Genomic DNA, 144,179 nt, shown 5'->3' with positions numbered 1-144,179 from the left:
TTCCTAAAATGGGAATTTCCATTCTTCATGAAATTCTGATAACGCTACTGATAACTAAACTGTAACTGAACTGTAGTTAGAACATGTAATTATTTTCCGTTCAATCTTCACTTTAATATTAAATCATTTTATAATAGTTAATATGACAAAAATTATTATATCTTTAAAATTGATTCTGATATATTTTATCATTTTAACTAGTAGCAGTACATATTCTGGTTCAGTGGCAACATTGAAGAATATTCTGCATTCAGAGATTCTCCATTCAAGCTATACTAGGTCAGCAAATAGTAATATTGTGAACTATAGTTTACATAAAAAATGCTTACTTCACAGGGTTATTTACACTAATTTCAGAGGCTACACTCAATTGAGGAATTCGCGGGATACAAAAGAATTCTGTATATCTAAAATAAGTTTTCCTTATTTCTTCAATTAAAACTTAATCTTGTTCGAGTGAAATTTTCATTTTTAGCATTCTTGTTCCCTGATGCATGTATGCAGATAAAAATCTATATCTTCTGTACTTTAAGCCACATATGGAAGAAATAAAGACAACTAACTCCCATAAGAGACTGCATCACAGACCAAAGCTGTATATCTCATCCTACTGACATCTAGTGAGTACTATGTAAACGCTTACAGGCACGACACATGCCTTGTTAGATAGGTATTGTGTTATGGCTAAGATCCCTCTAATCTCAGGCTTTTTCACAACTTTATTTCAAAATGTTCGGAAAAATATCTGGGAATGTAAAATTCTTCTGTGATAAAAATTACGTCTCCTGATTTTGGAGTGGAGGTAACTAAAAAAAGTGCAGACACCTTCTTCATAGCAAATTCTATTTTTTCGAGAAAAAAATAACCATATTCAAAATATTTTTATTTATTAATTCGTAATAGATAACCCTGTATTCACAGAAAACTAGTTTTATTAAGATTTATTTGATTGGGAGTCCTCACGTCTCATTGTAGAATAATTTTTTCAAATAGCCTTACGAAACGTGTGTCCTAAAATTTTCTCAATTCATGATGCGTAAAGTTAAAAAGGTCTCTGCACCTGGTGTGAATTCTGATAATTTATATGTAATGCGCAGTGCAATTAGATGCAGCGTACAATAAAGGCAATTGGTTCAAAAACATTTTATAAGTTTAATATCTTCGTAGCTAAACGTCTATTGTATCTTAAAGCCTATCAATAATATTTATATTTTAACTCACTTGTTTGAGAGTTGTAATCTAATTGTTAATGTGCTTTGTTTGTCAGTCGCTTCATTCGTTTATTTGGATAAAGTTCCAAAGTTGGTCATCTGTCTCCAGCAAAAGTTTAATAATTTACCTAAAGAAATGGATAATTTGCACGTTTTTGTGCAAGATAATATGTACTGAGTAAGATAGTTGTGTTTATATTTTATGAGCAGATTTAAAAATGGAAGTGCTTGATTGGATTTGGGGCAATGTAACAAGCATTTTCATTCTAAACATGCCTGCTGGTGTACAGAGACACTCCACTTGGTACCGTTGGGCAGAGATGACAGATTACACTCTTTTTAAGTTTAGCAAAATGGTTCTGACCTTCCCTAACCCTAAGCTAAGGCAACCCTACCTTACGCCTACTCTAGCCACTCTAACTTACTTTACATTATTCTACTCTATTATACCCTTTTAAAGCGGTCATAAAAAAAATTGATTTTTAAATATTTATAGCAGTCAAAAACCACACGGAGTTCCAATTTCGGAACAAACGCCCTTTATTTTTTTTATAAGCTTTGTTACGTATTTCATTTTAGACCTAGTAATACTATTGGTACTACTACTTTTCGGTATTACTGACGCCACACTTAATTGGATACTTCTTTGCAATAATCTTTGAGTTTCTTAATTTGTTTCGCACTGGTTTCCTTTTTTGTTTCTAAACTAGTTAGAATCAAACAAACAGCATAATTTAATTATCGTAAACCTTCTCCCGACTCGTGATGGGTAGCACTTACTTTAACATACAGGGAAATAAAAGTATGCAATGAAAGAAAAGAAGTAGAATAAAGCAAAGTTCGCAAAGGTTACATTTAGAGAGAAGCTTACCTAACGTGGCAGAGTTTATTGTACTAGAATTCATAGAAGAAAGAACATTACAAAGATGTTCTCCCAGCCTTCTGGCTTCAATATCATGGATTTCAAAGAAAATGTAAGGACGATTTTCTTGTAACTTGATCTTCGGGTATCGTAACCCGAGATCGTAGGATGACTCTCTCAACACTAATATTTGTTGTTAATACAGGCGTTTTCAAGATTTAGAATATATTTGTACTATACAGTATACTGCAGTACACATAGTAACGTATTAACACTGCCTTGCTTTAGTTAATAATATATTTGATATTTGTAAAGCCTTACACTAAATGTCGTCAACAGCAAGAAAGCAAATTGCAATATCAATCTGCATGATAATTTACACTTCGTAAGTAATTCTTGAAGCCCGTTTTAAAAATAAGAGTAGCAAAGCTGAATTTTGCTGTTAAATTGTAACTGTAGGGAATTCGTCATCGAATACAGAAATTGCATACTGAAAATCGTATATGGAAAACAATCAATGTCTCTACATTCATTTTTAGCGCTTAAAAGCAGACATACATTTCCAGAGCTTGCGATACCTTGATTATGGTGACGATTTTTCAAGCGTCCTTCCTTCTGCACACCCTTGGCATAATTTGGTTCCTTCTAGAGATCCGTCTGTCAAATTTATGCAGCTAAGAGAAACCGGATCGAGCCAGAAGAGCTGATCCTCCTGGACAGCTTTCTGAATGGGTTATCTATCTTTATCATATTCATCATTCATCAACTCATCTTAGGGTGTCACTACTTTACACGAATATATCGGTCTCTGCAGTAGCAAATCCAACTGCTTCTTTACCAACGGTTAAGGGACACGAGGTTTTCTTCCTACTTTTTTTTTACCTCATCCGCTTCGAGTACGAAGGTGGGAAGGAGAAAAGATATTTTCAATCGGCAGCGAACAATAGCGGCAGTTCTACCGCTTCAATATCAAACGTCTTCACTTGGTCTAGGTTCATATGGAACACACAGCTGTATGCTGATAGTATCAAGCAGCCTCGACTTCAGTCGAAGCAAAATAGAGATGATCTTTTAGGAAATTCCTATATGGAGACAGCCGATGATAATAGCAATACAACCATTCCCACCTCTCAAACATCTCTCACGAATCAGCCTCATTCTAAATTAATTCTTTCTTCAAAATTAATCACAGGACGTACAGCAATGAGAAAGTCATCATATTGCAAGCCAGGAAATATCTATCACGCATTCCACTAGCAGAAGTAATTAAGACACGTAACGTTTGCGTCTTAAAGTCTTTAGATTTTCAGTTTGCTATCACCGTTGAAAACAAGGCCTCGTTTGAGATCTTTAAGAAAAGCTCTACTCTTATATCTTTCTCCTCTACGCATCAGAAACAAGCACCACCACTAAACGCTCACTGCATATATCTGTTATCCGGGGGTAAACCTAATATATCCTGACACCGAAATTTAAGAACTTCAACATGAGGGACATAATATTTATAAAATCATCCGCATATGGAACAATCAAGGAGCAACGTAATTGTACGCGTTCTCACATGATACTATCGATACGTTGCTCACTATTGACTCATACATCTACAAACGTCGCCACAGGGTTGAACCTTCACACTCTCCAAGTTCTGTTCCTGTGTGCTGCTAAAAGTGACAAATCTACAATGATCAAAACACGGTCAATTGAAAAAAATCCGTCAATCTGTGAATATTGCAGAAAATCTCATCATACGCGCCTCTGCACCAATCTTCAACAGCCGCCTGAATGTTCCACTTGCCACGACCAACATCTGGCGTATAGTTGTAAACGCAAGAATAAACGTCAAGCTGACCAACAATATCCTGATTTACTGCCCCCCTTCAGATGCCAGACTCTCCACCTCCAACCGATCTTCAAACCAGAGATCCAGTTAAAATACAACAGTTTCTTCAATTTCTCATTCTCACCCTACAAAACGCATCCTTCATATTCTTCAACAAATTACTAAAGCCACTAAATCTGTATTCAACGTCAATTTCAATGCCACTTATACCAAGAATTATGTTTATTTTCATGCAATACGTTAAGAAATAACTATTTAACATAGACATTTTTATGGATTTAGTCTTTCTTTTCATGAATATTTGCTCATTTACTACCAGTAAAACTCTATTCGAAGTACTGTTACTCAAAGGGTACGCGTCTGTCTTTTTACTGACCTTTAACACAAAATCCACAATATGTAAAATTCCTCGTTACACACTCATTCATCATGACAATATAGTTCCAGCCTTACAAGTCAATGGCGGAGGAGCAATTGCTTTGGCAATCACATACCACATCCCATCATATTTGTTCTGTTCCACATCTTTCCGAGCATATCATCATTACCTTATACTTCAAGTCTATCATGATCACTTTTGCTAGTATCTATGTTCGTCTAGGCAATCCCATCCCACTTTTTTCAGTCATATTCCGAATACCTGTAAACATTATACCATTCTCACCAATATCAATATTCATAGTCGCACTCTAAATGAACGCACACGCTTTACAGACCAGATTAAAACTCATACAACAGCCATAATGCATATTCCTTCATCTGCTACTAGACCCCTGTCAAATGCCACTTGTGACAACGCTATCACCACAAATACACTTACCACTAACAATACTCTCCTTGATCTGCTTGGTAGCGCAGTCAACTATTCATATCATCTTGGCACTTCTCTAACGCAAAATGCAGCTTGATAACTCCGAACACCTCGCTATGATAAAGACAATTGGGACAAATGTCGCGCATATATTAAAACTGCTGTTGCAGATCTACAACATCCTACATCATGTGACGAACAATATGCACACGTCACTACAATAACTTCCGAGATCAGACATGCATCTGAGTTATACACCCCAACTACCAATCCTACTCCATAATAATCTAAATTGCCTCCTGACTCCATTGCTCAGATTAAACGCTCCCATCAAGCATATTGTGACTACGTCCGGACAGTAAATCCTGAAGCTCTACGGGTTCACGATCAGCTCTACCGTTCCGTAAGAAACTATATTGAAGCGTACAAAAAGCATCGATGGATTAAAAATTGTAACACTCGCCGACACAGCATATCTATCACGTTACTGGAAACGTTTTAATGCGCTTTGTTGTAAATTCAGCAAAACCTCTTACCCACTCATCATCAACAACAGTCAAGCTGAATCTGACCACAACAAGACCAATGCTTTTGCAGACTATCTCCAAGACATCTTCACCCCTCAACCCTCTGATCATATTTTTCCTCAATCAGTTGATTAAGTTAACATAGGTAGTCCTCTCTCCCAATCTTGTGCCAGTCATACATTGCCGCCTAATAAACTCACTTTTTCCATCACTGTTACCGAAATCATTTCCGATATCCAGACTAAACGAAACTCTGTTCCAAGTTTTGATTAAATTACATATAAGAATATCAGCAGTCCGCCTTCACTTCTTTTATTAGCCTCTAACTTCATTTTCATCCTTCGAACAGTTGCTTTTCCTGCCGAATGGAAGATGTGTAAAACGCTCATGTTTCCAAAACCAAATAAGGCACCCAGAGCAGTATTTTTCTCTCGCCTTATATAACTCACTTCAGCTTTTAGCAAAGTACTTGAATGTATTCTCGTCAATATGCTTCATCCTTATCTCCGTGCACGCTGTCTCATCCCGTCTTACCAAGCCAGTTTCCGCCCGTCAAATTCTATCGCCGATCAGCTGCAACGGCTAAGCACCATTATCACAAATCATTATAATTCTGTGTGCTGATACTGTTTTTGTGTGTTTAAACCTAGAAAAAGCATTTGACAAAGTCTGGTATCTCTCTCTCTTCTTTGAACTCACCAAACTTAAATTAAAAACGTCACACAAACGTTTTCTCTATCACGTTTTGGTTTGCCGCATTATGTTCATATTACCAATCATTTCTCTCAACCAATATTTCTACATTCTGGCGTCCTTAAGGATCGGCTCTGTCTCCTTAGTCAACTTGCTATTCGTTTCGGACTTCTCGACTCCGCCCTCCGACGTACATACCCTCCAACATGCGTATTGTACTGCTTTCTTCACTCTCGGCCGTAGCGAAGCTTAGAATAAACACCTCAAAAACACAGGCCATCGTATTTCTCTCACCAAGCAAACGTCCCAGCATTAACAGAAATCAATCACTACTCTCTCTCTCTCTCCGTTCAGAATTCACAAATTCGTCCCAGTAAAGCAGTCCCTTACATCGGGATTATATTCAATCAACATCTTACTTAGACTTCTCATCTGAACTACGTTAAAACCAAAGTCTATAACCGTCTCAATCTCCTAAACGTCTGACTGACACGACTTTCGTCCCGTCCTGCACTATGAGTTCACTACTTGGATATCAGCTCCACCTTTATACTACTTTAAACTACCAACCTTCCAGCACCATGCCTCTCGTATCCTTCATCGTATTTGTCTTCCTAGTCTGACTCGTTACCTGTATCCTCTCATAACATTTCTTATACTACTTAATCACATTGAATTTCTCCGCCGAAACTTCATCAACAAGAACAAACACTGTTTTCCGAAACCATGCATCACTTCGCTCTTTCATCTGTTCGGCCTCGATACAACCATTCCATCTCAATTTACTATTTACACTAAATTGGTATACATTACAGCATAATCATCCTGACTTTGCACTCTGGCAAAATCACTGCCTTCATGCCCATCTCCCGCATATCTACCCGTCATATCAAGTACAGTAACCCTTCTGTCATCTAACAGGGCCTCCTCTGTCTAAATTGGCCTAGCGTTGCCCCTAGGCAGAAGATAACCAGCATTTTTCTCCATTAACAGTACCTATGTGTTGTGGCGTGAATCGCACTCCATTTCATACCTCATACTCATTTATAAAGACTTGCATTCTCTCCCATAATTTTATTTTGTATCATCGTAACCGTATTTATTCTAGTCATAACTATATTTTTATATTTTTGTTAATTACGTCACCTATAAAATGATTATAGTTGCAAAAATTATAATGACTTAGACTATAAAGTAATAAATAAAGAAATATCTTGTAGCCCTCGCCTATAACCTTGATTACCTTCAATTACGTTAAAACGTTTTCTAATAGAGGATGTATCCCTGTACACCGTGGTTAGCTAACCCAAGGGCTATCAATGAAAAAATAAACAGACATGTGTGAACTTATTGTCTACATTTTTACTTCCATCTTCGAAACTAATACATTACACCAATTCACAGACATTAATTGTTTAATTAGTGTTTCAATTGGGTGTGCCAAAGTAAATATTATACTTGGAAAAATAACAATATTTTATTCCTTGTTCCCAGCTCTGCTTTTCAGTTTTTGGGTTATATCTCCGAAACCGTTGAAGTACAAAACCGATTAAGTTTCATTCACAAACGAGAAGCACAACAGTAATCAATTATTTTTACCGTTATTGCTTGCTTTCGGGAGAGGGAGGAGGCGACAGCGTAAACTTGGACCCATATTCCAGTTTTCTGCTAATATCTGTGGAAATACATATTAAAGTATAAGCGATGTGGGTACGTACACAAACTAAGCACTAAGCAATGATAATAAACTCGTCGTTAGAACTCCAACTTGGGATGAGGGTGGGGAGGTAATTTCACGCATCTGTATAAATATGATATAGAATTTGTGGTTATTGTTGGGCAAACTCAATAATGCTATCAGAGTTTAGAAAAAATCTGATGCGTATTTTTTGAAGAAATCTAGAAAAACGAGTTTGTTTGTAAACCTAAAGATACACTCTGTCTGAAAACCACATCATATATAAAGATGGAATCGATACTGAAGTATACGCTCGCTAAGCTTTTTATTCTGAAACATGACAGTATATAATATAGCTAATACAACATTTCATAATTAAATCTGAAATTATAATATCTCTTTTGTTAACCTTAACTCTAAAATTGATACATATACATTAATTGATATAAAATATCAAGATTAACAAAATGACATAATGAACATGATGGTAAATTTGCAATCGTAGTGTTCGAGAAAATAAAAACAAATGTGGCGATAAAAATAAAATTACTTATTGATAATAAGAATTGGTAATTTCCATTCTGCTGGAATATATTATTGATTAATATATTGTTATTTATGTTGTTGAGTACAGGTAATTTAGAGACGAGGGGAAAGAGTAGTATTTCCATTTAAAATCTCAAAATATAACTTTCAGTTCACGCATCAAATCTCAAAATATTAACATTATTTATGTTTTGAAAGAAACAGATATATCTTCTTTTTTTAAGGAAAAGGTTTCGTGTTTGATTTTCCTGAAGGAGCAATTTTTGCCTTACAACTTATTTATATTTTCGAGATTCCATTTATTAACTAGTTTTATGGGAGTGTTAAATCCAAAATATGTATCATTATAAATACATGGATAGTACATAATATTTCATTTCATCTTTTATCTTACTTTTAAGACAAAATTTTCATCCGTCAAAGGGCAGTATTTAAAATATATAAAGTAGTAAATTTCTTTTTTAAGAAATACGTTTTTGCCATCTAAATATATTCAAGGAATTGTTCTCTGGCCATATTTACTACACACAAGATACATTTGTATTAGTTATGTTCAAAGATCGGGGAAGTAGAGAGGACAGAATTGTTTGTAACGGCTACTTCTCTTTCCATTTCGGTGAAAACTCTTGGAGAGGATGCGGATATCAGGTCGCTCACGAGAAATTATGTAAGCCTTTCTTCCTCTTCAGAATTGCCTCTTTCGCAATTGATTCAATAAGAAATAATCCTCAGATCACTGCTAATAAAATATTATACACATTGCAAATCAGTTACAGTAATCGTGAAAACAGCTAACTGCTGAAATCCAATTCTGTGTTGAGTTAATAATACCACAATAGTTTGGGACTGCTGATACTTCGAAATCACTTTGAAAACATAAAGAAGCTGAGGTGAACATTCGTCTTCTTTGTCATTCTCTTTTCTTAAATATTATTTGAGTTTTTAAGACTTTGAATTTGTAATGAAAAACGATTGAGTAGATTGATTCATGTCACAGAAATTCGCAACAGTTTTAGCTACGTGACGAGTTAAAGATATATACTAGATATCACTAACAAACATGAACAAAAATCTAATTTTTTAAGGGTAATTAGAGCATCGATCAGCAACATACAATAAAAAATCACTTGGAGATATTCGTTAGCATATCGCTGATTACTATGATGTCAACAGTGCGACAAATTGTATAACAATTAGTACTTGTATAATAATATCACTTCACAAAAGAAAAAGTTCTAATTAGTTTTTAATATATGTTCTATTGCTGTCTCGTTGATTATCTTAAATCTGAAAGTTTCAAACATTTTATAACAATAATCGAAAAAAAATAACCCCAGATTTTGATATTTTTTTAAAAAACAAATATTGCAAGCAAAGAATTGAAAATAATTAGCCAATCATATTGCGTCAAGAATAACTTTCTACTAATAACCTGAATAGGATTCAAAAGTTTCAAAACTAAAATTTAAAAAGCCTACAAAGTGATGACAGAATTTTTGAAACTAAACACTCCAAATATTTTAAGAAGATTCTAATCAAAGATTTGAACGTGATCAGCCATTCTATATGTGCCAATTAAAACTTGTCTACAGTGATTTACACTATCAATAGTAGCTACAATACGTTTCTAACTAAAGTTAAATAAAATCAAACACTGATAGAAGAAACTATATTTTTAAATAGTTTTCAAAACTTTCCGAAAAAAACATAATCAAACATTTCATAGTGATCACTTAATCAACAATAATGTTTTACCATTAATCTGAGACTATGTTATAGAATATCAATCGGTTATAATAATTCTGTACACACCAATAGCAGTACATTTCCATAAACGTCTTTTACAATCCGTTGCTACTCCAGAAGATAAAGCTAGACTTCTGGTGCGTCATCCCCCCGTGCTGGTGCATGGTTAAATGCTTTACCTTCCCCTCAGTTAAGTCTTCACATGTTTAATGAAACCTTTCGAATCGCAGTAGCCCTAAGACTAGTTTCAGCTGTTTGTGAGGCATATCGCTGACCAGCTTGCGGGGATCAGATACCCATCGCCGCCTGCATGGCCTTTCATGCATGATCAGCATAGGCAGAAACACCAGACATTCATCTGTTAATGAAATCGTTTTACGAGTCCTCACAACTGCAGGAATTCCTTCGATTCGAGAATCGTCAGGCTGTTATCGTTCCGATGGTAAACGACCTGATGGCATGACATCAATACCTTAGATGAGAGGCAAATCTCTAGTACGGGATTTTACATGTTCGGACACATTTGCCCATTCAAGCCTCGCATTGACTGTTGAGAATGCTGGAGAAGTTGCCAGACGTAGAAAGGCAGAAAAGGAATGGAAATACAATCATCTCCTCGATAAAATTTATATTTGCTCCAATAGCCATCGAGACCAGTGGAGCATGGGGTCTAAAAGCCTTGATTTTATCAGAGAGGTAGGCAGACTCATACTATCGCTTCTCGAGATGTTCGTTCAGCCTCCTTCTTATTCAAACGTATATCCATTGTAGTCCAACGTGCTAACGTTTCGTCAGTTCTTGGTACTTTGCCGCCTGGAAGGGAACTGGAAAAGGTGTTTCTTCTCTAGTATAACAGAAACAAGGGGGCAATAGAATAATAAAAATAATATATCAATGTTCAGAGAAATTTAACAGTATTTTAGGTTTAAACCTTAAATGTTGATCAATCCACTTGTAACATAATATTTATTTCAATTTTTTTGCTCCTTAGAAATTATATTTAAATTTCATTTTTTTATCTTAAATGCCAATTCCAATTCAAAAATTCGATTAATCAGAGGGAATGAACAATCAATCAAATTGTACCAAACTCAAATCTCCACAAATGACCTTAGACTGCAATTATTAAAGTTTAAAGTGTGCCTTTTGAGTTAGGTTGTGTTGTATGGGTGACAGAGAGTTCCAAACTTTTTGTGATACCATAACATCTTTAGTTTGATACACTGAATAGTAAATGCGGTACTATAAGTTTTCGTTTAACATGTTGACTTGAAATATGTAATGATCTGACACAATGCAATTTGAAACAAACAGAACTTTGCATTGGCTAGGTAACACTCAGGTGTTTCTGCTAAAATACCTGCGAAACCTTCCCTATTATTATAGTTGCTTCGTGCAGAGTTTCGACTTTCTCCCTCTTTTGGTTTCTCCGTTCTCGTAGTTGAACATTATAAATCATGTATCCTGTATATATATCCAATACTAGAGAGGTGTTCATTTTTTACAATACCAAAATTAAAAATTCAGCCAAATATAATCGTCTCCAAATTTAAGAACTGTGTCTCTAGGTACACATATCTAATGAAAGGCAATAGGACCTAATATTCACTTATGTTAAAAATCTATCTTTGTGAACATTAAGAATAATATTTAATTTTAGCGCATCATTTTAGTCTCAAAATTGTTTTCCCGACAATTATAAAGTGTTCCTTCCAATCATAGAATTTGACAATTTTTTAACCTTAGATGGAGACAAGTAGGTCAAACGAAATTTAGAGATGTATATATTCAAATTCTAGAGACCATTTACCAGTCGGCAAGGTATTTAGGCATTTTATTTAAAAACAAATAAAAATATTTCTAAACAGTTTCTAACTTTGCTTTCAGTTTTTGCCTTATATCTCAAGAACTATTGAAGCACAAACAAGAATAAATGATGAAGCAACGAACAAGAATATTTTCAGCACTAGTGGTTGAAGTTGTGGGACCAGAGTTATTTAAGCTCCACAAGTATTTTGCTTATATATCCGGAACTAAAATAACAAAGAATGGGGTTCCCTATAGAAATAGCAAAGATGATGCTGTAACCATATCGCTAATACCATTGTTTGTGCTCCAGGTGTGGAGAACTTCTCGTGGGTGAGCAATCGATCCATTTTGTTTAAAAAAATAAATCTCAGGAACTACTGAATCAAAGAATAAGTGATGAAGCAACGAACGACAATATTTTCAGAGCTAGTGGTTGAAGTCGTGGGACCAGATTTATTTAAGCCCCACCAGTATTCTTATCATCTCTCTGGAACTAATAGAACAAATATTGGGGTTTCCTATACAAATAGCAAGGATGATGCAGTAACCATATCGCTAATACCATTCTTTGTGCTCCTGGTGTGGAGAACTTCTCGTGGGTGAGCAATCGATCCATTTTGTTTAAAAAAAAATAATCTCAGATCTGCTGAATCAAAACGATGGGGTTTCGTGCAAAAACGATGCATTAGCGAGTGACTATTTTTATCGTTACTGCTTGAAGTCGGGGGACAAGCATCATCTTACCTCTTACCAGTTTTTTGTTATATCTCGGAAAAATAAAGTGCAAACGATGGTGTTTCTTGCTCAACTAGCACAAAGGGCGCAATAACATGTGGCACTAATATAATTGTTTGTGCTTGATGTGTAAAAGCAATAAACCCTTATTTAAATAGATATAGCAGTAATTTGTATACAATGTCAATTTCTGCTTTCAGTGTTTGGCTTGTATCTGATGGATTTTCTTGCAGAAACGACCAGAAATGATGCACTGACGAGAAACACTAACTCAATCATGTTTGCTCCAAATCAGGGTTGAGCAAGTTCACGCTACTTACCTGATCCAAATTTTAATCACGACATTTACTTGCTTATCTACGAGTAACGTTGCTTCAACAACATTGCTCATATCCTTATACACACAGTAACTATCATCATTTAAATATGAAACCTTGAACAAAATTCCAACAAAACAGAGCAATATTGATGAAATTGTCAAATTAACCATCCAAATGAAAATACGTAGTACATGTAATAACTACGTGCCTACACCGTTATTATAAACTAGCAGCGTTCACCCCGCTTCGCTGCGGTCACCCCGGAACGCAATAAACTTTGTTACTTAGATAATTTTTACTTTTTCGCTTTCAAGTGATATGATAAAAACCATAGAAGATTGCAGTAAATGTTAACATTATATCGCCTGTCATTTATGTTAACCCGCCCCGCTTCGCTGCGGTCACCCCGGAACGCAATAAACTTTGTTACTTAGATAATTTTTACTTTTTCGCTTTCAAGTGATATGATAAAAACCATAGTAGATTGCAGTAAATGTTAACATTATATCGCCTGTCATTTATGTTAACCCGCCGAGTGACACGGTCATGCGGGTTGCATATAAATACGTTTATTTTTACCTATGATGAACTAACAAAGGATTTGTACGTTATGGACACTTGAATGGTCAATTATCTCAAGACACTGGTAATTAAAAATTAAAGTGATATGATAAAAACCATCTAGGGTCCAAATCCTAATAACCCCCCAAAAATGAAAGAAATTGGTTCAGCCGTATTAGCGTGATGAGGGAACAAAGGATTTGTGCGTTCTCTTTTATATATAAGATAAAATCATTAAATAAATATAAAATAATAATAGAGAAAAACCTATTGTAAGATGTAGCACATTCAATTATCTCCAAATTTTAAGCCTATTCAGTGTGCATGACACGAAGAACATCCAATGGATTGTAGGAAAACCATCTGTTCTACGAGTAGCGTACTTGGTCTTTACAAAATTCTATTCATCAGAAAAGAACTACAAAAAATTATCTAACAAATATAACTGACACGACAAACTCACTGGTTCGTAAATAGTAAAATTGATCGACTCTAAATTATTTTGTTAAATCTTTTATTATCATTGAAGCTTAGTGAAACGTTAGCTCACAATCAACATAACAGCGCGACCATAACCTTACCTTAAATTATATCTTGTTTGTTGTTTCTATGACAACATTCAGTTCGTCGTTCTTAGTTACCTATAAATATTCAATTATACATATTAAAAAATATAAATAATAATCTTATATTATTTTATCTTTTTCTTCTCCCATAATATAAACTGGCTTGTACATATTTATAAACCAAATATTACTCGAAGATAAAAAAAGAATACAAGTATACAATAAAGAATATAAGTATACAACATACTGTTGTATATGGTGCTCGATGAACTTTTCTTTTATTACTTTATCAATAAAGAATTCTGGACCGTTAACTTTTACCCATTTTAGACGACCCTTGTATATGCAAATTATATTTCGTATCATAATTATTATTCATTATATTTATTTTATACCATTACTAATATTGTATTTATATCAGTTTCATTATTAATTATATTCTTACATTTTATATCGTCGATAGGACACGTCAGAAGTCCAGTATATAAATTATTTTTGGTCCGTTTTTAAGCAATAAAGATGTTAATAAAGAAATCAAAATTGTTCGAGCAAAATCAAAAGGAAGGTTGGCAAAAATATATTTTACAAATTATTCCAGTCATACTTTGGTTGAATACCTAAAACATTATACCGTTTATTCTTTTGACTCTCAACCTGTTGTCATTTCGCTAAGTAATGCTTTAATAAAGAAGCAATCATAACACAAATATATACAAAAGAAATGCAAAACGAAGACGAAAACATTGATAATATCGAAAACAAGACATAACATCAGGACATACATTAACATGAATAAGGAAATTGTTATATTAAATAAAAATTTAAAGATTTAATGTCATAAATTAAAATATAACATAAATGCGGTATATATTTCCACAACTTTTAGTTTTCTCCCTTTTGAAACTGAGTCCATCTGTTATATATCATTTACATTAACTTTATAAAATTCAAATAAGATACGAATAACAAATAAAATTATAACGATATTTAAAGCAAAAATCAATCGATTACGATTTTATCGGACTCCGGAATTTTAGCTGAAGTTACATGACCAACAAATTCATTCAAATTCCATTGAAAATCATAAATCGGAATACAGTTTTCCGCATTCTTTACTTCTACAGTTCTTAGATTCTTACTTTGAGAATGTGTACCATCTATGGAATTTTTAGGAAATTCACTTCGAGGAAAATCAGATCTAATGATTACATGCTTTCTACGTGTAATGCAATTGCTATTGCTATTGCTACCAAGATTAGGTTCAGTTACACAATTACTATTACTATTGCCATTAGGGTTAGGTTCGTTTACATTACCGGTAAAATTAGGTTCAGTTCTCATTCGCTTCACTGGTGGTGAAATATCGTGTCTCCTAATGGATCTCTACTTGTCCTTTACATGACATATATGGTAGTCTGTCCTGCCCTGGTTTCTGTTCCTTCTGTATACAGGTTCGGTTACATGACCGGTACATATGGATTTAACATCACCTTTTACATTGGGATCACACTTTAATCTCACATTGTTGTTTCGAATTTGGTTTCGATGTAGGTTAGTTTGGTTCAGAAGAGTACTGTATTGCACCATTGATGGATTTCCAAAATTTTGCAATGTCATACTTAGATGATTGAAATCAACGCACTGCATCAAGTTCTGTACAAGCACCATCGGAGTGTTCACTAATATCATTTTGGTCTTTTCGTTGATTGAACATTTCAATAACTCTAACTCAATCAAACAAACACTGGCGTTGTTGGGAACACACGTTTTTCTGAATTTCAAGAAAACTGGAATCAATTTTCTTCCTGCTACGTGAACCAATGTCGTGTACATATAACCAAACTGTTCTATTACCATTACCTCATTTTCAGAATTAATATAATGATGAATATACTGGGAATACATGCAGACAATGGCATTCACTAGACGAAAATGACCATAACTTTTTCGCATATTGATACCCACCAGAATCTTCATTACACGTAGTATAAGTAAGACAATCGTAAACACTAGAATAAAGAGAGAAGTTAGGATAATCTGATCCAACCAATACCGCAGTATATTTTTGCGAAAACTCAGTAAATGTCATTAATGAAAACTCAGCATCTGTATTCTCTGCAGTTTCTATAGAAGATTCAGGTTCATTCAAGTCCATTTTCGCACTAAATTGCTGATTTATATATTCTAGTTTACCGTCAAATTGTTCAGATAACAGCTTTAAATCGTCTTTATTTTGTAGTTGCATTTGTTCCCACCGATCTTTAATTCGCTGTTGTATCTGGTCCAATCGTTGGTTCATGTGATTATTTTGTTGTTACATTCGTTCTCACCGTTCATCACCTCGTTGTTGCATCTGATCTAATCGTGGGTTCATGTGAATATTTTGTTGTTGCATTTGTTCCCGCCATTCTTCACCTCGTTGTTGCATTAGTTTCATCTGTTGAAGGATTACTTCCAAGGTAACGTTCGGTTGGGTTGTTGGCTTGTGTATAGCTAGTGATGGGGTTTTTACCGGTAAATATTTTTCGGGTATATACCTTGGGTAAATACCCAGGTATTTACCCAAATTGGGTAAATATACGGGTATTTTTCATTTTCAATACTATATGTGGAACAGACGTTTTTTCGCAGTACGTAAAACTAATGAAAAAATAAGAGTAGATCCAGTAGAAACTAGAACAAGTATTAAAAGGCAGTAAATTTATTATTTTCATTAATATAAATGATTTATGTTGTCGTTCCTGTTTTGATAATAGTAACATAAAACAAGTGTGTTTCTCCAGAAATCATATTTTAAAAACTGATGACTAAAAAGACAGTATTTATTTTTCTACAAATAAAGGAACTAAAATAATACGTGGAACGTAGGTAAGTACTTTTCTTTCGATGAACATTATAAAAGTGACTATGGGGAACATTTATTAAAATTGGCATATTGAATATTGATTTGAAATATTTTTCTCGTGCATCATGCATGCTTTATTAACTAGAAATGAAACCGTAGGAATATATATGCGGGGACTTTCACACTTAAACTACACTTGCTATACCGTTTTGGTGTTCCTGATCATAGTGGATCGGCTGTTCTCGGAAAACAACAACGAAATGAGCCGAGAAAGCATGCTTCTTTCAGCAAGTGTATCCAAATACTCTTATATGTACGGAAATGGTTGTGTAGTCGAGTTTCACACTTTCATCTTTGCTTTTTCATCGGTCACCATGAATCTTCGAATTTTGTCAATAAAACATTTGTCAATGTAGGCAACGGCTGACAAGCTATTACGCGTCGATTTACCGTCTGTGAAATTTAATTATTATGCATTGACAATGCCCACAAGTACCGAATTGAAGGGCAGTATATTTTTTAATGTAATCTTGCAATAAGGAAGTGCAATTGTATATACAAATATCTATGAAATGTTGTTCTAATCCAAATGCACTTATCAACATACCCGCGTTATAGGATTGATTATTGGGAAATGACACTTATACATTCACTTGATTACCCTGACATAATAATAATAATAATAATAATAATACATTGGTGGTTCAGCAGCCCTTAGGGGCATTTGCCTACCATTGAACTGAGATATCACGTGGTGACCTGCAGTGTCACGACTCCCTTCACTTTCTTGTACCCCTTATTCGACACATTAATTGCTTCCCTGTAGCCTCATCGCTAGAGCGCTCGCCTTGGGCGCGGGTGGTCGCGGATTCGTTTCCCGCTGTCAGGTCAATAGTTGGGATTCAAAAACCGAAGTGGTTCGGATCCCGATTTAAACTATGGGTCCCGTGTCTGCATAGCTCATAGCCCCTGAAAATGAAACTAAAAGATGAAGATTGACAGTCGGTCACTCTACCGACTGAGCTACATGGCAACCCATTATTATTATTATTATTATTATTATTATTATTATTATTATTATTATTATTATTATTATTATTATTATTATTATTATTATTATTATTATGTGACTTGAGAGCATCTAGTTTTTAGGTAGCTTCTGATGGTCTTACAATTAACTCGCTTCACTCTCTGAATCTGGCTTATGCAGTGTGCGAACTAAGGGACCAAGTTAATTGTCGCGAACTAAGTTAGAAAATTGCATGTGGGAGATTGAAGGATGAATTGATCATGAACATGATCCCGTTGTCATCAACTTGGAAAGCGATAGTGACACCGATGAAAGTAGCGATTTAGGTGTGCGTGTGTTGGAAGATTCTCACAATGACAGTGACATTGAAATAGTAGATGGAAATGACGATGTAGTATATTATTCTGCTAATTCGAAAAGTAGTAGTGAAACGGACACTGCAGATGAAACTGGTGAATTGGAAATAGGTACTTTGCGAAATCCCAGGGCCAATCAGGAAAGTAACAGCGACACGGACACTGCAGATGAAACGATTGAATTTGAAATGGATGTTTTTGGAGATGCCTGAACTGGTGAGTACACTAATTTTACTTGCTTGCGTTATACTTAATTTTGAAGTTAGGTCTACTAAATTGCTCTCTGTCACCAATAACACCAATATTTAAAATAAAAGTAGACTGAGATCGGACCCTGTGGAACCCTGAGAGCATTATTATTATTATTATTATTATTATTATTATTATTATTATTATTATTATTATTATTATTATTTCATCAATAGCTAGTTGTGGTTACGCTACGAGAAAAAAAATGAGGAAGACTGCAATGAATGACCTTGTGGCAACGTTGCACTGTATCGCTGGATGAGCGGGAAACACGATTCAGAAGGGTCGTACAGTGCAGCCGGGTATAGCTAAACATCAAACTGTAATAAAAACTGAGCTGTCTGAAGCCAAAATAAAGTAACTGTATTTTCATGTTTTGCGGGAAATTAGCATTCTTGGATATAAGCAGATAAAGGGCCATTGGAAAATGGACTTCAAATGACGGTTACGTCAGTTTCCTTAATTAGTTTCTGTTACGATGGCATTATATCCATACGCCTAATTGAAATGATTTTATGCTTTAATTCAGAATTCGGCAAAATGCAGTTAGTTCACTCTGATTTCAGACATCTCAATTGGCAACATCATCCACGCCATTTCTATCATAAACCTAATAAAATAACAAATGAACTACAGAACATTCAAGATTTAGCAACATTATCCAAATATCGTCTTCATCTGTCTATCGCTGCCGATGTCTTCATCTATCTCACACACGGAATAAATGCCACTGTTAGTGTCTTCTTCAATGGTTTTCCTTGGTACTATAGTGCATTTCAAATGTGATGAACTTGTATCTTGCGATAACGTATTTTCTAAGTCCTTCTGCTGCTCTGACTCAACAATCTTCTCTGTCTCTTTACGGTGTGTTGATACTTTCGGTTTCTGTTTCCAGTGAAGCAATTTCCAGTTAAAAGCAATATACGTAATTTTTCCGGCTCTGGAAGTAGTCAGTCTATTCCTTGACTTAGTGTGAATTTTTGAGAATGCACTAAAGAATCTTTCTGTGGCGGCTGATGATACCGGCGCTGTTAATATCCGCTGTGCAACTTCAGATAAGTCGGTACTTCCACACAAACCTTGCCACCGAACTACTGGGTTCATATCACCAGAACTTGGCCAAATAAACTTCTTGCCCCACAAACCTTCTTTTGCCTTGTAGTGTGCAAAATCCTTCATCACATTTACAAGATTTGCTTTCATGTTTTCTGCAACCTTGTGTATGAACTCCAGTCCATCAACATGTTGTTCTGGAGTCAAGTCAAACCCTTGTGATGATGGATCTAGCAATGCTGCGGCATAGTGAAACGGTTGTAGTGCTTTAACTTTTCTGCTTTCGAAATTATGAAGAATATTTGTTTCTTCTGCTTTGGACAATGGGAATTCGGGAACAGATCTTCTTAATTGCTCTTCGATTTCTTTGACAGCAGGAAAAACTCGGTGTATGTTACATTCATCAGATTCTAATATATTTATCCAGGACACTATTGGTTTGAGAACGTATATTAGCTTTTCAACTGACACCCAGAAACCTTCATCGTCAAGTAACCTTGCTTTGTGGTCTTTGATAACTGCTGTATATCTTGCAGTGGTTTCATGAACAGCTAAGTTCTGTAGGGTGACTTTTGTAGCTTTCAAACTTTCAAGAGATTTTAAGTAGCTTCCCCAACGGGTTTTACATGGAAAAGTAAGGGAAGTGTGTATGTTTTTCTCATTGTTAATTGCACGAAAAAGTTTATTCAAGACCTGAGTATTTCTGTTTTAATTATGTATTTAACATTTGCCATAAATGATGAAATTGAAATACACTTCAAAATATCACTGCAGACAAGGTTCAACGTATGTGCTATACATGACAATGGTTGCAAATGGGGATACTTTTTTTTCGTTAAGAGAAAAAGCCTTGTGCATATTTGCTGCATTATCGCCAATGAGAATAAAGAACTCACTTGGGACGTATTTTTCAATGACTTTAAATGCTTGATCTCTAATGTACTCAGTAGTGTGACGGTTATAATTCGTGCTTATAAAGTGGACAAATATTGGATGAGGGTTTGTAATAATGAAATTGATTATACCCTCATTGCGAACATTATTCCAACCGTCACATAGAAGATTTAGGTACTTCGAATCTTGTAGCTCTACACGCAGCTGTGTTTGCATTTCATGAAACTGGGCATCAAGTTGCCAAGTTGACAACGACTTTCTATCTGGAAGTTTGAGTGAAGGTCTTAGACGCTTGAAGAAATCTATCCAGAGAGGATGTTCCACCATGGACAATGGCGCTCCAGTTACGTAGACAGCTTTCGCTAGCATTCTGTTTAACATTGCCTAAAACATAAAATATAAAAATATGTTGTGAAATAAGCCATCTTAGGTTGAACACGTATCTTAACCTATTCCACTAGTAAATACATGATTATTTGCACCCATAACCAGAATGCATTCAATTTTCACTGTGGGTACAAATTTATCACATGGAAAAAATCAGCTACAGCTATATCTGTTATGTGTTCCCTTTACGGAAATTTGTTAACCTAGAAATCTAGAAATAGAAAACTGTTTCTTATCTTAGCGAAGTACAATTCAACCATTTGTGTGTAGATTGTGCGTTTGGTTGGAATTGGTTTTTGAAAGATAATATTATTAAAAACGAAATAATATTTGAAATTATGCCCTTGTGCTTAACAATTCTATATTTCATAGATTTTCTTTTAAGTGTTAGAAAATGACGTCACATTTGACAATTGTCGTTCACCCCACGCAACAATCATTTTCTAAAAACGTACTAGCAGGAATATGCACTTGTTTCCCCTGAAAACTCTGCTGGTATTTCCTAGCTTCCAACATAAATTGCTGATACGCTGGAGAATGACCCAATACACACATATTTGCGGTATATGAGACATTTTGCTGGACCAAAGTGAAAGCATGAGTTTTAACGTGAGAAGTTAGTGAATATTGCACAAATTTTTGTCAATAACAAAGTTCATTGTACACATGTAATGAAAGTAAAAAGATCAATGTTTAAAAGTTTCTCTGCTAGGGGTAATAACCCAGGTAACAAACTAGTGAATAAAAGGTGAAAAAAGTAAAGATGAACAGTTCTCGAATCAATTCACACATTAAAAATGTCCTTCCATTTTAATTCTGAACGAAGAGCGTAGAAAATGCTATTCTTTTAAGTAATTCATTCGTTTAATTCGATGGAAACAATAGTAACAAAATTTCTAATAAAAATTACTTACGTAGTGATTAACTTGAATCGTTGGGAATTTAGATGCATTTCTTCAATTACGAGTACCATACATTTCTTAAGTAAAACGTCAATATTTTCTTGCATAATGTTCTTAACTCTCGACCATTACTTGACTTAACCATTTGGCCATTATTTACAAAATATAAATTGTTTGAGAATATTTGGAACGTGTTTGACCAATCTCTTTTGACCTGTCTTACCTTTCGATGCGCAGCTGGAGCATTGGAATTGAAAGAAGAAATCACTGAATCGAAAAAAAAGATTGAAATGGCTAAAGTAAAGCCGTTACATTAGTTACACAAATAGTTAAGTGTTCTTTGCCATTTGCAATTTTTATCTGAATTTCTAGACACGTTATAGACACTTCTGGCGACCAAACTACTCCCTTCTGGCTCAACCCAAAACGGAATTTGATACGTGATAACGTGGCTCATTAACCCATTAACTACGCTATGCATATATACTTACGTTTTCATCAGCTGTCGTTGTATCCATTCGTGGAGGAGCTCCTCTTATATAAAACTGGCATCAAAGTTTTATCAGTCACACTCGCCACTAAAGAGTCATCAATGCTCTTATTGGTACTACAACTTGGCGTAGGTGGTTCACTTTCATTCACTTGTTTCGTCCCAGTATTTAGCCAACAATCAGACAAATCTTTTCCTTGTAAAGCTTTTGAAATTGTTTACCTCAAACCTTCAAGACACTTGAAACACTTATTCACATGATCTGACATTTTATTTACGTTTGCGTGTTTATAGTTTTTACCACAGTACTTGCAGTTTACTGATTTGTCGCTACGTACATTGTATGCGCTCCAAACATTACTTTTCCTTCTACCCATTTTCAGATATAAATTCAGGTAAGAGGCATGTTTACTCTCAACAAATCTCAAGCTAACATCAGTACTGAACTAAATTAGAAACGGAGTTGATTGAAACTGTTACCAGATATAAATTGAGTTTCCAGTGTTGAAAGTTTGCAACTTTCTTTAACCACATTTGGTCTGGAAGATATTATACTGCTATTTTAGAATTCACTATGTCTTCTTATTATGTAATCTTGCATTTTGTTATAAATACCCATTTTTTGGGTAGGTAAATAAAATTTAGGTATTTACCGGGTATTTACTCAATTTTTATTTACCTACCCAGTGGGTAAATACCCAAGCCCCATCCCTATGTATAGCCCGCTCACCCCAGTTGTTTGTTGCCGGAACTGGAAGAGTTGTTGTTGTTGTTGTTGTTACTACTATATCGATAACAGAACCCAACCAACCCCTGTATGGTCCTAACCCGTTCCTATTATTACTACTACAACTACTAGTACTATTACCACTATTGATACTAATTACCCCTAGTACTATTGCTACTACTATTACTGCTGCTGCTGCTACTACTACTACTACTACTACTACTACTACTACTACTACTACCACTACTGCTACTCCTGTTATTGCTACTACTACTACTACTTATATCGAGAACTGAACCTAACCAACCCCTGCGGGGCTCCTAACCCGTTCCTACTACTACTAGTACTAGTAGTAGTACTATTACTACTATTGCTACTAACTACCACTATTACTACTACTACTACTACTACTTATACTGAAACTTCCTTACCACAAGATTTACACCTTTAATCTTTATAACATGCGATTCCGATTCATTATGAACTAATATGAATCGTACAAGCACTATGATTCGTTAAAAATCCCTGGGGGAGCGGGCTATACTCAATCCGGGTTCTTTCTTGTGGCATTATATTAATCACCTTCTCAGAAGTATTCGTTTCATCTTCCATATCTGTATTCACAATAGAGTCATTTCTCGGGACATTCATTTTTACGCTGCTGTATATTTTAGTTCCACTACGAAGCAAAGTAAAATTTACGTCTCGGTCAACCATGATAAAGATTTACTATTCTTCTAATCTATATCACAGTTTCCCGACGTTTCGGCACCATTTAATGTAACAAATTTATGTAACAAATCTAACTGACACAAGAAACTCACTGGTTCGTAAATAGTAAATTATCCGACTTTAAATTACTTTGTTAAACCGTTTATTATCTTTGAAGCTTTGTGAAACGTTAACTCACATTCAACATAACAGCGAGACCATTGCATTACCCTACCTTATATCTTGTTTGTTGTTTCTATAACAACCTACAGTTCGTCGTTTTTAGTTACCTATAAATATTCAATTATATATATTAAAATATATATAATAATCTTATATTATTTTATCTTTTTCTTCTTCTATAAAATAAACTGGCTTGTACATATTTATAAAACAAATATTACTCGAAGATAAAAAGAGAATACAAGTATACAACATACTGTTGTAGAACCATGATGTTCCTGGTGCAAAGAAATTTATCACTTTCTAAAAGTATATTCTTAGTATTGATCAGACAGCTCGCTCGTGCTTTTTCTGTCATAACTTGGAATTTATATCTCTTGCAAGAGTGATGGAGAAGGTTCTGATCCACAGTCAGCTTCATGGTGATCTTTAAGGACCAATTTTCCGCGCTAAATCTTACCTACCTTGTATAGGTCTTTCATCACTTTTACTGCAATTACTAAATGAATTTTGGTATTCGGCCCCAATCGGAACGTCCTCTGTACGTTTTCTACCAGATACGTGTTTGTAGTAATTTGCCTATATCATCGTGGTTTCCGATGCCTGTCTTTTACTGTGTTCACTCAGCATTAACGAGCTATTTTAACTTCTTGCTTTTAATACCTAATACGATTCATTATAATGCAGGCATTTCTTTTCTAATATTTCAAAGGCCTCCACTTCTCCGTTTCGTTTACTTTAATTTTGACATGATAGGTCTGATGGAGTATTTGAACCGACCCAGTAGAAACATATTAATATTCTAGCTAATACATGAAGAGACTACATATTTATATATAGCAAAATAAATGTAAAATTTAGCCCGAAAACCCAGTATATTTCTCTATTAACACTATAATGTCGCATAAACAGCTTACCCTGTAAAAGAGCAGAGCTTGGTGCTTAAAAAGAAGAGTAGTTTCTGTCCAACTAACGCAAACAACTCTACATTTCTTGACCGCAGAATTGGTGCGTCAGTCCATTTTGATAACATTCATCAAGTTCCTTTACCTTAGCGTTTTTTCGAATATATATTGTGAACAGGAAAGCAGAATTCAGCACTTTGTGTAGATAAGTATGAGTCGACCGGTAGGTTCTAACATATTTACCAGCAGAGCTACGCGGGATCAATAAGCAAGTAAAACGGTGGTAGTGGGTCACGGATCCCATCCTCTCTTTTTCATGAAATATTGCAAAAGTAAAGTAAAGAAATAATAATAATATTTTTCTAAGAAATGTTAATGTTTCTAATCATACACACACACACACACACACACACATACATACATACATATATATACAGGGTGTCTCACCTAACTTTTTGCGACCTCAAATATTTCCGAAATAATAAAAAGTTTGACAACATCTGGTTACCCAAGAATGTACTCATGCCAGGGGCCTATAAAAGTCTGTAAACAAGAAGTGCCCCCTGGGGTCCCATCATAGGACCCCAGGGGACAACTCGAAAATTTCAAATTGAAACCCCATATTTTTATTGCAGATTCTGATTCTACGATTAAAACTAAGCAACTTTTACTTCAAGCACATTTTCGTTATTCTAAAAGATGGCGCTGTAATCGTGAAAAAATGAATGTCGTCGTACGTACCTCCCTTAACTTTTCGACCTCAAATATTTCCGAAATAACAAAAATGTAACATATCTCGTTACGTAAGAATGTGCACATGTCAAGGCCTATAAAATTCTGAAAAACAAGTGCCCCCAGAGGTCCCATCATAGATCCCAGGGGACAATTTCAAATTTTCAAACAGAAACCTCCAATTTTTATTGCAGATTCTGATTCTACGATCAAAACTAACCAAGTTTTACTTAAAGCACTTTTTCGTTGTTCTAATAGATGGCGCTGTAATCGCAAAAAAATAAATATCACTGTACGTACGTCTCTTAACATTACGACCTGAAATACTTCTGAAATAAAAAATGTGACAAACCTATTTAGATAAGAATGTAGAAATATAAGGGGCTTATAAAATTCTGTAAATAAAAAGTGTCCTCATGGGTGCCATCGTGGGCACCAGGGAACAACTTGAAAATTTTAAATTGAAACTCCCCATTTTTGTTGCAGACTCGAATTTAGGATCGGAAGTACTCAAATTTTACTTTTAGTACTTTACGGTACCCGCGTAGATGGCGCTGTAATTGCAAAAAAGAAATATCATCGTACGCTACCTGGGATTGATAATAAACTAAATAACTCGAGAAATAACTTGAGTTTAAAAGCACAAAATATGTGACCAATATTTTAAAAAGATTTACCACAAAACAAAATTGCTTTCATTTACATTTTCACGCGATCATAGTAGACAATTACGATATGAAAAGAAAGATTTTATGTTTTGCAACAAACAACATCTTCCCTAGAATTGTAAAGGTCAAATAGACCAATATGTTTATTAAATATCACGTGACGTGGACAGATAAAATAAAATCATTATTTCAAATTAGTACGTAAAAGCACAAATGACAAGGAGATTTCACAGGAGAACAAATTTACAAAACCTGGATAAAGCGCAAAGAAATTTAGTTGATATACAGAGCTATTCTAATGATCTTCACGATTTAAAAGGTTCTTATAATTATCACGATATCAACTTCTTATAGTTGAAATAACTAAACAAGTGGTAATAGAATTCATAATGAGTATTAATCCTATTGATAAGGGGTGAGATATTAGAATTAAAATAAATCTCAACTTTGTTTAGTCACAACCCAGACAGCACAATGCACGTACAGTACCTGTATAGTACATGTACAATTGCACGGATGCAACATGTGCATCATCTGTATAAAAGCACGCCTGTACATGTGATGCACATATACATCACAAGTCCTATTCAACATCTTCACGTGCACATGACATGTGCAATGCACACGTACACGTCCTGCACAAGTGATTTACACCTACTGCGCAGGTGATTTACAAGTAGCACATACTCGATTTACACGTAGCACACAGGTGATTTACAAGTAGCACATATTCGATTTACACGTAGCACACAGGTGATTTACATGTAGGACAGCGGTGATTTACATGTAGCACACAGGTGATTTACACGCAGTACCCAGATGATTTACATGTAGGACAGAGGTGATTTACACGTAGCACACATGTGATTGACACGCAGTACCCAGGTGATTTACATGTAGGACAGAGGTGATTTACACGTAGCACACATGTGATTTACATGTAGGACAGATTATTGACACGCAATACCCAGGTGATTTACATGTAGGACACAGATAATTTACACGCTGTATCCAGATGACTTACATGTAAGACTCATGTGGTTTCCTCGGAGTGCAGAGGAGATGTAAAAGCATATTTGAGATGCAACGGAAAAAAGAGTTAATATTTTTTGTGCCTTACGCAGTAAGACCCACCAATAACATTTTTTTTTTTTTTGAGGAGTTGAGTTTAAACAAGGAATAGGTTTTAATATAGGATATGCATTTTTGTTGAAGTATTTATTGATTTATGGGACATAATTCATTATATTACCATGAAGCATCAAGTAGTTGCATATTGATCTGCCTCTAGAGGGTTACGCCCTCTCTCTCGGCAAATGATATACTGAAAACAAGTGCAAACATAAACAACGTTAGTTGGACAATGTGATATAAAGAAAATAACTAGTGCTAAATAGAACGAGTACATTCAATGGTGCTGAAATAGATCTATGTGCATGAACATAAATAATAAACATTGTATGATATTGAACTGTGGAAAAGATATACATATCATGAGGAAAAAAATAACAATAAATAACTGGAAAAGGTGATAGTATATAATGATAAATGATATATAAGACTACAAGGTGAACATAATTGAAATTGTAATTATTTTATCATGATTGATGAGATGAAAGTGCCTTATACGCCACAACACAGTGAAATGGTTAATAGTAACGAATGCATGTTATTCTTCTGTCTTGGGGCGTCTCAAGACTGATGTAGACATGGGGAGCCCAGATTAATGGTGAGGGAGAACAGTGCAGCTATGGAAAAAGATGAGGGATGGCTTGATGAATGATCTGACGTTGAAAGAATCTGCGATGAAAATGATCCATAGGAAGATTGTTTACGTGAAGTGTGATCAATATACTCAACGGTGTATAACAATATTTGAAAGAGGAATCCTGCTCAGAATCTATGAAGATTGTGTCCAGAAAAATATCTTTATGAGATTCTAGGCATTTGGCTATATATCGCTTACGTAAAAGTGAGATATGTTCTACAAGTGGTGGAAAGTCTATTCGATTGTATAGTTCTCGGTTGGGATATGGTAGTTTGATGCGGTATGCTAAGCGTACTGCATGGCGCTCCATAATTTCGAGCCTACTGTAGAACTTAGATTGAGCTGGAGACCAAGCAATATGGCCAAATGTAAGAATGCTGCGCATGAACGCTTTATATGTGTTGATAAGCAATTTTGAGTTTAGTCCCCAATGCTGTCCTACTAGCCTGCGAAGTAATTGCAACCGATTTTTTGCTTTAAGCACAAGTTTCTGGAAGTGAGCAGTCCATTGTAATTTATTATCGTACGTTATTCCTAGATATGTAACTGATTTAGATGGTTCTAATCTGTGTGTTCCGACAGTGATATCAAGACGATTGGGGTTACGGTGAACTTTACTGCGGCATTTAGGTGGTATGATGACAAGGGTCTGAGTTTTCTCTTCATTGGCTGTGAGCTTCCATTTTCTACACCACACAAGAAAGTTATTAAGTGTGAGTTGTAAGGTTCTATTAATTTGTTGTATAGTTGTTCCGAGAGTTAAGAAAGCGGTGTCATCGGCATATTGGAATAAATAAGTAGGAGGTGCAGGTACTGGTACGTCTGATGCATATAATATGTAGAGAAGAGGTGACAGGCTGGACCCTTGAGGTACCCCGGTATATGGAAATATAGGATGGGAGATGGAACCGTTGATACAGACATATGCGATTCGATTGAGTATGAATGAGAAAATTATTCTAACGTAAGTAAGGGGAAGTCCAAATTTTAGCAATTTATAAAATAAACCATAGTGCCAAATTCGATCAAATGCTTTCTCCAAATCCATTAAAATTAGACAAGATGGTAGTGATCTGTTATACTGGTTTACAAGTGTAGTCGTTAATCGAAGCAATTGATCATTAATACTATATGATGGTCGAAATCCGGTTTGGAAAGTGGGAAGAAGTTGATGGTCTTGCAAATATGGGTGTAAACGTTTCACTAGAATCTTTTCAAATATTTTCCCCAGTGTGGCAGTTAGTTGTATCGGTCTATACGAACTGACAGAATTCGGAGGCTTGTTCGGTTTTAGGAACATACATACTTTAGAGACTTTCCACTCAACTGGATAATATCCTGTACGGAGAATAAAATTATAGATAACTGCAAGAAGCAGAAAAAACTGTACTGAACATTCCTTGATAAGTCGGTAAGATATTTGGTCAAAACCAGGCGCTGTATTACGTTTTCTTTTGATACTCGTCTGAATTTCATCAGAAGTTATAGATACTGTTAACGGTTGAGTTTCATCTAAGGTATGTGTAGGTGACGGTTGTAATAACTGAGTGATGTTTTTTTCAGAAAATCTAGGACTATCTTGATGTGGTTCAACAGGCGGAGTGAACACAGCTTGTAAATGAGAGGCGAAAGCGTTGGCTTTATCGCGATCTGAATGTAAAGGATCGTTGTTTTGAAACAGTGGATATCTTGTTGTTTTTTGCTGTCCTGTCAACTGATGGAACTTTTTCCAATAGCGTGTGGGATGAGTTTCATCGTTCAGTTGATTACATGTGTTGTGCCACGTCAACCGTTTATGGGCAACAATATAGTTGTGCACAGTACGTTGCCATCTACGTGCCTGTGTTAGATATTCAGGATTACGAGTACGCTCATATTGTCTATAATAATGACGAGATTTTCTGACTAAATGCAAATATTGCGGAGGCAAAATTGGCTGATAAGTTTTACCGTGATAAGTAGGAATGTTGTTACGTGCGCTGGTGGTGATGGCCTTGGTGAGTGTAGTTATGGCTGCGTTAAGAGTTTCCTCGGTATCCGGTGGTCGTACAGTTTCTAAAGCAGCGTCAATATCTGAGCGATATTTCTGCCAATTCGTTTTGTCATATAAGTATATAGTGCGTTCTGCGGTATGAGAAATATTTTTACGTACATCATTGACTGTTATTTTCACCGGTAAATGATCATTACCTATGCAATCCAAGACTTCGATATGACACCTGTCTATGAGTGAAGTGGTAGAAAGAACAACATCCGGTGTAGTTTGGCTACTTGGTCTGGTGTGTTTCGGAAGGGGATATATGTGACCATGTAAGTGAAGTGCTATATGGTCAGCAAACTGTCTCTTTTCCCTCTCGGAGCGGCTATGGATATTGATGTCTGCTAATATCAGTAGATGTCTGTATGATTGAAACAAACGGCTGAAATACTCGAATGGTATCACCTGTCCGGGACGTACATAGATTGTTGCTATCGTAAGTGCTATGTTAGGTAGATAGATAGTGGCTATAAGATGTTCAGGAAGTCGATAAGGAATCTGAATCTGATGCTGTCGGTAAGATAATTTGTTATTGATGCCAATTGCAACTCCACCTTGCGCTCGAGCATTATCTACTGGAAAATCATAGCGCAGGAGTTGATACCGTGGGAACCTCGATAGCATTGATGGTTTTAAAGCCGTTTCATTCAAAGCAAAAATATCAATACATTCTTCTAGAAGCAAGTGTTCGAAAAGAGTTTTGTGTTGTGGTAAAGATCGAATGTTCATAAATAATAAAGCCAAACCCATGATGATGACGAAAGCTATTTGCTTAGACAGCAGTTTCTTTTGGAGATATGTGAAAGTGCACATAGGTCCCGGAATATGTGGCATACAGATTAATATTGAAAATACTCGTGGCGGCAGCGATAACATGTTCGAGGATGAACTGTCGTTGAAAAGGAAAAATGTTCTGAAGGACAAGCGTGAAATATCGGAGGAAGTTTTCAACTGTAAGACCTGCTGCGATTGATTGGTGGGCATGAACCGGTGGATCAGTTGTACGTAGTGGAACTGTAAGTTCAGGATGATCTGCGGGTGGAGCTGGCTTAGCTTTACATTTGTAGCTGTATGTAGGATGTGACCCGGGACATACAGAGCAGTGAGCAGGCTTTTGATGATTCGGACAGTCTTTGGTCTCGTGCTGTTCGGCACAGTATCCACACTTAGGAATGTTTGGACATTTTGACGTTACATGCGAGTTATAAATCTGGCATCGTTCGCAGCGAATAGGTAGGGGCGAATTGGTACGTGAAGGTTCGACTCTGTGCCTTTGCTTAAAGATGTACGCTCCCTCCTGAAGAAGAGTATCAATAGATGATTTATTGGAGCTTAGCACACGAACCATGTACGTAGGTCCCATTTGATTTCTGATGCGAATGCATTTATCGACAGGGATGCCTTCAGCTGTAAGCTCTTCGAGCACTTCTGCATCAGTGATCTCAGGTAGAACACCACGGATGACAACACATAGCATTGGATTCTTGGACGGCGGAGGTGTTTGCTTGACTTTACTAGTAAGCTGCTTCATTTTCGCATTTTTTCCAAAGATTTCATAGCTAGCTTTGTTGCGTAGTGTGGTTCCAAAGTTTTGATCCTCTGAACGTATAATGACACCATTCTTGGTGAATACTATCTGTTTGATGCTAGCACGGGGTAGGTACTTTACAACTTGATTGAAAATTAGCCGTGGATTACTGTACTTCGGATCGAAATCTGTTAACAGAAATGAATAAACAGGTGCACGTTGTGCAAAGTGATTGCTAGGAGTTTGGTTGTTATCAAGATTTGCATTAGACGAACATTGCATAGGTTCCTCAATGCTGGTAGATGGAGCAACATAGTGCGGTGATTTAGAGCGTGAGCGCTTTTCAACGGACCCGATACTGCTTTCAGAAAGCTGTCTACTACGGCGCTGTTGACGGGGATCCCTCCCCTTATCCCCCGGAGGTGGCGGGTCTGGGCCCTTAACTACCGGAGGCAAGCGATGCATGGTCTCTCAGACCAGTAATATCTCAAAGAAATGCAATAATAGGCACTCGAGTGGCTTGAATCACAATGAGAAATTCAAACTATGACCGAGTTATTGTGATAACAGAGATGATAAATAAGTCTCACCCTCCAGTACTGAGAAGCACTGTCAATCCCAGTGAGAGCGTATGCGTGCTGGTCTCGATTGTGCGTATGCAACACAATGTCATAGAAGGCACGTTAACACTTCCCAGCTAGGCTAGGCTTGGTTCAAAAATCAGCTTATGACGTATGGTACGTCAAGCTGCTAAGTATGACCAATAACATTTTTTTTTTTAATGCTAGCCATAGGCTAGCAACCTCTAAGAGGGCTACACCCTCTTTTAGGGAAGGGAAGTGAGAGGATTACTAGAGGACTGAAGGATTGGTTGTTGGGCTATGGGCTGTATTATTTATTTATTAATCTTTATTATTCTTATCATCAGTTGGAGGAAAGGTCATTATGATCTTTGCGATCATAAACATACTGGAGGTTACACTTTAACATAAACAAGATACAGACATGAGCATAAAAACAACATAGTATATAAGGCAGAAACAGAGTAGAAAACATAGTCAATATAATGGGTGTGAGAAATCTACCAATAACAGCCATCATCTTGAAAGTATTTCACAAGAAACTAATAATAGTCAGTGAGAATTTTACTTTTGGAGTTTATTATTTGCAACAAGCAAAGCTTTAAGTAGTATCTTTGACATGTTTTCCAAGTGATAAATAACTCAACATTTCTGTTGTAATCGGTCACGAAAATAATTTTGTAAACGTATGAACTGTCTGACAGTAGTTACAACGGTACAGTGCTGCCACCTGTTGGTCTTGTATCCTAGCTCAGAGGACGTTATGAAGTTTTTACAATCATTCAGCTGTCATTCGTCGAAAAGTCTCTATAACACCGCCTGAAGGAAAAACGACACCTACCAAGAATGAAGGTTACTTTATATTGTTGATTAGAATGAGAGTAAAAGAATGAAAGTAAAAGTATACACTTCCACGGTATTATGGACGTCTCATACAAACGTGCAGTAGCCGTGCAAATGCACATGTGCACACAACGGTTTAAGCACCGGTAATTTAAATGTGCTTCATCTACGCAAATGCACATATGTACATGCACGGCTCAAGCATGGGTTATGTACGTGCGCTGCATCCACGTAAATGCACATGTGTACATAACGGCTTAAGCACCGGTTATATAAATGCGTGCTCCATCCATGCAAATGCACATGTGCGCATAACGGCTTAAGCACGGATTACGTACGTGCGCTGCATCCATGCAAATGCACATGTATACATAACGTCTTAAGCACGGGTTATATAAATGTGTGCCTCATCCATGCAAATGCACATGTACACATAACGGCTTAAGCACGGGTTATGTATGTGCGCTGCATCCATGCAAATGCACATGTATACATAACGTCTTAAGCACGGGTTATATAAATGTGTGCTTCATCCATGCAAATGCACATGTGGACATAACGGCTTTCTTGGTCTTGCAGTGAGCGACTCGATGGTAAAACACAAATATTGCATTCCTGGTGACGTTCAGTTCAGTTAGTACAACTTCATCAACAACTCTTTGACGAAGATGGTTGGTATTGTTTCATATAGAAAAAATGCTCGGAGTATTAGATAAACCCAGAAAAAGTAGTATACTGGCGATAAAGCAGGGGAACGAACGTGCCACCCAATCTCACCTCTTTTACAAATCCGTTATTTAGGAAATTCTGTGTTAAGAAATTGCCGCAATTTCCAGCGTTGTGCGACATTGTACATCTTGCTGAAATCATCTGTGGGCAAACTTGTCTTCTGCAGTATCTCTCATTGCTGGAACTATTTCATTTCGAAGCATCTCCTCACACAGTTCGGAACTCAATTGATATTAATGAAAAAAGTTCCCAATTATTGTATATTTAGCAATGAGATTATTGTCAAATCAAAACCTGATATTACGTATGTTAATGTAACCGGTTAGGTGGAACGTGCCTCCAAAAAGAGAACACAATGTTGGTAAGAAACGTAGGCTCATCATTGGTTTGTTTCATCATATCTTCACAAAATTCTACATGGCGATCAAAGACATCTTAATTCAGTTGGTGTTTCACATGAATTTTGTATGGGTAGAACTTCATTTCCTTTAACATTCTTCTCGCAGACATTTGCTAATGTAATATTGTTCCGCAGCTTTATTAATGCTAAGTTGAGTATGTTCAACAAATAACAGCAACATCAAGCTGTTTTTTACCGATTTCGGTCGACCAGGAATGTTACAATCCTTTATAGTGACCGTTTTCTCGACGCGTCTTACGATACACTCAACAGTAGGTCTCGAAATGGAATTGTGTGGAACGCGAATTTTTTCGTTAAATATTATCCTTACTTCAGCACATGACCTTCGCTTATTGCCCATTATCGTATCATGAAGAGTGTTAGAACTTTACTCTGAGCGCAGTTGAAATACAGCTTGAGTGTTGATAGGTTCTATGTAATAATGCCTACAGCTACCAATATCTAATCATGGCTTCTACGTTGCTGGACCGTAATTTACAATCAACCATAAGTGTTTACAGAACATGAAAGAGCTGTGACACATTTGCTCTCTTAGATCTACCGATCAACTTTACATGTTCATATTTACTTCTACTTCTCAAATGGAATTATAATATGCGGTTTCAAATTAAATCGTAATTATGCACATCTACATAACCATTACAACAAAATAATGATGTCCTTTTAAGATTTAATAGATCAACAGTTCAACCTTACTTGTTTACTTTCAATTTTAGCTCTCAATTAAAATCACATGGCTTATATTCAAATCAAATCGCATTATGCATATCTACGTAAACATGGCAAAAATGAATAACTTAGTTCTGTTTTGACACTATGCCCGCTTATTAATTAAAATTCCATGACCTAACGGAGAACTAAAGTAAATCAACTTCCATAGTGTCCACAAAGTAATAGAAAAATATCAGTTCTTGAAGAATATTATTATCACAAACTTAGGTTCTAACTTTGAGTTGATTTTAGTTTAGCGTCCCTTTCAGCAGCGAGGCTATATGAAACGTGGACCTACTGATTAACGTGGAATCCGAACCACATGAGCTCCCGCCGGGAATCGAACCCGGGTCTCCCACGCCAAAGGCGCGTACGCTAACCACTTAGCCACGAAGGAGCTCAGGTTCTAACTTTGTTTGCAAGTCGTAGCAATAAAATCACACAACATGTACAGTTCTTGAACCAGCTTTTCATTTATCAATCCCGGGTACAACGATATTATTATTTTTGCGATTTATGTGATATCTAGGAGGACAACGAAATAATACTTAAACGAAAAGCTGCGTATTTTCGGTCGCAGTATCTGAATCTGTATTAATGGAGAGCATTTCTATTTGGAATTTTGAGAAAATGAAGATAACTTGATTTTATGTTAGTTCAATAGATCTTTTAAGGGAATTGGACACGTACTTAAATTGAAAGTGTATTTTTCGAGGTATTTAGATTATCACTAGCCTTGGGTGACGTACAAGCGTCCGAAGATAATCAATTATTTATGCTCCAGCGCTAGCTAGTGGAATAACGCAAATGCGCTTTAACAAAAAAGTTCTTTATTTTCGATCGCAGAATCAGAATCTGCAATAAAAAAAGAGAGCTTCCATTTAAAACTTTTAAGTTGACTTTCGGAGCTCTATGATAGGACCCCTGGGTCACTGATTCTTGACAGAATTTTATAGGCCCCTGACATTCTTGGGTAGCAAGATTGGTTACATTTATTTGTTATTTCGGAAATATTTCAGGTCGTAAAGTTAGGGGACGTACGTACGATGATAATCATTTTTTGCGTTTACAGCGCCATATATTAGAACAACGAAACTGTCCTTCAAGTAAAAGTTGCTTAGCTTTGATTGTAGAATCAGAATCTGCTATAAAAATAAGTGGTTTCCATTCGAATCTTTCGAGTTGGCCCCTGAGGCCCTATGATGGGACCCCTAGGGACACTTGTATTTATTTTATAGACCCCTGAAATTTGTACATTCTTACGTAACTAGAATTGTACATTTTTTGTTATTTTGGCAATATTTGAGGTCGCAAATTTAAGAGACGTACGTACGATCGTGTTCGTTTTTTTACGATTACAGAGGAATCTGAGAATAATGAAAAATTGCTTCAAGTAAAAGTCGCTTAGTTTTGATCGTAAAATTAGAATCTGTAATAAAATTGGGGTTTCAATTTGAAATTTTCGAGTTACCCCTGGGACCCTATAATAAGACCCCTGGAGCACTTGTAGTTTACAAAATTTTATAGACCCCTAACATATGTACAGTAAGGGACACTTCTGAATGGTACACTTTTGCCGTAAATTTCCATATGGGTGTACCATCCAGAAGTGTCTCTTACTGTAAATTCTTACTTAACCATTTTTGTTACATTTTTCGTTATTTCGGAAATATTTGAGGTCGCAAAGTTAGGGGACGTAGGTAAAATTATACTTATTTTTTGCGTTTACAGCGCCATCTATTAGAATAACGAAAACGTGCTTGAAATAAAAGTTGCTTAGCTTTGATCGTAGAATCAAAATATGCAATAAAAATAGGAGGTTTCATTTTGAAATTTTTGATTTGCCCCTGGGGTCCTATGATGAGACCCCTGGAAGCACTTGTTGTTTAAAGTCTTTTAAAGGCACCTGGCAGAAGTACATTCTTGGCTAACCAGATTCGTCAAATTTTTGTTATTTCGGAAATATTTGAGGTCGCAATGTTAGGTGAGAAACCCTGTATATATGGGCCGAAAGAAACTTCTTATTTTTTTAAGTTGCTATAGCGCGAAAAAGTTGTCTTTGGTACTGATTAGAAAAATTCAAAAAAAGAAGTCGGTTAACATCTTTCGTTCGCGCATAGCAGTTAAAGTTTACCAAAAATGACGAAAATCTTGATTTTTAATTTCTTTTGTCTTATAAATAAATAATATTTAATCGATTCCATTATTTATTTACGTTAATATAAATTGTAGTAAAGTATTCAAATAGTTACAGTGTGTTGTTTTGTTTTATGTTTTGCAATTGCACAACTTTACTCAAAACTTTTAAAAAGAGAAAAAAACTTTTTCATACTTTATGTCTGTGGTAATTTTGAACATATAAGTTAAATGATTCGTTTAAATATCAAGCGGACAGTTACTATAAACTGAGAAAGTCGTACGGTTATGATTTGAACAATCCTACATATGCAAGGAAGATTGCAGACTTCAAGCAAAGTTCTTGTCGTTATTTGATGTGGCAGCATGCAAATGTCCTATCATTTTGAACTATACGTGTGATAAGACAGAAGATTTGTGTGAATGTCTAATTTCTATCAAGTGCAAGTGTCAAAAGTCTAAGAAGATACCTGGCCTTGAGATACCATTCATCTATTTTCAAAGGAAGTGTGGTATGTGCAAAATTGGATCAATAGATCTTCAAGAAACGAAAAGGCTAATTTCAAGATTGAGAAGAAGGAACTACAAACATAAACGTGTTTTTAATGATACGCCTTCGAGTTCACCAACTATTTTTGAAAACGACCCTGCAGATTGTTTCAATTCAAGACTTCAACAAGACGGTTCGGGTTCTTCCGAGTTCTGTGAAAGTGCAAATGATGTGTTCGTCCCAGATATCCCGACCAAAACTCCGTCAAAATGGCAAATGAGAATAAAACTGAAGACAACGGCACTAAATAGTGATAGATTTGGTGTATTTGACCGTGCTACTGCTGCAATTGCTTCCAGCGTTCTACAAGATATTGGAATGGTGAGCGACAAGCACTATTCTCATATGGTCGATAAAAATAAAATACACAGAGGGAAAAGCCATATCAGGAGATTTTTGCATTGTAAACCTGATACTTTGCTTCCTGGTCTATACAATAATGCCCGCAAAGATGATACCTTTGTAGTTGAAGAACATGATTCTAAGTTATTTCGTAGACTTCAAAAAGAGGAGCACTACACTATCATTCAAGAACCTTGGTCGTCATATATTGGCCACTTTCTCCATCATCGGGATCTTCTACTCATATCGCTTCCAGCATAATTTCCTACTTGACTGAAGTTGACATTTCTTTGGACGAATTAGATGTTGTTGGCTTTCATGGTACTGTTACCAATACAGGATGGAGGAATGGTGTAATTCATCAAATTCAACTTCATATACGTAGACCGTTGCAGTGGGCTGTATGTCTTCCCCATTTTAACGAGTTGCATCTGCGCCACTTATTTAAACACGTTGATGGGAAAACAACAGGTCCTAAACCGTTAGTGTCTCGATCGGTCAACTGCTTAATGGCTGTGAAAGATTACCTGTAGTTGTATTTGAAAGAGTTGACTGCATAATATCTGAAGTAGACTGTCAAATTCTAAGCAAAGACCAACAGTACCTTTTGGATATTTTAAGATCAGTAAATGTAGGGGAATGTCCAAAAGGTTTGTCCCATCGAGACCCTGACCCTATGTTGCACTCAAGATGGCTGACAACCCCAAACAGAATTCTTAGGTTGTACATCAGTACTAAAAATCCCTCAGAAGGTCTTAAAGAATTGGTACTTTTTATATTCCGTTCGTACGTGCCTTTCTCGTTTAAAATCAAAACAAGCCATTCTTTGTCAGATGGGCCGAAACATCTTTTTGAAGCAATTGCTACAAGATACCTCCTTGAAACTCTTCGGCAAGTGGTAGAGCGTGTAATTGAGAGAAACGCATTTTTGGCTCATCCAGAAAACTTACTCTTGGCTATGATAACGGACGAAAGAAAATGTATTAGAGAACTTGATCTTAGACGAATAATAATAGCAAAACAGGCAAAAACCAAAGGAATGAAAATCAGGAACTTCATACCACCGAAACGCAATTTTGGTGCTAAAGATTATACTGAAATGATTGACTGGTCGACCTGTAAAGTACCTTCTCCTCCATTGTTGCGTCGAATCAATGATGATGAAATCAGACTCCTTATACATAGGGGGAAGTTGTAAGAGGATTTTCTTGCCACAGACAAGCTGTCGAGAGACATATAAAACTGGTAACAGAAGCAGCAGGCAAAGTATGTGGTGCTCAGTCAAGAGATGGATATATCTGGGCAACTCTGCAATCCAGAGCTATTATGCAACACTTCAGCCAAAAATCTCATTTCAAAGTGAATCCTCATTGCTAAAACAAGTGAAAAAATCCACACAAATCAAGGATTGACTAAAATATGTAAAACACACCTGCATTGGATGGTTAATTGGGAAGGATGTGGGGTTGGGAACTCAAACTACAGCCACCTTCTCGTGCTGAGTTCTGGGTCATTCCTGTTTACGAATGGGCGAAGAGAAGCGGATGAAATTATTTAAATTTTAAATGCAATAAAAAAAGTAAAAAAGTTGCTTGAACGGTTTTACAATATTCAGATTGCTTTTGAAACCAGTCATTTAACTGAAATAATTCAAACCATACTATTAAAATGAAAAAAGTGATATTTTGGAAAATAATTATCTGTTATGTTGTGAACTTAAAAAATACAATAACTATTTTTTTACAGTTTAATACAATTTATATTACAGAAAATAAATAATGGAATCGGTTAAATAATGGAATCGATTAAATAATGAAATCGATTTATTTATAAGACAAAAGAAATTAAAAACCACAAGATGTTCGTCATCTTTGGTAAACCTTAACTGCGATGCGGGAACGGAAGATGATAACCGATTTCAAAATGTTTTCTTAATTTTTCTAATCAGTACCGAAAGCAACATTTCCGCGCTGTAGCGACTTACAAATTAAAAAGTTTTTTTTCGACCCACTCTATCTTTTTTGTGAGATAAAAATCAACTTCTCTGTTCTTAGTAATTGTATTATACGAAAAGCAATTAAATGCATTTGGAAGATAGTATCCACCTCAACCTGAATTGTAACATTCCATTTTGATTAAAGGTTGTATTCTAAGTGGTAAGGTAGTCCAAAAATTCAAGGAAAACATATATTATCTTAGGCAGTTTTTATCATTGTACTTTTATTGAATTGCGTGTTCCAAAGAAGAGAAAGGATTCAAATGCGTTTCGTAAACCTAGTCTTCCAATGCAATAATTTTGACATTTGAGCTCGTAATTAAAAATAGAACTTTTAACGTGCTTATAATATACACGTACCTCTTTATGCACTAAGGAATTTATACATAGTCCATTTTCAGCATCAAAATTATATAAGAGGCAGAACAACATCTTGCTGTGGAACCGAAAAGCATGAGCTTTAACTGGGCATCGAACCCGAGTTGTCTGAGCTGAAAATGTGTACACTAACCACGTAACCACGAAGAAACTCTGTAGAGAGTATTTCCATTAACTGGAGATTCATTTAGATAGGCTAATTAATATTGCTTCGATATGACGTCTCCTGACATCTCGTGGTCGCTTCTTTACTGGTTATGAGTATAAACTTCGTTTTCAGTATAGAGCAATGACAGTTACCTGCAGTTAGTTTTGCTCGTGTCAGGGGCGGATAAAGGACGGAGTTAAGGAGGGCCGGTGGGTTGCAATACTGCTACTTAGAGCTACTTTGAAGAGCTCCAAACTTTAGGATGGATTTTATTTATTAAAAAAAAATAAGAAAGTTTCTTCTTCGTTGCCGACCTTCCCCTCCCCTAATGGATCTGACTGGTTTCTGGGAAATTTTTCGTATCGTCTCGATTTTCGGGAAGCACATACTGAAACTTGAGACAGGAGAAGACATTTCTCGAGATTCATGAGCAACACTACTTCAGCCAAGTCTAAAGCAAAAACTCTACTGAAGTGTTAGCTACATGATACATAATATAAATGTTAAAATTGATTGGACGAACATAATGTAGATAAACTGCCAGGTTGCGGAGGTTAAATAATGCGGAGGTAATTAAGGTACACAATATATTCCAATAATAAAAGATAATGTGAAAGTTGTGGGAATAGTTTAGCTTCCGGGGCTGGGATACTTGCAGTGATTGCATAGATGCTACCTGTGTACCAATAGATACCGGAAGGTGTCTCAATTGGTCTTGAAGAAAGAAATCAATAGGTACCAGAATTGGTGAATTTCGGAATCTGTACCTGATATCTAGATGTGGGACATTTCTGGCTATTGCACTCACGCAACTGATATATAAGCAAACTTGTCTTGTCTATAAATAAAGCTGTCTCTATAATGAAACTGATCGGTGTTACGATACACGGTCCATAATTTACTTATCGGGGATGGGGTACTTCCGGCGATTGCACGTATGCAACTTATATATATCCGTTAGCTCGTCTTAATGAAAGAAACTGGTCGGTGCTAATTTACATGGTACCTAATTAACTTTTCTGGAAAAGCCCCAGCCCTGGAAACCATATACCGATTCGGAAGTAACCAATCCCATAATGATTGCTTAGCTGAGTTGATTCATAATTAGGTCACATGTGTGCAGTGCCTGGAAATACCTTACCTCCCGAAACTATATATGGTATCGTGGTGAATAAGTGAGGGATCAGAAGTGAGCAATTCGGTATCTATTTTTCGTAACTATAAGTTGATTCATATATAAAATCGCATTTGTGTAATCGCTGGTAATATTCCATCCACGGAAAATGTATTACTCCCAATGTCGTTATATTAATATTTTAGTGGGCATCTAGTGAAGCAGATGGATTCTAACTTCTAAATGAAACTTCTAAATGAAATTAAGATAAAAATTAATGCATAAATGTGCGTAAATGATAAGAGGGGATAAAAGCATTCTGAGAATCGAGAAGAGACGAGGCTAGAAATAATTATTCGAGAATTTAGACAATAGTACAGTTCTACAAAAAAATTTACGAGACGAGACGAGAAATCCCCTTTTCTTGTCTTATCTTGTCTTGTAGTTAACATTACGTACAGCTTAGCAGAGAATCTAACTTTAGTCTTCTGGATCAATATATTGCTTAGATGTTCAAGTAGTGCTCTCAAAAGGGTCGGGTCAACTCGGGTCGGGTTGTCTTGTCAGGCTACTCGGGTAGGGTTATCGGGTCGGGTCAGTGGGGTCAGCTCGGGTCGGGTTGTCGGGTCGGGTATATCGGGTTATTCGGGTCGGGTTGTCGGGTCGGGTTATCGGGTCAGGTCAATCAGATCGGATCACTGTTCGGGTCAGTCGGGTCGGGTCAGTCAATTCCGGTCACGGGTCGGGTCACTCGGTTCAGCTCGGGTAGGGTTGTCGGGTCGGATCAGTCGGGTCAGTCGGGTCAGTTTACTTTGGCCAACTGAGTTTAGGTTGAGCTTAAACTCGACTGGAGTCAAAAACTGCTGCTTTCACTAGCTGTCTATTTTATAATAGCAACTTTCAATTGATTTTATAGAAGCCATAAATCTATTTTGAACACTTGCAGCTAGTGCTTTTATGGTAAATGCTTATTTTTGTAATTGTGTGTACTTTAATGTTTAAATGTGGAAGATTGATTTTACCAATCGACTGTAATATTAATATCTACGCCAATAGGGAGTCTGGATTTAGAATAAAACTAGAAGTTGTTTAAGTAAGGCCAAAAGAAAGATTGGATATGGACGACCAAGCCCAAGCAGAGCTGCGGTGGCTCAGTGGTAGAGAATTCATCTCTGGTGCATGGTGTCCATGGTTCAATCCCACCTTGTGCTAAGTAGGCTTTGTGGTGGAGAAACGCCGTGTAGTGGATTTTCTCTGGGTTCTCTGTTTTCTCCCACTTTCTTCATTCCACCATTTCATTCATTTCTCATGGTCACCATATCCTTAGCCTCGGTGCAGAATCGAGGGACCTTAACGGGATGATCTACCTTTTCTCGGCACAAAAATTTTTATATTGGACCTTATGGGGAGAACATGGCTACCGAATTTCCTCAGTTTCTAAGGAACTAGGTATCTCTAATGGGAAAGAAAAAATTTGCAGCATTCTACAGAAGTTTATTAACAAGTTGAAATACTTCAATTGTATATTTGTCTGCTAGTTTAGCAGAAATAAATTATTAAAAATTAAATAAATTAGTTTCTTTTTATACAAATTATAATATGTCTAACTTTGGAACCAATTATGGTAGAAAGATCAACTTTTTTTTTGTTTTATTCCTTGAGAAGAAACGACTCTAATAGTTTTAATCACAACCATATCTGATACGCCAATTAAAAAATAGTATTTTAATATAAGTATTAAAGTCCACCTGTCAAAGTTTGACGAGGGTAAGTCACGCCCCACTCTAAGCTTGGCCGCGGAAAGGGTGGGGGTGGTGAAATGGAGGGGGAAGGGGGTGGATGTCTGAATGAAACAGGTTCTCGATCAGTTTCTGAGATTACCTGTCAGCTGCCAAATACTGTTAGCTTTACAGAGTTTGTCTCCCTCAATGGTTCCATACTAAGAGACTGGACTATGTGGTGTGAAGTATCCTCTTTTCCCCGTTACCTCTGGAACCTGGAAGTTCATCAAGATGCATTCTAGAGTGCGCGGGAAGAACAGTATATATCAGAAAACGCTGTTATTTTGGGAATTTTTTTCCCTTCCGGACAAATATTATAGCATGCAGTAGTGGCGAAGGGTAGAGGGTAGAGGGGTGCCCCCCACAAGATTCCGACAATGTAAAGTCCTGGCCCTCATATATAGGTGTCCGTAAAAAAATGTCCCCTAAGTTTTTTTATAATAATGTCTTGGGAATATATTTCAAATTTGAGGTTATTTCCTGGTAGCCGTCATTTTCCAATATGGCCGCCGCCCTACGTAAATCTCTCTCTCTCTCTCTCTCTCTATATATATATATATATATATATATATATATATATATATATATATATATATAAAGAGAGAGATCGTGAACCAAGGCACTTAGAAAGATAATTTTGGTGTTAAACTATAGGTTTCTGAGGCCGATGAATTTAAATATGGCATTGTTTATTGCACTTAGAAACCTTACAACCTGGCAACACTGTTGTCTAACGATTAACTGTACAAAGTTACAAATGCGTATATGCACGCATTACTCTAGGATGTAGCGTACTTCCTCAGGACTAAACGAAACCTACTTTTTCTGGTAGCTTTCACCACGACAAGACATATTTTACATGGTAACATGAGAGAACATTTGTCTAAATCCAATATGGCAGCCAATATGATGGCTAATTACTAGGCAACCAAGTAATGGACTTATTCAAATGCCTGTCAGTCCTAATTGGCCTAGAGCCTAGAGAATGGGAGAAAGAGGCAGGATACGGTCTCATTGAAGAAGCGTCTCCTGAGGGGACGAGGGAAATTTAAAATACTCAATTTTTTAATGAAAAACACGGTTTTGCCTCCTTGTCCGCAGACAACACTGCACACCAAATGCTATATAAGACGTTCTCTAAATAGCCCTGTTAGATCCAACCTGTATTGTGTGTAAACCGTGCATTTTCACGGGGGAACAGCGGAGCAAAAGCCCTGTTTTTTGTGATATTTCTGGTTTCTCGTGCTTACTTGGCTAAGACTAAGCATTGCAAGCCAATCTCCAATTATCCTATAGCAGTTTTAATTTCAGATCATTTCCTCCGGAGGCACCACGCACAGGGGGGAAAGCGACTAAAAATTGCGTGCTCCACAGAAATTTCTGCGAAGATCTCAAGCACCCGAGGGTGAATTTCGTAGCTCTTGGGAGAATTCCCCCCAGAATCACCCCTGAAATCATCACTGTCCTAGGAAGTTGAAACAAGAAGCAGGATACGCAAAAAAGAACAAACTTTCAAAGCATTTAAAGTTTAGGCTCGTTGCGCTAAGCGCCTTCTTAGGACGATGATATGGGAATTGAAAAATGCACGTTTTCTTTTATTTATTTATTTATTTATTGAAAAACATGTTTGCCCTATTTTGTCCCAGACAACCATGCAGACGACACACACCAATTGTCTTATGCAAAAATGTTGCCATGATAGCTCCTATAAGACCCATTTGGAAAGGTGTCCATACTGTGCATTGTTATATGGGGACAAGGGAGCAAAGCCCTGTTTTCTTTGACTTTTTCGTTTTCCGCGCTTACCCCGCTAAGACTACGCACTGTCAGTTAGTCTCGATTTATCTTAAAGAGTTGAAACAAGAAGCAGGATACGCAGAAAAGAACATACTTTCAGAATGATGACGTCCTATGGGTGGGACCTACAGTTTAACGTAGGATCCGAACCACTTGTGTCTTCATCGGGAATCAAACAAGGGACTCCATGATTATAAGGGATGAGCGAGCGTAACTATTCATCCACGACACACACATACAAATATATATATATATATATATATATATATATATATATATATATATATATATATATATAGATAGATAGATAGATAGATAGATAGATAGATAGATAGATAGATGCAGATATAGATGTATATATGCAGAAAACCTGGATAGATTTCCACATCACCCGAGGGGTACTATCCATGATGCGTTACCTTTTTATTTTTACAATGGAAGGTTCCCCATATGAAACCATTGATTTGCAGTTTCTGTATGCAGATTAAGCTACTGAGACTATTCACTAATGACATCCATCCACTTATTTAGAATATTTACATTAGAATACGAGTAATATTTTGTAAACAGTAGGTTATTGCAAATGTTTACTGTGATGAATTACATATGAGTAGTACAGGGGAAGAATGACGAATATCACATTTTTAGTAAGGTTTGGTTGTTAGGTTTAGATTTTTTTCCCCCTGCACCAAGATATATAACATGGGTGGTAACAATAAGTTGTAATCCACTCGTGGATGTACCCATGAGTGAACTACAACCTGCATTCACCATCCATTTTATATATTTTGGTGCAGAAAAAACATTTTCTGAACATAGCCAAACCTGACTGAAAATGTGGCTTTCATCGTTCTTCCCATGTACTACTCATATTTGAGTGATATATGAATTTGTATATTTACACAAAGTGAGTTTCTCACAAATAAACTTGTGCTTAAGAATGCGTTACACTGCCCAGTACATACTTACAATATGCTTTATATTTATGACCACTAAATAGTTTTATTGTTACTGACACCGAGGTTCACATCATTAGTTTCTTTGTACCTTTTTTGTGGATTGTCATCTGCCTTCGTGAATGGCCTCTTTGGTTCCCTGATTGGGAGCCCACGAAACACACGAGAATCAGCGAGCTCTGGTAGTATACATTTCATATACGTAAAACCATCGCAGTTTTGGCACAAGGTCATTGAGGAAGTCTTCATTACGTTCTATTGTTATAATGGCATAATTTTCATTCTGATTACTAGGTATCTCACTTGCTACAGGGATGAACACGAAAAGATCACACTTCTTCATTCCAGCACAAAGCATTTGCTGTTGAATTTGGTAGTAATACGTGTGGTTTTTTTGGGAGAAAAAATTTCATTCTTCCGTAGCCAGAAGGATTTTATTTTTTCGCAAGCTTCAGCGATACTTTCGCAAAATCGTGCACTGTAAGGGCACTTTATTTCCAAGAGATATGGTTCTCCTTCATCTGGATAAACGACACCATCAGGACTTGCCCCTAGGAAGGGGTTTTGTTTATCTATGAATAGACCACAAGGAATAACAGAGACTCCTAGAACCTGTTCATATTTTCTTCGTGCTATAGCCTCGTGTGCTTTCCCCCAATTTGTCGCAACAGTGTTATATTCCTTAGGATACACCAGGTCCTTCACTATCTTTGCACAACTAGTGTTTTGTTTTCTGCAAGCAATCCTTCTTGCATTTGATGCAGTAATTCGGATTTTTCTTTCCTCAAACCAAGTCTCAGTTAGGCTTTGATCACGTGTTTGTTCCTCAATTATCTTGATTCTTTCACTACTGACTGCCACCTTCCGTTCATAATAGTCCTTACAGGGCCGGATCTGACACGCCGAGTTCTTTTATACAGCCCGCGAAATTGTCAGTTATTAAATTATCCGATAATTATTTCTTCTGAAAATGTCATATATTACCTTTTACAGCCCGTGACGACAGTAAGATTTCTGTGATTCGGCCAATCCTTGTTCCTACTTGCAAATGATTGATTTATAACTTTTACGCTATTAGTAAGCGCTACTGAGGTCAATAAGAGTTGAATTAGATTTTAGGGAGGGGCGCATTGTTATAGCATGTTTTCTAACGCACAAAGCGATGTTCTGAATGGGGGCAGCTATGTGTATGTTTAGCCAATGGAGCCATTTGTATCTTCGTGGCTTTGCACTCTAACTCCAAATAATAATAATAATAATAATAATAATAATAATAATAATAATAATAATAATAATAATAATAATAATAATAATAATAATAATAATATAACTTTTGCCTCCTGAAAATAACCAGATGGTAAAGTTATGGTCGATACATTTTTGGAATTCGAAGACATTTTAGAATGCTTGTCTATCATCTGGCTATCAGAAATAATTGATCACCATTTTCTCTACATATCTATAATTTTCTTACAGGGTAGAAACACCTCCTCGGAAGAGAGAGAGAAAAAAAGAGAGAGAGAGAAAGTGGCCGAACTTGAGCTATTGAACGTGAGGACAGGATGTTTACATTCGCATTGACACCTGCTGTGAAAACGGTCCCTTCATATCTCTCGGGATGAAAACAGAAGAAAAGGGTGGGCGCGGATGCCTTACCCTCGTCAAACTTCTTAACAGGTGGATTTTAATACTTATATTAAAATACTATTTTTTTAATTGGCGTATCAGATATAGTTGTGATTAAAACTATTAGAGTGGTTTCTTCTCAAGGAATGAAACAAAAAAAAAAGTTGATCTTTCTACCATAATTGGTTCCAAACTTAGACATATTATAATTTGCATAAAAAGAAACTAATTTATTCATTTTTTAATAATTTATTTCTGCTAAACTAGCAGACAAATATACAATTTAAGTATTTCAACTTGTTAATAAACTTCTGTAGAATGCTGCAAATTTTTTCTTTCCCATTAGAGATACCTAGTTCCTTAGAAACTGAGAAAATTCGGTAGCCATGTTCTCCCCATAAGGTCCAATATAAAAATGTTTGTGCCGAGAAAAGGTAGATCATCCCGTTAAACTGAATATTTCATTTTATTTCACCAAGCTCAAGGACATCGATACAAGAACAAGATAAAAATTGGATATGCAAGACGAATTGCATAGTAATCTTGCTCTTGGCCTTGTTTTGGTTATCACCAAGTAACGATGAGCGTATTTTCTTGCTTTCCGTATAGTATGAAAGATCATAATCAAAATCACACTTGGGCTTCATTTGTACCGATGAGGCGAGCATTCTTGGCTCTTGTATAGCAGGAAAGACCACCAAGACTTCGAAATGAAGGACCAAGACTTGACTGCAAGACAAAGAATATGACGCAGTATTGATGACCAGGACCCAGGGAGCGAATTGTTTGAATTTCATTTGTTGGGCTGAAAGTGATGAAATAAAGTTAGTACTTTATAATTAAATATCATACTGTATTTTTAAATTTTAAATTACAAAATTCATATTATGAAGCTTCTAACGGGCAAGTATATATACTGTAGTATACGTTTTAATTACCGAGAAAGAAAAATCAAAGTGGCGCGGTCCCAGAATCATAAGAACCTATTTTGGAATGAAAGTTGAAGGGTTGGCAAATGTCCCAGGTATTCTCCTGTTTCCTCAACCCTTATCATTGTAGTTAAACGATTTCCTTTTGTCTCCGCCAAGAGACTCTTGCTACTGCCTTCCGAGAAGACTCCCTGCCGACCGAACAGGTGAGAACACTGACCTTGAAGGACAATTTCGTCACATAGAATTAAAACAAGAAGAAAAAATTTCCCACGTCGGACATTGGTGTTAGTTATAAAATGAAATAACCAAACCTCAAAAGTGCCAAATATTCATTAAGATGCATATACAAATCCTCCGCTTGATCTAGCTAGTGATTAACGTGTAACACTTCGGTACACGTGGTCCGGGTTTAATTCCCAATGGGAGTGCATTTTGGCGTTCACCCAGTGTCGTGACCATAGTGCTCTCAAACGGATCGGGTTGACCCGACCCGACCCGACTCGCATCGGGTCGGGTCGGGTCGGGTTAGCCGGGTCAGCTCGGGTCTGGTTGTCGGGTCGGGTTATCAGGTCGGGTCAGTCGGGTCAGCCTAAGTCGGGTTGTCGGGTCGGGTCAACCGGATCAGCTCGGGTCGGGTTGTCGGGTCAGGTCAATCAGGTCGGATCACGGTTCGGGTCAGTCGGGTCGGGTCGGTCTTCAACCCGTTCCGACCCGACCCGTTGAGAGCACTGTGTTCAAGGAGAAAGTGAAGTACGCGTGGTGATAAAGAGTTTAGTATTCTTCGGAATGAATTTGACAAAGATTTATCCAAGATTAGAAATGGAGAGGTAACTGAGACTTTGAGTAATATACTAATCCAGTTCATGAAGATTGTGGGGTTAAAGGACTCATGTGTGAGGACGATCATGATACCGATAGAGATGTGTGGATTATTCGAGAAGTCATAGTTAGTTTTGTATTGCATGCAGAGCTTTGGATACTAAACACAAAGTTCTATGGAAGAACAAATGATAAAATTGTGAATGAATAGTTTGGGTTCAGGAGAGGTAAGGGAACAAGGGATACAATTGGATTATTAAATATAGTCCAATTGGATTGGATTGATTCACAAGGGTAATCAGTGAAAGATTTACAGAAAAAGGGAAAGAAGTGTATGTTGTTTTTTATTGATCTAGAAGGAATTTAGATAGCGTGCATTAGAAATTAGTTCTGGAAGTTCTAATGGAGATTTGGTTGGAATGGAAAGATAGAGGACACATAAAGATTTATATAAAGATATGAGTAAAGTCCGATGACTGTGTATCAACTTATTAACATAACGTAAGAATTGTAGATACAAAATTACATGACGTTTTACTAGTATCCTTACTACAAATTGTGACTTAATATTACTAACAGAAATCTGCCTTAATAACTATATATAGGAAAATGAGTTTACTGATTACAGGTAAGTCATGATAACAGTATCACATGCAAAATAGCAATGTCTAGTGCACTGTGTTTTTGCTTTTCGATTATTTGAAGTTATTACAGAAATAATGTAAAATTTCTGTAGAATCTATTTTATATTCACTGTTTGGAAGACCCTTTATGCCAAACATACAATAAGAAACAACCTTATTCTACATCGTCTTAAAAGAGATAATTTCAGTTTTCGTTTAGGTTATTTTATCTCACACAAAAAGCTTCTTTCGTTGTCAGAATCAGATTCAGTCTTTTTATGAAGATAGAAAAATCCAAAATCCTCACAATGTTTCTTGGATACACAGCTAACATGAAAACACCTTTTACATTTACTACACTGGACTCATTTCGACATATTTCCGGCGCAGACCTGCTCAGATCTTACATTACCCTTTTAACACTCACGTCTTTCGATATTTACTTTCGTATCAATTTCACAGGTTGCTTTTGCCTTACGTGAACTTCTTCAATTTTTAGAATTCGATTTTGATTCATCTTGATTTTTTTCCATAAGAAATGACTGTGCTGGTTTGGACTTACTACAACAGGGAATCGAAGCTTCCTGTTTTGGGAATTTTGTGTTTTCCCTGGATTTTCCTTTGTCACAACAAATTTCTTTTGAATGGACTAGACACAGTTTTCCCATTCAAAATTTACTGTGGACCTGCATTGGCTATGACATGTCGAACTGGTACCGACAGGCTGAGAGGTTGTGACTGATGAAGAAGACGCATTGATTTTGATTGGTATTCTTCATCAGATTTACGAGATAAATCGTTGTGAGTAGGTTCTGTATCTTGAAGAAGATCGCGGAGCAGTTACACAGACTCCGTAGACATCGTTTGCATATCCTCTTATCAGATCCGAACAGAACTTCTCCCACACATAAAATAAATCATGAAATCTTGCACCCCCATGCTAAGTGTCACCTACTTCCTTGAAACTCGTTGACGTTTACCCACCAATTTTGGAATCCAGGTAATGTAAATGATTTTAGGCGCAAACCATATCAACAGATTCAGTCATCTTTTTACATAAATTACTACATTTTACAATATATTACTTTAGTTTTGAAAAAAAATATTTAAAAAGAACACATTGATTAGGAGTACGGTAGAAGAAAGAAACTAAAGAAAGTAAAATAAAAAATGAAGAGATATTAGGCCTACGATAAAAGAAGGAAGAGAAAATAGTTTCAAAAATATTGTGTCACCGTTACTAAAAAAGTTTTTTTTTATTTGGGATGGGCAAAACCGGTTTTTAGAAAAAACGGAAACCTGTTTCTAGAAAACCTAAATCCGAAAAACTGAAATTTTGGATTTTTCAAACCCGGTTCTTCGGAGCCTGTTCGGTTTTAAACGTAACTGGTTTCGGTGAAAACTTTTGAAAAACACAAAACTATTTGTGTAAAAACGGAATTGGTTTTCGCAGAAGAACGAATCACTATACTGGTGAGAAACTGAACCAATTTTGGAAAAGCCGGAACCGGTTTCGGTGAAAACCGAACTTGTTTTAGAGAAACCCGATTTGGGAGAAAATGGTTTTGGTGAAAATCCGTTTTTTTGAAAATTTTCGGAAACCGAAAAACCGTTTTTTTGCTCACCACTAATTTTTATTCTGGTTATTTCTATGCCCGCTACTGAAATTGTGCTTTCAATTATGGTCACCTAGTGTGACCGTCACTAAAAAATTATTCATTTTTATAGTTTTGTAGTGGTCACTAAACTCACGCCTGCAACAATGTAAGCGTAAAAAGTAAAATATTTTTGAAATAACTGATAATTATTGAATTCTTACATATTAATCATCATCATCATCATAGGTATTCTGCCTTTATTGGCAGGTCACTTGCCGCAGCTGAGAAGCTTCCATTCTCCACGGTCCTCCGCTAACCTTTTCGTCTTCGCGTATGATCTTTCCGTTTTAATATCATCCATTAATTGTAGTCTCCTTCGCCCTCTCCCTCTCAAGCACAACCACCATACCCTCTATCACGTCCCTCATGATACAGTCTCTTCTTAGGCAATGTCCCAACCAGTTTGTCTTCCTCTTTCTAATAATATCTAAAAGTGTTCTTTTCTCTCCCACCATTTCTAACACTCTCTCATTCGTTTTCCGCTCGACCTAACTAATTCTTTCCATTCTTCGCCAAACCCACATTTCGAAGGCTTCTAGTCGATTTTCGTCACCTTTACGCAATGTCCACGTTTCCGCCTCACACAGTGCAACACTCCACACGAAGCATTTTATGAGTCTTTTTCTCAACTCTTTATTCAAGGTCCCACGAAACTGACTTTTCTTCCTTTTAAAGGATTCTTTCGCCTTTCCTATCCTTGCTTTTATTTCACGTTCGCATTTCATGTCATTACTAAGAATACTACCCAGGTATTGAAAACTATTCACTTGTTCTATTTTCTCTCCCCCCTACTTTTATATTTGGCATAGACCCCTTCGTTCCAATCACCATGGCTTTTGTCTTTCTAACATTTATTTTCATCCCATATTCTTCAAAGCCCTTTCTCATTTTTTTCTAATATTTTATTGATTTTCTTTTCAGGTTCTACAAGAAGCGCCATATCGTCTGCAAGGCATTCATCTTAGGCATCTAATCATTCTACCTCCTACCGAAATGCCATCATCATCATGTAGGCTCTTTTTCACTATCTCTTCTAGATAGACATTAAATAGTGTTGGCGAGAGGCAGCATCCTTGTCGAACTCCCCTTTCAATTACACTCTCTCCCGTCAGTTCTTCCCCTATCCTAACACTTACTTGTTGTTTCATGTATAAGTTTCTTATAAGTCTTCTATCTTTCCATTCCAGCCCTATCTTTGTTAGAACTCCCAACAAGAATTCCCAATTCACGAGGTCAAAAGCCTTTTCTAAATCAATAAATACAACATACGTCTGTTTCTTTTTTTCTATAAATCTTTCACCGATCACCCTTAATAATCCAATAGCATCTCTTGTGCCCCTGCCTCTTCTGAACCCGAACTACTACTCCTCAACATCTATACTTGTTCTTCCATATAACCTTCTGTTCAGTATTCGGAGCAGAATTTTAGCTGCATGAGATATGAGACTAATAGTTCTATAATCCTCACATCTCTTTGGGTTCGATTTCTTAGACAACGGTATCATGTTCGTTTTCAGAAAGTCTTTTGGCCATTCTCCTGTTTCATATATTTCATTGCATAGTCGGAACAATTCTTTCTTTCCCTTGTCTCCTATATTTTTAATGAATTCGATTGATTTGTTATCTATTCCGGTTGCCTTTCCATTTCTAATCTCGGATATAGCCTTTTCAAACTTATCCCGAAGAATTCTAAATCCTTTATCATCCTATCCTACTTCATTTTCCACTTCAGCATTTAGGCTACACGGTCTATCCCTACTCTCATATAAGTCTTCAACGTATTCTCTCCACCTTTCTATGACCTCATTTCTCTCGCTGACTACTTTCCCATTCTTATTTTCTACTGCCATCATAATACCCCCTTGTTTCCTCAGAAAATCCATAGATTTCACCTCCTTGTACATTTCCTCATATTTCCCAACTCTTTCTAATTCTTCTATGTCTTCGTATTATCTTCTGTAAAACTCTTCCCTCGCTCTGTCTGTTTCTCTTCGTAATACATTATTTAACTTTCTGTACATCTTTCTGCCCTCTTCTGTATCAACCTGTTTCCGCATCTTCCTCTCCCTCATTTTCTGCAACATCTGCTTTGTAACCCATGGTTTCTTAGCAGTTTTGTGTTCGCGGTAACATACTGCTTCTTCTGCAGCCTGCTGTAAGCAATGTTTAATATGTTCCCACCGTGCGTTACTACCTGCGCCTATCCTTTCCTCGTTTGAACATTTTTCTTCGAATTTTTCAGCGAAAAGATTTCTTATTTCCTCGTTTTTCAACTTTTCAGTATCCAACACTTTGTTACCTACTTTTCTTCTGCCTAAATTTTTCAGTTGAATATCTACTTCGGCCAGAACAAGATTATAATCAGAGAAAATATCAGCCCCGGGAAGGGTCTTCGCGTTCTTTAACCTATTCCGATACCTGTTCTGAATCATAACATAGTCTATCTGATATCTTCCACCGTCTATTGGTGATTTCCATGTATATCTTCTTTTCTTGTGCTGATTGAACTAAGTGTCCCAATTACTAGTGAATTCTTTCTACAGAAATTCACCAGTCCCTCTCCCCTTTCATTTCTTTCGCCTAAACCATATTTGCCTACGATACAACCTTCATGTTTTTCTCCCACAACTGCATTGAAATCTCCCATTAGAATTATGCATGCACCCTTCTTCTCCCTATCTATAATTTCTATTTTCTCATTATTTTCCTCTACTTCTTCATATGTTCTATCGATCTATGTTACATATTAAAGAGATCCACAATATTTAAAATACATTTGAAATAAACTAGACATAGTGGAATAAATCGACTAATTTGCTTACGTTCAAACTTGGAAATTAGAAAAATTCTCAACATTCACATAAAAATCCTCTTCTAGACACGTATTCAAACAAAAAAAAATCTATCCCATAGGAATGAAATATACAGAATGGGTAATAGGCCTTACAGTAAAATGAAAAACTAAAGCTTATTGGGTAATACGAATCTGCACTTCAAATTTATTGTCCTAGGTGACAACTACTGAAAGGGTGACCACTACCGATTAAGTCACTCTAGGTTTAAAAGAATGGGTGGCAGTTCGTCAATTGCCGTGTCAAAGAAGTATTAAGTAAGATAAATTACGATAAACGTTGAACATGTACAACCTATTTGTTTTAAGGCAAAATTTGCTACGTGTTCGTATACTGTAATTCCACCAAAAATATAAAATTGACAATTATATTTTTTTTAAAAAAAGCTTTGAGAATTTTCAATCTAACAATAAAATAATAATGGGGGATTTATTATTGTATTAGGTATCTGATAAATATTGTATCTGATATTTTCAATATCAGATTCAACTTGTAACCTGATGGAAAGAGACCATATGTGTGGGATCTATCTAATTGTTTAGTTTTGTTTAAATTATTACATGTTAATAACATAAAACATAAAAATCTAAAGCAATTGCCCTAATACAAACAAATTTATCTAACTCCTATTATATCTATTTAAGTGATAATTCTTTAGTTGCACAAGAAATACAACATCCTTTATTATTGTTTGTGTTATCTAGTTTTATTAAAATATTATATGTTAAATGCAATGCTATTTCTATATATAACTACTAGCATCAATTACCCACTTCGCTGGGTGAAATTAAGAAAAAGTAGTCATATGTTCCGTTAGGCAGTCACTTTCACTACTACTCAACCGCTCTTTGATATCGGTCATTGTAGATCATTTTCATAAACTTCCTTCCGTCCCCTATTGCGTTACACGGCATCGGAAGTGTCACTGTTCATCTCAGTGACCCCGAAAACTATGAATTCGATATGGATATGTGTTACTTTGATCATTTATATATATATGAATGTTGCGGAGCTGAATTTGGATTGAAACATCGGAAGTGTTCTCGACACTAGTATCATTGATTTTCGATCATTTTTAATGCCGTCAAACTGATATCTTAAAAACAATCTCAGTTTCGAACTTCATCTAGGTTGAAAATTTGATCCATGCTGTGGTTGAGGAGTGTTTAAGTTTTGTTAATTTTCATATATCTTCCTCTCACATCCCGTCCCCTAAGGCAAACCATCGAACTGAATACATAAGTATCATCTCAAGCCCGAACCTCATCTATGTTGAAAATTTGAACGAGATTGGTCGGGTTGTTCAAGAGTAATAAAGTCACGAAAAAAGTCACTTTCATTTTTATTTTTAAATATATATCTCCCCATGTCCTTGGTCTACTTTGCACCGCAAAACTTAAATGATAAAAAATATTCAAGACCCAAACGTCATCTATGTTGTATATTTAATCTGGATCATTTGGGTCTTTCAAGAGTTATTAAGTTTTATTTATTTTTATATATCTCTTCCCTTCCCTCCCTCACATCTAAGTTCTACCGTCAAAGTGATATGACATAAAGCAGCCTAGGTCTGAATCCTATCTATGTTCAAAATTTGATTAAGATCAGATTGGCAGTTTAGGCATGATGAAGTCACAAAGAGATTCACTTTTACTTTTGGACATTTTCCATGTTATCCTACATTGAAAGTATTTTCGTTACAAACGACAAAAAATTCCTATAACTACCCAAAACTAATCGAACCAAGGACCACCAGGATATGAAACCAACGCTTATCCTACTACTCTAAGATATCGTTGTTAATTAAAGGAGGGAAAAGTTGGTGTGAATTGACTTCAGCAAATTGCAGCAATTGCAATTATAATGTTGTAAAACTATTGTTTCGGTATGTAAAATAGAAAGTGTTATATAGAAAGAATAGTGAAGAGAAGCGACAGAAGTAGTATTACTTGATGTTGTTGCAGCATTTAGGTATAAGGAAGTTTAATGCCCTTCTGTAGCATCGAGGCTAATATTATGTGAAACTGCAGTTTAAATATGTCTCTTCGGGTCATATCCTTTATATTTATTCAAGAGCCAGGACCCTGGGGTGGGAGCGAACCTCTAACCTTATGATCCGTTCGCAAGTCTTCTTCCGACTTCACCACTGAGGCGATGAAGGTGGCGTCACATATAGAGGGATAAATCGTTGATGTAATTTTAATTTTCCTAATGATTGTGTTTCTCTAACGGTGTATATACGGAGATAATCAATTGGGAACGGATAAAACGCGTTCGTCATGTGCTTTTTCAAAAAAAAAAAAAAAAAAAAAAAGAGCATCTATTTACTTTATTTCATAGTTTTCGCACATACAATTTCTAATGATCGGCCAAAGTTGGCATCGTAATTCGTACAATTATACGCACTTATCTCAATATTCTTCGTTTCGTGATGTAGAGGTAGAAGTTAATTTTGACCCCCGAAGCTCACTTTAGAAACAGTTCGTCTGGAAAAAATAATATACCATAAAAACCGCATGCACATGACTGGAGATAGTTCGTGTTAGACACTTCTAGATTCTTCGCTACGAATAGACCTAGTAGGGGGCACCCAACTATATCTAGTCAAGTCAGCAAAACTTTTCTCGATTCGGGTTGGTGGAGAGAGGTCACGTGAATTTAGGCCCCGCCCACGCGGGAAATTTGACATTTTGACTGACCGCCATTTTGTACAGATTTCTTGCAGGGACTCGGCACTGGTACTATCTTCTTTCTTTTAATAATACCTTTCCAACGATATACTACATGACTTTCATCGAGAAGATGTGAACCCTCGTATGTCCAATTTTTACAATTTTGAGCATTTGACATTAACCTGATGAGAAAGCAATAATCCATGTTCCAGAAAGCCCTCGTGTCTCACAAGACATCGATTGCTGTACACCTCGCATCAAGAAAATTCGACAGGTAATGCCGAGCAGTTAGGCCACCCAATATACAACTTCTTATCCCATAATCGTGTCAGGTAAAGAGACTCCCTCTCTCTTGTCCTTTCTTCTCTCCCATACTAAAATTAGCTAACAACATGAACTCAATTCTAATTTCAAACTACCCATGTTTTAGTTTCGATAAAATGAAATAAAAAAACGAGACGAAACAAGATTCATAAGTTATGTAGGAAGAAACTGAAACACACACAATGAAAAGTTGAAGCCAATTACACAGCGATTCAGAAATGAGCCAGAGAGAGAGAAGAGGAGATCAGAAGGAAACGAAAAGGAAGAACAGCTAAAAACGTGTAATTTAAACGTAGTAAGAAAAGAACCTAACATTATAAAGTTCCGTTCCCAGAAATCCAACAGTAATATAGAAATAACGTTTGTTTTTACATATTTTTTCTGAACTATTCGAATATATAGAGGATGCTTTTAATATTCATTAAGTCACTTCCATAAAAGATAGCATACTAAATTTTCATTAGAATTATAGATCTCCAAGACACATCTAGGATATTGTCAAAATTTTAACACTCAATAAGTAAAATCTCTTTTTCATCCTCTGGGTTACCGAGTCTCAGTCGAATTACCGGGTCACTACGGGTTTGAATCCTCTAGACACACTGGTGGTCTTATCCTAACCAACATCATCCAACAGACGCGAAAATCCATTTGAGCTCTAACTTGTTCATTCTATCTGTGCAAATTACGTTATATTCGCAAGACAGGAAATCGATACTGGAGGTTCGCAACAGATAAATCTTCGGAAAAGACTAGAAAATTGTAACCTCTTTGGTTATTTGAAAACAAAATTTTATTTATACTAGTTTGACACAAAATTTGTTTCCATCCTTTAGTCAATGTGTTTTATTCACGTTGAAATTTGAAACATGAGGATCATACACTTTTCCTTTCGAACATTTGTAACTTTTCATTACGATACAATTTGGACTCTTAATATAGGGTATATCTGATAGAAATTTAGAAGTAAAATAACACATTCAATTATGCATGTAACCTACCTTTTAAGTATTCCACCTACAGTTTTTTCTCAGTCTAGACAATTAGGTTCATGATAATCAATTTTGTATTCGACAATTCATATACATGTTAAAAAATATGTTACCTTAAGACTTCAGGTTTGTGTAACGCTCTCTCTCTCTGCACTGAAGTACTAGTTGTCGATTGGAATTATCGGATCAAAGTCCTTATATGAAGGGCCATTGACGGAAATTGTCAGCAAATCATTCAGTGTATGAGTCTTCAGTGAATTCGTGTAGGAAGTCTTAAGTCTGTTGAGACTACTGAAGCTTCTGTAGCACGAAGCAGTACTCAAAGGTAAAACTGCAGAAAATGTGAGAATTGGAAGCAAATTTGAAAATCTCGTAATGCAGTATCTGATTGAGGGTGGGGGGCGAATTAGAACGTTGGGAAGACTTCACTTTTCATATCAGTTGTGAATACGTGTTTTATCTCACTTAATGACAATTATTTTCGTGCGAAATAGAAACTGTGCTGTCCTGTGCGTTTAGGAAGAAACCATTCCTACTGAATACTGGTCGCTAGCTTTAAATTTCTAGTAGCCAATGGCGACCAGAAATTTTGCGCCTTGATTTAAGGCCGAATGATATGGTAATAACCGATAATATTAAAAGCTCGCGCATGGATATATGATCAATTTACAGATGTTGATTTAATTCAAAATGGGGTATTATGTGGATCAAATCACCCAAATGTGGAAGTAAGTTGATCGATGCATTCTTTTCTTGATAATGCACGTCGAAAATCGTAACAAATCATCGCACGCAATCTTCAAGTGAACGTAAACAACAGAAATAAAGCTATTGACAAAATATCTGAAGTACGTCATGGTCAACAATGTCAGTCGATTCTATGCAAACACATAATAGCGCCAAACTACAATCACTGTCACCAAAGCTAAAAATACAAGTAGTGGCCCTCGTAAAAAATGTATAATTGAATTACGCGTATATATTTTTAAATGTACTGAAATCTAACTTTCGCTTACGTGGTTATCTTCATTTATACTCTTATGTACCTGATATAAATAACAAAGAATATCTTTCCGCAAGAATTGTTTTGGAATTTTACTGGGAAGAGAAATAATATTGCGCGTTAAGGTAAAGTTGAATATTACGATTAATGGTTCTGGTTTTCATTTATAGAAAATAAATGTTTCGACAGTTCTTCGTTTCATTTTTCAGCAGGAGCATTCAGTATAGGCTTCAGATAAATAGAGCCTCAAGTAAATTTCCTGATTTATATAGGCCTACATTTCCTATAGTTTTACATTTTAATTCTTAGTTACTTTATGGAATACCATTACGTTTCAACTGGTATATATTAATACGCGTTTTCTTAATATGATGTTGTATAATAATCCTAGAAAGTTATGTAATAACTGATACAACGTTTCTATTTAAATGCGTTATTCCAAACCTGTCCACTGCGTTTTACGACTCATGTTCTTTCTTTGGGATAAGGAAGTCACTTTGAATATTTGTGTCATTTAATAACAGTAGTACATAAAATACTATCCACAACCTATCCTTATTCTTTTTATCATTCTATTCATTCTTTCTTTTTCTCTCTCTCTCGCTCTCATACACACACACACACACACACATAAATATATATATATATATATATATATATATATATATATATATATATAATCATTGTTCTCAATGCGGGCGCGGTGGCTCAGTGGTAGAGCGTTTACCTCCGGTGCTTGGGGTCCCTGGTTCGATCCCAGTGGTCATTATGGTGGACAAACATCGTGCTCGTGGGTGTTGTCGGGGTTCTCCCGTTTCCTCCCGCTTTCTTCATTCCACCATTTAATTCATTTCTCATCATCACCGACTCCTTTAGCCTAACCAGCATAATCGTGGGACGTAAAACTAAATATTTTATTTCATTTTTCATTGTTTTAAATTTGGAATTTTTACCATCAATGCTACCAATAATTGCAATTGTTCCTGTAAATTATGTACAGTACCGAGATTTTAATAAAAATGTTGCTAATTATTACTTCAATTTTAGCAAAGCAGTTAAATTTGCAGAATGTTAGTGTAATGTTTATTTGAACGAAATTGAATAGATTCATTTAATCATAATTTTCGAACATTTTGATTAATTATATTTGTTAAAGGATGTAAAAAATATTGATTCTTATTGACATATATGGTGGCATATTCCAGATTTTGCTCCTGGGTGGGACAAGATCCCCGACGTAAGGAAAACACACCCTTATTTATTAAAATGTAAAAGAATCTCAAACTCAAATTGAAAAAATTGACCGTCCTGCCCTTCCAAAAATGACGCCTCTGGAGGTGTTGTATTTCATATATTGTTAATCTTACAAAAAATATTTTCTCTATTTTCACGAAAAATAAGCATAATGTTTTACTCCTACCCACGTAATTTTGTTCAGAACAATGAGAGCTATCTGTCTCCTTTTTGAGAATTTTTTCGTTAAACACTATTATTTTTTCATTCACTTGGTGAAAGTGATAGTAGTTGTTAGATGTCAGTTAGAAACATCAATAATCTTGTCTTTTAATACTGATTTTGGTGCTGGTCTAAAGCAAAATATGAATTACATTAATATGAAAATATTATATAATATTTTCTAGGTTTCTTTTAAGTAATGCTAATATGCACATTTTATGAAAACTTTATATGACAATGGAAATAACTCAAATTAATATGATTAAGCAATTCAGATTTGACATGTGTAACCCACTTGTTAATTAGTGTTATTTGCCTGTTGGCTTTCTACGTGATCTTTTACAGAAGAATGTTCAATATTCATTGGCAGCTATTTTCTGTCCCAATCCATAATTAGTTTCTCTTTCAATTAATAATTGTTATTTGTTTAATGTAATATGTTTTTCTAAGTTAAGTTGCATTCGGAGAGAAGTCCTGTAAGTATAACCTATGTTCTTGATTTAGCGAATAAGTGTTGAACATAAACTTAGATTTACTCCTCTACAAAATCAACTAAGAATTATTTTAAAAAACGGAGTCCAAGCCTTGCCGATTGCTAGTTCCTGCAGAATGTAAAGTTAGTCAAACGTAGGGCCTGCACCAAAGTGGCTTCATTAAGACTTCTACTTTTCTTACCTTTAACAATAGTACCGTATATTAACATAAAGTTACCTTATATATACACTCTAATGCAGTTTGGTATAAATTTATTTGACTGTAGTGTATTTATCCTATAGTCAATATCTAAAAATTACAATTAGAATTTTCTCTAATTTATGTATGATCTTATGGGTAGTTTTTGTTTGTCTAGAACTTTCGACAATGACATATCAACAACTACAGGTGCTAGAAAGATACCGTTTTCGCTTTTCCATTTCAACGTTTGTGTAGATTGTCTTGTTCTAATAGGATATTTTTTAAAAAAATATAGTTGTATATTTCTTTATTAAATTTAAAGGGGCACACTAGAAGTGTTGAAATTTTGAAACAAAAATCAAATCCTATGAGTTATGCATTCCCGCATAACACAATTATATACAGAGGTTGCATATCTCTCAGGTGTTTGTTTCATGGTCAAATGATAATGAAAAACGAAGGATAACCATTTCTCCAGTTTAACGAGGGAACGACGCGATGGCACTCAGAGATAATTGCACCACATTTGGTGCAGTATTACGTAATGGGAATAAAAAAGAACGCGTGGAAGCATTCGTTTCGCAGGCGTTCGGAATCAGAAATAATGGGCCCTACAGTTGGTCTGCCAGGAAGTATGGTCTGTCAATCAGATACAAAAGGGACGGAGCCTTTACTCACTGTTGCGGCCAATGCAGAAGAACTGAAATAAAGTAAAATGACAACAGGAAAGATGAGCTGAAGAGAAAATACGCTAATGCCCGCCCTCAATCCCACCAAACGAATGCCGAGACACTAAATCATCAACTGCCCTTGCCATTACGCACCTTACCCTACCCTTGCCATTTGGAGTCTTAAACGCAGTTGTTACGATGCAGTTTCTGTCCAATCCATTTTGCTGCTTTCTAGTGGTGAATAGACAAAATTCAAATATTTCCTTTATCCTTTCAGTTAACGTAGTTGAGGTAATGAACAGTAGTGTCTGTGTTCAAACTGTTATTTCTTGTTATGGCCGTCCACGGTCGTTCAAATTTTAAACATCACTATTCCCGAAATATATATTCAAAGTCGCCTCAGAAATACACAACACTTGAATCTTGGTGGGCCGTAGGTAGTAGACATCGAACATCAGTAGAAATGAAAATATTTAATATTGTTGGCTTCAAACAATTAATACTTGCGTACTGACAGCATCTTATAGTGTGAAGAAATAGAGCAACTTCATTTCGACCCCTCCCCTGGAAAACCTCTGGCGACGCCCATGAATAATTTATGTATATATTTTCTCTATGTTTAAAATACAATTTCATTAAGCTAACCAGTGATGTATACACAATTGGTAACGGGAAGGACAGTGCAGGGCAGTTGACAGATTTAATATCCCGCCATTCGCCTGGTGGGACTGAGGGCGGACATTGGCGTATTTTGTGTGCAACTCGTCTTTTCTGTTTCATTCTACTTACTTTAACATCTTCTTCACTGGTCGCCTAACAGCGAGCAAAGGCTCCGTCCCAACAATATGTGATTGACATGCCATACTTCTTCAGAACTGTTGGGCCCTTTATTTCTGATTTCGAACACCTGCGAAAAAATGCTTCCACACGTTCCATTCTTATTCCCATTACATACTCCTACAAATTGCAAATTTGGTGCAATTATCTCTGAGTGACATCGCGTTCTCCCCTTGTAAGATGAATCTTTATTGTTTGGAGTGTTTTGCCCAATGAATATCATATATCACTGACATAATTCTGGACAATTAGTGGCACTTTTACTAATTATATAAATAGGATTATCCCGACGTAAGTCCATTGGACCTGTACCTTTTTATAAGGTAGCAAAATGAGAATAACTTTAATTTTGTTTGAGATTATGCATTATATATGTTTCTACGTTACTCACCAAAAATACAACATAAACGCAATGCGAAAAATGTGATAGAATGTAACTGGTAAGACTCAGTAGGTTATAATCTTGAAAATAAAATTTTACCGAGTCCAGTGAATCCGTTTGGAAACTCTAGGTTTATCCTTGTTATTTCTCAGATTTTTGGTGGAATTAGGGCACTAATACAATCGGTAGTAGTGCCCAATCAGTGGTCTAATCATATTCATTGTATTTTCCATTTTTCTTTTTCTGCATTAATGGTTATATTCTGAAGTGAACTAGTGACCATTTTTATTTCCCTTGCGTTTATTTCAGGTTTCATATTATTTTCAATACAAAAAGAGATAAATGTTTTGTTATTAGTAATTGATCCACACAGACAATGGCGGAATATTTATATTTATGTTCTGTAGAAGTGAGTATTCGAGGTGCATAAATATAGAGAAATATCGGATATTGTGGAATATCTTGGGTAATATCGAAAGTTACCTGCGATGTTATACTACGGGGTTGATTTTACTATAGTGTAATAGCGGAGCTAGTAATTCTTCTGGAAAACCCGACCAAATTCGATTTATAATGGGTGTTTTTGGCATTTGATCAGTGAGAGTAATTTGTTTGCGTCCGTTCACTTCATCAAACATGAGTTCATGAATGATACATTGGAGTTATCCTTTGATAAAAGTGAAGCACATTTCTTCCCGAATTCACCTTACACAGCAAAAGGTGTTGTAATTGGTTCCAATGTAGCTTATTTTAATGATTAGCTAGAGAAAACCCCTGACTTGAATCCAAATACCTCTGACGTATCATAAAGAGATGTTTAAGAGAAATGGAGTCTTCAGCAATTCTCAAGCTAGTATGTTTCATAAGGGAACCTTGGGAAAATTTGCTTTCAAATATTCCCTAAAAGTTGACTTTCGGAGTCCCATAAAGGATAAAAGAGTATATCAGGAGCGAAAAATGATCAACAAGGTAGAAATTCCCTGAGGTGTAATTTTACTTGGCCCTAGGCAGTGGCGTATTTACGATTTTGTTTCCGGAGGGCTTTGCCTGAAAATGTGAAAATTCTTCAAGATATTTCAAATAATTTACTATAGAAAGTAAGATTTCGGGGGAACTTAAGCCCCCCTAAATACGCCTTGGTCCTAGGCATTGTCCTATATGCCAAAATTTTGGAATCACTGATATTGCATGGATGAGGCTGCCGAATAATTTCCTTAAATATACTCAACAATCAAATATTGATTCCTTGTGTGGTATCATCTCGCAAACGAAGAGTTATATACCTCTAAAGTTGCAATCACACTTAATTGTTTGTATACTTCCGCAAAACATACAAATCCCAAATTTGGCATACTTGTTCGCCATGCGATGTGAATAATGGGAAAACTCCGATATCATGAAAAAGGCGACATTTTCCATGTAAATGAAGTGTCGAAATTTTTCGTCGTTTCGAAATTCTGATTTTTAGAGTAGTTCCGCACATCATAGAAACGTCATTCTTTGTCATGCAGTGAAGATAGGAACATAGTTTATGGTAGAAAAAAGAGCATTAAAATTCGTTTTGGATTGGCGGCGCAAATCGAAAAAATGTGAAATTTGTAATGGCTGTGTCTAGGACGTTGACATTTCGAGGTGATGTTTATTCTTATGCGTAGTTCGCGAATCCGCCCTTAAACTTGAAAAAAAAATAGTCATCTTCGGTGTAAGAAAGTGCTAGGAATGTTGTAAGGGGGCGTCTAATTGTGGACAACTTGTAGAAATGGTGGAATCACGAAGTTGCGTTCAAGTGTGTAGATTACAGGGTAAGTAAGGGGAAAAATCAGACATGTTGGAAAAGTCGTCATCTTCGATTCAAGACGGCGGTTCAAAAGTTTGTAACCATGAAAATTGTAAGTTGTTCTCACGGTAGGACAGTCATGTTTTGCTATACTCTTAACGATGAAGAAACAAGTCATTGGAGAAGTCGCCATCTTGAATGCAAACTTGCAATGTTGTTGAATTGGCTTGATCTGCCTTGTTATAAGCTACATTAAGCATAATAGAACAAACATAAATCAACGTACGAGCATGCTTCAGAAGTAACGTTTGGGCTTTCTAAGTAGCAGGTCTGGGTTCTATTCCCGACTAAACGGTTGTTTGTTTTGTATTTATTCTTATATCCATTTCTTCGTATTAGCAAAGTATTTTGTGTACGTATTGCGGGAACAAAATATTTTCATTATTACACACGAACGGGGAAAAGGTATATTTATACGGCAACATTTTAGATTGTCCCGAAACGAGGCAGTATACTCGTGTGAAGTTTCGAGACGATACTAAAGTATTTAAAATGAAACATATGTAGCTTTGGAAATGGAGCGTCACCAGTGTCTCTTTCGAAAGCAATGTTCCGGGGGGATGAATTATTAGCCGGGGCACTGCTGATAATACTGTATTTGTTATTGTATTATAAACGTATTATTTTGATCTCCTCCAGGGGCGCTCTAAGGAGACAGTGTCCTCCGAAAAGAGTCTGAAAGAATCATTGGGCATCATTTTCACGATATAGTGTCAATACAAGACAACAATACATTTTGTCTCGCGACAACAGTGTCTGCTTCAAACCGGAAATGATTGCAAAATATCTCTCTCCCCTTTTATGTCCCTCGTTAAGATACATGCGTATACCAAGTTTGAGGTCAATACCACAACTGGAAAGTATAAAATTATGTTGCAGAAAATAAGTACTGTTGTTTCTCTAATACGTATAGATGTGCGCAAGACGCGCATAATAAGCCATTTTCATGATTTTCATTGTACACGTAGGAATATAGTTCTTTTTAATAAATATTTATATTTGCAGCTCAAAGTGAAATTCACGAAATGATACCTTTGAATTGACGTATGTGTTGGTAATATGTGTATTATTTAAAGAGAAGCAATTTCTCCAGAATAGTTTTCCAGAAGTTGATAAGGTTCATGGAAAAGTCATGACTGAAGGTCAGAGCATTAGCGCGTATTGTATATATCCACAGAAATGACAAGATTCTTGAGGTGTTACAAATTCTGAGATATAAAGCTTATTAGAAAGCTTTTACAACATTGTAATGGAATTTCTTTATAATAGTTTCCTGTAACAAGGCATTTTGTGCCTATCACCCTTCCCATTTTGTTAAGAGGAACTGCTTTTCCGAATAGTTGTGAGTTGCTCTTGAGATTAACGTCCCTTGTAACAAAGATGTTATATGAGATGTGAGCCTAGTGATTAACTTGCAATTCGAACCACATGAGCTAACGACTAATTTTAAAACTTTAGTTGTACAAAATGAAAAAAAAAAACTGAATTCGTTGATTCAGGATTGTTCCTATTACTTGCTCATCTTTTCCCAACGATAATGCCCATATATTTCTACCAGTGCCAAACGAAGTCTTAACTGTGACCCCAGTATTACTGATAATCTTTCTGGCTCACAATCGTTCCATTAAGGAGATTGGTTTACCAAAACTTCCTTTTTAATATTTTGATATACTTATCAAGATATACATATACGGTCTATACGTCCGAGAGACCAAAAAACATCTTACCAACTACTTGATGGTTCTCAATCAAATTTGATTGCGATGGTGAGGGTTAAAGTTAGGTTCGAGTTCGTTGAAGGATTTGTAACTTAAACCGGAAGTGGTAAAAATAAACCATTTCAGGATATAAAGTTAATCACATTAGAATAAAAATCATAATATATAAGTAGCGAGAAGTGTTTCTGTGCAGACTATTAAATGTCTCGTGAATATGTTTTATCTCCACTCTATTATCCTTATTGAAACCGGAAGTGGCATAAATCAACCACTCCCTGTATAACTGTTAATCGTTATTAAGTAAAAGTTGTAACATATGTATAGATGTTTTGTATAATCAACTGAACGTCATAAAAATATATTGTATTACCACGCCAATCACACTATTAGAACCGGAAATGGTACAATATCAGCCACTCTCGGTTTTCACGTTATTTGTTATAGCCCGAAAATTATAATAGATGGCGAGAAGGGGTTTCTTAGAATGGATTAATCGTCCAAAGATGACATTCCATAATTATTCTTAACTCCCTAATAAAATCAGAAATAATAGAAATCCACTCTAATGTCTTGTTTCAACATTGGTAGGGCAAAAAGAACACAAGATTACAAGATAACAAGATGCGTTTTCCTAAAATTGATTTAACGTTCTAAAAATAGATGCCGCCTTCATTCTTCATATCCTATGAAAGACTGAAGTGCCAGTAATTAACCACTTTTAATTTTATCGTTGATAACTAACGAATAAAAACGTTAATTCATAGCAAGAAGCGGGTTCTATAATTGACTAAGCCTCCCAAGAATATATTCCATCTCTACTCTAATCTCTCTACTAAAACCAAGAGTGGCACATAATTAACCACTTAAGGTTTTAACGGTGACTGGTGTAGAGTACAAAATGTAACAGATAGCAAGGATTTTTTTTCATTTAAGCACTCCTCGAATATATTCCGTCTCCACTCTAATATCTCCAAATACCTCTCTCTACTTAAACCGAAAGTGATAAGTCTATTACTATTTTCTGTTTCAATTTTAATTTAGTTAATATCAAGAGGTGCAAACCAAATTCCTTCAAGTGACTCTGTTGTTTCGTTTTACACATACCGGTACTTGTACATTTCATACTCTAAAAATCATTACCCGAATTCAGACTGGCATTCAAAATGCGCTTCCTTGTTATGAAAACATTTGTACAGCACACAGAACAAACAGGAAATTCCAGAATGCTGGATGCAATGTCAAACTACTTAGATATACGAATGCAAACTCAATTTGAATGGCTATAATAAATTAAAAGCAGTTGCTCCAATGCTTTATGAGATGAATTACACCGCGCTAATTTTTTAGCGATATTACGTAGTTTTTAATCGCTAATCAATATCTTGCCATCAGGTCTTAGAAAGAATGAATTAACATTTGTAGAAGGCAATAATAGTTCCTAACTCTTTCGTTAAAAACACAACATAGAGATCTCAAAAAAGTAATAAATCACTCTGGATTTATTGAATTATTGCTATGATGCAACGTCAGCTCCATACAAGAAAGGAACGAAAAGTCCATTTAAACTACTACAGAAGAACTCTGAACCTTTGGAATTGGTAGAAACGTTCAATGAACCCAAAGCATTGTCTAAGACCATAATCAAATTTGAGGAACGTTGCTTGTAAGCTTATATGGTGGAAACTCTTATGACAACCTAAACAAACTTCGTGGTGCTCTCTTCTCAGAAATAGTGTCTTGGCAACTTATTTCATAGAATTTCCAGCTAGCAACACTACCTCCAACATAGGATGTTCCTTGTCAGTATTCGCTGAGGGTCTACTACCAAGTACAGCAGTGGCTAGGGAATCATCTTGATCCACTCGACCACGGATGGACCCTAAAACGAGGATAATTACGTACAATTCAAACTAATCTAGAAGCTGTGACATATCAACTCCTTACTTTAATCAGATATACTTGCAAGATTACTGCAAACAACAACTCTTCAACTAAACGTGAATGTCGTTCTGCTGGTCTGCAATGTTTTCAAATGTGTAAAAGCTGTCTCGGGATTGAGTGTGAACATATAAAAATTATTTATAACTCTGAGAACGAAATTGAAGATGTAGAAAACTTATTCGTTTATTAATAACATACGCATAAGCTATATAATACGGTGCATAATAAATCTTATATAGAATCTACATCAAGTTACGTAAAGGCAAAATAAATATCTGATTTTTAAGATTATAAAATTATTTTTAACTTTTATTCAATTAATTTTCCCCATTGTCTTCTAATAAAACTGCTTCCAAACATTAAAAAAGTAATATTTGGTTTCACTGTTTTATAAATATAGCAGATCTAAACCTATCAAAATTGAAGTTTGACAAGATAAGTATAATGAAAAATTAATTTCCGTTTTCCCTGTATGCATATATCCTTGATACGTATCCCAAATGTCATAATAAAGAAAGTTACCGTCGCCCAAGGTAGTCAAGTTGAAATTTCATGGCTGCCATCTTTCTCCGCCATTTTGAGAGAAAGGGTGCTTTTGAAATGTCAAAGTGCATTAACAAAAACGTCATTCTGAAAAAAACAGCTTTATGGGAATTTTTTCTCAAGTTTTATCTAAAATGCATGAACTATTTAGTGTTATGTTCTGCCTATAGCGTTTAATAAATAAAGATAAAATTTATATAAATTTATATTTATATCTCGTACATTACCACATCCATTACCTGATTCTCTAAATAATTCCATTTCTTAAAAATTGCGTAGTGTGTAACAATTACCTTCGACTAGCTTAGGAGAACACGTATGTCTGTATTCCTAAAGTTCGATTCTACACCTGTTTACATTTCTTCATATTGTATTTTCTTAAAGAGATTAAATTAAATTTAAAATAAGCAATATTTTCTTTATATCTGAATTTTGTAGTACATAATGACACATTTTGGCCTTTAAAGGCTAAATAAAATTTAGGGGGGAATTAGCCCCTTGCTTCCGTTTCTCGGGCCTATATGCAACTATCAAGATCTACGTTATGATAATGAACAATAAGAAATTCACCAAAGAAGCACGACGTCTCATTAAGAAAACAGGAGATGTGATCAATAATGACAAAGGGGTATCTAATGTTGTAAAAGAAAATCTGATGATTTTCTCAATAAAAAACATGTTCGTTTTTTTTAAGTTTTATTTTGAGATCGTAATTAGGGCTCTCCCTATGATGTTTCCACAGGTCTACTAGAATTATTTTCAACTCTTTTTTGTCTTTACAGATCCCTCCGCAACGATTATAAACAATTGTTGAAAAGGTTAGTTCTGGCTTAGATGTGCAGGGAGAGATAGCGAAGAAAGAAATGTGTAAATATAAATTGACGGAGTTTTATTTTATATATCCAGCTTTTATGTTTCTTGAAATATAAATTTAAAAGATCGTTGTTATTGGGGGTATATGTAGGTTCTGCAGACAACTTTCCCCTCCTAATATTCTTCGACCAGCACACAGGAAAACACAGAGCATTTTACATAAGATCCAACTAACTATAGATAACGCAAAGCATATACAGGAGGGGTCTAACTAGCTATACACAGCGCAAAGCATTTACATAAGGAATTACATCTAACTATAAAAAATCACTAAATCTAGTTACAAAAGCATTTACAGAAGGAATCAAATTAATTAGAACGTTATAGCATTTAACTATAAAGAACTTATATCTAAAAACTTACATCTAAAACTACACTACACTTTACAACACTTTTACCCTATCCCATAATGACCCCAAGCTAATGTATTTACACCATCTCGCATTATATATCTTTTACCGTCTGACGAATCTAATGCTAGCTTATGAACGGTTATACTATAAATATCATGCTTATAACTTCTAATAAGGTTTATGTCATTATATGTTTTCACATTTTTAAATAAGCTCTCTTTATAATCATTAAACTGCAACTCCTTTTATATTACAGTTTTAGTTTCTCCTTTAGCTTTTTTCGCTTCTTTATTTTCTACTCTATAAGCATACATCCTTGATCTCAATCCAATAAACTCTGTCATTATCTTACCTTTATTCTCATCTTTCATCTTACCTATTACTTTTTTGTTTATTAGTAGTAGTCCATATATGTTATTTTCCTTGTATTCACTCGTGTCAAACTGGTCAACTATTTCTGTTATATCTTTGTAAAAGTCTTCAGCATCAATCTCATATATAAAGCTATCGGTATCCATATAACATAAATCTATATTGTTTCCATATTTCGGCTTCATCGTGTTATAATGAAAATCATACATTAACAGTTTTGATAGTTCTAATACACTCATACCAACATATATTGGTTTGTTAAATGTCAATCGTTCTTTTTTCATATGTATAGCACACAAATTCTCTGTAAATATTGTTCTGTAATCAAAATTAGGTTTTGCAATTAATTTTTCTACTCTTTCAGGATCACATTCTAATTATATGGGTTGCCTCTTTCGAATATTTTCCATTGTTTTTCCGAATACCGAGTTATTCATGAGCTTATAAAAATCTTCTTCAAACTTGTTTTTAGCTTCCGTTCTCATATTTGTATTTAAATCAATGTATTTCTTTAACCAGTCTGATTGTTTGAATTCTAATATTCTATGCACTTTCTTTAATTTCATTCCAAGCGATATATATAGTTTTAAGTTCCTATAATGAATTACATATCTCTCCTTATTATAAAGTGTTGTTAGTAGTTTCGATTGTTTAGATTCTGGTGCACACATGTTTTCTGGAGCTAATGGTAAATCAGAATGTTTGTTGTGTAAATACTTCGGATATTCTAAATCTACTTCTAATATGTAGCCAGTTTCTGAATCATCTGGAATGTTCATTATATCTATGTAAGGTTAATCCATTTAAAGTCTTTATAAGACATGTATTGACTCATTGCCCATCCATATAAGTTGTTTGCGTCTAAATATGCTAGGTATGTTGAACACTCACCCTTATTATAATCTTGCATATATTTGTTGTTAGCTTTTACATATCTTTTACTACATTGTGAGATTCCTTCTGGTGTACCCTTTTCTAGCATTAGTATTTTATCATAATCAGTTAACATTTCTAAGTTAATTTTAGTCATCTTTAACATTGCATCCCACGATAGACCCGGTGCTGTATAATACCAAGCAGGATCTAATCCATCACATCTCTAAAGTTTTCCTTTAAACACACATCTCTAAAGTTTTCAAATATATCTGTTAATTGAAGGACATCTGTTTTGTTATAATGTTCAGTTAAGTCTTCCCCTAACTTCAGATCGAATTCTTTACAAACTCGCACATGAAGCTTATGGCGTTCAGGACTCATTTTTTCTCCTGTTAATCTGTTTGTAAATTTGTCTGGAGATAATGGAACAGGTTCTTTCAATTTTTGAAATGAATCAAAAACGTCATTGATAATCACCTTTACTATTAACTAGATCAAGTTTATCAATCGGGAAAAACTTTAATGTTTCTGGAAATTGTTCTGGTTTTAAATTACTAGTTAACTCTGCTAAACTCTTTGGCATAAATCTAAATGAGTCAACAAATCTTAAATTTATTCCATCTTTTTTTGGTACTGCTTTTATATATTTTTCATATGTTATGTACCTTTCCTCATTATTAGCGATCAGCTTAATTTTCTGTGTATCATAAGCTAACTCCTTAATAAACAAATGCATATCATAGCCAGTTAAGTTGTGAAGAAATACAGGAATAAAGTTAGGATTTTTATAGTTTAAATTGCAATAACTGTGAGCTGCACCTCTAAACTTTCCAGTTAAATGATCATCATCTCTTACTTTTGCTTTATTTTTATTTATCTTATACAAACATTTTCTTAATTCGTATTTCCATTCTTTTATTTTTTCACTCATATCATCTTTATCCTTGTAGAACTGTATTTTCTTCTTTAATATATTTATTTTTTTCTCAACGTCTGGTGGTAAGTCATTTAAGTTGTTCCCACATATATGACAAGTATCTGAACTGTTATAAGCTTCTATTTCTTCCTCAGTAAGCGGGCTCATATTAACTATCCTTTTATATATTTCCATAATTTCTATTGCTTTCTTTTGTAACATTTCAATAAATACTTTTGCGGCATCTGTACCTATATAACTAACAGGGGCTTCATAATCTCCATTTGAATATTTGACATAGTAACAAAAACTCATTGGCTCATGCTTTTGATATTTTACTGTTTTACTACAATTATGCTCTATTTTTAACTTACATAAGATACATTCAAAATCAGCAAATATGACAAATGGAACTCTTCATGATCGATTATAGTTTTGAAACTCTATTTGATTGTCGTATGGTTTTGAAAGTTCTATTCTAACAGCCTCATGCTCTTTACAATATAGCTAACTCATGGTTCTGTAATTGCATCTCATTTCGAAAGTGTCTTGTTAAACATCTGTCGCAGAAGTATAGTTTTTCCTCGCGTTTTGTCACTTGACTTCTTATTAATCGTGATAGGTTTTTTATCCAACAAAAATGATTATTATTTTGATCATCTTTTACATATAATAAATTAACATGTTTTTCTTGCTTTATTTTTTCGATTTGAAGTGGGTATACATTATAGTTCTTGACATAGCGGTAAACATTGATGGAAATATTACTTCTTCTTTCAAATTTCGGAATATCTTTTAATTGTACTGGGAATTCAATGTTGTCACAATATTCCTTTTGCAACTTATTAACAAGTTGTTTATAATGTGAAGGTCTTTGATACTGGGAACATCTGTCTATAGGTTTTAAATAGCTTGCAATAGCGTATAAGAAACATTTATTGTCTTTATTTTTAATATTAATCACTGCTTTCTTATCTTTAATTGGTTTAGGAAGTTCAATATAGGAAGAAGCTCTTAATGGTCCATACTTGTTTAATCTGATTTGTAAATATTTAATTTCATGTAATGTCCATCCTGATCCTCTACCTTCAAATTCTTCCATTTCTCTACGAAGTTTTTGTTTTGCATAAGATATATATTCATTTAAGTCAGTTGATTCTAATATTCTCTCGTTTGATGTTTTGAAATTGCGTTCTTGTATTTCTTTATCTTTTATATAATCACAAATGAAAACAAGGTTTACTTTACAGAGTGAAATTTTAATTCTTCTTTAATTTTGTTAATAGCAACTTTTCCACTTGTATCTAAAATTTTATTGGGTCTTTATATCCTCCTATATTTTAAACTTTAATAGTTTGTAAACGCTTCTTGAGTGCTGTTTCTTTTAATTCTTCTTTTATAGGTATACGTGTTGGTTTCGGTTCTTCAATTACTTCTTGTTTAAATGGGAATATATTTCTAATCTGTCTTCTGCTTTGTTCATCGTCATGTTGTTTAAGAAGGTTTATTAGTTCTGATTTTCTTACTTGGGAATATCTTTTGATTCCCTTCTCCTTACATTGTCGTCTTAACTCTATTACAGTAAATCTATTATAATTACTCATCTTATTTACTATATAGAAAATCTTACTATAACTCAATTTCTATTTTCACCAGATTATTTCTAATCATTTTTGTACTATTTTTACTTCTATATATCCTAATAAACATTTAACATTGTACACTCCTGCCATTGTCTACATATTACGCGTTGTATTAGAACACGACTTTCATGGGAATAACCCATCAAAGTTACATATATACATATTAAAATTAAATCATTTTTGTAAACTTACTTATCATCATAATTATAGTCATAATCATCACTACCATATTTATATTCATCATCACTATCCAAATCAAGTGTTTTTTGTTGTGTTATTAATAACTCTTTTTCCTTTAACAGTATTTGCTTCTCTACTAGTGTTGCTAAGAGTTTAAGATTTTCATGAATTAGTTTAAGTCTATCATGTAATAAATCAAAATCTTTTCCATATTTATTATATAGAAAACCAACAAAGATGAGATAAATTTTAAAAACCTAAGAATAAAAACGAACAGGTGAATATGACTAGTGCTAAGGAAATATTATCTTACAAACCTATATTTGATTGTGTATGTAAACATTTAGATATTGGTGGTTATAATGATGAAGACAAAATAAATTTTAGCGTGTCCATAGGTATGTTAGATCATTTGTTTAAGAAAGCTACTAAAGAAAATAACTCGTTTCTTATACAAAACATTCTGAATGCAAACGTTATGAACTTTACCGATCATATGTTAGACTCACTGACTGATGAACAATGGTTATCTATAGGTTATGATGATTATGAGGAGGAATATAACTATGATCACATTACAGAAGACTTCATACGTAAATATCTACAGAAAGTTAATTTGAGTAAAATATGTTCATGGAAAAAGTTATCAGAGGAGTTTATAAGAGAACTAGCTGATAAAGTTGATTGGGAGATTATTTCAGAAAGCCAAGACTTATCGGAAGACTTTATAAGAGAATTTGCAGATAGAGTTGATTGGAAAGAAGTATCGTTAAATCAAAACCTATCCGAAGAATTTATTAATGAGTTTACAGACAAATTGGATTTTGATGCTATATCTTATGGAAGCAAACTCTCTGAAGCCTTTATACGAAAACATGCAGATAGAGTTGATTGGTGGAGCTAATGTAGAACTCAGCAAGTATCAGAAAACCTTATAAGAGATTACGCTGACAAAGTAGATTGGAGAACGATTTCAATATTTCAAAATTTAACAGAAGAACGTATTGCAGAGTTCAAAGGTCGCGTTTATTGGGATAACAATTCAATTTTTCAAGACCTCTCTGCAGAGTTTATATATTTATTTAGATATTTTGTGGATTGGAGAGTTATAATAAGAAAATGTCGTATTAATTCTGATTTAGGTAGTCTATTGAATTTAGCATTCGATGTTACAACAGATGGTTTGTTTAATGTTTAGCTAATTACCTTTTATGACTATTATATCACAAAAGTCGTAACCTTAATTATTAATTACCTTTAATCTGTTCGAGACTTTTATGGTTATTATTCCATAAAAGACCACATTTATATTTACATTACAACATTACTCTTATCTACCCAACTATTATGTGAATCATCACATCCTAACAATTTAACGTATAGTTTATCACCTTTCTTTCTCAACACCTTTTCCACCAACGTATTCATCTTTATGTTTCGTCTTTAATAGTTCTGGTTCGTAAAATCTACCTTGTATATCCTTTTCTTCTAAATCTTTAATTCTATATGTTGGCGGATTAGATGGAATAACTTCGCTAATAACAAATACTTCTGTTGACCAATTAGGTGTGTATCCTTTCTCAAATAACCCTTTTGATTTACTTATACGAAAATAATCACCTAATTTGTATTTGGGTTTAACACGCCTATATTCTTTCTTATACACTTTCTTCAATATTGTTCGCTCATTCTTCTTGTTAACTTCTATAGGCTTTAAACCAATTGTTCTATGTACTCTATTATTATACTCACTAACCAATGTTGGTAATATCTCTATCCATTTATAATTTCCTTGTGTTGTGAACCTCTTCCACATGTTTTGTTTAAGTGTTCTATTAAATCTCTCAACAACAGAAGCTTTCTTACCACTATAGGTTGAGTAGTGGTTAATCTCATTTCCCTCCATTAACTTCTTAAATTCTTTATTGTAAAACTCTTTACCTTGATCAGTTTGTAAGTTACTAGTTTTTTTCGTTCTTAATATGGATTCAAATGCTTCTGTAACATTCTTACCACTCTTATCTTTAACAGGAACAGCAAACGCATATTTCGAAAACACATCTATAATCGTTAGGAGATACTTATAGCCGTTGTTTAATTTGAAAACACCTTTTAATACTCCGCTATCCATTCTACAAGATCAGCTTGCCAAAGATCATCGATACCTTTTATAACCACACTTAGTATGTCAAAGTTTTCTCTAGATGGTTTGTGAATTTCTTCTATAATGTCTTCTCTAACACCTTTACCATCATATAGTCAATCATTCTTTTTAACGAATTGAGTTTTAGTAACACCGCATAGAGAACAAATACCTTTCTTTAAATATCTTCCATTCTTTGTTTGTTCAATTATAATGGTATCTTTCTCCATATCTGTTGAATTCTTACATTTAACACAATACACCATGTTTATTATATAGAAAATCAACAAAAAATTTAAATTGTATCATTACCTAATACTATACTTTTAACATTATCGTCATCATCACTTGATTCGTTTTCCTCTTCTGTTTCTATGTACATAATAATCAATAATAATTTACCTTCTTCCAATTCAGAATCTTTGGATGGTCTAATTGTTAACTGATCATACATATTAAAATTTAATGGAAAACTTTCAACTAATGCCTCATTTAAAAATAGATCTATATGATGTTTATTAAGACTTGATTCTATATGCATTAACCTACCTCTATAAAGAAATTTGTAGGCAGCAGCTAGATTATATACAAAAAAGGCTGGTTTCCCAAGATCATCTTCTGCCAATCAACATGGTAATTCAACAATTTCTTTTCGTGTAAGCTCTTCTTTTACTGATTCAAGCTGTTCTAATGTTATAACATGTTGTTTATCACTAGCATTAGATACATTAACCAATCTGTTTTTCTTAAAATGAACCCAGGATGTAAAAACTTCTCTAGATTCTTCTATTATACTTTTAACATTACCACAAATATCCATATTTATTATATAGTAAACGTATTTATGTAAGCTCTCTTTCTATGTACATTACAACAAACAATAATTGTCCTTCTTCCATAGCAGAATTTTTAGTTGGTTTAATTGTAATTATATCGTTCTTGTTAAAGTTAAAAAGTAAATTTTCAATCAAAGTATCACCTAAATATATCTCTAGAAAGTATTTATCCAAACTTAATTCCATGTGCATTATTTTCCCACTATAGAGAAATTTGTAGCCATTAGAGAGATTAAATATTCTAAAGATTGGGTCTTTAACATTCTTAGTTCTCAATCGATATAATAGAGGTATAGTTTCTTTTTGCATAATCAATTTAGTAGTATCCATCCTAATCTTTTGAAAATCTTCTTTCTTTATGTATGTATCTTGTAACGTTTCTAATGCATCTTCAAATCGTTTACTATCGTTCTCCAATTGAGCTCCTATTGACCTAAGTTGACTTACGCTAGCAACATCATTTAAATTCTCCAACAATTTTAATTTTTCTTCACTAATATTAATACTACCTTTTCTATCTGTAACATTACCAAATATATCCAACCATTTTATTATAAAGAAAATGTCCATTCTAATTTTTCAAAACATTTCTTTAACATCTCTATTTGTTTAGGTGAGTGTTTAAAATCAATATCAACTTGAACATCATGCTTTTTCAACAGATAGTACAATACACATTTTAGGTTAATAAACAATACTCTTTTCGGATACAATTCTCTAAAGACCTCGTGTAAGTTTTCGAATTTGTTTAGAAATGTTTCTTCCATATGTTGTAATTTTAATGGTTTTTGATCGGTAAGGTGATAGTGTATTAAATAGACATCATCATAATATTTTGTGTATTTGTTTCTCTTTAGTACTTCTAAAACATATCTTGTTGATATTAAATCTTTTGATGTATTTCTAAATTCATCACATAACACCTTAAACACACCTTCGGAAATAATTCTATCCTGTAAAGCTTACAAACGAGATAACTGTAACTTAAATCTTTTTGTAGTATCATACCATGGTTTTCTTGCACAACCAGGTTTCATTTCTTCATTAGTACTGTAAACCCAACCACTCGCTACAGAACAAATATCACAAATATATCTACTCATACCTTTTGTTAATGACTTACTACCACAATTACTGCATTTTAATGGGCTAGAGCTATAATTTGACAACAACTCCTTTAAGGTAATTATTGGACGTAACTTGTCCAACTCTTCTTCTGTGTACAAAAATTTAGGTACTAACATTTTCCATAATTCAATAACATCTTATACGTTGTTTTTATCTTTTAAGGCTATCTTACTAACATACTCAAAATACTGATAAAACTTATAACTAACTAGTCCATCTAGTTCATCTTCATGCTTCTGATTATAATTTAAAAATATATTGTGTATAGCTTCCACATTTATCTTAATACAAAACTTTTATGGATATAAATCATAAAAGCACTTAAACTTAATAATATTTAATCATTTTTAATCATATATAATACGTCACTAAAAGAATACCCTTGATTTAGAAGATTTAAAACCTTAAAACAAAGATGGCCACATATAACTGAATTAAAGTCTTGTATTCGTTCGTCATTGTAAAATAAGTTCTTGATACTAAGATATTGTACTAGTTGTTTAGGAGGAACACCACCATAAGAATCGAACACGTACTTTATGTCGTTATCTTTCCAATAGCATATCCAATGAGTACCAATGTTTTCTGATTTATCGAGGTTAACTACACCACTCTCATTTACATAGGGTTTTTGTGGAAGTTCGTCACTCATAAATACACATCTAAATCGTTTTATCTTTAATTCTTTAACCAACCTATGTATATCGAAGTTGGTCAATGGTTTTAGTTTTTTGACTTCTTTGGTTTACTTGCTCCCTACTTTTCTTCTATATCCATATTGTGTCTTTTTTTGTTTTTCAAGTTCTTGTTTATTCTTCTTATCATCAAGAACAGTTTTAGTAATCGCTGCTGCACCACCTGCTAATGAACCAACTGCTTCTAAAGCTGCTAAAATGGCTGGAATTGTAAACATAAAACCACCCATATGCTCTTTCTTAACATTTTTCATTTGTACAGTAGTTTGAGTTAAATCCATTCCATTACCTTCTTTAATTTTCTTAGATTTATCGCTAAGTTGTTTCTTTGTTAATACTTGATCAATATTTAAATCCTTAAGTTCACCGTAAGGAACACTAAACATACAACCTTTAATAGAACACATCTTCCTATTTATTAGTGAGAAAATCTTAGCTTATAAAAGTACAGTTGTTGTTGCTCCACCAAAATCAATTAAGGAATCATTCTCATCTGTTATCCTTATCTCAAAATTATCACCTTGTCTTTAGATATAAGGAAAAATAATGGATAAGTAGGCTCGTAAATAATACTGTGTTTAAACTCAGCATCTGTTTTAAATGATGCTATAATTCCTGTTTCTCTATGTGTGTACTTCGTATCTTTAACAAGCATACCATCTGCTATATTACAATGAACTAACTTCTTCTGACTAAACCTAATACAGTGTTAATGGTGTCTAAGGTTATATCACAATGCTCGCTAAATATTTTAACTGAATTTTTCTTTCTGTCTTCGGTGAATTTAATATATAAACTAGCATCAGAGTATGGAAGATATGATTTAATATATTCTTCTAATTCTTTTAAATTATATTGACCAGGTTGAACTATAAGTTGCTTTGAAAGTTGTTCATCATTGCAAAATGTTAGTTTATTATTTCTATCTGTAATGTTTGGAGTTAGATATGTACTGTAAAACCCAACTTGTCCTATACTTAAATAGTTGCTACTGTTGTCAAATTCGTAATGGAGTTTCTTCTTTAAAACAAAAGTATCACTCGTTAACTTAAATACCTTAGCCATTTATTATATAATAAATGAGCGAGTTTGATTTACCTAGAGATATTCCAAGAGAGAAAGTAATCAAGTTAATAGAGGATATGATTCAAAAGTTAGAATACAGTTTAAAGAAGAAAAAGAGAAAACTACGAATTTTTAGATATGCATACTACACTTTGATTACGTAATCGGTTATACTTTCTGCAACAACTGGGTTTATTAATAATTTATACCTGTAACAATTTACTCAATATTAACAACGTCTCTTGCAACTGGAAGTGCTATAATAACAGGTTTGTCTTCTAAGTTAAACATAAGCAAAAGAAAAGATGAATATAAAACCATTGTCACTTGTATTAACTCATTTAAAGAACAGTTAGAAATGATAATAACATTAAATGGTGAAATGGATAACGAATATTTAACAGATACGTTGCATAAGATCAGAAAACAACTTAAATATATAAGATCATAAAAGATGTTGACATCCAGGGACCAGCCGATTTTCTCTATAATAAATGAGTAAGAAAACTATTAATTGGGATGTAAAAGAGATGATAAAAGAAACAACAGCTAAGAAAAGAAATGGAGAACTTATACCTGATGATATTCGATGTCTTATTGTGGGTCCATCTGGTTGTGGTAAGACTTTTTCTGTTATTTAACTTCTTATTACAGCCAGGCTGGTTAAACAATAATTACTTCTACATATATTCTAAAAGCATGAATCAGCCAAAGTATGAACAATTAAAAGACCGATTTGAAAAAGCATAACTAAAGTTCAAGAAGCGAAAAGCAACGTTCTTAAGCAGTAATGACTGTATTGTACCTATTGATGAATGTGAAAATACTCTTTTGTTGTGTTTGACGATTACATTTTGGAGAATCAAGATACTGTTAGACATTTCTTTACGAGAGGCAGACTGTTTCTATCTTGCACAAACATATTCAAAAGTACCTAAACAGCTTATAAGAGATAACGTTAACTTCCTATGCGTATTTAGACAAGATGATACTAATCTTAAACATGTGTATAACGAGTTAGTTGGAGGAGATATGCCTTATGATAAATTTAAAGAGATATGTTCAAAATGTTGGCAAGAGGACTATGGTTTTATAGTAATTGATATGACAAGGAAGGTAAACTATGGTAAGTATAGGAACAAGATAAAACACTTCTTAAACGTTTGATGTTTTTTTCACGTTTTTTCACGTTTTTTCACGTTTATTAACGTTTATTGATGTTTATTGGCGTTTATTGGTGTTTAATGGTGTTTGTTCGTTTTCTATATAATAAATGGATGAGAAAGAAATTAGTAAGAATATTAAGTTAAAGGAGTTCTTGATAAAGGGCTTCAAGTCATGGAAGAAAGAAAGAGCAGGTATATACGATAAATTTAAGACACAAGAACAGCCTGTAATTGATCCTATTCAAAACTTGGGAAGTGAGATCAAAGAAGTAGCAGAACAAAATAAAAATCTAATAACTGAACTTGTTCCAGTTGTACATAAGACGGTTTCAATAGATCCTAGTCTACTAGAAACACCTAAAAAGATTACTTATGATAGTCCTCCAAGCAGTAGTGATACACCTATAACAGGAGAAATAAAACCAATGAGGAAAAAATTAAAGACAAACTGGAAGGAGTAGAGCCTTTACCAACAACACAATCATTTGGTAAGATTGCAACAAAATATTATAGTAAAAGAAATGATAGTGTATTTGGAATAAGAGCTGTAGAAGAAGATGGGAGAATAATAAATAAGATAGGAAATTCGGAAGTTAAAGTGAGAGGTGATGATTTGATAATTAATGGTAAAACTTATAAAGGAACAGAAGGTCTATGGGAATTATTAATGATGAATACTATTAAATCCATTGAAAATTATGATGATGACGATTTTGAACAGTACAAGGAAATAGTAATAGAATCAGATGCTGGCTTCCAAAAATATAATCCAGATAAAAAAGTAGCATCTAATAGAGGTTCTAAGTACATTAATATTATCAAGCCTATTTGGGATGATTATATTAAACCATCTTTACCTCCAACACCAACAAAAAAGAACACGACACCTAAAAGGACTGGTGAAGGAATTAAACAATATACAGAGATACCTAAAGAATATAAATGGATGGATGATGTGAGAAAGTTAATTGATCGGTTAATAGTTTTAGATGGAGAAGAAAAGGCTGGTAACAATAACTTTTATAATGAGAAAGTAGGTATAATGAATATAATTAATAATAAGCTTTCACAATTTATTCCTAATGATCTAAAAGGTATAGGGTATTTGATTAAGATCTTAAATAAATTACCACCGCGATTCTGGAATGATGAGAAGCTTGAAAAAGGACTAATGAATAAGATTTTAAACATGAAGGGGATACCGGAGTTACATATACCAGGCTACGAATTTTGTGGGCCTTTTACGAATCTGCAAGAAAGATTAGAAAGAGGTGATAAAGGCATTAACCCATTAGATGAGGCTTGTAAAGAACACGATATATACTACAGAGACAATAAAGATACAGAGTCAAGACATATTGCAGATAAAGAACTAGAAACTAAAGCATGGAAAAGAGCATTTAGTAGTGACGCATCAATTGGTGAACGATTAGCTGCTTTTGGAGTTGGTACTGCTATGAACGCTAAGGTTATGTTAGGATGGGGATTATAAGTTAGGATGGGAATTATAAGTTCTTAAATCTTTATTGTGTATGATTCTTTTATGGTTACATTCAATAAAAGTGTTGTTTCAAGATTTTCTTTATAATAAATGGATAGTATTGAGATTACGAGTTACAGAGTTTTAAACCTAACACAAGAACATTTAATAATTTGAATGAAGCTAACAAAGATATTGGGTTTGATTTCGATGTGGGGGATGGGTTTATGCATCCACACAAAGCAGATTGTCATATGACTTTTGAAGTTGTTGGTGCATCAGTTGGAGGAACATTTGGTGCAAACGATACTATAAAACTTGTAGATAACTTCTTACCATTCTTCTTTTCTCAAATTGAGGTTAGAAAACATGGAGTTGTTATAGATAAGATTGAACTACCTGGAATAACATCTACAGCTATTGGAACATTAAAGATTTCCAAACACGAAGTAGAATATATAAAACAAGCAGGATTTGAAACAGATGATAAACTTGGTCTACGAAAGGACTTTAGCGTTTTGAATCCATTAAGATTAATTCCAGGCTTTTTAAGTGATTATAAAGAGGTTATGTGAAAAGGTGGATTGAGAATAACATTTACAAAAGCTAACAACAATAACGATGTCTTATACAAATGGACTGGAACAGGAGCAAGTGCAACAGCTCCTCATGATGGAAAAATATCAATAAAGAATATGGAGATAAGAATGCCAATTATCGAATACGAATCTAATTATGAAAGCCAGTTATATTTGAATATTCTTAAAGAACCTAAAATCATGTTTTCATTCCATACTTATCAATGTGTTCAGAAGGTTGTTGTAGGTTCTTTGTTGGAGTTCGATGTTACTACTCAATTTAATTCTAAACAATTTGATATGCCTGATTTCGTAGTTTCAATGTTCCAAACTGATAAAAGTGGTAAACAAACAGCAGATGCAAGTACGTTCGATCATTGTAAGGTAAAGAATATCTATCTTAAGAATGGAAGGAATGAGGTATTTCCAAAAGAATCAAGAAACTTAGATATTGCTAACAGGGATTATTTTAAGATGTACCAAGATTATACTGCATTTAAGAGAATAACATGTGGTAATACCGAAATGTACTATGATCCTAAAGACTTTATAGATAATAGACCAATGTATGTGATTAATTGTAGTAAGATGAAGAATGTATCGGTAAATGATAGAAGAAACATAAAGATTGTAGTAGACTTTGCAGAAGCTGTGGCTGATAATACTATATGCTATGCGATTTTAATTGGACAAAAGAACTTTACATATGATCCTAAGAATGAGAAAGTGGTAGAAGAGTTTTAGATAGTTAAATGTATTTTTGTGTTATTTATGGGAGTTTTCCATAAACGAAATTGACAAAAATGAATAAAAAGATTATGGTTAAAGATAAAAATTGAAGGGTGATCGTTGATTTTCTATATAATAAATACGATGTGGCAAGTCATATTGAGGATTTGAATAAACTTGGAAGTCTTGAGCAAAAACAAATTATTGGATTAAGAGAATTAGAATTAGATACAAAATATGAGATTGTGAAAATGGAAAGGATTAAAACTAAGTTTGGAAAGAGCATTTTAGTTGAGTGTGAGGAGTTTAAGGTCTTTCTTCCGCCTAGATTTACAAAACGCTTAACAGATAAAATGATTGATGAGATCGTTAAAGATGGAATAAAAATCAAATACACTAGTCTAAAAGATAATTCACCAACTATTAAGTTCTGTATGTAAATTTTAAATGAGAGGCGGTTTTATGTAAATTTTAAATGAGAAGTGGTTTTATGAATTTTATTCATAAAACTAACATTTCCTTATAACAAATAAGCAGCTATGGCTAATTATTTGAATAAGAAAAACGACGTTAAACCATTGAGATTCCTTCGCATAGATGAGTTAGAAAAAGATAAAACGTACGAGATAACATTATGGAATTTATTCAAACACAATGTTATGGTCAAAGAGTTTTAGTACATTTAGACGAAAAATATAAGACGTTATTACCACAAAGATATAATGATGAAACTGAGCAAGTGTTGAAAGACATGAGAAAATATAAGTTGTTTGTTAAGTATGAGGGTTTGAAAGATTTAGATAATGGTTATAAAATCATCAGTTTTACTTTAGAAATGAATCCCAAAAATAACAAAAATGATTAAAATATGTCACCAGAAGTAAAAAAAATGGATTGGATAGAATGGATCCTCAAAACAAGTTTATACTTACTAATAATTTTAATGTAATTGTGAAAAATGTGCAAACCGAAGTTCAAATAGTTTTGATATTAAGAGCTGTCTATTCAGCTTGAATTATGATCAGTGGACAGAGTTTAAGAAGTCATTGTTTCCTATAGAGAACGAGGTTGGCAGAAGATTCCATTATCAATATCCGAATGTGTAATTTTTAAGTATGTTCTAAGTATATAAGTGTATAAGTGTTTTTATGGTTATAAAATCATAAAAACTGATTTAGATATTCACAACGCATAACGAAAGACAGTACCTTTGAATGTCATTTGAATTTTAAAGATACAGGTATAAATAAGAGATTTATTTAAGTTTTTTATAATTGTATCCTTAGAGTTATGCAACCTTCAAACTTTTGATAGTTTGTAAATTTATTTCTCTTTTGTTGCCGTTTGAATTTTGAAAATTGGTTAATAAACAACGCAGATATAACAAATTCAAAACTTCGGGAATTTTTTACGGGTTTATTTTTGAGTTTTCGGGAAAGTGCTATTCTTTAAAAAGTCTTAGAATTTTATGCAGATTATGCTAGTATTTTTATTTTTCAAATATCTGAATTTTTATTTTTTGCAGTGTGCCAACTCAAATTTTTTTCTGAAATTTGCCAACTTTTTTATTTGATGAGTTAGCACATTATAATTATGGAGGGGTAAAACTATCTTAAAAATATTTTGGGTAAACACTAATATTTGGTAAGTGGGTTGGCAACAGACATTTTTTCTTTTTTTGTGTTGCAACTTAGGATTAAGTTCTAATATTCTGGTATCACTGAGTATTGATGAAAAAGAGAGAGAAAGAGAGTCGAGAGTAATTTCGTCACGGATTCAATGACGTCATGTATTGCGTTGTCTCTCCGAAGGAGACTACGTCATTGATATACAGCGCCATCTCCCTGCTGCTACTTAGAAGTTGTGTTAAGCTAATGTATATATATATATGTATGTTAACGTGAGGAGAAGGAACGAGAATCGAATTGGACGGTTCTGGGCTGGTACTGGAATCGTTCAAATGAATCAGTGACAGATCACCTATTCCAGTAAATGCTATTTTATTATACATTCCTTCTCACCGACTTTTTAAAGTTAACTTTTAACAGATATTAATGATTCAAGTGTCAAATGAAAGCCTGGAAACTGGGGACTAAGATGCAGTAAATATATTTTGTCTAGGATTAAGAGATCTCTGTCAAAAAATGAAATAATTATTCTACCATGGGGACATTATAAGTTAGAAGAAAAATAAAATATATGCAATTCATTTATATAATAAATGCCTAAACAAAACATAATAAAATTGGACTACTTTCGATATTATTGCACAACATGTAAATCAATTGCCACACAAACTAGAAAAGAATGTAAAAGTGACTTCTGTAACTTTGGAGGATGTAGTAGATGTGAAGATTATGGATATAATTATATTTGTAAATGCGTAGAATAATTTAGTTGTAGTTTTAGATGTGTTTTTAGATGTAAGTTTTTAGTTGTAAGTTATTAGATTTAAGTTCTTTGTAGTTAAATGCTATAAAGTTCTAATTAATTTGTTTCCTTCTGTAAATGCTTTTGTAACTGGATTTAGTGATTTTTGTAACTAGATTTAGTGATTTTTTATAGTTAGATGTAACTCCTTATGTAAATGCTTTGCGCTGTATATCGCTAGTTAGACCCCTCCTGTATATGCTTTGCGTTATCTATAGTTAGTTGGATCTTATGTAAAATGCCCTGTGTTTTCCTGAGTGCTGGTCGAAGAATATTGGGAGGGGAAAGTTGTCTGCAGAACCTACATATACCCCCTACTGTTGTTTTTTACTTTACTTAGATTCAGTGGCAAGAGAAATAGTCATCCTCATTAGAAAACTGTCCTTCATTTCATTTTTATTACTTTTTCTTGGAAAAATTTACTCTTAATTACTATCGAAACAATAAATATAAAAGTTTCTTGCAGTTAGTGGATTTTAGCTTATTAAGTGATTAATTTGATAGCGTTCGTGAAATTCGTCGACTCGTAGATAACACTGGTTCCTCGTTGTTATTAACCCATTGGTCCTTTCATCTCATTAGGGAAACAATTTCTAAAAGTCCCTCTATCAGCTTTATATAATTAACTACTTGTTAATCATAAGTAATACCTTGCATAAAATTGCGTTATGATATAAATTTGCATGTGGGAATCGGCAAACAATGTGTGTACATTTTCTCTGGGATACCTTGGGGTCCCGGGTTCGTTTTTCCAGCCCCCGTAATGCGAAATTTGTGGCGGACAAACACCGTGTGTGTGTTTTCTATGGGCCCTCCCACATTCAATCTACACTGATGGTTTAAAGGGAAATTAATCTCGAGTAGTTAACTTCAATCATACATATCGTCATCTCATATTCATAGTTTACAGTAAAATTAATCCTGAAGTAGTGACCTTCATTCCAACATACGTTCTTTGCACATTCTTGATCTAGAGGGAAATTAATCTCGTGCCGTGACCTTTATTTACACATACCCTTCACTCGCACAAACATTCATTCTAAATTCATGGTTTAGAGGATAATTAATCTTGAGCCAGTGACCTTCATTCACACAAAAATTCATTCCACATTCATGGTTTAGAAATAAAAATACTTACTTTACCTTCACTCAGACATACATCTATTCCACATTGATTGTTTCGAGAGAAATTAATCTCCGGCCAGTGACCTTCAGTCATACATATAGTCATCTCACATTCATGGGTTAGAGTAAATTAATTCCGATGCAGTGACTTTCTCTCACGTATACATTCATTGCACATTCAATGTTTAGGGTAAAATTTATCTTGACCCAGTGACCTTCACTCACACATACATTTATTCCACATTCATGATTTACAGAGAAATATATTTCCAGTTAGTGACCTTCACTCACACATACATTCATTCCACATTCATTGTTTAGAAATTAACCTTCAGCCAGTGACCTTCACTCATAGAATCATCCTGCATATTTGATTTAGAGAGAAATTAATCTCGAGCGAGTGACCTTCTTTCACACATGCAGACATCAAATATTTATGATTTAGAGAGAAATTAATCACGAAATATTGCGCGTCCTCAGGTTGTGGATCGAGGAGAAGGCCTCTAGATATAGAGGTTAGCTGCGAATATACTGAATAAGCCTCGCGGACATACGACTAGGAGTGGTCCTCCAGCTTGGAGTTTGTGTAAGGCTAACAACCTCATCATGTAAAAAAAAGGCACTTGTTCAGAAACATTCACAAAAGCCTCGGACAAGGACTGATATCTTGGCACGACCTCAGCAAAAGAAAACCGACATGAGATTTGGAACATGGAATATTAGAAGTCTTTATACGACAGGCGCGTTAAAATCCGTAACGAGTGAGTTAGAGAAATGCAGGATGGACCTAGCGTTATTTTACAGGGAAGGAATTAAAAGTCACCAGTTAGGAACAGGGTTTTTCGTTCACAACCGAAAGTGAAATTATGTATTTTATAATCAAGGCCACTGAAAATTCTAAACTCATTTAACAAAAATAACATCAGAAAGTTACACATAAACATAAACACAGTGAATGTAAATCTAAAATTCAATAGGCTTTTAAATGCAATCTCACAGATAATCAGGTCTCTACTAACATACCACATTTAACTGAATATACTAGGCTTATAAAGACCTTTTTTCCACCACAGCTAACTTAGAGTTACACATTGACCTTTTTACATAGTGCTCAAATCCCAATACATTTGTCCTGATTTACAATTATTTAATTCACTCAAAAAGATCTCACTCACGTTCTTTCCGGTTCGATGAGTAGTGCAACAGTGGCGCTAGCTCATTCCCCCTTCCTTAAGTTCGAATAATATTTCTATTAATGGTAATACCTAGTCTGAGTGATGAATTAAATAAGATGACATTTATTATTATTATTATTATTATTATTATTATTATTATTATTATTACAGCCCGGATTTTTATGCAAAATATATATTTATAGTAACATGCAGGAACGTATGGAAAATGTTTTCTTCTTCCTACGTACTTGCAACGATTCGTTTGAGAGGCAGGTAATGGTGCATATTTGGAGTGAATTGGAAGTGCATGAGTATTTCGTAAACTTTGAAGGTTAGTGCATATTTCCAAATTTTATTGCTGCATACTAACATATTTAAGAGTAATCTTCTTTATCTTAAGAAAGAAGATTATATTTAAAGTGAACTGAATCACTTTGTAAACGCAGATGTATAATAACATGTTGTATAAAATAATAGGAGAAAGTTTTGAATCCTACCCTAAATTAGTCCACCTGACTTTTCTTGCACACGGTCTTCAATTAGCAGCAGAAACAATCAGATGGTAATGTCTAGCAGTAACGCGCTTGTATCAAGTGTAAAAAAGTACTTGTGATACCTCCATTAGACGTACGTATCTTTCCCGAAGTTCCGAAAAAAGTTCCAGTAGCTTCACAATCGGTGGAACTCGTGGCTAGAAGCTGTGCCGTATTATGCAGATAACTTAAATCAAGTGAAGACAGTTATAGACTCAGTAAGTCCCGATGATGCAGCTACGATTTATATGTCAATGTGTCTCTATAAGTGGTATTGAGAACAAAATTAAGTACATACACAACCACTTCTCGATAATACCTGAAATTATAAGACAGTTGGAATCCAGTAAGAATACTTTGCAGCATTCACTCTGCTTGTACGGCGAATTATCGCAGACTTTGTCCAGTAAAAAAAACTCATGGTCTTGCAAAAATAGCGTCAGATAAAGATTGCAATTTATTAGGCAAACATCCTGGGTACAAAACAATCTGTGCCATTGCAAATATACTTAATGGTTAAAAATGGAATTGAGAGAGAACGTAACACAGGAAGACATTTGGTGTTTTCATATGTACCACTGACTTCTGCTGATGTAGAAAGTAACTTTTCGACCTACAAAACGTTTCTTAGTGATAAACACAGAGGATTGACAGAAGAAAACTTAAGGAAGATGTTAATAGTTCATTGCAACAGAGATCAATCCATAACTTCCCAGCGTGTCCATATGGGCACGTAAATAGATATAACTTTTTATTTTGTGTGTGGAATTTTGTTATCTGACTATTCTGTTAGGAGTGGCTAAACATATGTGTCTTTTGTTTGTATAGTGCAAAGTCTAGATAGAAAGCAGTTGAAACCAGTCAAGCTGAATACTTTTGGCGGTGTTCTTTACGCTGGAAAAATATGAGTGTAGATACCAAATATGTATTTATTATATAATTATTACAATTGATTATTGGGCCATAACTGTTTATGTTATTTACAACATTATAGTCTAACATGTTATATACTTAGAAATCGTTTATTCATAATTCTGTGCATTCATCACGTAAACAAATTGGTGAGTGTCCATATTGACACGCTGGGCAGTAATGATGTCAATTTGATCTAGTTATGAACGAAACTAACTGGAGGTTGTATCTTATATGACGCAGTCTATGTGAGACTATCACAAAATAGAACTCTTCTACACTATGCATAAAATGATAATTTTTGTCTCATGGTAGTTTTATACTAACTGCACCATGAAAGAACCGCACATTTAGTTTGACATCTTGTATATGGAGATAGAAATACTTGCGTAACTCTTTGAATGCACTCTATAAAGTAAAACTTGAGTCTAGTTAAATTATTGTAAGCAATGTTAACAGAAACATCTGCCCCTTATGAATCTAAATCAATACATTATTACATCAATTAACAACTCTACGTATTTTTCTATTTTGTAATTATTGTAATTAAATGAGTACCAAGATAGAACTCATAATTATGGAAACATGTATTTTTATTTTGTATGGGGTAAGTTCCTGAACAAGTTCCTCAAAGGTCACTTTAATGTTTAAAATCTCTAAAAATGTAGGCTTGATTTTATTACTTAGGACATTCAGGACATTTCACATACAGACCGAGCGAGCTACTATCCTTGCAGACGCCCATGGGTGCACTTCACAAGTAATTTCTGAAGCTGTTCGCACACAATGCGGAAAGTGTAATGCTGGATAGTGCGTCTAATTTTTTGAGAGTTTTCACATATCTAAATAGTGAAAAGACATTGTCAGAGACAGGTGCGTTTATGTGGATTACATCGTTGTGAGCGATGCTCACAGAACAGTATGTTAGGAAAGATATTATATATATAGTTGTCGATTTGTCATTCATTTGTACTCATTCAGAAATAGACTTTCCTTCAAAAATTACTATATTGATGTTTTCTCTTTGCGTTTATGTGTGTGTACGTGTGTGTGTTTGCAAATACACATGGGCATGTGTGTGTGTGTGTGTGAATGTAAAGGCGCAAGTTCTAATTCACATATTAAAATAAGTATTAAAATTATTTTTATGATCAGCTGAAAATCTGCTCAAAATGCTCCCATAACTCCCCAGCGTGTCCATATAGACACGGCTCATAGCGAACACATTACAACAATAGCAAAAATTGCGTTATTTTCACATTTGCTACGATCATATGGGACAAACAAAACTAAAAATATTATAAAATCCGAAAAAAATAATTTGGGCAGGTAATCACTCTTGATAACAAGAAAGGCTTAAAGAAACGTATTTGAATATCATAACTACAACAACTTGACATCTTAGTATGTACGTTGCCGCAAACAAACAATCGTATGTTTCCTCAGAATCGCAGCAATATTTTTGTTTCTTAGAGTCTGCTAAACTTTCGCAAATTACCACCTATAAATCCAGCACAAGTTTAGCAGCATAGGCGCTGTGCTTCTACTACAGCTAAAAATATGCTTGTCTATTCAAATTTCCAATGTATTCAAATTACCGAGCTATACCATACACAATAACCTTGAAAATATATGCAACTTCTATGATGGAATTCGATGTTAACAACTAATGTAGCACGGTACAGTATACCTTAAAATCTTATACACTTTTTCTTAGCAAATAGCGCATGTTCCCTACAGATGGCGTAGTAGTATACAAAAGTTATGTTTTAAAAATGTTCAAGACACAAGCCAAACTATTTCATACTGTTTTGAAAATTTTCGAAGTTTCATTTTCTTTGCTAGAGATACTTACAAGTAGTCTATTAGAAAGTACAAATCAAATTACTTTTACAAATAAATTTAATGAACAGGTAAAGGTATTGTAATAAATTACATTCTTAAAATCTATTAATCTCGAGAAATCAGTAAAGGGTGCGTAACAATTGTAGACTATTTTTGCAATGGTTTCAATGGGACTTATGATTAGCGTGGGATCCATTGAAAACCCATGATTAACAGGTTGACTGCCATGAGTATCATATGTGGTGCTCACCTCATTTTTCTCTGGGGCCATGAGCACCACATATGATGCCCACGCATGATGTCACAAATTACTAAACAAACAAGGTTCTTGAGCATTATATATGATGCTCATTGACACAAATTATTGTGAGACAATGAGAATCACATAAGGTGCTCGGCTCCCATTGGTACATTTTCGGGAAACAAAATATCGCGATAAAATGTGATATAACTATCCATAATTGTCAAAGGTAAGATGAAATATATGGCCTCCAGGGACCAGTATCCTCAAATCACCTTGGCAGTCAACCTGTTAAATGACAACGATCGTTACTCAAAGCTAGGGCTATGCATATTAAAAATACCTGCTAATTTCCCATTGTTATATGCCTGCGGCAAGGTTCCCTTCCTAACGCATGGTGTGTAGCACTCAATACAAGAAACTTTCCCTCATATAATTTAATATAGTTAATAACAGTTGAAATCGTTATAGGATCAAAAGATTACATATATTTCAATCAAACATTTTCTTGTAGGCCTTGTATCTGGAGTACTACATACATGGGTCACTACCAAAGTTCTGAGATGTGACATAACTTACATACTTAAAATCAATTTAACACTTACATTTTCTCAAAGTATTCACCATTACACTGTACACACTTTTGCATCCTCGGAAACCACTTTTGGAAGCAGTGTTGACAGTCTTTTTCTTCAAGTGTTGAAAGTTCATTCTCGTAAGCCACTACAGCTTCTTCATGGCTGCAAAATCTCCTCCCAGGCATGCGATCTTTGATCCTGGAGAACAGAAAAAAATCACACGGGGCCAGGTCAGGCCTATACGGCGGACAAGTCATAAGTTTGACCTCCGTAGATTCTAAAAACTGAATTGTGATGTTGGCCGTGTGTGCGGACGCGTTGTCATAATGAAGCAGGATCCCACGCAATCCAGTGTGTGTGGACGCCGTTCCCGAAGCTTCTGGGACAGTTTTGTTGGTCAGACAATGGTGTACCACTGAGCAGTAACAGTCCTTTGTTCTTTAAGTGGAACAGTTGCAACATGGCCAGATTTGGAGAAGAAAGTTGCGACCATCTTCTTCCCAACACTTTGCAGTCGCTTCACTTTCGTGGGTGGATTTTCGTCAGGAAAGATCCAAACTGTAGACTGGCGTTTATTTTCAGGGTCAAATTGATAGATCTAAGTCTCATCACCAGTAACAATGTCAGAGACGCGTCGAGAATTGCCTCCATCAAATCTTGCAAGCATTTCTTCACACCATTCCACACACATTCGCTTCTGCTGTTCAGTCAAAGTGTGAGGCACCCAACGAAATGAAACCTCCCTGAGCCGAAGATGATCATTAAGGATTTTTGTTACTGCTGGTGATCCAATGTTCACTGTAGATTCAATGTTCTTGAAAGTCGTTAGAGGATTTTCTCGAATCATTTGTCCCACAGCGGCAATGTTTTCCTCTGATACAGCTGTTGCCGGACGTCCTGCTCTCTCTTCATCTTTAAGCGATGTCCGGCCTCTTCTGAATTCACCAAACAACCGAAGAATTGTAGCACGGGAAGGAGCAAGGTGCCCAAATAGCCCTGCAAACGGTCAAGGCTTTGTCTCTCGTTCAAAGCACTTTTGAAATCGTAAAGGATCATTTCCCGAAAATGTTCCCTTTCGAGCTCCATTCTAGACAGCCGAATACTGCTCACATCAACAAACAAGTGAAGGCGATACGGCCATGCCGATAAGCGAGGCGAGTTGAAACTTCCTTCGCTTCTTTGCTCTGGATTCCACTACCGAACGCAATTGTTGGAATTCAATACTGCGCTACAACAGTGCGTATCTCAAAACTTTCGTAGTGACCTTCGTATACAGTAGCAAAAACCAAACTATCACTTAACTCAATATGATGTGTTTATTAAATAGAAAATACGAAAACTCGATTTAGGGACATTTCAAGCACTTCAAACATTGGTCAAGATCGCAATTTTTAATGCATTTTTGAATCACTTCTCTAATTCTTTCCGTGCATTGTAAAATTAATTATTGGCCAAGATCGCAATTTTTTGATCAATGTTTTCCTTAAAATTCTCGTTTTCTCGATTTCCTTTTAAATGTAAAATAATCTTTACAGAGCATTCTGTGTTAACAAAATGTTAAGGAAATCTCACACTAGCAAGAATACAAAAAAAGGCCTTGTTTTCCCATCCACACTAGAATATGTTTCATAAACACTGTCTATTTCAATATTAACTCTAATATATAGCGTACTTTACACAGTGCTCAGTATTGACACTGAGAGCTTTGTTTTTGACACTAGTTCTTAGGGCTGCGAGATCTTAGTATTTCACCGTAAATTTTATGTTTTCTGGCGCATTTACGATATATGTTTCTACTTTAAGGCAAACATATTTCTTCATTTTTTTTTAAAAAGACAAGAAATCATAGTTCTGGACATTTTCAATATACTTTTATAAGTAAATGCAATGTTTCTAAGGCAGAAAAACTCATTTATCCATAGTGCTAATACATAACTCCACAATGTAGCTAAGTATTTAGAAATTAAAGTTAACCCTTATTGGCACAATCCGGGCCTGAGAGGCCCGGAAGATATTATTTTCGCCTTAAAGTTCCATAAATATATATGTATGAGGCTAAGTCTTTTTGACATCATCAGTTGAATATTCAAAGCTGTTATGGTGGTAACCTTTCCGTTTTGTATTTTTAACTTTTTGAGCTTTAACGTATTTTCCTTATATACCCCGCTTTTGCACAATCCGGGCCTTGTAGGCCCGAACTCAAATTATTCATTATTTTGTGTACATGCTCTGCCTTTTTTCCTCATTTCCTTCAAATTGTTGAAGTAAATATAATAAATCATATTTTTACTTCTAACTACTAGATGGCATCACATTTCTTTCACAATTTGTTGATAAAGAAAGTTATTGTTTGATATTATAATACTCCAATATTTAGGAAATAAATACATTACTTTTATTTACGCACGAAACTAGCAGTTTATATCTTTTGTGTTTGAAAATAGGTCCTGCAATGATTTTTAGAACATTTTCCGATCGAATCCTGAGTTGTTTTTGAAGTATAAAAGGGTTACCTTTTTCCAAATGTAGTTTTGCTGCATAAGATTGGTGTAGATCTATTCAATAAGTGTTATTCGATACTGTGATTGAAAGTATGGCTAGGGTATCGGAAAGTGAAAATATTAGACGGATGTTAGAAGAAGAGGACGAAAGCGATACTAGTCTATGGTTGAGCAGTGCTGAAGACAGTGATGGTGAGGATTCGAATGTAGGTAATGATACTCATATAGAATTTAGCCAGTACTCAGATACAAGTGAAAGTGCCAGGGAAAATGATACAAGTGAAAGTGCCAATGAAAATGACTCTGATGCAGAGGCAAGTAACCGAACATCGAATATTGCAAGTGCACATTTGCGTTCAAAAGACGGACGTTCTTGGTCAAGTTCTCCTGGCAAAAAATCTCAGACTAGATCTCACAATATTATACGTCCAGCTCCTGGACCACCGCAGGGAACATTTACTGATTCTCCTCGCGCTGCGTTTGATTTGTTCATTCACATGACATTTTGGAAGAAATTGTGTTGTGTTCTAATTTGCAAGGAAGACGAGCAGCAACTGAGGTTCGTAAGAAATGAAGAGAAGTAGACAAGGAAAAAATGTTAGCGTTTTTAGGACTTCTACTTTTGGCTGGCATCGAGAAAAATTGGAATGTATCAGTCAGACAACTGTTTCAAAGTTCCGACTCGGACCCGCATTACAACGCTACAATGTCTGTCAACAGATTTAAATGTATTTTAAGCTGTCTACGCCTGGATGATAAGAGAACACGAGAGTTTCGTAAAAAGACTGAAAAAGATGCGCATGTGTCCTATGTGTGGAACTGTTTCTTAAGAAACTGTAAAAAAGTTGTTATCCCTAGCGAATCACTAACAACTGACGAACAGTTGATTCCATTTAGAGGAAGATGTCCTTTTTCTCAATACATGCCTAGAAAACCCGCAAAATATGGAATGAAAGTGTTTTGGATGTGCGATACTAAATCGGGCTATGCTATTGATGGATATTTCTATTGTGGCAGAAAAATTGGCGAACCAGTTCAAAAAGGTCCAGCAGCAGAAGTTGTCAAGCGTTTTGTTTCTTCCCTCAGTCAATATCAAGGACGTAACATAACAGACAATTACTTCACAAGCGTTCCTTTAGCCGAATACCTTCTCACAAGAAACATAACAATGGTTGGAACAGTTAGAACTAATGACAGGAGCATCTCTCCCATCATGAGGCCTAATCATAAAAGAAGTGTTTATTCTTCCGAATTTGTTTTTTGTAATGTTGTAATAATGGGCAGTTATGTTCCTAAAAAGAACAAAAGTGTGATTCTCATCAACAGCATGCATCATGATTCGACTATCGATGATAATCACCAAAAAAGGAAGCCGGAAATCACCAACTACTACAATAAAAATAAAGGAGGCGTCGATTTGATGGATCAAAAATTGCGAGAATATTCGTGCAAAAGACAGACGCGAAGATGACCTTTGGCTTTTCTCATGAATATTTTAGACGTAGCAGTATTAAATTCTTATCTTGTTTTCAAATATCATAATCCGAATTGGAATATCCAAAAGGAGTATAAGCGAAGGATTTTCATCAAGGAGCTAGCTTATGATTTGCTTACACCCCTAATGTTGAGAAGAGCTGAATAATCTACTTTGAAAAGGTCTGTAAGAGAGAATTTGTTAAGATGTGGTATCAAGATTGAAAACGATAAGCCACCAAGGCCTGAAGAAAAGAAAAGGAAACGATGTCACTTGTGCCCTAGTTCTAGAGACAGGAAAACCAAAGTGGTATTCTGCAAATGTCAGAATAATGTATGCAGTGAGCATATGTTCGTTGTGTGGGAGCAATGTATGTAATATGCAGTATGTATAGAAATATTTCAAGGTAACAGTGAGCACAAATACCAAATTCACATAATTTTTACAAAAAACTTGTACTCTATGTATGTTTTAAAAAAAGCGTACATGTAACGTGAAAATTTGCATTCTTTCATGTTCGCAATAAGTTTAGTTTATTATAACTTACATTGTGCTGTTTATATAATTTACGAATTATATATATATATATATATATATATATATATATCTTCCTGTATGTAAAAGTGAACACATTATTTAATATAAATATTATTTTTTTACACTTTCAGAACGATCTCCATTAAATTATGTTCACATGTTCATACTATAGTGGAGGTGGGCCTCGCAGACCCGGAAAGTGCAAACTACGATAAGAAAAGGGTAGTGCCATTAAGGGTTAATGGTTTGCATCTCACACCAAGGTGATCTTATCTTTAAGAATAATGTGATCGTAACACCTTAAAGTGATCCTTCGAGAAATGTTGCTCTTTAATTTTCCAGAAATTTTATAGGTAGAAATTATATCTTTATGAAGGATATAGGGCTTTTCTTTTTTGTGGGGAAACGGTTTAATAGGTCTAACGGCCCCTTAAAGATGAACAACTTAAATTATAATCTTGCACGAATAGTAGACACAAATTGACTGAACATGTTTTTTCTTCTTGCATGCGGGGAAACGCTTTTTTCTGAGTTTGTGAGCCCCTTCCTACCATGTTGACAGGCGAACGTGATATTTAGTCCTCAATCTTTAACATAAAACGTAAAAAAAAAAACTTGAATGAATTTAACGAAATTTCACACATATGTACTTTCCATAAAATGAGCAAACATGTAATTGTACTTTTCTCCAAAAATTTGTTAAAGGTGACTACAGTACCCTCTAAAAATTTTTCGAGCCGTCGCTAAAATCCACCGAAAGACACGCCTAATTTGAATGAAAATTCACACACAACTAGTAGTTGTAAAATAAGACAAAATCTTATTTTCTACCTTCCTACAGAGAAACGAATGAAAGGACAAAATCCATTCTCCGATTTGCATCTAGCTGTCCATGCAAGTTAAAGGAAGACAAGAGCAATTCAAATACAGAGCGTTGTTCGCTGTATAGTTAACCACTTTTGGTTTAGTGATACCACCTGGCGTACCATGCTGGAACTATGTGTTTGCAGGGGGACTGTTTTTTGCTTGACGTTAGGTGCGTGAGTGTTGGTAGTGTTTGCTATTGAATGGTGCTGATAATGAACCAATATTGGAAGGGTTACGAAATGGCTCTTTTCCACACTAAGTTTTCTTACGAATACATTCTGAAACGCTTTCTGGAGAATGCACTAACAACAGGGGTGGCTACTGAGAAATCCATTGTCGCTCCTTATACACAACAGGCTCCCGTTTCGAAACATTCACCCATGAAAACCACCAGGAAAGAAGGCTGCAAGAAATGTGACACCCGTAGTACTAAGGGGGATCCGTTGACAATCGTTCCAAGAAAGTCTCCGGCGCAACGTAATATGGGCCAAATATTGCACCTCGCATCGACGACTGTGTACAAAATAATACGCAATCGCCTCAGATTGAAGTGTGTGCCGAGGGATTGTGTATACTACCTGCTACCACATAGAACCACTACGAAAGAAACATTACTTGCAATGCTTCAAATGCGAATGGACGAACAGAGACACACCAGCGAAATGTGTCAGCTGTAAAGGCGCTCATCCTGCTATTTAGAGTGTCCGCGATACAATTATTTCAACAAGCAAAAAGGAAAGCAACAACAGCAAACAGAATTTTACAATCAGCACCTCTCCAAGACACCACTGCTATATCGACTTCAAGACCTTAGCTTACAATATCACACACTATCGCAGTTTTAACGCCGAAGACGTATCTTGTTGATAATTCATCTTCCAAAGACATCATTCAAACTATTGAAGAAGTTCTTCAACTTCTGAAGAATTTAAACCTGAGCAATCATAGTATACACGCTACGCACCTACATGCTAAAACTGAAAGCCGCCCCAGATCTTTACAGATAGTTGACCATTCTCATGGATTTCTCTCTCAATTACTATCACGAAGTCGAGAAACCTTTTCAGTCCTTCAGCACTTCAACATTTCAGACTACATTGCTTGTTATAAGAATCATTTTTCTTATGTTTTACATCGTTGTGTTTTTGTGTTTCGTAATTTTGTATAGTACCCCGACGAAGGTATTATTAACCAAATAAATTATGTTGCCTATCTAAAAATGAAATTACAGATAAATGAATTCCCATGTCCCAAGGGAAGACGTTACCTTCTGCGACCCGTTATATTCAGATGGGAATGAAATTGTACTTTAAAAAACATTCGATTTCGAAGAGAGGACAGGCAATCCTTTTCAAGAACATAAACAAATCAAATCTCAAAATTCTTTAGTAAAGTCGGGAACATGCAGATTCTTAATATCCAGTCAAATTAAAGAAAGTCCTTTATTCTTATTCTGGAAATGAATCCCAGAGACATTCTATAATTTTATTACCTTGCCGCATACCTTAACAACTGAGTTGATATGAGTGGAAACTGACGTGATATCTTACGGTTATATTTACGCATCCATATAGATACCATAAAAGCACTAACCAACATATATTAGAAGGTCACTGAAAAGCACTAATGCTGTCTAGCTCTCTCAGGCAGGAAAGTAGCAGGGCGACACCCCTAGGTGCGTCCGTAGAATGCTGGCGTGTCAGCGATGGAAGTATGCGCACAAACGACAATAGTTGAAGAAAAACGTTATAACGCATAAATACAGCGTGCTTTTTTAAGGTTACAACACTTGTCATTCTGACCTGACGGTGATAAACATAAACTGTAAGTTTATTTTATTGCGTAGAAACATGACGTCTCTGGTCATATACGTTCACTAATTTTAACCGTGGAATTTTCATTTTTATGAAAGACTATTCTCAATCTGCAGTCCTCCAAAAGCATTGTTTTTTTTAAATAATTAAGCACGTCTGGTAATTTTGTGATGTATTCTTTCTGTTTATATATGAAAAAAGTGCTTATCCTCAGGTTATTCTGTATTATCAACACTTAAACTACAGATGAAATCATATATTCCACATACTTTTCACAGATATACTTTTCTTTAATTAAATAAACTTGTGTTACATGATGAGGGATATGATCCCGAAAGTCCGTTGTTCGATTCTTGCGGATGTCACTTGCAGATATTATTTTTTCCCAAGAAGATTGGAACTCATATAGACTCAAGCTTCTTTGAAGGATTTTGTAAAACTGGTTTGGTTCATTAAACTAGATGCAATGGCAGAAACCCTTTACCCTGCCCATGTCTACATCTCATTCCTTGTCCTGCCTTTTACCCTTACTTGCTACATTTACACATTACACATCGTGGCATACGTCAGCTATAATTTGTTTTGTTACTTTGTTGAGTCAATATTTTGATAATGACTAAAATGTTAGATAATGCTCTTCCTACAGGGGTGAGTGATTTATATCCGCAAACATAATCATTATTTTATTGTGGAAATATTTATTTTCTACTTTATCAATTATATTGGTAAGCTCACGTTGGATGATGTCACTTCCTGTGAGGTCGATTGAGGGTAACTCTTGAGGTATTGATCTTTTGAGATTTATGTCCTAAATCTTCTAGAACTTTCGATTTACTTCAAGACAACGTGTGTGTTTCCTAATATTCGAAGTTTGTTACCTTTTAGGAATAAGAGAAGAAATTGGGTTGGGTTTTGTAAAATCAGCTTTTGAATGAAACCACGAACACCGAGTTTGTCGGGGAAGTGTGAATAAGATTTTGACGGAGAAACTTCGTGGAACGAGAGGTCAGGGATCTACTTTAATACTTGAAGGTATTGTAATCAGCTTCATGGGATTTTACATTACAAACCACTACATTATACAGACCTAAGGTTTTAGTTTACCTATCCAAATTCTGCTGCATTTTAAAAATACGTATTTTGTGTATTTATTTTATAATTACAATAATAATTCGGTTAAAACTACATCCCGAATTTAGTATTATTCATTTTCATGAAAGAACCATATAATTTATTATTCATGTTTCCAGCTTTTCATAAAGTTGGTGCTGGATACTACATCCCCAATTTGTTGGTCAACGACTTTCTTACACGTTGCCTAAAGTGCTATGCCGACACTATTTTCGGTAATGCAACATGATGGAATTGATGATGTTTTTTCCCTTCTCTGTAGTACCTTACAGCTCTACGTAGTTGAATCTTACCATAAATTGGTCCGGTGGTTTGGTGTAAAGTAATTTTAAAATGCTATATTTAATTTGTGCTTGTAATTAGTATATTTTTATGTTATGTCATTTTGCGGAAGGCTATAACATTAGTGATGAATTAGATATAAATGAATTGTTTAACCTACCGCATCCTCTTCCCCTGGACGTGTTCATTTTACAAGAAAGTGTTTAGATAAGCTTCAAGAAAGTTTCCGGTTCTCACACTCGCTATGTATTGTAGAAGATCACTCTGTTTCGTTTTTTTTTTTCAAAATAGTGACAGTTCGTTTAAATCAGACAAGGCTGTATGTGGACAGACGGATAATATATCTATAGGTGATTTCTTTTAAAGGGTATTCTCAGACCAAACCCATTTTATGGTCGGATAGGCGATGATGTGGAGACATGTGTTGATCATTTTGAAATAATAATTGGTCGGCTGTGAAAAAGAAATGGATTTTAGGTTCCTTGATGAAAGGTCCTGCGGGCTATTAGTTTGACACACTTTCAAAAGAGTCAGTTTTTCCTGACATGACATACCCAAAATTTCAAGAGAGGTTTCTTGATCCGTTTAAGAATTCTTTGTAACCTCAGTCAAAAGAACAGGAAATGAGGGCACGTGAGTAGAATGAGACTGAATCTGTAGTTTCGTACGTATATGCTAAGAGAAACCTTATTATTTGCAATGACAAAGATGCTTCGGTTACGAAGCAAATTCAGCTTATTATAGGAGGACTTATTCCTGAATACATGCGGTTGGCAATAAAGAAGAAATACGATACTGTGGAAGCATTGCTTCAAGATTTACTTCAGTAAAAGATGCTCGTGTGTTGCTTGAACGTATATCAATAGAGAAAATCATGAAGAAAAATCCATTCTTAACACATTTTTCGATTTAGTTAAATCTTCCGGAGACTACAGCAGTGCAACAAACACATTTAGTGCAAACTCAGCCTTCTAGAGTTCCGACTCGCACTTTGTCCTCTTTTGTTTCCGCTTCAGACCCGAGAGAAGAGTACAAAGATCAGATATTTACAATTCAGAAACAGCTAAATAAGCTTAGTGTAAAAGTAGGCGAGAGTGGAAAAATACTGACCAGCGCAATTCATTTAGACGTAATAATAATAATAATACATTTAGACGTAATTTTTCCTCTCGTAGGGGGAAAGGCCAGAGATCACAACACAGTGAGTCTCGTGACAACAATAATAGTAGTAATTCACGAAATTTTAGTAGACTTTCTATAATTTGTTTCAAATGTGCAAAGAGAATCATTTTACTCAGCATTGTAGGAGCAATTTATACTAGTACAGAGGGTTGATGACGAAGGGCCAGTGACTCTTAAGCGTGTTAAAGTCCCTATATACATAGAACAAACTTTACCACATTTAAGGCTATTATAAGTGTAAAGGAGGGACCTACTCTTCTTGATTCTGGTTCTCAGATTCCGTCTCCAAATATGATGTTTTCAATCTAAAGTTAAGGATCTTTTATTAAAATCGGATGAACCGTCTGTGCTGTACACTCTTTATGTTTCCAATGTTAAATAAAAATGCAACGTTTCAATTTACCGGGAGGTTGATAAATTATGTAAGCGCATGATGAATGGGAGCTGGCCATCGACACATGAGCGTAAAGGACAGTAATTTCATTCACTTATATTGCGGGTACCGGTAAACGTCAAGGTTTCATTTTCATTAAACATTGGGCATAAAAAGAGTGTATAGCCCAAACGGCTAGTCCGATTTTTAAAAAAATCCTTCACTTTAGATTGAAAACATTTTTGGATACGATTTTCCATCTTACATTTTGTTGTAACTCTGATAGCAACAGTGTTACCCAATACCAGGGTACTTTTCAGACATCATTTACTTTGTTCATTATCTACACATAGTACGCCCGTTATGATTCTTGCAAGTGTAAATTTAACTCTGTTTGTCGTTTTTGTTTTAAAATGGCTGAATGGTTGAATACTGAACTGTAACTGATGATTTTAATTTTTCTCAGAAGGAATGCCACGGAATTCAGAAAGAGAGTGAATTATGTGCCGCTGCACTAACAGCCAAACCTGGGAAAAAGTACATCAAGAATATCGAAAGAAGTATGTAAATTTCAGTAAAATCCAGAGGAATACGCAATCCAGGATATCGTCTGGTGAAGAGATATCTGAAAGTTCGCGTTCAAATTCGCCAACGTTTCGTTTTGGGAAGAAACAATGATAGCAGAAAAGGAATCCCCAAAACTGAAATAAATGGTAGAGTTGTTACTTTCAAAGAGACATCTGCTAGAATCCTTCAATACTTTTATGAGATCATCAGAAAACGTATTGTACAGGAGCAGTTGAGATTAGTGCAAACTGCAGCAAAATTAATAAAAGTATGCAATAAAGTCAATAGAGACATCAAAACAGTACTCCCCTTCCACTGACAGGAGGCACGTAACCAGAATTGCGTGAAGGGGGGCCCGTGACATGAAATACTGTGGTCTTCACACCAGGGCCTCGATCTTTCTAAACAATTTTACTGGAACATATATTGGTTCGTTTAGTCATGAGTTCGTAACGGGGGGAGGGGGGAGTGACAGGAAATTCTGAAGGCCCAGGAGCTGGATCAATCTAAACTATTTTACTATCAACATATATTGGTTTGTGAGGATATGTTGGTAAGTATTTAACCCTGGAAAGCTAACATGTTCAAAAAGTTACGTTAAAGCTAACGTATCGTAAAATTTACGACTGGTTACAAAAACTTAACTACATACATATCCTTTTACAAACTGGGACTTTAATAACTACTGTTGGTAAGAATACATATTAGTGAACATTTTTGCAGCCAGTTTGGTTGTTCAAACTCTTTCCGCGCTGTACACACAGCATTTTCCTCGATATTCTCAACAGATCGGCATGTTGCAGCGGCAGCAATACATTGACGTCATTCTCCTCTTGGCTGATGGGCAAATTCCACAAATTGTGCGAGGCAGGTTTTTGGACTGGACAACATTCTTGTCTGACACCGGTATTTTCAGGATATCAGCAATGGATTGCCGGAGTTTTCGTGGCAAAATTGAGTATTGAACCCATTCTTGGAGCCATCGCTCAATAAGACTGCTGTGAATTTTCATGGCGAATTTTCTTGTCGAAAGAGCCTTTTGACCCATTTTCACAACGTTTTGTATATAAATGACGTATGCATTAACCAGGGTTATGTTTATCATCCCAAAGAAGACACACAAGGGCCATCGTTTGGTCTTACGTCTGCACGACATCTGATCGCACATTTGGTCCAGTGCATCAACGTTTCTTTTCGTTGCATTATAAGTCTCGATAAGGCCACTGCCATCAATACGCGTTCGATTCATTTTTTAACTTTCCTTGAATAAATACTATAAAATAAAACCAATACTTTCACTAAAATGTATTTGTAAGTTCACTCTAGAAGTAGAAAATAATAGTAAACAATATACAAAAATCCAAGCGTTATTCCTTACGTATCGTAAATCTTACGAGCGGTTAACGAGTTCACATAGAAATACAGCCGGAAACTGAGCAAAGTAAACCCTGCCCAACAATGCAGGCTTAGTAGAGAACGGAACTCAGCGGACGAGTCCATTTTCGCCGGGAGTGAACATCAAAATAATACAACTCGCTCGTAAAATTTTCGACACGTTAGCTTTCTCGGGTTAATTAAACTATGAAGACATCTCGAGTAAAAAAAATGTATTGAAAAAGATTATACAATATTTACATCCTCTGTTTATTCAAATATAACAATTTTCCTTTCATTATGACCTCAACTATTATAAAAAAGTACATATTCACTATTATAAAAAGTACATACTCAATAATGTCTTGTAAAATACTTACAATATCTGCATTCCTTTTTCTGTTGAATCAAATGTTAACAGAAGTTTCTTTCCACACATATTTTTGTTTTTATTATTCCGTCAACTACTGTCTGTTTCAAATGACAGGTTAAAGGAGCAGTAGAAAATTGTTTTTGAAATAACATGTTTGATATTGCAAGAATGCGATGACGAAAAATTATGATAAAAATGTCCACGCTGTTACACAACGGCGTTATGCTTTCGGAAACTTGAAACTAATAGCAGAAATTCTGAGAAAATTCGCAACTTTTCTAGAAATTTCAAATTCCCTGACTCTTCCTGGATATATCGATCACCTCGCAACCATGTATTGCAAGTAATACAAATTTCCTCATAAGAAAGGGTAACCAAAAGCTTCCTGTAGTTTATTTTTAACGCTGATCCTTCTTTTTCTCATTTCATTTTGTTTCATTCTTCCGTAATTTTTTTTTCATTTCTGTTCTCGAAGGGGGGTCCGGAGCCCCGGCGCCTCCCTTGGCTACGTGCCTGCTGACAGGTACAGTCTTGAGAGTGGTTTGTCATTGTTTTCTTAGGTTTCAAGAGTATTTCTAACAGAGTTCGCTACAGTAGCACACACTGAAACAAAAATTGCTTCCTTGGATCATTGTGTAATCTAGTTAGCTCTACCAAAACTGATGCAAGCTCGAGTAAAGTTTGGTTTGGGAGTACTGATGCACCTCGAGTACATATATCCGATCCATTTCCTTTTCAGAGTTTGGCAACACACACACGCGTATCTGGAATTTCTGTAAGTGCATTGCCCAATGCGATAAACAATTTTCCATGTCTTTATTTTCTTCATTTAGATTTCGTAATTTCCACTTTTTAACTAAGGCATTTAAGTTTAAAAATTTAACAATATAATTCAGAGTCAGTCACGTAGGCAATTAGATACTCGTTTGTCTTCTTCAACAGCAAATGCAGCTATCACGCGGAAGCGTTTCTCGAAATTTGGATATAACATTACTTTTTAATGACGGCACCTTTAAGCTGTGTGAAAAGACCACGGTGATCTCTTTTGTGGTTTGAGAAGCAATAATTGCGAATGCCTAAGGCGTAAGGGTGTCCCGCGTCAGACTCCAAAGTATCGGAACTCCAATGTGACTGGTTTCGATAATTCTGAAGAGGTTCACCTTGTCAACGCCCGTGTTGGGCAAACTTCAATTGAATTAACAATTAACAATTAGCCTGTAAATTTAATTGTTAATTGCAATTAACAATTGAAGTAAGAATGGTTAATTGTTAATTGCAGTTGGTCATTAATAATGGAGGATCAATTGCAAATAATCATTTGATTGAAAGTAATTGCGGTGGAAAGTAATTGCAATTGAATTCCGTCATTCAATTGCAATTGAAATTAATTGGCAATTAATTCAATTGCAATTGATATCCATACCAATAACTTTCAATTGATTGATCAATTGCAATTGATTTTCACTGATTAATTTTCAACACTGTAGTTCAGTGAGGGCGTGGGGCAATGAAAACTAAAGCCATGACGAATTGACTCACCACCCATCGTGACCCACAACCAACCATGACCCACTCTGAACCACCACCCCGCATGAACCACTCTCACCCACTGTGACCCACAGATCCACCAAAACCCATTGTTATGAACTCTCACCCATGATTCACGGCCTCTTCTCTATTGACTAAAGAGTTTTAATTTGTAATAAAACAAGCCTATGAAATTATAACTCATCAGGGTTTGAATTTCTACAACCAATCGCTCAAGCACCGCTCTATTACAATAACGGCGGATCTGACCTTTCTAATATAAACAAAATAAAGAGTTTGTTCGTGTCTGTCTGTCTATCTTTGTGTGGCCTGTGCACCAGACGAGTGGACCGAAACTTTTCAAAATTTGGTCACGGGTAGCTTGGTCTAGACCCCAGATCAAGACGAAGAGCTTTTTTTTTTTTTTTAAATTTCGAACTAGGGGGACGTTTACTGGGACTGGCCTGGGGACCAGACGAGTTGACCAAGAGTTACCAAATTTTGGTCAAATATACCTTGGTCCAGGTCCCACACCAAGGCGAAGCGTTTTTGACAAAATTCGAACCAGGGGTATCAGGGGGTGTTTACCGGGACATGTAAAAGTAGTAGAAAATGGCCGATATCAGTGTCGATTTCATAGTTTTCGCGGTCGCTGAGATCAATGGTGAAACTCCGATCGCATTAATTTCCAAAGTCACCCTATTAGTTTTCGCTGTTGCTGAGATCAATGGTGACACTACCATTAGCGATGACTTTCAAATTCATCCACCATTGTATGCGTGCCTTGGGTCACCAGAGGGGTGAGTTCCGAGATATGTAAAAATAATCGAAAATGACCAATATTAATATAAAATCCATAGTTTTCGGGGTCGCTAAGCTCAATGGTGAAACTCAAGACCGCGTTTACTTTCACATTTAGCCCCCATCAGCTAAGGAACGGGGGCATTATAAAGGGGATTACGAGACATGTAAAAATAATCCACAATGACCGATGTCAAATCCGTAGTTTTCACGGTCGCTGTGATCAATGGTGATATATTCATTAGCGATGATTTTCAAATTTAACTATCAAAGTATGCTGGCCGGGAATCATCGGGGGTGGGAAATTGCGAGACATGTAAAAATAATGGAAAAATGACCGATATTAGTGTCAAATCCATATTTTTCGCTGTCGCTGAGATGAATGGTGATACTTCCACAGGCGTTGACTTCCAAATTCAGCTCCCATTGGCTGCGGGCCAGAGCAAGCCCTTATCCAGGTGGTTCTAGGAGGGCCGGTCCCCCTAAATGTTTGTTGCCCCCGTAAAATTTTCACGGTAGCCTTGCAAATGAACTATCATATGGTTTGATCGGGCCCTTCCTAACTTCAGGCAGCCCCCCCAACATTGTTGGGCTGGCTACGGGCCTGGGCCAGAGGCGTTGTTTTCTCAAAATTGGAACCAGGGGATCATAGGGGCTTTTACCGGGATATGTAAAAAGTAGTAGAAAATGGCAAATGTTAGTGTCACATTTATAGTTTTCGCGGTATCGGCTGGGGGCCAGAGGAGATTTTTTCACAATTGGAACCAAGGGGGTCGGAGGGAGCGTTCACCGGAACATGTAAAAGTATAGAAAATGACCAATATTTGTGTCGAATCCATATTTGACGGGGTGGCTCAGATGTATAGTGACACCCCCGATAGTGTTTACGTTCAAATTCAGCCCCCATCGGCCTTCCCAATGAAAACACATGTACGTTGTTGGATATATATTCACACAAAATATATCCAATTTTAGAAATGTTTCTTAATTGTTCTTTCGTTGTTCAGTTTGTTTACATTGATATTTTATCTGATCCGTGCGAAGAACGGGCATAACAACTAGTACGAAATAGTAAAGTGTTTGTCATGGACCAAATTACAATGAATTCAATTATATAGATAATTATTATAATTATCATAGATAATTATTTCCTTGTTGAATTATAGATACTTTTCAGTGGAAAAAAACAGAATAAAATTTTAAAGTCCCAAATCAACGGAAAATAGACCAACGTAAAGGAAAAAACGTATAAAATTTTCCATTGAATTAAGCTAAATTTCCATTTTTGTGTCGTTTTGTGCGCCTATTTCCTCGTTTTGTGCGCCACCGGAAATGGGTCAATATTATCCTACAAATATGGCGGAGCAAGTTCATCTTGTTCCATCAGGAACAATTTCGAGGTCATTTCCTTCACATTGTCTTGTGCTTGCTTTGTGCAGTTTTGTAACTCTATTTCCACGTTTTGTGAATCAATGGTAGTAGGTCAAAATGGGCATTCAATGTGGGAAGAAAAATGGCCCACTCTCCCACCAGTATCGAATTTCGAGGTCACTTTTTTCGCATTTTTTAGTGCAAGTTTTGTATTGTTTCTTCACATATTTTCACGTTTTGTGCGCCAACGAAAGTGGGTCAAAGACGGCCTACAAATATGTCAGAAAAACACACATTCATCCCACTTTCAAGGCCCATTTTGACCCACTTCCACTAATGTACAAAGCGACACAAATTATGCATAAAAAGGTGAAGGAAACGACCTCGATATTCGATGTTGACAGAACAGCATTAAGTTATTCCGCTAAACTTGCAGACAATTTTGACCCATTTTCGTTGTCGCACTAAAGTGGAAATACGCCCACAAAACGTTACAAAACAGACACTAAACGATGCGAGAGAACGGACCCCGAATTTCGATAGTGGCGGAACTGTGAGCCATTTAACTCCCACTTAAAAAGCCCGTTTAACTCACCGCGGGAGATGGACAAGACGAGAAATAGGTGCAAAAACCTTTTAAAAAAAGGCACTACACGATGCGAAAGTAACGATCTAGAAATTCGATAGTGTCGGAACAGTGGGTCATTGTCGTCACACCTTGGAGGGTCATCTTGACACACTTCTGGAGACGAACAAAACGTGGAAATAGGGGCACGAAACAACGCAAAACATTCACTACTCGATGCGAAAGGAAGGACTTCGAAATTCGGTAGTGGAGGAGCAGTGAGTCATATAACTCCCACTTTGAAGGCCCGTTCAACTCATTTCCAGTGATGCACAAGACGAGGAAGTAGGCACAGAAAACTTTTTAAAAAATAGGCACTAAACGATGCGAAAGAAATGACCTAGAAATTCGATAGTGGCGGAACAATGGGTCATTTTGTTCCCCTTTGGAGGCCAATTTTGACACACTTTTGGTGACGCGCAAGACGTGGAAATAGGGGTACGAAACTGCACAAAACATTCACTAGTCGATGCGAAAGGAAGGACTAGAAAATTCAGTATTGGCTGAAAAATGGGTCATTTTCGTCCCATTTTGAGGCCCATTTTGACCGTCTTTTAGTGACGCACAAAACGTCGAAATAGACGCACAAAAGGGTACGCGATGTGAAATTAACGACCTCGAAATTCGATAGTGGCGGAACTCTTGTCATTTTCCTCCCATCTTGGAAGCGCATTTTGACCCACTTCCGGTGACGCAAAAGAGTGGATATAGGGGCACGAAATGACACGAAAATTCACTACTCGATGCGAAAGGAAGGACCTCGAAATTCGGTAGTGGCGGAGCAATGGGTCATTTTCGTCCCATCTTTGAGGCCCATTTTGACCGTCTTCCAGTGACGCACAAAATGTCGAAATAGGCCCACAAAATGGTACGCGATGTGAAATTAACGACCTCGAAATTTGATAGTGGCGGAACTCTTGGTCATTTTCGTCTCATCTTGGAAGCCCATTTTGACCCACTTCCGATGACGCAGAAAAGTGGAAATAGGGGCACGAAACGTCACGAAAATTCACTAGTTGATACGAAAGGAAGGACTACGAAATTCGGCAGTGGCGGAGCAATGGGTCATTTTCGTCCCATTTTGAGGCCCATTTTGACCGTCTTTAGTGATGCACAAAACGTCGAAATAGACGCACAAAAGGGTACGCGAGGTGAAATTAACGACCTTGAAATTCAATAGTGGTGGAACTCTTGTCATTTTCGTCCCATCTTGGAAGCCCATTTTGACCCACTTCCGGTGACGCACAAAAACGTGATAATACGCGCTCAAAACGGCAAAAAAACTGGCACTAAACGATGCGAAATTGGCGACCTCGAAACTCGTTGGTGACGGAACAGTGGTTCATTTTAGTCCCACTTGGGGACTCATTTTAACCCACTTCCAATGACGCACAAAACGTGGAAATAGACGCAACAAACTGCACAAAACAATGTGGAGGAAACGATCTCGAAATTTATTAGTAGCGGAACAGCAATAACTTGTTCCGCCATATGTGTCTTGACCTAGTTCCGGTGACGCACAAAATGTGGAATAGGCGCATAAAGCGACACAAACACGCAATAAAGATGCAAAACAAAGTACCTCGAAATTCGTTGGTGGGAGACAAGTTAATGACGCCGTGAGCACCAATATAAGTATATACTGTAGTTCTTAAAGTCAAGGCTGAGAACTGCACGGTCCAATTTTTTAGCCAAAGTAGAAGCCCAACCGAAATAGTGATGTCAACCGGCTCGGCTCGGTTCAACTGAGCGTACAGCTTGAGCTGGCTTAGTTGGGGTGACCCATCGACTGGGCTCAATGGAGCCCATGGCTTGAGCCAGCTCGGTAGGGACGAGTCATCGACTCGGCTCCATTGGAGCCAATGGCTCGAGCCAGCCCCGTTGAAACGAGTCCATAGGCTGGGTTCCAGTCAGCTCAACTGAGCCGATGGCTCGAACCAACTCGGGTTGTGTAAGCAATCAGCTAGGTTCGGCTCGTGTGAGCCATCGGCTCGAGCTGGCTAGGTTGGATGAGCTGTTGGCTTTGCTCACTTCTCGGTTCGGCTCGATAAGTAAATGAGTTGTAAGCGAGCCGCTTGAGTCGTTGACAACTCTATACCCGTGTCGAGCAGTTTTGAACATGTTTGGCTGGAGTCTTATAACTTTTAACAATTTTTGGCTCGAGCCCGAATACTTGCTCCTCCTGAATTCAAATCTACAACCTCGTGACCGATGTCCTTGCTTCCTGAAGATTTCTTGACGACCGAGATCGACAGTCAACTACTTTTTAGTATTCAGATACAAACCGCCTATATTCCATCTTTATACAGGTACACATTGTTATAATAATAATTAGTTATAGTAGTAGAAGTAGTATCATTGGTAATTATAATCTCTATACTTGAAGAGAGTAGTACTTGGAACTACACAAAGGATTTAGCTCGAATTGGCTCGTTTTGGCTCGACACGACTGGAAACTTGATCCGAAATCGAGTCGAGTTGGGTGAAAAATTTTTCGAGCCGAGTTCTCGAGTCGAGCTCAAAGATGTCTGCTTCGAGTCGAGTCGCTTATGCCCATTCTTATTGTATACATGGCGGGCTTTTAGAGTTCTTTCGAGGGGTATGGAACAATAAACATAATATATTTAAAAAATACTTAGTTTCACGGCTTTCTTCCCAGGGGGCGGTAGTTATCCAGCATTTCTTATAAATACCTTATTTGAAATATGCAAAACAGTCACAAGTGGACAACACAATATATACACATCTTCTTATCTTCACTTTTAATTGCTGATTTCAATTGCAATTAACAATTACAATTAACAATTACAAGTTCCAATTGTCAATTGCATTTAACAATTAAATGTTTCAATTGCACCTTTTGCGATTGACAATTAACAATTAAAAGTTGCAATTGCCAGGTGACAAATTAACAATTAACAATTGACGAAAATTTAATTGCAAATTTTATGATTGAATTCAATTGCGATTGAAATTAATTGTCAATTACAAACTGAAATCAATTGCAATTAATTTTCAGAGCAATTACTTTCAATCGATTGATCAATTGCAATTGATTTCAATTGATTTTGCCCAACACTGGTCAACGCTACCTCTAAGAATAAGTAAAGACCTGCGGTTGACAATTGCCAGTGAAAAAAACGCCACTTTCGTAATGTGACGCAACTAAATAATTTTGAAGTTCTATTTTGAAGTTTCACAAAATATACGGACCTCGAGTTATATGCAATGAAATATTTGACCTTTGTTTGACCTCAAATTTACCACTTGGAACATCGATATGTCACCTAAGACATCAAAATAGTTCCCATCAGCATCAACGTCCTTTTGTCAACGTTCTGGAAAGTTATGAATTCCATCGCGAAGATAGTATTTGTACTGGAGTTTCCAAGGAATGGAAAATGTGCAATGGCCGGGGAGTATGTCAGATGCTATGTTGTTTCCATATGTGGATTCACGTTGTTCCGCAACAGGAGAAGTGGCTCTAGAGTTTTGTATTACTGATTTAATCAGCTGGTAGCAGTGCCCAATGCACAATATGCCAAACAGTGAACAAAACACACGTGAAGACTTTCACCTATTCTAAGAAATATAGAGTGATAGGAAAAACAGAGAAGGTCGAAAGAGGATGTTATTTTCTGGAACCAAAATAACGTAATCTAACAGTATTAAAATATTCGAAAACTACACATAATAATTGAATCCCTAACACCTCAGTTTAACGTCTCAGAATTATACATTTTAGGCTAAAGGAGACAAAATATAGGAATATTTTTTGTAGAATGAGACATTTGGAAGGAAAAGGAAGGACATATTGTTGTTCACCACAAATTTACTTGGTAAAGAGTTGCACGAAGAATCCCACGCACCTATATCACTGAGATACCGTGCCATCCAATTCGCACGCAGTGGTCTATTATACCCACCCTGTGCATCGTCGGGGACGCTGCAGTACTCTCAAAATACGATAGTCTAAACTGCAGAATGAGGGTATGCTCCGCAAAGCAATTAAAAAAATCACAAGCATAAGAGTCATTACATCTTGTTGAGCTCTATGAAGTTGATTAAGTCGAAATTACGCGTGTCCTCTTTAAGTGCAGAAAAGATCTGCATCACAGCACAAATTGCAGTTCTATTGTAGCAGAAAACTCGCCTGTAGTTTGAAAAAAGTTTGCGGCCACGCCAATATAATTTCTGGTATGTTAAATAAGAATTGCAAAAAAAGTCATAGTCTTATAAAAATCGCTACATGTATTGGGTTAAAAGGTTGTAATTTTTGCAATGTTACACAGGTTTAAGATGTGTAAAAATAACTCATTCTCTTTTATTTGCTCTGCAATGTTACGTAGGGTTTACAAAGTGTGCTAGTAGCTTTAAGTAATAGTCTGTTATAGACTATTGTTATGTTAAATGTGTTCGCAGTCTGCTCATGTGTAATTGAAACCGGAACTGGCACTATAATCAGAATTGGAGAAGCACATATGTCTCCAAGTGCTCCGTAAACCATGTGTGTGAAATGTGTGGGTGTAACCAAGAGAGATGAAGTTTTAAGCTCCATGATTGTGACAAATAAGCTAAATAGACGGTTCATTCACTACGAATAAAGCGAAATGCAATGTCAGGGCGAACAACTGAGGTACCGCAGCTGTTAAATTTTAAAATTTTCTACTATGTTACCATAGTCTTTTCTTACACAAATACGGGTAGCCATTGTACGTTATTCAGTGAATGAAAAAATGGTCGTAAAAGACTACAAAAACTAAAATTGTCATAAAAGTGTGTATCATTCATATACCTTAAGGCCTAGGTAAAAACAAATATGATATTCATATTTAGCATGTCCAAAATTCTCTATACCGAGTTTAGTCTAAATTGGCTAAAATTGTCATAAAAGTACGTATCCCCATAAACCATAAACCTAGGTAAAAATAAATATTATATTCGTAATCAGCATGTTCGGTTACCCCTATATACCGAGTGTCATCTAAATAAACTAAAATTGACATAAAGGGCATATCCCCATAAACTGTAAGGCCTAGGTAAAATGAATATCATATTCGTTATCAGCATGTTCGAAAGTCTCTGAATGCCGAGTTTCATCTAAATATGCTAAACGTGTTATAAAAGGACGTATTCCACACAATTTAATATAATATTTGTAAATAGCACGTTCGAAATATGGGTTGTAGAAAAAGGAAGTTTCTGCTTCTGGGTTAAAAATCAGTGTTTGTATCCGTTGATAATAATAGACAAAAAAAGCTCCATAGTCTTTTACAATCTCTGCTATGTTAATTAGGGATTGAAAAAAAGAAAACGAGTACACCCTTATATGCTAAATAGGGGTTTAAAGGTTACTGTGTTGAAATATATGTTCGTACTTTTTACTCTCTGTTATATTAAATAGAGCTTGGAATTTCTATTATATTCCATAACCTTATGTATTTTCTAGTATGTTAAATAGGGGTTAAAAAGGTGGTTATACTCTTTAATCAGATCTGCTAAGTTACATAGGGGTGTTGCGAAAATAGGTGCCCATAGTCTTATGTAAGGTCTAATATGTTAATTAGGGTTTGGAATATGTATTCATAGTCTTGCGTATGCTGTGCTAAGTTACATAGGGCTGATAAAAGGTACCCCTGCTATAGGTTCATAGTGTTATGTATTCTTTCCTGTGTTAAATAGGAGTCGAAAAATAATCATACTCATTTATCAGGTCCGCTATGTTGAAAAAATGCACGTAATCTTACTTGTGTAATATCTACAATCTTATGTTGAGTTTGAAAAAAAAAATGGTCGTAAAAGAGAACGAGTTCTACGGGGGTACTCAGTTTTCTGTACGTGGGTGGTGCACGTGACTTGGCCATAATCTTGCTGTTACATAGAGGATGAGAAAATAATCCATAATATTTTATCAGCTGTGTTATGTTAGTAGGCCGCTGTTTCATGTAATGTTTCCGCGCATTCGTGTGTTTGTAGTCCTAGAGAGTGGCCGTTAAAGGCTACAGCCTTTCTGCTCTTCATTTACTGCTGCTGTAACCGGAACTGGAATCGCACTTGTACCGAAAGTGACCATAAAGGAAATGAATAAAGTATTTGTACTGTTCTTTCCCTATAAAAAATGGTCGTAAAAGGCTCCAAAAAGTTACTATATCTGGTTACAAATTTATCGGAAATCTGGTACAAAAAACGATCCAGTGCCACCACTCTACTCAAATATTTCATTTACCTTGGATTTCTCTAGCCAGAACTTGGGGATGTTAGCGAGGAGCACAGGGAACGCTTTCTATAAATGCTTTCAAGTAATTGATAGTAGATGCAAGAGAAAATGGTACTATACAATGATATTGGATAACATTTTGCGATTAACCAATAACGAATTGATTGTTTCTCACAAAACGGAAGGACCTGTACTTTTGAGTAGTATTTTTTTGGTAAATCCGTGCGATCCAGCAATACAGCAACCGCTTAATTTATTTGCACATCTATTCTAGTATTAGGTATTTGACAATAAAAACTGAAATATTCACCTTTTGCGTACGATATTTAAATCGTATTTTTGTATCTTTTTTGTATGGATTACTTGGAGAAAGAACTGTTTGTTCTTTGATTACAGTTAAATATGGAAATATCATACACTTAGAAATTATTACTGTATCAATGTAATAAAAATATGAATAATATGAATCGCTGAAACTACGGCAAAACTAATTTAAAATTACCATCAAGAAACCGCTGGAAAATCTTTCTAGTCAGAAACGTGGAATCAATTGTAGACTAGTGTTATTTTTGCTGTACCTTTGTTCTTAAATTAATGACCAACTTTTCTTTCGTCAGAATGTTAATGTTTCTTAATTTCAAGTGGTGAAGTTGAGATACCAAAACAAAATTGAAACGTTGCCTAAAATGCGAAACTAAAACGTGTGTGAGCGTGATGCGGCTAAACAGGTAAACATGGCATGACAACATATTTGTGAAAATTTCTCTTGTTTCTATTGACCTACCAGTATTTTTTAAATTAAATCAATTAGTAAAGCGCATATTTTTCCGGTACATTTTAATTATAATTAAATATTTAAGCCTTTGCTTCTCCCAAAGAATGAATATATGAAAAGAAAGAGAACATTTTATGAAACATTATACTAGATAATAGAAGAAGGAACGTTGCAATAAAATTTTGGAGCAATATTCAGTGTTGCCAAATGCCGTGGTTACGCCTGAAACTACCGGACAGCGTCACAAATCTGTATTCAATATTGATGTAAAGCGAGAAGTAAAACAGTTTTCCATTTTTTTTGTTCGTTCAGCGATTTTCAAAATATTTGTAAAGTTGAAAAATTATCCTGCAGAGGATCAGAGAGCAGAAAGCAGAGTTGTCTTCAGCATTGGGAGGCGGGCAGATTTGAGGTTTATTCTGACGAAACATTAATTTCATCTTACTTTACTTTGTGGCAATCGGACATAATTCATCATATTTTCTAAAAGAATTCAAATCGGATCAGTTCCAAGATTGGAGGATACGTGTCCCCCTCATCTCCCGGGTTTTCGTCAATGCTGCTGGGCAATAACTGTTATTATATATTTTTACACTAAATATTTTGCTAAATACTTGGTGATAATAGTAGCAAAGCTCTAATATCACAATAATATATACTGTATATTGGGGCAACATTTACAGAAAACTAACGTTGTGTTTCATCTTCCAACCACTAGGCATTGCACTTTCTTATGGTGCTACTGATCGAAATAGTTCTTATGGTGGTTATGCTATATTTTTTCTACATAATCCAGTATTGCAGGTATTGCACGTTGTTCAAGTTCAAGAGGCTCATGTACAGTGTTACAGAATGCACCTCTACGAGATGCTTCTCTTATTGGTATATGTGAAGCTTCTGTAAATCTTGTTTGAAGTGGAACATATTTCTTATATTTACAGAGACATTGCTTTTGCGCTCCTTTCCAGGCCTTTGATGATGTTTGTTTCAATCATCCCAGAAATACAGCAAGACGAACTGCTTCAAAGAGAGCTGATTCCCATTATTTTTTATGAATCAGAAATGTATTACAGTAGTCACATCAAGATGGTGCCACAATATTTTCCCTGTTCTTCAGCCCTTCTCATTTGTAAGAAGTAATATCAAATTTCATTATGCTCTATATGGTTTCCTTCACTGGCCAATATTAATTTTTATAAGAAATACAAATAATTAGCCAAGGAAATGTATGAATTTAATAAAAATGGTAAAATGTAGAGAAAGAATGTGCGTTGTAACATGCCATCGTTCCCCGGGAGTATTTTGGAATAAATATAACATATATAGGATAGATAATTCGACAGAAACACTTACAGTACCAATAATATAGCATGAGCTATTCATATTATTACCTTTCCTCCTGAAACATTTGTCACGAAAGAGTAATACAGTGAAATTTTTCCGATGACGCAACAAAGCTGATACAATCAACAAATTCTAAACATCAATTAACTCTATAGTTTCAGCGGAAACGAAAATTTTTGATTTGTCAAATTAAACTCATGTCTCTCGATGGCTTGCTAATTTCATACTGTTGGTCTTTTAAATAAAGTGGAGTGAATGCAGAAAAGTTTAAAATGTGGTTTCATACTGAAACCACTGGGCCGGAAAGGATTAAACATTCCTATTTGGAACCAAGTTGGTTTAACAAAATTAAAGACTACACATACAAAATCATTACTAAATATTAGTTGCCAGTCAAGCATCTTATATTAAGATCGGATTTCTTTAGTATAATATAGTTAATAAGTTATTTTTACAAATATCACAAAAATAAAGGGCGGAGCTGTGTTTGAAACACCGAAGAACTTCAAGAATCCAGTCCAGAGTTTGTACAGAAGAAGGTTATGATAGATGGCGATGAAACCAACATGAAATCTTTTTACATGTACCAAAAATGTACATGTCTTCAGCATTGTCGATTGTTTATTTTAGTGTGTATCTTATATGTAATAAGTTTCATTTTAACTTTTCTGTATTGTTCTGTATGTCGGTAACTCTTTAACGTTGCCTAAGTGTGTATATCCTTTTTATTCTCGTTGAAAAAAGTCTGAGATCCGATTTAAAAGAAAAAAATGTAAATGGTTGAGTGGAAGAAAAGGTTATGCCTTAACTTCGACAATTTAAATAAGAAATAAATAAATATGATCATACTGGTATATGCATTACAATGTTGCCACACTTGGTACAATTGTACCAAATTCAGCCCTTTTTGTCATTCTTCGGCCCGTTGGTACCACGCTGGCATTTTCAGCCCCTTTTGTGTAAAAATTGGTACAATTCTACCCAATTCAGCACCATTTAACAAACACTTATCATATTTTCAAAGTGTCAGTAAGACTTTTCCTACATCTCACGTTACTTATACTGTGTCTTGGATTCTTAATATAATGCTGTTGAACATTCATTCTGTGACGCTGTACCACATAATACTACGAACTTTGTGTGGAAAATTCGTAATTCGAAGTCTATCGGGAAACAAGTGAAGCTAGATGGGCGCATGAAGCGGACGAGAAAGAAGCAGTGTGGTGGACATTTTAGCTTAAAAAAAACGTTGAATTAAGTGTTCGATATTCTGGATTCTGGTTACTTTAAAATTGAGGCGGGTTTGGTTTCCTTACGAAACATACTAAAGACAGTGGTGCCCACCAACCCCTTATGTCCATGACGCACCCCCCCAATTGTATTTCCATAGGTGTTCTTCCACGAAAGAAATCTTTTCGATTAATTTTTACATCCCCTCAAACATATTTATATAGATTTTAACCCCCAAAAAATATTTCACTGACGCAGTTTGCGTCATAGCCCCCTTTGTGGGCATGGGCACCCCTGCTAAAGATGACTGTTTTGCCTTTTAATTTGCGGCCTTTGTTAGAAAATTTTCATCTACTTCCACGATTGTTCGGGGTCCTCCTATTTGAAAGTTTTAAAAAAATATGTTTTAAAAAGAGCACTTTCTTAATTGGAACTCTTGGAAGAGGGGGAGGGGAGTGTTCTATAACTTTACCTCTTTTAGTTTCGTGTTTTAGAACTATGTATTACACTGGTATAAAATAATGAATTCAGCCCTTTTTGTTTCAATTTGGTACTATTTTTCAGCCCACTTTAGAGCTAGGAACTGTGGCAACACTGTGCACTTATCATTCTTGATTTAATGTAAGTACGTTATTTGTATTATTCCTTTAAATTTAAATATTTACCTACATTATGACTAATATATGGAGGAAACTAGTAGACACAAATAAAGTTTAGTGAAGTTTCACACATACAATTGTGTGGACAAACTTTTATTCATTTAGTAAGATTGCAAGTTTCATTAACTTTTCATTTAAAAAAGTTAATGTTCCGATTCATGAATTTCGCAAGTCTACAATTCTCGTTGCACACTAGAGAAATAGTCGTTTTTAATTTTATATCTAATCAAATAGTTTTGAAGTTAATTTAGAGTGTTTTTTATTTATGACACCTTAAAATTTAATCAATTATTTTTCTAAACTCCATTTTTAATTTAAATTTATAAAACAAAATCCGCTTTTCATCTAGTTCAATGAAATCATAGCCGAATTAAAAACTTACTGTTTCGAAATGCAGAAAATATATAGATATACATCAAGGCCGGTGTGTTTTAAGCTTCTCATTGTGTGTTCAGCTTTAGACACTAATGTCTAATATCTATATGCATGCATGGTAGAGCGATTAAAACTGGCCCGGAGAACAGAGTTCCAGGGTACAAAGAAAAAGAGCGAAAGGAAAGAAATAGTTCGCTAACCTGCTTATAGCAGATGTTGAAAATGATCACAGTTCAACTCTCAAATGATCACATGAATGAAAATGTATACAATTTCTGCTCGCACTTTGACACCAAGAAATTCATGAACAAACAACTGACCACGAATTTGTTTTCACGTAACTTTCCACAAAGAACACCCTCTGCTGCACTGTGAGTGTTACCTTTACCGGTGCACTCTTCAAATCACACCGACACACCCCTCAACAAGATCTGAACCGGTGGTATGTGTATATGTGGTGTGCGCGTCACTTGGTGTGGTTTCATGCATACATTAACGTCCATTCGTATCCACTGATCAGGGCCACTCTTATTTGCATCACCCTGTACTCACACACACACACACACACACACACACACACACATATATATATATATATATATATATATATATATATATATATATATATATATATATATAAAAGAGAACGTACAAATCCTTTGTCCGCTCATCACGCTAATACGGCTGAACCAATTTCTTTTATTTTTGGGGGGTTATTAGGATTTGGACCCTAGATGGTTTTTATCATATCACTTTAATTTTCAATTACCAGTGTCTTGAGATAATTGACCATTCAGGTGTCCATTACGTACAAATCCTTTGTTAGTTCATCATAGGTATAAAAATAAACGTATGTATATGCAACCCGCATGACCTTGTCACTCGGCGGGTTAATATAAATGACAGGCGTTATAATGGTTTTTATCATATCACTTGAAAGCGAAAAAGTAAAAATTATCTAAGTAACAAAGTTTATTGCGTTCGGGGGTGACCGCAGCGAAGCGGGGCGGGTTAACATAAATGACAGGCGATATAATGTTAACATTTACTGCAATCTTCTATGGTTTTTATCATATCACTTGAAAGCGAAAAAGTAAAAATTATCTAAAAATTATCTAAGTAACAAAGTTTATTGCGTTCCGGGGTGACCGCAGCGAAGCGGGGTGAACGCTGCTAGTATATATATATATTATGTTAGTAGATCCAATAGATCAATGATTCCCAAATTCTTAAGAGTCCAGAATAATTTTTAAATTGCAAAGGCAATTGTTAAAATTTTATTTTCACTTTTTTAATAGGATTTCCTAATCTTATATTAAACAAAATCCCCAAACATTAAAATTTTGTTCAGAGTTTCAAATGTGTAAAACAATATTTGCTAAAATAACGAAAGATTTTTTTAAACAAAAAGTCAAAAATTACAATTAAATTTTTAAAACTGAAATATAATTTAAGTGGAAAATAGAAAATGATTTAACTGTTTTGTAATTTACGTAATGCATTTTACATTTTTCAAATATACAGTAAATTTACAACATTAGGCAGCAAGTGCTTTAAAGAAATAATTATATATAATTACGCTCATCTATTATTATTATCGTTGTAATGTTATATCACTCTAAACCGTAAGTATGTCATAAACGTAAAGAGTCTGAGATAGATATTTATACATTATTTCATTCAACACATATGTATCTTTAACCCACAAACGCCCAAGACCAGTTTTATTCGTTAGCAACTGCCTTGAACAATACCGTGTTACATCGAAAACCTGAGAGGAAAACTGAACGAAATTCGTACAACAAGAGAACGGGTAGTGTGCCTGAAGTGGAACAACGGTGGTTTGGCTAAATGAATGATATAGCCCGTGTAACATAGTGAAAAATAAAGTTGGTGACTGGTGGCACAAGGGGCGTTTGTGGGTTTTAAAATTTTACCTGGGATTACATGCACTATAGTTTCATTTTATTATTCATAGCGGAAAATGGAAATTAAAGCTGCACCAATTTTGAACATATTAAAAGCACAGAGTTTCTAATATATTGAAATTTAATTTCTTATCGATAGTATGAAACGTTTAGGCAATTGTAAATTTATATAATTGTTTTTCAAGTGGATTTGTATACAACGAAAGGTAATTTTCTCAAGTTTAAGAAAGCATCTTGAAAACAGCTCTTATTTGTAAAATAATACATAAAGGATTTTTTTCTGTTGCAATGGTCTGTCCAAGAAGCTTGATAAGGCTCCAGCGTATCATAACAAGAAAAGTTGCTTCCCTTATATGTTAGAAACAAGAAGAAAGGAAAAGCTTGGTAAGTTGAGAGTAAGGAACGCCGAATTCTACTTAGCACTGGGGACCGAAATTTCTGCTTGTGTTAGTAATAATCAATTTTGAAGGGGAATTTTAGCATTAAATTTTACTCTCGCGATTCTTTTTTTAAGAAATGTGGTAAAGTAGAACTCGACTGGTGAGCACCTGAACATCAGCGTATCAGAAAGCGTGAGAGAAATGTTGACATCCAAGTTGCACTGCCCAAAAAGGACTGCAAACTATAGTGAATTGTCCATTGAGGTCCTTATCTTGTCCGCTGGTACAGAATAGCCTCACTAAGGTCTTCATTAAATGCTAGAAAGATGACGTACGTAAGATAAGGTTAATACAAAACAAACCATAATTAACTATGCATATTTATCTCCTGTTCCACTTCAATAAAGACACAAATTAATACAATTGATAGACGACATGAAGTTAAATATAATTATATTCATTAGGTTAAATTATCAGGCATAGTTTCAAAGGAAAAAATATGGGGCCACAAATTATGTCGTACCTTACCAATATTAATTGGGATATCTAAATCAACTAGGAAACATTGATTATGTATCTGTTGCTTTTTATATTCTAGTATGTAGGAAGGTTTCGGACGATTCGAAGTATTGGTGGTGTTGGAGTGTAAGAAAATAATAATATTTATTTATATGTGTATAAATGTATCTTCGTGTCTACTGTTTCCTCGGATGTTCGCTTTCTCTGGACCCAGGTACGCTTGAGTACATCGCCAGTTTAACCAGCTATCGGTCTATGTGGCCTGCACAGAAGAATAGCTCGCAACCAGAGATATACTCAATCACTCCCTAGTCATGGGAGAAAGAACCGGAACTCAGAAGACCTGCCCTACAGGTGTAATATCTAAATGAAGTTTTGCGCAACGGAAAAAAAACATAAATAAAGAAATTCGAAAATTTTGGAAAAGAAAAAAATCAGGATTCGTGCCATTCACTGATGGGTTCCCCGTAACGTTTCTCTCACATCATTTTCCCTTCCATGGTTCGTTTATCAGATTGATAGGAAGATGCACTATTGATCTTGACCAAAATCATGTTTTACTATCCAAAAAAAAAAAATAATAATATTTTACTCTACTGTATCCTTGCTATATGAAATAAAACATAATTGTCAACCAGAAGCTTTTACTTGTCTCACCGAAGCTCTTCGTTATACAAACTGTTTACATTCACTTTAGGGGCACAACGATACATCGCATTATGCTTTAAATAACTATATTACTGTGCATGTCACAATTCGTGACCAGACATATTGAAATATTACACGCACACAATCTCTCATAACATTCAATTTATTACATATTCCCAATATTCTTTTTTTATTAATATTCACTTATTCTCAACTATATCAAGGAATGTGCCTCTTATTCCGGCATTCATATCTTTCATTTAAAAAAAAATCATAAATCATCCGTTTTGGCTGTTCACAGCAGCTACTATTACCAGGCACCCTTTTCACATATCTATTTATTTCCTGCCTACACATACTATCACAAAATAATACACATGAAATTATTAAGACCTTAACCTACACTAACCTAAAACACATTCACACTCCACACTCACACCAACAGATTTGTTTATATACCGTAAAAACGTTTTGGTTGGCAGTTCAGGCCAAATTTCTTTTAATGGGAATCGAATTTGTTACTTTTCTGCACTTATGAATATCCGCACGGTGTAGAAAACCAGTTGCCCCTATCGGAAAACTTGTGACAAAACGACCTATCGTGCTTCTTTTTAATCAAAGTACAGCTTCGGTTTATTTTCTAATACTTTACGGATACGTTATAAGTTTAAAAAAAACTTTAAAATATATTGTATATATGTTCTATACCAGAGAACGTCATTCCTATCCTATTTGTCTAGCTTGGTTACAATAGACAGCCAAACGATGCATAGCCAAAATAAAAAATATCACAACAATAAAGAAGACTGCATATAACCTTACACAAGATTAAGGCTTTCTTTGAATTACAGGAATTTAGATGGTCACTCTAAACGAAACTTTTACACTCGCATGTATATATTCCGTCAGTAGTTCGTTCTACCTTTTATTTCCCACCCTTTCTAGATAAGCTTAAACCGTCACATATTGTCTCAGTAATTGTATAGATCCTACGGGAAAGGAATTTACGAAGACATGGTTATATTATTATAATTCACTGAACACCATATTTGTAACTATGTAACTTGGTGAATTTTGAGGTAAAAAAAAAAAGTATTTCCGAATCCAGGCTACCAAGTTACTTCGATTGAGCCACTTCAGAAATAAAGTAAAACATTACTTACAGTTGGGTGAGTTTATATACACATCCAATGGTTGTCCTTACGAGTACCAATTCCTATTGACGAAAAATGGAGCTTTCTTGAATATTTCACTTTCCAGAAGAAATAAACATCACACCCACACACCTCTTATCAACTGTACTGAGAGTTGAACCGGTTAACATCCATTAACCATCACGGTTCTTCAAAAAATTCAGAGCCCTATCATGTAGTAATCAGCTTTTGTCCATAGTTCTTACAGACGACAATTCACAACATTGGGCTGCTTCACTAATTCTCCGCAAACAAATAACACAAAAAATATCGCAAATTTTGCAATTGAATTCTTTTAGATCTTTTAGTAGAAAATTCCGTTCTGGAGCGGCTTTCTTTACCACTTTATTCTGATAATATGTGACGGGCAGTAACTGGGGACTGCTGTCTTGAGGCTGACGCCATTAAAGTACAACAACAATGTGACGTAACAGTACTAAGATTGATGATGAGCTAATTATCAGAGAAAAGCGACTAATTATAGATAATTCTGTAAATCTGTGCTACTGACGTCACACAAGACAAGATTGAAGATGATGCACCAAAACCAAGTGAATTTTAACGATTTTCTATCAAGATGGCTGAAAATCTAAAGAATTTTATGAAGAATAATTTTAGAATAAAATTTTAAAGAAATTTCTGGGAGAGTTTTCAGAATGTTTGGAGATAGGAAAAGCGTTCTACAAATGAAAAAATAAAAGAAATAAGCAGAATTTTTAAGAAATATAGGAAATTAAGATAGAAATGAACAAAACATAGATATTAAATACGAAATAAAATCCTAAACCTATTTTAATGCACTTCCTAACTTAATTCTACCTTCTAATATTACAAGAAAAATTAAATGACAACATTACATCCTTACATATCCTACATCATATATTATTCTACACTATTATACAGGGCGTTCGAAAATTTTTCAACATGATAACTCCATGTTGGGAGGTATCAGGAGTAGTACTCTTAATTAAAAGTCAAAATATACTTTCAATTACTTTATTCAATGTGAAAGCACTAATTTTATATACCTAGGTATATTCTTTAATGAACAGGGATGTGGTAGTAAAGGAAACTGGTTCGCTTTTGACTTTCCTAAAATAAAAAGATTTTTCTCATAATTTATTTATATTTTTGAGGTAAAATCTATTAGCAAGAATTAGGTCGATGTTACTTCTAAAACATGTAACATTATCAGTACTAGAAGAAATGTCCGTTATTCGTTTGGTATATTTGAACTATTTGAGTACCTGTCTATTTTAGGATACGTATTTCAATGAAAAATGTATCCTATGATGTATGTAATAATATCCTAAAAGATTATTTCCTTTAGGCATAAATTTTGAGAGATTTATTTCCCTTAGATTATCCATTTTAATCAAAGTGGCATTATAAATACCCAGTTTGAGGTAGATAATAACTATGTTTCATAAACCAATTCAAACGGAGCAGTCGGATTCCGGCCCCCGAAAACTATGTCTTCAACATTTTTTTTATTTCCACCACTTCACACCCTTCATGCCCGTGGGTTTGAAGTTAATTGAACGGTACTGAGAGTTACAGCATTAGTCTCAACGACCCCGGTTACTGCGTATTCGACACTAGTACAATATCACTTGTTTTTGATCACATTTGTGGCAACCCGTTCCTAAAGACATTGAAGGGGTGTTTTTCCTCTACAATATTTTCTTTCAGATTGCAAGTCCTATGTGAACTATGTTCGATTAAAATTTTCACACGTGCTTATGCTCGCATATATAAACACATATATACTAATTCATCCATCTCCATGTATATAAAATATCTGAAATTTACGATCTTCACGCGGGGATGGTAGGTTTTTGGAAAAAGTTAGAATTCCCTTTTTCATTACGATATGTATTTGGATTAAACAATAATGATAAAAATAAAGAACACACAATTTTTGGCATAAATTGTGAAACATTCAACCCCACAGAATACACCCTTTGATTAAATCGATATAATTTTTAGAAAAAGCAAATGTCCTTTGAAATAAGACAGCTGTTTGCCTGATTCCAAAACTATGAATTCGGCACTAATCTCAGCCATTTTCACAATATATCCTTCATCGCGTCACGCCTTTTGCTGGCGGGGCTCAACTGGGACTTAAGCAACACTGATTATTTTAGCGACCCATAAAATTAACATCAGTCGGTTTTTTTCTTATCTATTTCTCATGTCATTCCTTGCAATTCCTAATCCTTGCGTTGTCTTAGTCCTACAGTATATTTTTCGATATTTTAAACTATATGTCTACGAAGTGTTAGTTTGAAATTTCTTCAGACCTTCTTCAACGACGTTGAAGTATACATTCGTACACATACCTCCAATATAGTATATATACGATCAAAATCCAGTGCTGCTCTGAAAATTCTCTATCTAGGCGATATATCCGTTCTTGCTTAAACTTGGGCATAAATGTCATTGGGATTATCAGCTAACAGCTTAATGATTCATAACTATGGATTCAATACCCATTTCGATCGTTTTAGACATTTTATTTTTCACCCCTTCTCAGCTTCCATGACGATGTAACTTGAACTTTCGAGGAATCTGCAGTGTTATTACTCAGTTCAGCGGCACCAAGAACTATGGTCTTGGTATTAATGTCGGTCGTTCTCGATAATGTTTATATGCCATCTAATTTTCTTCCCGTAAGAGTGCTAGTGGAGGCTAATTGTGAACTTACACGACACCAAGAGTGCCACTATTCATCCCAGGGGCCTGAAATCGATGAACTCAAAAGTAATAGATCCTAAACTATTATCCTAAATTATCTATATACGTTCTCGAGATAAAACGAGAAATATTTACGATACTTTTCGTCTCGCCTCAATTCTCATCTCCAAAGCGAGACGATAATTTGAGTTAACCTTGTCCCGTCTCGAATGTAAAATGTTAATTCTCGTCTCAATTTTCTTTGTTTTGTTTTAGAAACGAAATGAGAAATTGCTCTTCTCGTGGGCCACACTAAACAAAACAGAAATAGTCTTGCCAAATATTATGTCTCTGGTTGTAATGTTATGCCCTGAGTGATAATAAGCTCCTAACTTTTAATCTTCAATGATATAATAATTATTATTATTAGTTTATTATTATTATTATTATTATTATTATTATTATTATTATTATTATTATTATTATTATTATTATTATTATTATTATTATTATTATTATTCCTAAAGATTTAATGGTTCAAGTATTGAAACATCCGAGTATTCAAATATCTGAAGATAATGGAACATGTATCATCGCTGATCAATCACCACCGAAAATTCTAAAATAAAAAAAAAATGTACTGGTAGTTCGTGGATAAGAGTTGATTACCTTCAGATTACTGGTCAAGCGCCTTGGCCACTGAACCACAATTTCTACGCAGTGACTGATTCGTCTTTAGTTTGTTTACGAGTATAATATACGCGCAGTATTTCATTCAAAATAAAGGAGTTTTGTATTTTGTGCTTTAAAAATCTGAAATGTTAATAATTTGGTGAATACTGATATAATACCTTCCGAGTTCTCAATTACATATTCCTGTGTTTCGAATTTGACTATTAACAAGCCACTGCTTTGAGCGAACAGAAAAGTATCTTTATTTAATCGCTCCCAAATAAGTAACGCTTTAGATGAGTGGTTAGCATTGTAGCTTTTTAATCGGTGATCCTACTTCGAGTCTCCCCTCGCTATTTACAACTTTTTAAAATGCTTCATTGACAAGTCTCAGCTGCAGTTGGATGCTGCTAAATGAAAGATAATCTCCAGTGGAGAAATTAAGTGATGATGTAATCCTGAAAATAAAGGGAGTAAAATGAATGACAAAAACGAGTTACAAAGTTAATTCTGTTAACGGTTCTATGGTTGATATTAACAGTTAATTTCGTGCATTTTAAATTGCTGTTTACTGGCACTATATTCACCTCTTTTCTCCTTGTGTCTAAATGTGTAAATTTTCACAAATATTAATCATATCTAGAACCTTCAGTTATATTTACAACCTAAGGGAAAATAAGCTTAGTATGGATGGGTTCTCCAACTCGTTTGAGTGTTATCGAATTTTGCATTTTTAATATTTACAAATAAATTACTACATACCAGTATTTTGCAGTTTCAAAAGTGATTTAACGAATAATGAAATCGGACAAGTTCCTCTTTCGAAGTAATACTACGTATCAATTAGTGGCGCCGGAACCTAGGAGCTCAGACCATGTTAGACACTCAAAATTTTCATTAGAGTCTGGGTTCTTCCCCTGAGTGATCCATTCGCACTTTAATTGATTGGAAGGTAGGACTACTGTTAATAGTTTCAAAACTCAGCGCAAGGCTTTGTGTTTACTTAAAAGAATAACCTAACACATATACCGCATAATCTATCTGTATATTATTTGATACGCATATATGTATAGTCATTTGAAGTAAGTTAACTTGTTTATATAATTCCAGACTTGAGTTAATTATAAGATTATTTAAGTCCCCTGACTGTTATCTTCTCATCGGCGCATCCGGTATCGGTATATTTTTTCTGCTATTGTGCTGTTTACTCTGTGTACCAATATCCAAAAGCCCTTTTTGTCATTTCGTCAGCCAGCGTTTCGCTCCACTTCTGCAAAAAAAAAAAAAAAAAAAAAATCTCTTTACGATTTGTGCTTTTAACAGGTGGGGTAACTTCACTCTGCTGTGCTAACTACTACCAGGCTTAATTAATCTTGGAGCGGGCGATATTTGTGTTGCCTAACGGACTTTGTACATCAACAATTTCAGTGGCCCACTGTAGTTTAATCACAGATTTGTCTACATGATAACGAAGCACATAGAAAGAGCTTTGACTTCCATTCAACGTCACTTTTTTTAAATTTGACGTCTCACGGTGATGCAGGCTAGGCTAAAAGAGACGGATTCCTGATGGATCGGTAGAAAACTGTAAAAAGATATTTTTGAGGCCAGCCATGCTGAATGAGATTTTCGTGGGATTTCATTATTCACAACAGGCAAATGCCGGGGTGGTACATGTCGCAGGCAGATTTTTCCTTCCCCAATCCTTATTCTATTTTATTTCGCCAGATAGTGTGCCCGTCGAGGACGTCATCCCTCATACGTGACAAGGTAAATGTTCATAGATGCCGATAATCCAGACATTAATATCCTAAATGATAAAGTTTGTTAAAGGAGAGCGTGATGATAAGAAATGAAGAAATGCTTGAATGTAGAATGTGGGAGGAAACGGGAAAACTCCGAGAAAACTCACGTACGGTTTTTGTCCACCACGAAGCTGGGAACGAACCAAGGAACCCATTCACCAAAGGTAAACGCAATGCAACTGAGCCATCGAGGCCCCAAGTACAATTTTGAGAAAAGCGATGTTTCTATACCGTGTCTGACATACATGATACTTTAGGTTCAAACGGGTCCAACGTATCCATTTAGTCTTAGTCATATAATTAGTAAAACTACTACATGACTCAGAAGCACAACAAAAGCACAATAAGGAAACGTAGTGCAATGTCAATAACTGGTAAGACACGGTGTGGTTATAATCTTGAAAATAAAATCTACACGAGTGTAATGAATCTGTTTGGAAAGTATAGGTTTAAACTAACCATATTATGTCTCAGATATTTTGGTGAGATTAGGGCACTAAGACAAATCAGTTGTAATATCTTATGAGGGATGTAATCACGTTCTTTTTTTTCTTTCTTTTTTTTTTTTTTTTTTTGTATTTATGCCATCCGTGAATTAATAGTTATATTCTCGAGTGCATTTTTATTTTCCTTGTGTGCATTTCAGACTCTTATTTTCAATAAGAAGACATAAATGCTGTTATTAGTAATTAAGTTAAAAATGGCGATATATTAAAATTTAAAATTATATTGTACAGAGGAGATTATTCCTGATGCATAAATATACTCGTAGAGAAATTACAGATATTGTGTAATATCTCGGTTAACCTTCAAGAATACCTGCGATGTTACGGTGCGGAAATGCTTTAACTACAGTGGAGTAGCGAGTTAGAATACCACACCATGATTCAGTTGATCTGTTTTGAGCTCATGAATGACGTACTGGAGTCGTCTGTTGGAAACAGTGAAGCTTTTTTTCACGCCTTGACGACGCACAGAAAAAATATTTTAATTTGTTCTAGTGTACGTAATTTTAATGATTAGATAGTACAAAACCTTGAGTTGAGCACACAACATTTCATCTGTCGGAAATAGATGTTTAAGAGAGACGAGTCCTTCAGCAATTTCAAAGCTAGAATATGCCAAAAAAGGAATCATGACACAATTTCTTCCAAACATCCTCCAAAAGTTGGCTTTAAGTGTTATGAAAAGATGAATGACTATGCGACGCTTTACATACCACGTACTGTGTAGCTTTAGTTGGTCTTTGAAACTGAACTATACACGAAAATATCCCAATCACAGTTATTGTACGGTGTATAACTAATCATATGAGGCTGTCGAATGATTTCCTCAAATATCCTCAACAATTAAATGTTGATTTGTTACTATTGAAGACTCACAAATAAAAGTTAGTTCACCATAGTATGTGCTCACCAGGTAATGTCACGAACGAAGAATGGTGTCTATAAATTTGAAAACAACTCCGCCGTGGAATGCTCAATGCAGCAAACTATGGGGCTTCGATTGCCCTTCAAGACTTTAAACAGCAATCGAGAAAGAAATTTGAAAATTCCGAATTATCAATTTCAATGTTCTGAATGCCCTGAAATGTATATCAATGCCATACATAGGTATCTAGGAAGACAAAACAAAATATCTACCGTAGCAATAAGAATTGCTCACATATCTGCGAGATATACCGAGAATTATCTGAGCAAATACAAGAAGTATTATGGATGTTACAAATTTACAGTTTATAATTATAATTTGCAAATAGATGGATAGAATACAGAACTCTTACAACAAATTGGTTTACTGAGTTACAGTATGGATGATGAAATACCATATAAATAATGGAATCATAATGTCAGCGATGAGATGATGGAGAAGAAGGTATTAGTACAGCCAGCCAAGTTAAATCTAGACGATGTTATACAGGTCAATTCATTCTCCACCGTCAAATCAGCCCCAAACAGTGAGTCGACATGGAAGAGAGAGATTGGAACTGGATAAAGGAATATTGTCAACTAATTCTGATGAAATAGTAAATCCAGGATCATTCAGTTTTTTTTAGAGATGATTCGTCGCTCAGACAAGGAATATGCTTTAGAAGGCACTGTTGATGGAACAATGTGATACTTCTTGTGGAAAGGAAAACTAGTTAAGATACATAAACCCTATATGTAATAAATGTATAAAATGAAATATTTGTTTTAATGTGTCACGGTTATAGCCTTCGTGGCAAAAGTATACAGATGATTGATAGAAGTAAATGATTATGAAAGAGCTGATGGAATGAGTATGTGCGGAGAAACGGGAGAAGCCGAAGAAAACCCGATGTTTACTATCATAAATTCACATCAATTAAGATCGAACCAAAGACCCCTCACTCCAACAGTGACCCCTTCATCATTGAGTCATTGTGACCCTCGATAATGATAAAAGAAATGAAAGGATGTTAGTCAGAGTATGAACACCAAGAAGATTGTAAGATCAATGGGGAGAAGAAGAAGATTATGCGTTATTCAAGAGTCGTCTTGGAAGTAACAAAGTGTATTGCAAACAATAAGGACAAAAGGGACAAAAAAGATGTAGAATTTTGCAGTGGAAATAAATTATTGATCAGAAGACGAATCAAGATGGAGAGAAAATTCCATATGATTTTCATAAAGCACCGAGAATATTCGAGTCTGGGAGAAATTTGGAAACGAAGGATATTTAATATTTGAGACCTGTAATATTTGTTGTCTCTTTCTATTTAGACAGGGAAGAGAAGTTTCAGTGAAAGATGTTGAAAATTTATTCCTATGTATTTGTCCAGGAAATAATAATAATTATTATTATTTCGTTTTCCCCAAATATCGATTTTGACTTCAAGACTGGTAAAATGTAACTTGAATTTTTCTATATGAATTAAATTTCACTTTTTCTTTACCCGATATAGAATAATAGGACAAAAGATGGCACTTATATTTAATGCCTCTCATACTTGTCTAGCAAGGAAACGCTACGAGACATTAAGCATTAAGGAACCTGTATAAAGAAGAATCTAAATGAGTCTTCTACATAAAATACTCAGTTATGTAACAAAGGTAGTCGTGTATTAGTTTGTATTAATTAGAGCAGAGTAAAGATGCAGTATCCTTGTTAGCTTTTCTAATTAAATTGTACCAATCCTTTCTTACTGTGTAGAATAATAATGAGTAATCCTGATTCGCAGGAATTTAGCCTATTGATTTTATTACTTGTTGGAGGCGTATATAATGCCAGTAAAAACTTGTTAAGTAGAGATTGTAGAGATCCATAGAAATGAGTGATCGCTGATTACAGTTTCTACATTCTGATTGATTAGTGTTACAATTTCAGACACTTAAAGTAGTGATGTCAAAACGATTCAGCTCACAGATTCGTCGCTCAGTAGTTCGCTCACTAAAATGAATCGGTTCATTTGAACGGCTCTGTGACTCACTTATACTTTTACAACCGGGAAAGTTAGAGGTAAATATAAAATCGTATTAACGAAAAGGTGTAATTCCAATGCAAAATCAACCCCAGCTATCCCAACCCTGTGTACTTCCATAAAATACAGAGATGTTCGGAAACAATTTAGGTGAATTAGGTTTTGAATGTTGTACATCACAGCCTTAAGAATTTACATAAAATACCCTTAAACAGACCTTCATTATTTAGGTTGAAATTACCTTCTGCAAAGCATTAATGAACTAAGTCGTAATCAGATTTGATTCTCTCTTACTATAAAATATAATTACAGTTTACTGCAATTATTAAGAATTTATTTCAATTATATATGCTTATTTCAACATATCATTCCCTTTTGAGAATAGTGTACCTGTAACACATACCTGTATTTAAAACAAGTTGCACAATTGGTGTATGAACAAACATAGTAGCACAAATCAGTTTTTACCACTACTGCACATTTATGTTATTTTTTAAATACTCTCAAATGAATAGCCGATTGCCAGACAAGATTCAGGGAAAAGAAAATTAGCGTCTCTTAAGGGCTTCTATGTACTTGACCTACTGCCCCATTGTGCAAACTTAATTTTAATTAATAGTGAAAAAGTTAGAAATTAGATTTGGACTTTTTATGTGAAATATCATTATAATTCCAATTGTTGCATCAAAGTAAAAAACATTTACGTTATTGGCACTATTTTTAATTTATTCAAATCAAAGTTACACATACATGTAGAGTAAATACATTAACATTTATGACAACGCACACTTACAAGAGCCGCTCACTCCAGTGAGAACCAGTGAAACCATCTCTTCAAAAGAACAACCGACTAAACCAATCACAAGATCGTTAAGCAAGAGAGTGGTTTGCGAGTGAGCGACATATGTACAAGATTCACGTTCCTCAAACATTGGCACTTTCAAAGAAACGTGGCTCCCAGAGAATAGTGATTCCTTAACAAGCACGACTCCTGAAGAGTAACTACTCTTGAAGAACTACGACTCCCGACGAATCACGACTCTTAAAGAACAACGACTCCCAGAGAATCACGACTCTTAAAGAATAACAACTCCCTGAGAATTATGACTCCCAAAGAGTCATTGTTCATATCTAGTGAGCCATGACTCACTCACTCATCCAAAACAGTCGGTCAGAAGAGTCGGCTTACTCGCGAATGACATATCACTAACTTAAAGCATATTAGCGGTTTTCAAAGTATTCTAAGGAATTTTCTTTACAATTGTTTTCCTGCAATAATTCATTTCTACGTGTCACTCCTTACATTTTGTTCAAAGGAACTGTATTTTTTTTTTTGCGAAAAGTTTTAAAACATTGGATCTAAATAGTGTTAAAAAATCAATTAATTGCTGTAAGATTGTTGCTATTCTAGTTTGCCTTACTTATACCGGTTTGGGTGGAGATTTTTGCACTTTTGTTGGAAATTCGATGACGGCTAGTGCGGAAAAAGTGCCATTAGTAGCACCGACCTTACTGATTTCTTTTAAAAATTTCTTTGGGACAACCCCTTACTCTGCCGAAACGGACTTAAAGTTTTCGAAGTGTTTGGTAAGGCACCACGCACAACACCAATGACAGAAAAGCTACTTCTGGTTGTTTTTCGAGTTACCTGACGGCTATAATACAAATATTTTATTAAAAGAGACTCCTAGCATGCCAGTAAATAATTTTAAAATGTTTATAAGACAAAGTACAGCCATATTAGCTCAGCTGTTGGAACTAATATCCAGATTTTGTTTGGAATGGCACGATAACAACGATTATAAGCATAGCTCTTGATATAACACCATTTGTTTTTAACAACTCTTCGCTGTTGTTTCTACTGACCACAACATTTTCTTGGCCACTGCCAAAACTATGAAGGTCACCAACTTCAAATTTTCACGAAATATATCACTCAACACCACAATGGTATTCAACAACTGTCATTGAGATATCTCAATATTTACTACATATCTATATAAAAATGTTAAAATTTTGGTATAATTGGCCACCGCCCAAACTTTGAAGGTCACTAACTTCAAATTTTTACCAAATATATCTCTCAACACACCCAATATATCCACCAGTTTTCACTAAGATATCTCATTATTTACTTTTTAACTATATAACAAATTGTCAAAATTTTGACATAACACGGCCACTGTGAAAAGTATGAGGACCAAAAACTTGAAATTTTCACCAAATCTAAAATTAAAAACCACCAATATAGCAACTATCTTTCATTCAGGTATCTAAATATTTACTATATATCTATGTCAAAAGATTGTGAAAATTTTTATACAACTTCGCCACCAATTGTGAGGGCTAGCAACCTCAAAATTTTCACAAAATATATCACTCAACACCACCAATATATGCACCAACTGCCATTGAGATATCTCAATGTTTACTATATATCTATGTTAAAAAATTGTTACAATTTTGGAATAACTTATGCATCACCAAAACTATGTGGTCCACCAACTTGATTTTTTCTCGAAATATATCACTCAAAACCACCAATGTACACACCAACTTCTTTCAGTCTGATAACTCAATAGTTATATATATATATATATATATATATATATATATATATATATATATATATATATAATATTAAAATTTTGGTATAACATTTCCACCGCCAAAACTATGTGGACCACCAACTTGAAATTTTTACTGAATATATCACTCAAAACCAACAATATATTAACCAACTTTCATTCAGATATCCCAATATTTACTACACATCTATATGAAAAAATGTTAAAATATTGGTATAACGACAACCGTGAAAACTATGAGGGCCCCCAACTTGAAATTTTCAGCAAATATATCACAGAAAACGACCAATATATCCACCAACTTTCATCAGATATCTCAATATTTACTTATATCTATATGATGAAATTGTGAAAATTTTTATACAACGTGGCCAGAGCCAAAACTATGAAGGCCACCAACTTAAAGTTTTCACCAAGTATACCACTAAAAACCACCAATATATCCACCAACTTTCATTGAGATATCCCAAAATTTACTATATATCTATATTAGAAAATTGTTAAAATTTCTGTATAAATTGTCCACCGCCATAATTATGAGGTACACCAACCTCAAATTTTCACGAAATATATCACTCAAAACCGTCAATATATCGACCAACTTTCATTGAGATACCCAAATATTTACTACATATCTATAAAAAAATGTTAAAAGTTTGGTTTAACTTGGCCACCGCTAAAACTACGAGGACCACTAACTTGAAATTTTCACCAAATATACCATATAACACCTCCAATATATCCTCCAACTTTCATTCATATACCTCATTGTTTACTATATATCAATACAAAAAATTATTAAAATTTAGGTTTAACTTTGTCACCGCCAAAACTATGAAGGCTACCAACTTGTAATTTTTACCAAATATATCACTCACGACCATCAATAGATCTACCACCTTTCATTCAGATGTCTCAATATTTACTACAAATCTATATCGTATATATTAAAATTTTGTTATAACTTGGCCACCGCCAAACCTCTGAAGGCTACCAACTTAAAACTTAAATCACGTATGTACTCATCAAACCTGCGCCTCCTTCTTTTCTTCTATTCCTCAGCCAACTTTATACTTTCATCCTTCGTACTGGTTTCTTTCCACTTGATTGGAAATACTCGAAGGTTCTTTTATTTCCCAAACCAAAGAAACCCACATCGGATGTTCAGTCGTATAGACCAATTCATTTAACTAGCTGCCTCTGTAAAATCTTGGAACGGATTCTTGTTCACCGACTTCATGACCATATCCGACGTCGCAATCTTCTACCTATCCATCAAGCTGGTTTCCGGCCTCGTTTTAGTACTATAAATAAGCTATTACGTATTTCCACGGCCGTTTATAACCAATATAACCAGGGTTTTCCTGTTTGTTTAGTCACGTTTCATCTCGAGAATGCGTTTGATAAAGTTAGGCATCCTGGGCATATTTATAAACTACATCAATATATATTACCTACTTCCTACATACGCTTGGTCAATTCCTTCTCAACAGGACGTCTGGCATACATATCCATAAACAGCACTCTTTCTCATCCAATCTTCTTACATTCTGTAGTTGCTCAAGGTTCGTCTTTGTCGCCTCTCCTCTATCTCTTATACGTCGCCGATCTCAGATTACCAGCCAATATCCAAATTTATCAGTTTGCTGACGACAGAGCTTTCTTTTAACAGTCCGTACTATTCAGAAAATTAATCGCTTATGCAACTTGCTATTGATCGATTTGTCGACTGGTGTAACATATGGAGACTGAGTATTAACTCTGTGAAGACCCAATCACTTGTATTTTTACCACCAGGAGGACGCTCCAGAGTGTACCGTAACCCGACTTTACCACGTCTTCATGTTGAGCATATTCCAGTTTCGGCTAATTCTACTCTGACTTACCTTGGTATCGTCTTTGACAGTAAACTATCTTGGATCCTTCATCTTAAGAAGGTTGTCACCCAGGCTCAACATCCACTCAATTTGCTTAAAAGGCTAGTTGGTACAAGCTGCGGTATACAACCCTCTACGGTACTAGATACCTACAAAACATTCATGCGAAGTACCTTAACATATAGTCACACGGCTTGGGTATCTGCATCTGATAAATATTATCAAAAATTGAGTATCATGGAGTAGAGATGCAAAAAAGCCGGCTTTTTTGAATCGATGGTTTTTTTTACATAAAAAGCCGGCTTTTTGGAAAAAAAACGAGAATTTTGGAAATTTTGGCTTTTTTCATTTTCATGATTTTTCTATCTAAATAGCTTTCTTATAGTATATTCTATACTTAGATAAAATTCCATGACCTAAATGCAATATTTCGCTCTAAAATTTACCATCAAGATGGATGGAGCACATGTTTTACGAATTAAAGCTAACGTGAAGAATGTAGTATTTGAGGGCAATTTTAGAGGCTATTTAACTTTATTTTAACTTTTGAGTTATCGACATTTTTTTCTTCTCGGGATCATTTCAGTTTGTCATCCGTGTTTCATTTCTAAGAGCTTAGTACTCTAGCTTCTAGCGCAAAAGTTAAACTTACGTTTTTCTATATATCCGTCAAAGCGTACGTTTTCCAATATATCCGTCAAACCGTACTTCCACATTTCTGTTATACTGTAGCTGTGCAACGATTTAGCAATAATTTTCCGTATACAACCTTGAATACTAATTTATACAAATAATCAGTAGCGGATTTAGAAAAGTACTTTGGGAGAGATTTCCCTGATTATTTCGTTTTCTAAAATGTCCTAATTTTATTTGGGAGGAGCTTGAAGTTTATGAGTACAGGCCTAACTAATATTTCCTTTCGTTTATATATTTAGCGATAATCGTCCGGATACAACCTTGAAGATCATTTTATACTGAGAATCAGTGGCGGATTTAGACAAGTATTTTGGGAGGGTTTTTTTCTTACTAATGTTTAGTTTTTCTAAGCATTCGTAATTTTTATTTGACGGCAGCTTAAAGTTTATGACTAAAGGCATAACTAATAGATATTTCGTTTGTTTTAGACATTCCGTAATTTTGGGGAACAGGCTTCAGTCCGAAAGACCGCCCCCCCCCCTAACACATGCAAAACCGTCACTGCTGGTAATTAGTAATAATAACGATTTAAAAACAATAAGAAATGAAGGCAGCCAACTCACAGTACACGCACTATTTCTACTTCATAGATGGAATGAAGAAAAGTTTTGTCAGAATGGTCGAATGCTGAGTTGAATTCCGGACTTCTCGATAGAAGCGCAAAAGCTCCAGTCAAACATGTTTGTTGTACAATTGTATATATCTTAAATATATTGCGTAGTCCTTTTTTTGTGTGTGTGTTGGTGGGGTGGAAAGAGTTCCATAATGATATGAAGGGTGTGAGCCAAGAACATGGTAACTAACAAATTTTCAATTGCTGAGTTACGCAGCATCAGATAGGCAGCAACGCATACCGCTTCGTTTAATCCCTCATGTATAGACTTATGTGAAAAATCAGCTTTCCGACTTTCAAAATGGATTGTGCAGCAGAAAATTTCTAATTTCTTAAAATAGTAAAATTATGGGTTACCATGTTCTTATCTCACACCCTTCATGTTCAATCCCTCTTGTTAAAAATACAGAAAACTTGAGGACTGAATAAACCGTGATGGTGCTTATATAAAACTGTAGAATTTCAAGAATATACAAAACCAAAAGCTCTAGATGTGCAGCCTTTAAGTGTATCATATAAATCTAAGTATTTTTCTTGTTTTATTTTAATTTTATTTTGTCCCAAAAAGAGGGTATGGAATATTTTGAAGTAAAAATACTACATAGAATTTTGCTACTTATTTGAGTATTTTTTTAAAAGAAGTATTTACTTTTAGGGTTGGCTGGTTTACACCAGCTGTTTTTCTTCTTTTTTTTAAAATACACAACTGATTTAAACCAAAAAAAAAAAAAAAAAAGGTACGAAAAATGCGAATCGTGTGAACTTCATGGTGACGTTTCCGTACATCAAACCATCTGCATTAGTTTTATTTCCTTTTCACCTTTTAATCAAGGTGTCCCATGTTCAATTCTCGGTCGAACCACAACCCTTCTTTCATGCGTAAACAAAGTAGCGGTTCGGATGTCACTTTAAGCGAAAGTCTTCTCCTTGATAACCTCGGTATTACGTAAGGATGTTAAGCCTAAACATACGAAACGAAACTAAATTGTATATTTCTGCATGCCTGAATGCCTGTTGTTTTATAAAGAAGCCAAGGTTGCTTAAATATACTGATATAAATTGACAAAATTTATCGATTGCCTACGTAGCTTCCAACATTAGCTTGGATTGTACTTTCAATGATATGTACGCACTAAATTTGTAATTTAATACCTCAGTTTTAGTGTACTGATTATGATACGTTGACCTTTAAATTTTACATGCAAAGCAATAACAGGATTTTTTTCCGTTATTGTTTTACATTTAGAGTAATGACGGGATTTTCCCGATGGCTAGGGCGGGAGTTTCTCAATTTAAGAAATTTACTGACCGGACTTCTTTAAGCTTATGTGACCTCTTCCAGCATAACCCCGTTGTTGCATAGTAACACCAAGGCGAAACAAACTTATTTCTGTCAATATGTAATATAAATACATAAAGCAAAATATCTAAACTCAAAAAAACCTGGTTTAAACCAAAAAAGCCTAGTTTAAACTCCCCCCAAAAAACGGGTTTTTGGCATTTTCAAAAACAACCATGGCTCTTGCCAACCCTGCTTACTTTTGTATGTAGAAGGTTAAAAATATCTTATTATATACATTGGTTAATCCTTTGGAATTCATAATGTAAATATGTTGAGAAGTAAAACTGTTTGAAATATCTTTTCGAAATTCATGGTTTATTTTCGAGGTTTTATATTATTATCGGCATCAACCACTAATTAAATGACTTTGTGTTGTAGAGAAGCGAAACAAAATCTGGTTTATCAATTTAAAGCAGAATTTTCAAAAAAGCCCAAAATTTCCCAAGCAAAAAAGCGAAGCAGAAAAAACCGAGTTTTTTCCAAAAAAGTCGTTTTTTTTTCGAGCCCTTGCATCTCTATCATGGAGAGACATGCCTTACGGTTAGCGTATAGAATCAGGTTACCAAGTCCAACCAGGCTCCTGTACGATCTTATCGATTTTCCGTCCTGAATTCCACACTTGGAGCAGCTTCGAATCCGATATATTACTACCCGGTTTCAGTTACACCATGCTACAGGACATTATACGCCACGTTGGAGACAACGATGCACCACCACGATACATTGACTCTCCGCTGCAAAACTATATGACACTATATCACATCCAATTAGACCGTGCCACTAGAGACCCCAAGATCTTTGCCATATATCATCCCATCATCTATCACCTCATGTTTATCCATCACACGCACAGTGATTACCAACTAATATGGGCCTCCCCTGTTTTCATCAGTTCCTGAAAGGCCCAGGAACAGAAAATAACCGCATCTGTCCACCAACAAAACCTCGTGATGCGGCGTCTAGTGCAATTCATTCATTATCATTTCATCATATCGCCCTTTCAGTTAATATATTGTGTGTTCTACTTTGTTACTAGCCTTTTCTCTTTTTTAACCTATATGCATATATATAATATTGTTCTACTTTTCACTTATATACTCATTGTGCAACTATCACCTTATATATTCGTTTTGTGCACCTATTACCTTTTGTTATTATTGCTATTGTTTAGTTATCGTCCCCTTGATTAATCATTATCAATATTGACTGTATGTATAAATTATTTAATAAATTATTTAATTCTTAATGAATAATGAAAAATCCCATAGACCTACTATAATATTATGGAGTCCAAAATGTTTATGAATCACTCCCCCGAATAAAGAGCAAAACCCTTTAACCAAGTAAACGGCAAAAAAAAAAAAAAAAAAAAAAAACATTGTTCTGAGTTAACACACAAGTAACCGCTAAAATGGTAGTCATTTAGTGTTATTTCAACACCTCATTTTTTACAGTGTGCGTACATAATTTTCTATGACGGTTCTTGAATTAATTTTTTTACAAAACGTTCTTAGAACAACCTAAAGACATTAACGCATCAAAAATCTTCATATTATAATCAATTTTGATTCTCTCTCTTTTCCGTATTTTCTTCCTCTTCTTCAAACTGGTTAGTGCATATTTTAAAATCATACGTTGCAAGGAAATATGAGAAAAAAATTTAAAATTACACTAAAAATACAAAATATTGTTGCAGTAGTTAATGTTTGCTTAGGGAAGAATAAAACTTTACAAAAGTGCTTAAACGAGCGATTTCCTCGTTTGTCACGTTTAATTGTTCCAAAGATAATGGGAATTTTTCAATAATGTATAACTCTGAAATCTGCGCCATCTTTGATCTCTTATGCTGTAACGTAAAGGATCTTAACAGACCTATGTAACCTACAATGCTTGAAGAATTAGTAGTTTCCAATGAATGATATGAAATACTTATTTTCGAAAAAATATCCTCGAAAACTTTCGTAGATAGAATATCTGAATTTTGTGACGTCAAATTTAAAATTAATCACACAGTTTCGTAAGGATGGGTATTCGTGAGGGAAGAGAGAGGTGACCTTTCATAAGCTTCCCGAAACCTTTAATTCTTTAACTTTAGATAGTTATACATGTTTAAATAATAAGCAGTCAATAATCTTATAACTTTTATTATGATGACATTCGTTCCTTGACATTCTTATATCATGCTTGGGATTGTCAGTACATACAATATAACAATGGGCTATGCTGGTAGTTGCGGATCTAGCCCGAGACTAGCGGGCCTAGGATCCCTAGTTTTTGAGTAACAAAAGTAACTGAAACTATTATTTATATATATATTTGAAGTTTATTGTAAACTCATGATATTACGTACCATAATCTGGGTTCTGGCTGCACCCTCCCTCAGTTTATATATTCCAGATCCGTCACTGATTACTGGTTGAGAATACTCATATCAGCTACAGAATTCAAGATGGAAAGAGAACGCGAACTTAGTGAGGTGGAAAGGACATTATTGGAGCCCACAGGTTCGGACACCAGCCCACAGGCATTTGATACTTCCAACAAATTCAAGTTACTATGATTGCCAATTACAAATGTTATGTTGAAATGGAAGACAGAGGGGACTATGACATGCCCACCAATGTTCATTAAAGGAAAATTATTAAAAGATAGTGACGTCGGTGTTTCAAACGTATAATGAAATCGAATCGGAAAGCGTCATTAGAGATTACGGGATAGGATTTTCGATCAACTTCCAATAGTTAATCAAGTGATCGTAATGTCCGCCGATAGAGATCTTCGCAATTTATTTTCAAGGTCAGCAGCAGTTCACAAGCCACAGATCACAGTCCGCTATCACACCCATTATTTACACTCATGCATTCAACGTCGCCACTGGAGTCTTGAGGAAAGGAGCATTGATGGACGTTTATAAAGGAAGCTCAGGCCGACTTTGTGCAGCTATTAGTGCACAAAGCATCGTGATAGCATCGTCTCTCCGGTGATAGATACATTCAACACGGAAAGCTTATATTCCAGAGATATAACATATATCGAATGAATTATTCTCAAATTGACTAATCTATTTTTGTGAAAATTTTATTGCCCAAGTGGAAGAAGAAAGCAAATTTCATTT

This window comes from Thermobia domestica, chromosome 5 (assembly GCF_964235325.1).
Source record: "Thermobia domestica chromosome 5, izTheDome1.hap1.1, whole genome shotgun sequence".
In the NCBI taxonomy this organism is placed as follows: domain Eukaryota; kingdom Metazoa; phylum Arthropoda; class Insecta; order Zygentoma; family Lepismatidae; genus Thermobia; species Thermobia domestica.
The sequence above is the reverse complement of the archived record's forward strand: the minus strand, read 5'-3'. Positions refer to the sequence as shown.